This window comes from Sycon ciliatum, chromosome 12 (genome assembly GCF_964019385.1).
Source record: "Sycon ciliatum chromosome 12, ocSycCili1.1, whole genome shotgun sequence".
NCBI classification, from domain to species: domain Eukaryota; kingdom Metazoa; phylum Porifera; class Calcarea; order Leucosolenida; family Sycettidae; genus Sycon; species Sycon ciliatum.
In genome coordinates, this window is record NC_088654.1 from 14,665,897 (window position 1) to 14,780,896 (window position 115,000).

The following is a 115,000-nucleotide window of genomic DNA, read 5'->3' on the forward strand; positions in this document are numbered from 1 at the left end:
TCTCTGCTCTGTCTCTGTCTCTGTCTCTGTCTCTGTCTCTCTCTCTCTCTCTCTCTCTCTCACTCCTCACTCTCTCTCTCTCTCTCTCTCTCTCTCTCTCTCTCTCTCTCTCTCTCTCTCTCTCTCCTCTCTCTCTCTCTCTCTCTCTCTTCTCTCTCTCTCTCTCTCTCTCTCTCTCTCTCTCTCTCTCTCTCTCTCTCTCTCTCTCTCTCTCTCTCTCTCTCTCTCTCTCTCTCTCTCTCTCTCTCTCTCTCTCTCTCTCTCTCTCTCTCTCTCTCTCTCTCTCTCTCTCTTCTGTCTCCATTCCTTCCAAAAATACCTATGAATTCCCTAGAATTATTTTATTTTATATTCTTAGGACATCATTCTGAACATAATATATTCTTCCATGGGTCTTCAATCACCACGGAAGGCGAACATATATCTAAGTCATGCAGTTTACGGGAGGTGCGAGCTGTCATGGATATAGAGGCTGATATTGTGCCAGCGTGAGGGCAGAGACAGAAAGAAGACACTGATTTCTTGAACAACTCACCTATAATTATATAATCGAATCCACAAGGAGCGCTCATACTTTGATCCATCAGGACGCGAAACATCTTCAAAGCACTCTCAAACACGGAGTTTTACTGTGGGCAGCCAATTTCACAGCCATCATGAAGGCACTCGACGACTACAGGAGTTTTGTAGAGGAAAGAACAAGGAGTAAAGAGCGACAACAATCGCTTGAAGAAAAAGCAAAGAAAAACTGCTACATCGGATGTAGGAGATTGTGGCAGAGTACGGCTCCTGCTTCTTGTCGGGGAGCATCGAAGATTCTATGCCAGCCGAGCATAGAGTGCTGTCGCGGCTTTGCCATACCCTCCAGTGCAGGACAAAACAACTGGTGAGAAGGAGGCGTGCTCGACGTTGGTGATCCGTTCCTCGTAGCGGCGACGCTTCTCCTGCTCATGTCGCTTGTACACAGCAGGCAAAGCAAACTTGGCGTTGGTGAGGGCGTGGGGGTTGAAAACTCGGACATCAAAGTATTCTTATTTGAGGGATGACCCAGAGGCAGGTAGCCTATCGAGGGGTTCTCTACTTGTGCGATATTGAATAGGTAGCATAACAGGGGGGGGGGGGGGGGTATGAACGCTCGTACCGACCTCCCCAGACTCCACTGGCACCGATGTCCAGACGGGCGTTGTCTTCAGTTGAAGCCGACCGTAGTTTCATCATCTTACCTGTCAGCGGCTCCAACAGCGGTTCCACCACAGCTTGATGCAAAACGTCCTTCATGATGGATGCTGTGAGGTCGCGTACCTCGTGGCGGAGGCTAGGGTAGCCGCCGGTTGAGCAGGAGAGAGCATGGGCCACGGTGAATGATTTACCACAGCTGCAAGCCGAGGGCAACCGCTTCAGAGGCCAGCCATATCGCAATGAAACCACATCGTGAAATGCGTGAGCTGCTCGCCGCCTTCTGCATGAGTAGGCAACACCATTGCAAAACTATTTTCACGGCCTCCAAAACAACCGCTTGAATAATAATAGTTTCGCAATCGGTACCTTCGCATTCAACGACTCAAATCCACAGAATTTCAGTAGACACTTCCTTCTATCAAACGTTTTCTTTCCCTTCTCTTCAGGACAGTACAGGGAATGTTGGATAGTTGGAAAATACATAACTATTATAATATAGAGAAAGAAAGAAAGAAAAAGATGATATCTTTTCGATTTTAACTCGTAGGAGGTCTAAGTTACATCTTGCTGTATTAAAAGCTCTGTTTATTCGTGAACTAGATCCAGAACTATGTGTGCAGAAGGAGAATGTGTTATCGTTGCAGTTGTTTGGTGTCATACCTCGTGAAAGTGTGACAAGTGTTCCTTGATGTGTTCAAAGTGTTTGTCTACAAAAAATCATTTTATCGCCTACCGGTACCGTGTATGTTGAAGTGTTGACTTTTTTCTTTCTTTCTCTATTATAGTTATGTGTTTTCCAAATTTCCAGCATTCCCTGCACTATCCTGAAGATAAGGGAAAGAAAACGTTTGATAGAAGGAAGTGTCTACTGAAATTGTCTGGATTTGGGTCGTTGCATGCAAAGGTACAGATTGCAAAAAGCAATGTTGTGAGCAATACAATACCGGATAGTGTGTGCAGTGCTTGCGCCCTTCGAGCTCTTCATGCCGTGCATCACCCAGTTTCCGACACCCGACTGTTTGCTATCAAAATAAAGGCAAACCTCTCAATTATTACGTGTAGTAATACTCCCCTCCCTGATCAGCATGACTGGACAGCGTACAGGGAAGCTTCAACCCAGAAACACAGAAACACAGAAGTCAAAAGGGTACTGCTCATCATGTCAAAAGGTAGGCTGGGAATTATCTAACAGGTACATGGAATGTTTCTGCTGGTGTGATAAAAAAAATTGTAACATGGAAATTGCGGGCACAAGTTATGCGATCGAGTCCACCAACTACTAGTAAACCAGATTTTGAACAATCAGACGTGCACAATCTAGCGCAAAACTTACAAGGAGTACTGAGAAATTCTACGGCATGAAATAAAAAAATTCCTTACACAATTTACAAAAGACATCACCAGTCATAAACAACATTATCAGTCAATTGCTTAATCGGACGAGAGCCGCAATTGATCACCAGTTTATATTGGCTACAGTGCGTGCCTGCGAAAAGGAAGAGAGAGAGACAGAGAGAGAGAGAGAGAGAGAGAGAGAGAGAGACACAGAGAGACAGAGAGAGAGAGAGAGAAGAATAAGAGGAATGACCCTGTTTGAATCTACATGTTAAGAAGATACCATGGAAAAAAATAAACAGATCTGGTGTCATGGGCATTGACAGCGAGAGGCAAGGGAACGTCCCGGAAGCTATGAAGTATTTTGAGGTGCATTGGTTTTGTTTTTGTCACGCTGTGTCCTGTTCTATTCTACCCTATCAGTGTTTTGAAAGTGACGAGGAGTCATGTGTTTAATATCCGAATAACCTACAAATCGGGACCATCGTTCAATGGCATAGGGTCCACTACACGTTTGCATAGACTAAATCCACAGCCAGATCCTCACTGCCCTGCTCCTGATCAGGAAGGTAGTGAGTCGGCATGTTCAGCACCTCCGTAACACCATAGGCATCATTGTCGACCATGTTGCCCATCTCCTCCGGACAATCGCGGGACGAGGAAGAGATCGGGGCCATTGGAAGCTCGGTCGTGGCTGGTGGCGCCGCAACGCAAGGACTGGCTTCACAGTGGCCGGTCACGATCCGATTTGAGTATATCTCATGACTTGAGCATGCATCAAGGGGTTGGGTAGACGTCAGGGATGCTGTCAGAAAGGTGTGTTCCGTCGCCCGTCGAGACTTGCACAGAAGCACGCCCAGTATGCATGCCACGATGAACACCACCCCTAGGCACGCATGTACTGCAACAATGGCAACAGAGATGGGAGTGTCAGTCGTCGCATCCGACTGTCCTGTGTTGGAAGGTAATCCTGCACATAAAGAGAGCGATAGGAGATTGGAGTTGAAAAGCATGCATGGCAGGCAGGTGTTTAGCACATTTGGAGGTTCAAATTGAACATTGCGGCCACAGTAATAGAAAAGCGGGACAGGATCGCTTTTCTAAATGTTCCTTGAAACAAGGTCTTAGCACTGACGTGATCAATGTCTTCAGACAGGTCCGCACCTAGTGCAATGGACGGTAAACACACTTTTTTTAACACAACTCTCGGTGCCGAAAGGCGGGCTCACGCCCCTACATGGCTACTTGATAGTAGCCGACTGGCCGAAAAACACACACACACACATACAAAAGAGAAAGGACCAAGGAACTACAATTTACGCTATAATGTCCACTAACACCACCGGTCACTAAACAATCAGCTCGTGCGATAACATTGCACGACGCTGACCAACTGACTGCAATGTTATCGCATGAGCTGATTGTTTAGTAACTGGTGGTGTTAGTGGACAGTATACCGGTAGCGTAACTTGTAGTTCCTTGGTCCTTTCTCTTTTGTATAAATTAAACCTTGGCTCTCCATCCTACACACATACAAACGTTTTTACTGTGTGCTATTGCGAGTGTTTCAGTCCTCAGTTTTGCTACTTGAAGTACACGTAACTCTAGCATCTTCCCGGTATACCAGTAGTATTAAAACACAGAGCAACACCAAACGAGATCATAGTTGCATACTCGGGGTATTTAAAGCGTCCTTTGATTACAATTCAAGGTACCAGTTTTTAGGATATGCCGTACTTGCATCACTAGATCCCTCTCTTGAATAGTTCCCCAGTCTCCAAGAACCAGCAAACAAATAAAGCCCTTTCTTGAATAGTGCCCCCCCCCCCCCTCGGGCTTGTAACCAAGCGCTGCACATGTTCAAGTTTGGTGCTCTTTTGCTGATGTTCTTGTCCATCCCATTGCACTGGTGATTTCAGGATCAAGATCGCAGTTCTTGTTGCCATTTCTGTTGAGTCGTGATAGTTTATAGTAAACTTTAGGCTCTGTTTTGTTTTTTTAATCTGGATGAAGCAAAAGCACCAGCATTGAAAAAATAGTGCCCTCTCTTGAATAGTGTCCCAGGGCAGGGGTACTAATCACGTGAGTAAGGTAAATGTTCATGTAACTGTACTGGTGTTGTTCACCGCCACTCAAGAGGAAGGCACGGGCACATACCGAAGCAGTGTGTTCCATTGCTCATCTCGTCTTCACCGTTGCACACACACGAAAAGGATCCAATTGTGTCCATACATTTATAGCCGTGGTTACAGGGCTGAGAATAGCATTCATTAACATTGACACAGCCTTGCTCTCCTAGCAGAACACACATAAACAGAATCAGTTACATGTACATGTATCACTACAATTTAAACTCATTATGTATTTGTCTTCGTGAAATGTTTCTAAAAGCATATTGATAGACGCCGGTGACAACGCCTGCTATGACATTTCGTTGCTAGAGGTCTTGTTTCTACATGCATGTACTTGGTCAGTATTTAAATAACCGACGAGGAGACAACAGTCGTAAAATAGCAATGAAAAATATCATCGTGCACTCATAACCACGTATTAAACAATAAAATGAAACCATTCCGAAATTTGAAACTCGGATGTTGAGCCAATAATAAATGTAGAAAGGAGAAGGAAATATAGATACGAGTTGAAAGTAACTCTCCATCACTGTAACCAGATACTTATTATACAGTCAGAAAGTGCAACAACTAGGCACAAAACTGACAGAGTACTGAGACATTCGACGTCCTGACACCTAGCTTCAACACATCTCCGTAGCGCTAACCGACCTTTCTGACTGTATATAGTATCTGGTTACAGTAATGGAGAGTAAATTACTCTCAACTCGTATCTATATTTATTTCTCCTTTCAACATTCCGAAATTGTTGGCATTGTTTCATTTTAATTGTTTTATGCAGTCATGGTGTTGCACAATTGATATTTTTCATTGCTATTTTAGTAGCCTCACCATCACTATGCCCCCACTATGCAATTTTTTGTCTTTGCCTGTGAGCTGTGATCATTGTAAAAAAAATCCGTATTGACATACAATATTTCAAGAAACGTTGCTCAAGACTTACATGTACATGTACATACATTGTAAGAGATAATTTCATATTATAAAGAATTAATCTATAGATCTGGTTATCGTCCGCACAACATGAGTGGCACACCGGTAATTTCAATGCTCCCTGTTGAGTTTGAATCGTCGCACATTGTGGACATGCTTTAGATTGTAGTTCGACACAGGGAGCAAAACCTGGTGGAGATCTCACCTGCTACTGATGATGTGTTTGATGCCTTGAAACCAGCATTGCACTTGCACGAGTAGCTGCCAACTGAGTTGATGCATCCACTGTTGTTAGCACAAGTAGCGGTCATTGCGCCACACTCGTCAACATCCTCACAAATCAGATCGGAGCCTATAATCGTACCGTTTGGTAAGCGATAAAAGTAAAGAAAACAATCGGCTTGACATCACCATGCATGCTGTCCGCAGTATGGCAGTAACTCCCCCTTTTTTGCCAAGAAATGCAGACATCTATCCTATTTTATCACCGGTGTTTGATCATCGGAGTATAAGCAGCACGCCATTTTTATGGGTGACTTTCGAGTGTTGAAAGTGCGGCTTTCTCCGGAAAATAACAATATCTGTACCGCTGTACTGTGTTTTAAAAGGTATTGTTTCTCAATTAATATGTTTCTAGAATGGTCCCTTTGTCACATTTTCTTTCTCAGTTTCAACGTGGCTTCCCGAAATGTATACAAGGAGTCAATTGTCTTTTCTACATTCCCTTCAAAAAGAAAAGGTACCCAACACATTAGACTTTGCTATACTTACTTGCTTCCTGCTCTTCACCTCACATATTCACACCAAGTCGTCCGGGCCATAGGTCTAGACTACCATGCATGAATTGTGGTTCCACAAAACACCAAACCCTGGAAAGGGATTTTCATCTGTGACCACTTTGGTGTGTCGGATCTACTCACCTCACACCGCTTTAGGAGCTGTACATACATGTACTCATTGATCCTTGAGACTGGTGATTTTCCTACCGATGCGAAAGACTGTGAATATTTTTCTCACCTTGATGATGAGCCAGGGGCGAAAATTTAATGAACTGTAATGTAAGGTATTTAAATAACCGACGAGGAGACAACAGTCGTAAAATAGCAATGAAAAATATCAACTGTGCACTCATAACCATGTATAAACAATTAAAATGCCAATTTCAGAACGTTTTCGTGTGACTATCATCAGTGGAACATCGTCACATAATAAGAATCACTAAAACAACCATATGGCTAGAATATGAAAAGAAGCGTGAGAATGCTGCACAGCTAGCGGTTATGCATAACGCGTGTAGTGTGAACCTTTGCAGTGTATCTGAGAATGGTATGTTGTAGCACTCACACCTTTTAACCCATTGAACGCTGATGCCGTCTATAGACGTCATTGCCCTAGTAAAATAAATAAAATAATAAAATTGAAAATGCCCCCCATGCGCGGATGACGTCTATAGACGTCATGGGATTTATAGCGATTTCTGGCAATCTCCGGTGTGTAAAAGCACTGTTAGTCAGTTGGATCATGATCCTGCCTCTTGTACGATAGGTTGTTGGTAAGAATCCAGCTTGGAAACACTACGCGTCTTTTTTTCTTCTCTTTTCAGCGATGTTTCAGCTGCAATTTCACGCATTTGGCGTATTTCATGCAATTTGAGCAAACTTGCGTCCCCTGTTGTGATGCGCTATTCTTTTTGGGGACTGTATCGATTCTGTCACCCTGTGGTCGATAGTCTGGGCAATCATTTCCAAAATATTTGAGGATCCCAGTTGCCAGAACCCTGGAGTTTTAGAACTTGCTATTGGCCCTGTTTTTAGCATTTATATGCAGAGTACCATAGGCAAGGCCCAGTAGCGCTGAATGGGTTAAATAATACGCACTCACCACTTTTGTCCACACGCACTCACAGCTGCCACATTCATCTACTGCTACCATTCTCAGATACACTGCAACGGTTCACACTACACGCGTTATGCATAACCACTAGCTGTGCAGCATTCTCACCCTTCTTTTCATATTCTAGCTATATAACTGGTTGTTTTAGTGATTCTTATTATGTGACGATGTTCCACTGATGATAGTCACACGAAAACGTTCTGGAATTGTTTCATTTTAATTGTTTATGCATGGTTATGAGTGCACAGTTGATATTTTTCATTGCTATTTTACGACTGTTGTCTCCTCGTCGGTTATTTAAATACCTTACATTACAGTTCATTAAATTTTCGCCCCCAATGTTCCACTGATGATAGTCACACGAAAACGTTCTGGAATTGTTTCATTTTAATTGTTCATACATGGTTCTGAGTGTGAATGTAAGGGGAAGAGATTTTTCATGAGTTTGTAAAAGTGACGAGTTAGTCATGAGTGAGTGTCACTGAGTGGTTGCGTTGGAGTTTACAAACAATTGGAACGTATTTCCACAGTTCATTTGCTGGAAAGTGGCACCCTGACCATATGGTGTATCCTACGTTTGTACATGTAACTGCAGTTATTGTGAAAATCACACTACGTACTGCCTTATGTGACCCGTGCAATTATTCCTTGCCATATACGAGGCAAGAAAAGTCCAAGGATAGCGAGTTAGAAGTTCAGTCAGGTTTTCCATAATAGCACCGGGTATGCCATTGCAAAAATATAAGGAGATAACGATCCCAATCCGGGTTTTAAAAATTCTTTAAATAAGGATGGTTTTGAGACTCAATTCGGGCGAAATCGGGATTTCAAAAGCCAGTCGGACTAGTTCGAATGCTTGGACTGCAGTGTTGGTGATTTCAGTATCATACCACCACCATCTAAGCAAGCTGACTTACCAGGTGTGCGTGAGCATGTTGATGCGTTGAATCCAGACTTGCAGACACAGTGGTAGCTTCCAATAGAGTTGACACATTCGCTGTTAATGCCACACCTCAGTGGAGATGAGCTGCACTCGTTCACATCCAAACACCCTGCCAATAGAACCAGAATGATGTTCACGACTGTGAACCTAAAATTAATATTCTTTGCTGTTGAAAGTACAACTTTCTCAAAAGATGTGTTCATGGGTGGGAACGTTGGCATGAAAAGGTTAAACCCAAAAGCAACTTGGTCCTTTTCTTTACTATAAATAATTAATCCCTGGCTCTCCATCCAATTCTATCCTACTGAAGCAGCAGGTCTATTTACGCATTGTTTTCACGAGGATAAGAATGATGATGTCACGTCATTTGCAGTCCACGGAATACTAGTGACTAGGATATTTATTCACCTCCTTCAGCGCAATACGGTTCGGCAAGGGTTGCCTCGGGTTCTGGGGCGCCCGGCTGTGGAACACCTTACCCAGCGATATAGGTGCCATCTCCACGCTCCGCCAGTTCCGCGCCAGCATGAGCCCGCATACCCTTAGTACCTAGAGTACCGAACGTCCTGTTTGATGATCAGCTGGCTTAGTGTCTCTCCACCTCTATCCTTTTGACATCTTTCCCCAATTTCATTAAGAATATTACTGCTTTCTATCTGCATTCGCCACCTTTTTCATTGGGCAGATCTGCCCGTTTGGTTTGCGAATTAAAATAAACACAACAACAACAACAATCTTTTATTGGCCACTGGCTATCGTGAGAATAAAGATTTGAAACAACAACAACAACAATACATGGAGTATCAAAAGGAAAATCCGCACCTCCGCAATACCACCGAATACACAAATCAGAATAGGCTAACGTTGAATCCAATCAAAAGTAAGGAGTCGGCAATCTCTTAAAAATGGGTCCAACCTATAATTATATTCCATTTAAAATTTTTTTTTATTGTCAGCCTGGACTTCTCATCTTACCTGTGTAAGGCCATGAGGTCGCGTTGAAGCCTGCTTTGCAATCGCAATAGTAACTACCCAATGTGTTCACGCATTTCGTGTTGCTGGGACAGGACACTGACATTGATTTACACTCGTCAAAATCCATACAGCCCGAACGAGCACCTGTCAGGTATGGACCGAAATACACATTGCAAGTGTTTTAAAAAATAGTACATGGATCTATACGCTGTCCACGCGAATCTAGAAGAACAAATCGAAAATTTTCTGAACCAAGCGTTTTCCATCCATTCTCATCCTGGACTTTTGCAGGGAATACGGCAAAATGTCAACAGTCAATTGGGAACTTGTGACCAGGCACAAGGGGTACATAGATGCAGCAAATGGGGTCGTTCTCGGCACTTGTGCCAGTGGTTGTGAGACTTAACTACTCACCCCCACCGTTCAGCACTGCATCTGCCGCTAGGGTCAACCGGGTGTTAGCGGCGGTCGTGAGTTCCCTTCGGGAACGGACACGATAATTTACTCTTTTTTAAGGGGAAATGACTACAACAGCAACACCACAATACTAGGAATATTATTATTGTAGTACAGTTTTGATGAAGAAAGGAAAAGGACAAAATGATGTTACGAGTTATGCCAAACTGTCCACCAACGTAACCAGATCTTATACAGTCAGCGAGTGCGACAAAATGGCACACAACTGACAAGGAGTACTGAGACATTCGGCAACCTGACACCTAGCTCCAACACTTCTCCAAGGCGCAAACCAACACCCTTCCAACTTGGAAGGCTCAGGTTCGGAAAGGTCCAAGAGCACCTGCACTTTCAATTTTTTTATACGATCCTTTGCCAGACGGCAATGGTAAATTTGCTCTTCACTGCAGGGTTTCATAATCAGAACGCGAGTGACACACCTGATATGGATGGTGCAATGTAACCAGTCTTGCATACACAGACTGTGCCACCAATTGTGCTAACGCAATTGCTGTTGGCACCACAAGGATATACTGTAGCTCTGCACCCATCGACAACGCAAAAGAATCCATCACCTATTCACGTGAAAAACGAGAAATAACGACAGACAAACATTTTTCAGGATCCTGATACTTGATACGTTGGGTGGTAGATTTTATTGTACTTCGACAGAATGAACAGGCACTGCTACCTTCTTTCCTGGACAACGGAATTGGCCAAGCTCCCACAAAATGAGAAAGGAAAAGCAGTACTTTGTACATGAGGGTATTATTAGATATTTTTTTCCTTTTTCCATATCACCTGCAATTCAAAAAATCAATGTTCTCCTATTCAAGCATTTTTTTCACGGGTCGCGTCAGGCTCGGTTTCTCTATATAGAGGCCGAGTTTTCCGCATCCGTCGGAACGCCACCACTCTTCAAGGATCAAGGCGCAGATGCAGCTCCTAAAACGGTGGGAGGTGAGTAGATCAGCTCACCAGCATGTGGTCAAAGACCGAAAATCCCATTCACTGCATCCATGTTTTCCTCGTGCCAGGCCACGAGTTCCCAATTAACTGTGGGTCGCAGCACGGCTGGAAAAAATCCTTCCGCTTCCAAGCAGGACTTTAACCTGGTACCCTCTGTTTCTCAATCATGGTCTTAGACCATCCCACTATGCCTGCCTGCTTCAAGCATTGCAACGTGCAAAATAGTTTGCAGTCTGCCGTTAATGCACATGTTAGCTAGTTTCTCGCATACCAGGTTATGATCTCTCACTTCACCTCCCAGAGCATCCACCATAATAATAACTAACGTTTTTAGGTGCCTGATGATCGTAGTAATACGTGAAATCAGAGTTGTAACAAAGCTTCCAATCTCTCTTGTGTAACTGACATTTTTATACAATTTAGCTTGTCGACTTTCATGGATCAAGAAATGGCCGACCCAATGATGGTTACCGTCAGCACAATAACTATGCAGTGTATTCCATGTTCCCGGTTGCTAGGCATTTCCCAAATCGGCTGGCCGAAAAATTGGCCGGCAACAGTGGTTTTGAAGAAATGACCGATCCTTTCGCCGAATACGCAATTTTCGACGCAATTTTCGACGCAATTTTTGCACTGAAATCTCCGAAAATCGATGTTCTAGGGCCTGAACAGCATGCACATATCATTTCTATAGCCATTATCTGCGAAAGGTGACTAGGACTTCAGACATTTCCGAAAATGGTCAGCAGGAAAAGACACCGAAATCAATGGCTGTAAAGAAATCGCCGATAATTGCGCCGAATTTACAATTTTCGCCCTGAATTCGGCGGAAATGGATGTTATAGTGCTTCCACAACGTGCATAAAAACGTGCATTTACATGTACATGTAAATGTATATGTACATCTATACTGCGAGAGGTGATTTTCAGTACCGCTTTGAGCTGAATTCTGACGTTGGGGCGCACAATATTGTTGGATTTGGACACTTAGCTGATCAAAAAGCCGATTAGTTGAAAAATCTTTTGGAAATTTGGGAAATGCCTAGTTTTGAGCCGAATTCTGACTTTGGGGCTCATGATATAGGAGAATTTGGACATTTTCTTAGGCAATCAAAAAGCCAATTGGGCGAAAAAATCGGCCTGATTTGGGAAATGCCTACCGGTTGCCACACGAGATTCGCGGAATCTTTCCGACCACGCATTCGTCTCCTGTGCGTTGCGACGCAGTGACAGGAGAAAATCATTTCTAAGCGCTTTTTATCTGTCAAGAAGAGGTTGGTGCGACTTCGGCGATAGTAGGGGAAGAGTGTGGTGCTTCCTACATGGGAGCTCGCAGTTTTCCTGCCGACTTGAATTCTAACTTGATTGACTCACGACTGCCATCCAGAGCACACGAGAAGTCCATGAGAAGTCCATGGAACGGTCGACTCGGCAAACCTGCAAGAAAGCACCACTCCCCGCTCAATACACAGCTTTTAGGGGAATTCATCCCTCATCAGTTGAGCTTGAGTAGGCTGAGGAAGATTGTGCCTGAAGAGCCCCACTTATGTTATGTAGTGCTCTCCAGGCACCAACATCACCAGGGATACGAACTGACAGAGACGCTCCGTTTCCAACGCGACAAATACCTCCTGAATACCAGATAGCAGCGTGAGTCAGTGTCGCCCATGGAGGTGCTGAACAAGCGCTGAGGACCGTTGGCCATTCACAACGTTGTTGCCTCCAAACCGTCTAATTCGCAAGCCCGCGTGGAGGGACAACAATGTGAAGAAGAGGTTGGTGCGACCGGCGATAGTAGGGGAAGAGTATGTTGCTCCCTACATGGGAGCTCGCGGAACACACTCTTCCTTTTTATCTGTCGCCTGCCATATTGAATTTTTTGTGTTGTATTTGTTTTTATTTACACCGCAAGTCAAACGGACAATCATGCCCTTTGTTCTGATGATGATGATAGAAAGGGAGAACAGATTTTTTCGAAGTAAGAGAACAATATTAGATAACTCGGATAAGTGGAGTGAAGAGAAACATTGAGCCAAGGAATCTCTCAGGGTAAGGATCATCTTAACATTGGCCATGAAAGTGAACTTTCAATGGACGTGTGAATATTGAGATGTGGTAGGGCAGGACAACTAGAGGGGAATACAAGGCTGTGAGATCCCGAAGTACATATACATGTATTTTGTTTTTATTTTATGTAATCATCATTGGAGTATAGAAAACAGCGAGCCCAGAGATTTCTCGGGAGAGGGAACATCCTAGCATTAGCAATGAAAGTAAACTTTCAATAGACGCTTTAATCGGCATGTGGTAGGGCAGGACTTTAAAGAGGGGGGGGGGGGGGGTGGAGGGGCAAAAGATTCCACAACTTAGCACCAGCAAATACTGGTCTGTAAGATCCCGAAGTACTGCAGATGGATGGGCTGCTTGACAGATACATTCCCCAACTGAATGACAATGGGACTCGTGCATTACTCTTGCACTCACCCATAAAGCCTGTGTTGCAGATACATGTGTAGTTGGCATTAGTGTTCTGGCAGATGGCATTCACGTGACATGCGTGCGTTCCCTCCGAACATTCGTCCGCCAGTTCACAAAGATGGCTGCCTAGTTTGAGTCCCGTTCTGCAGCCGCACTCGTACACACTGGGCTGTTGATTAAACTGGCACACTGGGTACTTGTTGCATGCTGCGGTGCGTATTTCAGGATTACACACTTTTGTGCTGACACATGTGTTTCCATTATAAACAAACCCCGCTGGGCATTGGCAGAAGTAGCCTGTTTTGCCTTTGTTGGAGAAGCATTGAAATTTCGAGTTACCGCTACAGTAACCCACCACTGCAATAGTCGACAAAACAGCACATCATGTTTGTTACCAACGTAGGTGTGATTATCACAATCAGGAATTCATACAAGTTATGGATGATCGTGAAAAATACGCTGGGAAGACTTCCTATGATTCAAGACAATACCTTTTCACTTCCCCCAAGGCAGAATTATACAACAGCATCCTTTATCTCTCTTGGTGATACATTCTGCTGAGAACGTAATAAACCGCACTCGTTGCTATCGGGGGCAATGCCACGGATGAGAGTAGTGATTTTTCTTGGTATAAATTGCTGATACAATCATCTCCACCTTCTTAGCAAACGGTTTGTTTGGGCTAGCATTTGGTTGCAACTTACATTTCTGAGCAAATGTTGCGGCGAGCGGATCAGCACTGAATGTTCCTCCTGCAATCCTTGCCCTTGCCACGCCTAGAGAGCATGAGCTTGCCAAGTCAAGGGTGAAGGGAGTACCCATGATATATCTGTACCATAAGGAATAGTAGCCCAAGAGCAAAGCGTATACCATAGCCTGCTAAATGAAGAGTTGCAGGAGGCTACTGGGGACCGACTGAAAAAGTGGAGGATAGGAGTGTCCAGAAATCCGTTGCTCTATGACTGGAGTGCAATGTTACTGGTCCATCGCTCATTGGCAACACCATTGCAGAAAGCAATAACATTTGTTGGGGATTTCCTGTGTAATGCTTACATGTCACTGGTCCATCGCTCATTGGCAACACCATTGCAGAAAGCAATAACATTTGTTGGGGATTTCCTGTGTAATGCTTACATTGCTGACAGCTTCGTGTTCGCTCTGAAAAGGTTCGAGGGCAGCGTTTTAAGACGGGTTGATGCCAATCCCCTGGACAAGCCAAACAGAAGAAACAGAAGAGTTAACGATTGTAGATTCTGATTGCACCAAGTTTCTTACGACCTGACTGTGTGGACTTGCATTGTTGCATGCGAAATGTGATCGCGAACTGCCGTTTGAACCTTTTCAATTGAAACTGCAGTTCTTGGATTGCATTTCAATCGTGTGGATAAATCATCACCGCCGCACTCTGATTCTCACGGGCTACTTCAAAACACAACCAATATCTCTCTCCGTGTTGTCCGTTAGATTCAGGGGAAGTGCTGCTGGGGCCAGTCCACGAGGACACGAGTGATAAGCCGATGTGAATTCCGCAAGTTAATGCAGGATCAAAGCAACGTTTCATGATATGTGTGCGCACATTTCTCTCCTTTCGCATAACCAAAATGCAAAAGGAGAGCAATGTGCGCGCTCATATCATGAGCAGAGCTACCACAGTTGCATTCCAGAATTTGATCTTGTCACAATAATTATAATCAATACAACTTTGTAACGTTACTGGATGGAATGGTATAATAAAATATGTATATTTCACGGTTCGCGTCAGACTGGGCTAGAGGCCCCTTCAAGGATCAAGGTGCAGATGCAGATGCAGCTAAAGCGGTGGGAGGTGAATAGATCAGCTCACCAGCAAGTGGTCAAAGACCAAAAGTCCCATTCACTGCATCCATGTTTTCCTCGTGCCAAGTCACGAGTTCCCAAATACTCCAATGCGGAGAATATTATCTGGGTTTGAAAGGGGGCATGTCAGCTGTGAGTAAACTGTACAACACATACATGGCACTACCTGATCAGCATGCGGCACAGGACGTGTTGGATAGTTTGCGCCTGAATGTGGGGGTAAGTACGCGGTTTTCTCGTTAGTTGAATGCAAGAGAGACGATGCGACAGAAAGCAACGTCCCTCGTGGGTTTGTCTCTCTCGCACTGGTAATGTTCGGCTGTTGCAGTCGAAACGCTGAGCCATAATCCATGTTTCGCTCTTCTGTGTAGTGTGAAGAGGTCAACGAACATGTAGAGCTCTCTTTGATGAAGTAGGCAAGGCTGTGAGCGTTGTGGCTCAAAGCGATAGACCCTAAATCTTACAAGATATTTCGAGTGCTGTTGTAAGTAATTGCGACCGCTTAGTCTTCGATGAGTCCTGCCTCTTTCCTGCCAGGTTTCCTACTATAGAACCAGCCACGAAGTGACTGTACTCATCTGCAGCTGATCAATGTCGTACTAAACAAGAAGATTGCGTTTTCGTCGAGCCAATGCTCCGCCAAAGACAATCGCCATGTCACACCGTCAGAAAGAGTTCATGATGAGAATCATCATTCACGGGAGCGTGGTGAAGAACTATTTCGAAAGACACCGCAGTCTCTACCCCCGGGACAACAACAGGTCCTGGAAGGGGAGAATGTGTCCTGCGATAATAGCGGAGATGACGGCGGGTATTCGGCAACCTGGAGTCAGCGGAGGTCGCCAAGCGCCTCCGCCTTCCCGATCCGGTACATGTACAGTAGGTGACATGTCGACACGAGCGTGCGGAAACACAGCATACACTGCAGTAATTTTGTGAGAGTTTGCGGAAGAAGTCCAAGTCGGAAAATCGATGAGCTACAATAGCTGCCTGTAGGGGGGCGATACGACTACGGCTTCAGACTACAGCAGTCAGGACTTGTAGATAGTTGAACTTTGTAAAGCAGCAGATTGAGAAGGTAGGCTTTGTTTTCCATTCTCCGATTTTTTGCTGTTGGTCGGATTGTGACTTTGTGAAGCTACTTTTGTTTCTCTGGATTACTCTTGCATTTTCTATTGTTTTCCTTTTTACTTCTATTCTTTTATTTTGTTGTTCTCGGCAGGCCAAAGTCTCAGCGTGAATCATTCACGCCCACTTTACATCTTTCAACGCATTCGTCTAGGGATTGAGTTGAATCTTTGACACAACCTTGCTACATCGGCCTTGAGTTTCTTTGGATGAGAGATTTTCAAATTTTCATTTTCATTTCGTAGTCGAGTTTCATCCCTTGTATCTTTGGTTTTCTTCCTTCTTTCCATGTCGTATTGTTTGAATAAACCCGTTTGAGCAGATTGAGAAGTTGTAAGTTGTAATCGTAGCCGTTGCGGTATGTCGGCGGTATGTAGCTTGTTTTTTAACGGAGAGTCGATTGCCACGCGAATGTTCCTCTCCTCGCCGAAAGCTAGCTAGCCTTCAAACTCCGTCAGGGTCTGCCTAAGGTTCCGACGATCCTTTGACTAGCTGCTGGCAGGACTCCAGCAAATCCTTTAGCTTCAGCTCGGCGAGCAAAAGTCTCTCTCTCCTCCGCCATGAGCTGCCACGTACAAACTGAATACAAAACGCTGCACTTCACACGAGCTGACTTGCACGCGGTACGTGTGCCCTCTTTCACGAACCCAGACAATTTTTCGGGATTGATCTATTAACTGTGGGTCGCGGCAAGGCTGGAAAACATTTTCCGCTTCCAAGAAGGACTTGAACTTGGTACTAGGTTTCGCCCAAATCGGCCTATTTTCGCGTATTCGGCTTTTCGCTCGGCTCAAAAATACATTTTATTTATTTATTTCTGCACCTCGTAGCATGGACAGCCAAATAAATTGAGGAGAGGGTGAGATCAACCACGGTAGAAGAGAAAAGAAAAGAAAAGAAAAGAGAAAAGAAAACCCACATCTCCCGTACTGGCTGATTTTCTTCTCATGCCATGAGGTGTTGTCTATAATAATAATAATACAGCACGTTCACAAAAGGGGTAGGGATTGGCAAGTTACAAAGGAATGGGATGCTCAGCGAAATATGCAGCGGAATAGTGACTAATTCTTTGTGCCATCTTCAATAGGTCCGTCAAATACAGTAGTAGTAGGTTTTTCATTTTGACCCGGCGAGACCATACGACGCTTGCAGATCACAGCACGAACAGTTCGCCAGCCACACTCCACGAAAGCAAGTAGTAGTACTCCTGACAAGTCTTGTTTCGTTCCATAGAGATAATAACGGGGAACTCATCAGAATAGTGACTGTGACATCTGATTCGGCTGCAAAATCAGCTGATTGTTCGAAAATCGGCCGCAAAATTGGAATATATTGGAAAATCGGCTAAAAGAATTGTTGGCATATTGGCTTCAAATTGGTGAGATATTGGAAGGTTTAGTAGATTTTCGGTGATTCTCAAAGGAACTCTCCAAATTCAGCAAAAACCTTTGCGATTCTTCGATAAGCAAATTTTTCGGCCGGCCAATTTGGGGATTTTACTAGTAACTATCTTCCTAATGACAAATGTTTGTTTGAGAGGAGGTCAAAGGACACGAGTTGCACGACCTCAACGCACTAGTACTACTAGTACTGAAGTAAAGAGCTCGAATGGTCAATCGTCGTTCATGCTTGCAGCAACATCATTCGTTGGTAAAGGCACTTTGCAACAACATTATTGGGCCGGCCGATTTGGGAAAAGCCTGCCCAGTACCCTTTGTTTCTCAATTATGGTCTCACACCATCTCTCTATGCCTGCCTGCATAATGGGTGGAGTATTGAAACAACAACTACAGAAAACACATTGTGGATAATGGATACGGGCAGCTAGTAGCTGACCTGATGAGGCCTATGACTGACGTAGCTTGCAATCTACAGATTTGAGTAGATACATGTTGGCTTTAAAAAAAATCTTCATATAAAAGATCCCTGGTGCGAGTCCTGGTGGTGACAGTCAATATTTCCGTTTGCATCTTTCCCTCACCCGTATACGTCTGGATAAATTATTCAGAAGCATTTGAGTCCTGGTCGTGAAGGTCAATTCTTTCTTCCGAATTTTGCCTTTTCCATTCCCTCAACTAGGGAATATTTCGTACATTTGGATTTCCTGCTTTCTCGTTTGTGCATGAAGTGTGTGGACACAAACAAAGGACTACTTGGAAACATTTCGTCCCTCTTTTTCCAGTCATTCAGGCATTTTTGATTCTCTAAAATGCCTATTGTACAGGTGCATATTGTTTTTAATATTTCTTTCCTGCTCTTGTAGTAGTTGAGCACTCACATGTGGGGTAGTGCCTCTGCTGTTTCCGCTATGCCAAGCTCACTGACTTGTCAGTTTGAGCACTCTGGCCAGGTATATGCGGGCCTGGTTCAAATATGGCTCTCTGCTGCGTTGATGAGTCTTCAAAGGACTAAACCTATGTCCGCAGCTTCAGTACTTACAATGTAGCAAGGTTTGGAAGCTTGGACAAGAAGGCAGTATCGATTGAGCACATTGCTGTGTTGTCTAATGAACTGAAACGATATTGAAAAAACCACAAGCAACCAGAAAGCCATGGAATGATTTACATCATGAAGACATGTTCATAGGAGGAAGAGCAAACTGTTGTAAAGCGATGTAATAATGCGGAAGATGATTCTGCAATTGCCAGGGCAAATGCGAGTATGACTATGCAATACATGCCCCATGAAACATAAAATATCGACACGGTTGATGCTATGAACTTAAAAATTAATTTATCCTGCATTTTTGGTCTGACTGCAACACTTCTAACTTACAGCAAATTCAGAAGAGGGACACTGTCCACCAGTCCTATAGGTATCTGAAGTTGGGTGTTGCTGTGGAGTGATCTGGATGGAGTCAGAAAGTGAACAAGTGACAGTTAAAACAGGTAACTGAGAGCATAGCAGCGGATTGGGAAGTTTGGTTTGTATGCAGTCATGGCTGTATGAAAATTATTCCTGGTGCGTCGCAAATGAGCGCTAATCTGACGGTTTCTGCGCTTCGTGAAAGGGGAAAGTTGTTGTCTATGCGGTCGCCGCAGGTGTATTTCAAAAACAATCATAAGACCAAGGTTCTCACCCAATGGCGGAAAGCGGCTCCTCAAGCACCAACAACAAGCACAGGTCTTGACGCACGCACATTCAGCACTTTATGTGCAGAGGGAAATGTATCATTATCAGTCCAAACGGTAGGAATATCTCGTCCAGATACGACTGGAATCTCAGTAGCCGAAGGGCTAGGCAAAGCTAATATCGATCAAACCTAATCACAGTTCTTTGGCCAGAAGTGGAGTATAGTACTAATAAGAGCTATAGCGGACTCGGCACGACTCGGTCTCTGCGTTTACACACCGTACTCGTACGATTAGCGCCATTTGGGCCCTATTTTTCAAAGTCCATCACAAATGGGGCACTATTCAAGTGAGGGCATTATTCAAGTGAGGGCATTATTAAAGAGAGGGTGCTATTTTCTCAATCCTGATTCATGTACATGTACATCATTCAGTACAAAAACCAAGAAGGAAAAGGAGAACAGAGCCTGATGTTTACTTTGAACTATCACGACCCAACAGAAACGGCAACAAGAACTGCGATTGTGATCCTGAAACCACCAGTGTAATGGCATGGACAAGAGTATAAAAGCAAAGCAGAACCAAATTTGCACATTATAATTTGGTGACAACGTCGGGGCATCAATAAAGAGAGGGCTCTATTAATTTTGTCCATTGGCTCCTCACACAGAGGAACGATTCGACACACGATGTGTTCCAAAAGAGGACTCTAATGTGGCCACTGTGGTATGGTGAAGGCGATTTTGAAGCAAACAAAGTTAATGAAAATCGATAATCGTAAGTCTAGCGACAATGTTTCTTTACTGCTGTTATACCTCGATATTTAAGTAATTCTTTCCCCTTTTCCCATGCTTCATCTCCTCTCCTCTCCTCTCCCTCATTCCCCCATTTTTCTTACTATATTTATGTAGGAGACTTCCGTGATAAGCATCCATTTGCTTTTGGAGAATCCTTTTAAATAAATACAAGTAACAACAACAAGAAAATGAAGAAACTGTTACTCACAAAAAAGTCAATTTAGGCAAGTCTGCCAGCAGGTCGGATGGCAGGGATTTCAGCCAATAGTTGTGTCTCAAGGATCTAATGTAGTGGCACAGATACATTCGCACAGAACACACTCGAGTATGGATTAATCTTGAAGACCCTACGACAAGGCCAAGGTGCCACACGGACACACTTCTAAAACGGAGAGCAAGAATTTTCCGTACTCAGTTTTCAAAAGCGTGGTAAATGGAACGGACAACGAGTTTTGTTTCTTTTTACAAGCACGTTTCGTTATCACCTTTAGAACTTTTGTCACCTTGAATTTCTTCAGGTATGTCACTTTTCTGAGCTATGTCACTTTTCTATGTAGAACCTGGGCAATTGGGCCACTTTATCCTATAAAAATACTCATTCCTTTACCCGTAAAATGGCAATAAATAAGATAAATTGTGCACTCATAACAACAGCAAAAAATGAAGAAAGTTAAGTTCCATAACGTTTTCTTGTGACTGTCCTCAGTGGAACGCCGTCACATAAAATATTTAATAACTAAAACACACACTTATATACATGTAGCTAATATGGTTTCTGGTAGAAATACAGCAGCCAGAAAGTACAAAAAGCAAAGTTTGCACCTTCGCAATGTGTGAATATAGTGTATGTGAGAAAGTTAGTGGCAGATGAATGTGATACTGTGTGAATGAATGTAATAGTGCGTGTGCATTACTTGAAGAGTGTGAGTGATACATTTTCTTTCCGTTTACATAGCACAGGTACAAGAAAACGTTATGGAACTTAACTTTCTTCATTTTTTGCTGTTGTTAATTAATTATGAGTGAACAATTTATCTTATTTATTGCCATTTTACGACTATTGTCTCCTCGTCGATTGTTTATTCCTTTATCCGTTATTCATTCTTCATCTACTAGGCTCCGGCGGATTATGCTCGCGAAACCATGGAATTATGGTTTCATGGATTCTCGCATTATGCTCGCAAAATCCTCATAATTATGATGCTTTGGCATGTGGGGATACATAATATTCACTTTGTTGTACTTATCGGGAGCCTCAGAGTTCGAAAGATTGTGCCTTTTCGTACTTGCCAGTGGCCAAAAGTACAACAAAATGTTACATGAGTACCCCCATACCAAGATGTCCATGCATGCTAGAGATCAACATGGAAAAGAGAAAAAAAATTACTTTTTGCCAGCTAGCTGGCCTCTGCGTACACCGCAGACACACCCACACACAACAGAAAGATACAGGTCGCAGCAGTAGTGTGGTCTTTGTTCACTCACGGTGGAAGATGGAAGAGCTTAGCGTAGTGTATACATGAGCAAGAAGAAGGGCATGCCACCTCACACATATACATGATTGTACACGTATGTACCAGACCAACATGATGCAAAAAGCGAACCACTGTGGTGAATGGGGCCGCCGGATAATTAACTAGCCCGAAGCTGGTGGAAAAAACCTCAGGACCCCAGCGGAGGCACAACCCTGAGGAAAAACCGGTTAGAATAACCCCATAAGATAAATGAACAAAACGTAGCCTGCAGAACCTATCTCGATGTGAGAATAAAGGGGAAGGCGGGTGGGAAACTACAACGAAAAGAGAAAGACCACGATGAAGAGAAACGTTTGAGAACACTGACAAAGAAACCAGCTGACGCAATCCTGGTGCCGTAACTATGGTGAAAATGCTGGCAAAAAATACATTTTTCGTTTCATTCGCTACGCTCAGCCAACGAAAAATAACACTTCTTTTATTCATTAGTTGACTTCTTTTGTAAAAACATTTTTTCATTGCCAAATTAGTTTGAGGTACCTTACTGTCTTCGTAATCGTCATATTCGTCCAACCGATGTCACCTCCACCCTGCGAATAATCAGCTCATCTCTCCCTTAGCTCCATCTCTCGTTCAATTATGGCCGAACATCAACTATACCTGAATATTTTTTTACAAAACAAAACAACAAGGAAAATCAAGGCTTGTTTGCTGCTACTTAAAGTTTCATGCTCTCGCAATCATCAGTCAACATTAGGATGGGGCGCTCGAGCATGAAACGTGAAGTAGCAGCAAACACGCCTTAGTTGTCCTTGTTGTTCTGTATTACGCTCTGCCTCCGCGGTGTTGAGCACTGTCAGCACACTGGGTACATCCTCCGGTCAATTTAACGAGAGAGCTTGGAAGCTCAGGGCCCTACTCTATGCTTTTTGCCTTTATGACCTAGGCAAAAAAGGACAGGGATGTTATAAAATTTTCAATTATCCTTTTTTTTCAAGGCATAACCTGGGATTCGAACCCGCACTCGCCCTACATGCAATCCCGATGCACTTCGCATTCATACTCATTCTTCCTAGTTGCTTCATGTTATGATCTTGCATTTGAAAGCCTTATTTGAATATTGTGGCCAGCTGTTTGTGGCCAGCTATCTTTGATGGTACGGTACGGGACAGATACAGGATAGCACCAGGCGCGACACAAACAAACAAATAAATATACACCAAATTAAAGCTGTGTAGACCCTGGCTAGCGCCAGACGTTACTGAAGTACCGTCTTCTGCATAGCTACGGGAATAAAAATAAATATTAGAGCAATATTCATATCCTGCAGAGTCATGGCTGCTAAGACCATGACTTCGTAACATGCATCATGTACATGAACGCGGAGTTTTGCGGACTACCTGTCACTATCTCGTCCGCCCCAGAATGCCTGATAAAGGCTGATTCACTCACATCTTCTGCTATATGTACTGTATCAGTGTGAGAAAGGACTTCGAAGAAGACGAGTTCGAGCATACAATAATGCCATGATTTCTACCATGCTTTTCATTGAAAACACTATTGGCATGACCTCGGAAACCCTTTACCATGCTGACCACCAGCACTGGTCAGGTGCAATGTACACAATTGGGTAGCTTACATACTAGAACTGTGGTACAATCATGTAGTTATGCTTCCACTACCGAAACGATGCCCAATTATGCTCCAATTTTCAACCACCAAATTATGCCAATAATTATTCCAATAATGATGCCGGCAAAATCCGCTGGTGCCTATCATCTACCTCCACTGAGGAGCTCTTAATGAGCGAAACAGCGGGCTGTAGGATATGGAGCATCTATCCAAGAATGAATTTCCTCGCTATGGAGTGGTGGTGTTGCGGAGAATGAATGTGAATCAAGAGCGTAGTGTGGAGAGGGGAACAGTTCAAATTATTTTTCCAAACAAGTAGCTTATTCGTTTTCTACGGGCGAGGAGAGCTTTAGCGACTTTTTAGAACGAATAATGCATAGCCGCAATTGTAGGCGAGACACGATTGTGGGTGATTTGCGTTTCACAGAGCGCGTCCATACTTACAGTGCGGTTAAGTCTGGAGTGGCACTGAAAGCATCACGCGTCACCATGGTGATATTACAATGATCCGTGGACCTAAAGCAAATAATACAAGCAACAGTACGTTACATACTGGTCGAATGTTTCCACACAATACTGTCACTTTCAACCAATCAAGTTTTCGTTTTCGTCTACCAGTATAATAATTAATATGGATAACAAGTCATCTACAAGGCATATATAACTGCCGTAAGAAGTTGTTAAGTTTGCTCGTGAGTACACGGCACTGTCTTCGACACAGCAAACCCTGTAGGAAACCACTGCTCTGTGCTCAACAAGCAGTGTTTCGGGGAATTCACCCATCATGCACCCGAGTGCCAATGTCTTCAGGAAGACGCGTAACAGCACTTGTGAGACGGCGGCAGTGCTGGTTGCTCCTTAACAGGAATGGAACGAATGCATGAGCGATGAAATAGATTCAGGTGATTCATCTGCCGGGCCTTCACAGGGGAAGTCTCTACTCCATAGAATACAGTAGGGAGGACACCGGCAGCCCTGCATACAAGACACTTGGACTTGACAGAGAGGCTTTGGCAAGCCCGGAGGGGAGCTCCTTCTCCAGAGTGCCTCCCTCTGCACGAAGGGCACTGCCAAGATACGTGAAGCTGACCACCACCTTCCTGAAGATCAATGACAGCTGGCGGGTCCGTTCAGTTCCCCGTCATGGCCTTGGTCTTCTGAGAACTCACAGTTTGTTATATTTATTTATTTATTTTATTTATTTATGGATTCCCCAAAGGCCGAAGTCGAGGGGGTTTCTGTTCTCATGATGTCTTGCTGGGAATATATCTGCAAAATTATAACATGTAGATTGAGAAGAGGAAGGGTTATACAAATGTGTACTGTAGAAATCAGCCATAACATTCGTTACTATTGTTGAGTCCGAACAAGGCCAACTGACAACGGGAATAGATATGTTGGTGGAACGACATTTATTAGAGACGGGATGACTAAGACCAGGACGAACGAGACGACTACATGGTGATTATTGAAGAGAGCGAGTTGAAGTAGCTATGGCAAACATGGACGCGCAAGTAGCTACCCAGGCCAAATGAATAATGCATGAACTAATGAATATGAACTACATGTAATTACTTGTGGGCCTAACACTATGTCACGGAAACTCTGGAAGGAATGAAACCAGCGGGTTCAAAGCGGGTGTTGGCAAAGATGAAACAGACACGAGACACAAAGCAATGACTATTTTGGGTGGTTCTAATGTCAGTGGGGAGAGAATTCCAGGTGGCAGCGGTAACATAGAGGAAAGTGGCACGCGAGTAGGTGTTCACCCTAGCAGGCGGGACAAGTTGGAGAGGGCGCCACGCACTGGTGGAGAGACTATAGCCCAGCTCCATAAGAGCAGTGGTCTGGTGGTGAACCAGGTGATGGAGCTCCCAAAGGCAATGGATGTGTCGCCGCCATACCAGACTAGGCCACTGGAGGTGCGCGAATAGAGATGCCTTTGGTTCAGTAGCGAAGGGAAACACACCGTACTGTCTCAAGACAGTTAGACCCCAACTCCAAGCAAAGGGCACAAACGGGTTCGTGATAGCCTCCAGGTAGCTCACACTCTCACACTCACACATACACGCATATCCTGTCCTGTCCTGTTGACCCACTGCCTTAAAGGTTACGTGGTCCCATTGCGGGAGGAGGGAGTGGAGCAAATACGCCGGTGCCGGGTCAGGTCCCTGGAATGCCGAAATCTCCGAGAGCAGTCACGCACATACACACACGTACACGCACACACACACATCTTGAGCCTTGAACCTGCCACTTGATGCAGTGGTGACGATGCAGTGCCACAGAGAACCAAGGAGGGCATAATTAAGTCTCGCATTTATGTTGAGCCAGGTAGTGGAGACGTGTGAACTTCCGAGAACAGGTCGGGCATGGAATGATATGGCACTCGAAGCGAGAGCTGCATGTTCTGCGGTTTCAGTTGTTCCGGCGGTGCCTTGTTTTGGTCCGGAAACAGCGCTGACAGGTGTGGGAGTGGTGCGCTGACATTGACTGTAATCAGGTTGGCGAGGTGCATCTGTCTCCGTAACTGGAGTGGCACCAAAGCTGGGAGAACAGTTGTGCACGGCAAGTCCACCTTGGCTGGCAAACGGTGTCGGACTGGTCAAGGCTTCAAACGCTCATTCCTACAATTGTGCCGACGAAGTCTTGCGATCGAGGAAAGTGCCAGCTGCATTCAAGCTCTCTTGTGTCTCTCCCCTTTTCAAAGCGGGGACACCGACTGTCGCCAGTAACTATCGCTCGATTTCTCTCCTTCCGATCGTGTCCCACCTGTTAGAGAAAATTGTCAAGGACCAAGATCCTACTTATGGGATCACCACATCTCAGTAAGTGGTGAGGACATGGTGCAAAAAAAGGATTGACGGCATGATGGTATCCATTCCGGGATCCAACTGCAGTTACCCATGCCCCAGTAAAGGTAATACTTGCTAATAGTGTGGGTGGCTAAATCAGACTAGGCACACACACACACACACACACACACACACACACACACACACACACACACACACACACACACACACACACACACACACACACACACACACACACACACACACACACACATACACACACACACACACACACACTACTACTACTACTATGATACAGCTACCCTAAACGGGTCACGCCGCCCTCCACCCAAGCATGAGCACTATGAGGGGCAGTGGCAAATAAAGAGAATCAGCTAGCAGAACTGGCAAAACAGATGAAACAATGGAGTAGAACGGACGACTGCTGTACAATCATGTTCGAGTACTGTAACAACAACCTGACAGCTACAGTGACAACGACTGAAAAATGAACAGGAAAGAAAAAAAAATTCAAAATTTCACGCCACGAAAAAAACACTGTCCACGAAAGAATCTACCAAGCAAAAGGAGTGTGGGCATCCGAAATCCCACCAGGACTCCACTAGCAGTTCTTCCACGTTGACGATGTAAGCGGCAGGGCAATGCCTCACAAATCCGACAGACTTCCGCAACGCTTGACCAGTGCACTCATGACGACGAAAGATTGAAGTTTCAATTCCCACCATTCCGCCATTGCGACCTTCCTCTCCGCACTCGCTCGTCCACTCCACTGAAACAACGACTTGTTCCAGCACTCCACCAGCCAATCCGCAATTCCCACCACTGCATTCTTCGAGCTTGGATTCTTCACAGCACTCGAGGGATAGCTACTCCACTGCGAGTGGTGGACCACGGCCGACGCAGCAGTGACAATATCGAAGTAAATTGTCCTGCAAGCTACATCGCGATTCCGCGCTCCAATCATGATGCAGCACTACCTTGGCAGTGTGCGAGGGTGCTCCAGGGTCGACTCTGGCTACGCCAGAGTCGCCCTGGGCAGGCAGAAAAACTTTGGAGAAAGCCAAGAACACGGAGCTCAGAAAGTGTAACCTGCTCCTAAGGAGCACAAAACAACACACACACACACACACACACACACACACACACCATTTGACCATCGACTATGACAGTGAGGCTCCAGCAGAAGCCATAGCAACTTGTGATGGGATTGCACTACACACACACACTTGTACTTGTACTTGTTGCTCACTGCCAAAACTGGTCACGTGGGTCTCCCCAGGAGAGGGGAGAGAGACTAAAAAGGAATCTTGGAAAGATGACTCAATTGGCTATTGAACCACCCAACGGCCGACACCCCCTGAAATCCCCAAAACTCTGGGTGGACTTGAAAATGATCCCACTTATGGGCTCACCACGCCTCAGTAAGTGGGTGAGAACAAGGTGCAGAAACAGGATTGACGGCATCAAGGTATCCATCCCGGGATCCAACTGCAGTTACCCTTGTCCCCAGTGAAGGTAATACTTGCAACTAGTGTGGGTGGCTAAATCAGAGTGGATCTGGTACAAGCTTCACTAGCACCATGATTACACAAGAGTTAATCTAGCCAGAAGTAGTCCATGGTTAACAGGTATGTATACTTCAAATAGAAAGTATATGAACCCTGAAACCTACAAAGGTGGTAGATACAACATTACACCTTTAAGCAGCCGAGCCCGTTGGCAACAGACCCAACACTATCCGGCATAAGTATACCCACCAACCGAACTAGCTGGCACACAAACACACCCACACACACACACATACACACACACACACACTCATACTCATACTCCAGCCCATCGCCGAAGCGATGATAGGGAACGAGCTATGTTAGATATAGCAACTTGTGCTCTGATTTTTTTACTATGTTCACATTCCCAGCTCGAAAACAAGAAAGAAAGACAATGGTACTGAGACTAGGACGAACGTGACAACTATTGAGCAGGGGCTGCACCGAGACGCAGCAGTGATGGTGGGGCATTGATGGCTCTGCCGACCTGAGGTCTCGGCATCACGGCCAAAAAAATGCACCAAAAAATAGAAGATAGAGCTGTACGAGGCAGCAAAGTGAAAAGAAAGGAAGAGTTAACATCAGCGAGCGGGAGAAACTGTGAGACTATGAACAATTACAGGGGTTGTGCCTGAGAGGAGCATCATCATGGCTGATCATGGCGAGTCGATTGTCCGAGCCAGTTGTGGTGCATAGAAAGGGATAGACGCGAGAGCATCATCATAGCGAGTCTACTGCCCAGAGCCAGTTTGTGCTTCGCAGATGGCGATAAACGTTAGTTTTGAATGCTTGCATTCCCTGGCTGTGGGGAGGCTGGGGCAGAAGAGCGGCAGGGAGGGAGTTCCAGTCACTAATACGAACAGAAGAGCGGCGGGGAGGGAGTTCCAGATTACTCCATTCAAACAGCTTGCAAGGCGGATAAATTGACCGCCACTAAGTTTAGCGTGGTCTACACCACACGGCTGGTTGAAGTAGATTTTTCTGGGCAGTGAATCCCTGTTTCTCATCTTCACATACACACATACGCACACACATAAGCACACACACATGCACACACACGTGCGCACACACGCATCCCCACATAATTATATACACTGTAATCATTTAAAAAGAAAGGACCAAAATATTACATATTATCCGCAGTTTGACAACAGTTATAAGCAAAATGTTGGAAGATGCCGTATAGTCAGAAGGTGCAACTGGTGGCACGATACTGACTGACGTTATACTGACATTCGACGACCTGATGATAAGCTCTGTCATGTCTTGGATGCGCAAACCAACAGCCTTCCACCTTGGAAGGTTCTAAGTTATGAACGAACCGATAGAGCTGATCATCAGTTTGTTGAATGTCAGCATCACATCAGTCAGCACAGAGGATTAGCAAGACGAAATTCGCGTTCACGTTCACAACCATTTTTTCAGTTGGCGAACTGGATTGCGAACTTCTGCATTTTTCGTTCGGAAAAGTAGTCGGAACACGAATCCCGGATTCGTGTCAGAGCAGTCATAAATTTACAACGCTGTAGTGTCTGTACACAATATACGTCGTGTCAACGTCATGTATGTTCGAATTCTGTTTGCTAATCCTTCTCATAACGCGAATTCCGTCACTGAGTTCGACTTTCCTTGGAGAGCGAACGCGAACGCGAATTTCGTCTTGCTAATCCTCCGTAGTATTGTGCTAGCTGTTGCACTTTCTGACTACACAACATCTTACTTATAACTGTTAGCGTTTGACACAAACTACGGATAACATGTGACATTTTGGTCCTTTCTTTTTTAATGTAACCCTTGGCTCTCCATCCAAGTGTTACTGTAATTATTATGAAGTTTTTTTTATTTATTTTTTACTATTGACACAGCCCTACTGGAAAACAGGTGGAGAACAAAAAGAAACGAGGAAAAGGACAAAACATAGGGGATGTAGGGACGACGTGCTGATATGCTGGGAGCAACTCAACCGACCACAGGTCTCGGCGTCAGCGTTGCAACTAGGCATCGAAAAATGTGTGTGTGTGTGGGGGGGGGGGTTACCTCCAAACCAGCTAGTAAGCTAATAAAACCATCTTGTGATATGGCCAAAAAAAGAACATACAGTGACAGAGTGAACTGAGTGGAACGTGGAGCTTTCACTCCTCTCTTTTTCAGTACCTCCGGCATGTGCGGTAAAGATACGACATTGTGTTTGAAGGCACTGGCATTGCAACTGGTGGAGAAGCATAGCAAACTTGCCTATTCGGTAGTGATGGGTGAGCTTCGGAGCATCCTGTCGTTTATCCTGATCCGTCGAGCCATAACATGCAGGGGATCGTATGGCCGTTGGCGAGACCACATCTTCTTGCACCACTGCGTTTTAAACGTGTTTTAATTGTCTGATTGTTTCTTTGTATCCGTTGCTTGCTTACTTGTAGTTTGTCTCCTGCAACCATGTTTCAACATTGTTAGTGCCCCATGTTTGGTGATTTTGTTGCCGCGTGACCGCCAACCGTCTGTACTTGCCATCTTCTCAGATTTGTTTTGCGTCACAGTTCACTTCCCATTATGGCAACAAAGAACTGGATTGAGTCTTTTCCTTCATATTCTTGGCGTATTGTTCATTATTGTGTATTGAGAATTTGTGTCATAATAATTATTATGTAAGCACATTTGCTTTGCCCGTACAAGAGGCTTTTCACTACCTTGTAATATATAACTGCCGAAGTCGCTACCACTATCCCGCACTGATTCGCCCAGCGCGGCCCTGGGATTAGCGGGTCTGGAGGTGACAGCGTTTCGAATGTCTGAGGGTGCTCAATGTCTGTTCTCATCGTAGAGTAAGAGTTACCTGGCATGCTAAGAGCGCGTGAGCAGCATAAAAAAAGAAAATGAAGCAAACAAATTTGAAATGTTTACGATGAAAGACCGAGAAATGGCTGACAATGAGAGAATGTTCTCGGATGCCCAGCGATGGGGAGTATTTGAAGCACCCTGGCGTTGGATTGTGATCTCAGTAGTGTCCAGTTGGAGCTCAATGTGACGCAGCTCGTGAAGAGCATTCCAGAGTGCCCAACATTGTGAAAATTCTAACTCGATTGCTTTACTATTTTCTGTGTTCTTATTTGTTCTTTAGTGCAACGGTGATTGCTGAAAAGCGTTGAACGAAAACATGTTCGAATCATCTTTTTCCACCGCTTTTTCTCCTTTAATACATGAATTTGTCCTTACCTGTCACATCATTTTTCGCATCATCTCCATCACTTAACATTGCTTAATCAAGTAATCCAAATGTCACTTCAGCTCGGCTTCCTTACCGCAACATTATAACTGTGATAATTGGTTGATTAGAACCGAAGATATTCTCAGAATGAGGTGAGAAATATCGCATTTGGAACTGCCTGGGAATTTTGGTCAGATGTATAAGTCTTAAAAGGAAACACATTTGGCCATCATACTCAGCAGAATAACACAACTATGTCCATGAGAACAAAAACGATTCTTAGGCTTTTGCTGCTTCTTACCCTAGGGGAATAGCACATAACTGGTTTGAATGCAAATGAGGCACTGGAATGGTTAGATATGACTCACGTACACTGCTAGCGTAGGAGGAAATCTCTCTCCAGACACGGAGCCCAACGGGGTACCGTACATGAATCTAAAGTACACAAGCCACACGTCCAGGAAGAGAAAGAAAAGGTGGTTGACTGGGATACTCTTACTGTCCGCACATACACACATCTTTATCCAATGAGATCGATGGGGTAGGTATTTTGAAATTATCGTAGGTTGGTCAAATCTTGGTCTTTTGGAGAGATCGAAATATGTAGGTCGATCAGAAAAATCTCCGCTACCGCCAACAAAAATGATTGGTCCAAGGAAATGTGCCCTCAGAGCACCTGTTGGCAAGCCTACACCGACTTTTAAATTCAAAAGTAGGGTCCCGGGAGTCACTACGAACAAAATTGAGCTCGACACAAGCAACGGGAGTCAGGTCGTTGAAAGTCTCAGTACCTTTTGTGCCTTGCTGCCGCACCATCTGACAATATTATCTCATTTTCTAGGTGGATTGTTAGTCATAAAATAATAACTCGCAACGTATTGGTCTTTTCTCTGTAATAAGTCACGTTCGCGTTCCAGTCAGCAGTGTGGAGGCATGATTCACAGGTTCGCTAATGCAGAATCAGGGTGAAGGGTAATACAGCCGAACCGGAGGACACTATGTTTACAGAATTGATAGCATAAAAAAGGATCAAAATCAGGTATTAGATGCGCATTCCTATCGTTGCAAAATGTGCCAATAACTGTCAAAGTCTACCGTGTGCTCCGGGGATTGCAGTCAGGAACTTACAGCTCTTTTGCACCGCTGGGTAGACTAGTTGGAATGGTTGTTCGAGTACTATCATCGCAGTGCACCTGTTTACCGTTGCATACACAATACTGGGGACAGGCGAGAGCGCTTCCGCAGAACAGAATGAACTGCAGCAGGATGACGAGGCGACGTGACGAGTCGGAAGCCATTGCATACTGTGAATTGTTCATATTACATGCACCTATGAACACAAACACAAACAAGGAGGGGGGGGGGGGGGGGGGGGGGCGGGGGAAAGCTTCGACATTCAACTAAGGCTGTTTTTTTACATGAGAAATTTCAACCCCGGTCGAGTTCACCCCGGGTTGAAAGTCTGTGTGATAGACAACATTGGAGAGCGTTTACATGAAGACAGTTGGCTCGGCTCAAATACTGATATGCTGCCAAAAGTCTACTTCAAGAGTCCTGTTTGTTCACGTGAATATTTTCGCATGTGCATTGCTATTCAAACCTGGCGGGAGATACACACAGATGTACGTTAGTATGATTTTCTCGCCCCGGGTTGATCTCAACCCAAGGGGAGGGTTGAAATCAACCCGGGGCGAAGTTTCAAACCGGGTCAAGCGCAATGCGTCATGTAAACACGCCATTCATTTTGTGTACATGACGGGTTGAAATCTGACCCGGGTCAAACTCAACCCGGGTTGAAACGCCTCATGTAAACACAGCCTGATGTCCAATATCAGGGAAGACAAAAGCAAGGAGCAGTTCGGTTCAGTTTTAATTTTTTATGTGGCAGCACTGAGCAATGCCGCTATGATGGTCATATCACAGTGAGGAATCCGGCCACAAAGCCTGCACAAATACATATGAATAATAAAGTTCTAAAAGAAATACGAACCACAAATGGACCACTTGCCATTTGTACAGATTCACGAAATCCCGTAGAATCCCGTAGACCTGGAATTGTGTTGAATGTGCTATGCATGCGCATTTGACCAATTTTCGCGTCATAATTCAATGACCAGCAATCGCTTTTCCAGCTTCTTCACTTTGGTTAGAACTAATGACTAGCTAGATCTTTGTCAGAAAAAAGGTTTTCGTATGAAATGCCTTCAGGCCCCATTTCTTAGTGGAAACAGCAGAAAACAGAATAGGGTCCTGCACATTCAACACCCTTCCGGGTCTACGGGATTCTACGGGATTTCGTGGATCTGTACAAATGGCAAGTGGCCCATACGTTCCTCAGAAATCGCCAGCGTGGCGGGAGGCTCGTGTTGATCAATCCCTTGTTGATAATTTTCAAATATTGTTCTAGACCCTCTGTTGGAACGTTCTCCGTTTGTTAGTGTTTGTCTTCGGTTTACATGTATTACTCAGTATGTCATAGTTGGACATTGCTCGAATATTCTCACCTTGTGCGTTTCACTATTTGCAATTCCTCTGTTTCAGTTTTCGTTCTATCTCTCTGACAGGGGCAGCAACCACCCTGCTGGTGGGTACCGGCATCCTCCGGCAGTTGCGCTGGAACTCTACAATACATTCTTGTTCTTCAATAATTAGTAATCTGCCTTTCTAGTTCTTCGCTGCTTGAAATATTATTTATTTGTGCTGTTTCTTGCGGCACTCGGTTTTGACCTTTTTTGCATGTCCGCGTGTGTACTGATGACATCATGCATTATTTTCTGTCACGTGTTTTCCTTGCGCGTGTTGTTCAAAATGTTTGAACTGCGCTCGCTTCTTTGCTAGCTGTTTTCTTTGCATAGTCAAGCGTGGGGACGCTACGGTATCATCCTCCTTGGCTGTGTGTCCAGTGCGGGGCCGGGTACGTGCGTCCCAAGCTATTCGTTCTTTGTTCTTTTTGGTTAGATTCTTCAATGGAGTTTTGGAGATCAAGTGTGGGTTTGCGAGGGAACCGGTGAAACACCCTCTAAGGCACACCATACAGGACCTTAGGAGGGCAAAGGAAATGCGGCACCTGACAAATGCCATGACATGTGCATACGGATAATTTAGCTTGTCTGCCAGCAGCGATGCGATTCTCTTGTACAGGCTGGTTGCCAAATGTCTCAAACCACCTGACGCCGTCATGACCACCGGGGCAAACAACGCATGTTCGACATTCCGGACCCGCTCCTCGTACTTCCTTCTTGTTTCCTGTTCATATTGGTGATAGACAGTGGCCAGTGGTGCAGTGTGGTTCGAGGCAGCATGAGGGTTTAACATCATGCACATCAATGAGTGTGTGCTCCAAACGATTGCCCCACAATCCACTGACACTGATATCGAGACGTGCCTGGTCCTTGGTGATTGCCGTGCGATAGCGAAACCGCTCTTCAGGAGCAGTTCAGTAGACACTGAAGCTCATACAATTTCCTGGTTAGCGTAGTCCTGAGCCACAGGGCAATTCTCAGCCAAACAATTCTCGGCCACTTCTAGAGGGAACTGCTCAATTTCCCAACCAGACAGTAGTAATATTGCCTACAAAAAGTGGTTTGAGCGACTTTCTCGATAAAAAATGGCGAATTAGGTGCTGCTTGATGCGTGAGTGGATCATTCTTTCGTTCCGGGATGAATTGACACTTGACTGACTCACGACTGCAATCCAGAGTACACGAAAAGTCTATTGAATGTTTCACTCGGCAAATCTGCAAGAATGCACCACTACCTTCTCAATAAACAGTGTTCTAGGGGAATCCACCCCTCATTACAGTGGATATCGGTTATAAAGTCATCGGACATAGTGTTAAACCGGCTATTATGATACAATATGAAAATATTAAAAGCAAAACCAGAAAAAGCCAGTCAAATTATCATTATAACCAATATATCGTTTATAGAGATAAAAAAAGAAGGTGGTGTGAGACTGGAACTGGGCTGTTATCACTGCATGCTGTAGCGCAGTATCTACTTTCCTCGCCGTTTGTGCTTGTGTTGTCATGTATATGTAGTAATGCACACCCGCCATGACGTGCTTTGCACTTCTCTACGCGCGCTGTCACTATGTACCGCGCTTTGCTTGCTTGCCTCCTTCTTTTATACTGCTGTTCTTTCCATGTCCACTTCATTCCTGATGATGGTCATAAAGACCGAAACGTTGTAACGATACCAATGGATTTGTGTGAAATGCAGTGCTCTCTTGAGTGTAGGCAGGTTGCCTGCAAACAATTCAAGTATAATGAAGCTGCGTGAAGCGTCCTTCAAAATTTTGAAAAAGAAGTAAATTATCAAATTATCGTATCCGTTCCCGAAGGGTTCCCGAAGGGAACTCACGACGGCCGCTAACACGATAAATCGCCTATAAAGATACAGAATCACCATTCAAAACACCTCCTTGTGCAGAAAAAATTATCGTCTATAGTAATAGCAACACACGAGTGTGAGGCATTGATGTCTCGACTTGGAGCCACCTGTGTGTTGTCATAGGGTATTCTGGTCTGGTGCTTCCTGGATGATGCCTTTGGGCCAATTAGTTCTTCACTCTAGACTGGAGAAGGTGCAGTAGCATCCATCACGTATCAGTACGCTACATTAGCGCGATCGAGTACCCACACGTGTATAATGTGTATGTATGACGCGCGCAGTTGAAAATCGCCTGTAGTGATTATTAGGCCTTGGCGGATAATGCCGGCAGAAAAATTGGCAGAATTCGGTACTTTTTCTGGTAAGTTTCATGCATGTTTGGTATGTGGATAAAGAAATGGAGCAGAATTCGAGGAATTGCCCGCCATAAGGTTTGTATGGTTCTGCCAATTTCGGTGCAAAAAAAGCAGAATCTGCCACCTTTTCGAGCATTATCCGCCAAGGCCTACGCGATATACCGGTTATAGTGATAACATGTGAAAAATCAGAAGGGCACGTAGCCATGGTTGGCTATAAAAACCCTGCAATCGCCTCGCAAAGTGGTCATTGGCTACCCAAGCCTTGTATTGCTTGGAATAAAATAAATAAATAAGTAAAAATAAACGTTATAGCCAATATCTACTGTACTTGAGCTCCAGTAAGCTAATGGCATTTAAGTTCCGTGTTCCGAATTCCTTCTCTATCAGATTCAGACTTTCCAGCAACCGATGCGCTGACTCGATCCACATCTAGTCCCACATCGGCTCATACAATCATGCCTGAAGACTGTATATGACTGCAATGTGCAACTTGATCTCACTCTAAAATAATAAAGTACAATACAATACAAATCTCACAAGAGTGACGTAGTGTGCCTATTTAGCGAGCAGCAAGGCGATAATGGTATCAGCAAGCTGAAACGAGACACAAGCGAAATATACGAGAATCTAGAAGAAGGCTCAGTGACAAGGACCAGCGCCTAGAAAATGCTACAACTAGTGCCATGCAAGAGCCCAATGTCGCACTGAGAGATGTTTGAACAAAGTGCGCCAGCATGATAATAATTATTACTAGTATTGCGTATAGAAAGTTTAGATGTGTGCCAATTGTAATGTACAGGTGTGATAAACGCAAGATAGGTGATAGATCCTTCCTAACACAAAACCTATGTGTTGCATGAAAGGTGCGCATGGGAGGCAAGTGCTGAGCATTATGGTCAAGTCATGATGCGTGACCTCCGATCCACACGTTTACATGCTGTCAATGGGTGATACAACTACACACTGCAGTACTAGTTCCTTGACCTATGCTCATACATTTTCCAACTTTCCGAGAGCACTGCATTTGGTGGTGCTCTCCGAGCCACAATATCACCAGGTATACCAGCTTGCGGTGTCACTCCTTCTTTTTCGTGGCGGCAAACAAACTTGCGCACTCCAGACAGCAACGTGAGTCAGTATCACTCTCGGAGGAGCGGAACATTGTTCAACATTTACAAGCTATGTAATAATGTGAATCGTTGGAAATTATAATACATGACACCCGGAAATCACGTTAGAAAGCCCATTGTTTTTCATGCATTCATGATGGGGCTAAGCCATTCTACTCACCTTGATCGTTGTATCACACGACCGCTGCAGGCTTCCCTTCTCTTTCCTCTTCAAATAATTCCAAGTATTTCGAAAGAAAGTGATAATTATGCTAAAGGATGATGTTTCCACGCAGTAGCCACACTATCCCCAGTACATGGTCCGAAGGATGATCTTGACCTGGCCCTACTGGACTGGAACTAGTAGAAGGCGTTTTGAAGCAATTGTTGGACAGGCACAACTAAGAACAGAGCGGATGATTTGCTGCTGTGGATCTGATTCTCTGTATTTTATTTCTTTCTTTTTACACCACACACAATAGCAGTGACTATACTTGATGGCAAGAGATACCAAGGTGTTGCTGATGCCCGTGTTTAGTGATGCAGATCACACAGCCTTTCCGGTGTGAGTTTGTTGGGCGGAAGAGAAGATAAGAAAATTTGATGACATGTGTGTGACAGCGACCATAAAACAATGTCAGTTAGTGGAAAGGTTATTGATCAAGATCTGTCGACCAAAACCGAGGCGGATGTGTTGCGAAATACAAACGATGTCTTAGGTTCCATTCGCTTGCGCAGCTGCCTTCGTGGAGCAACTGATTTACAGCATTAGGTTCCGTCCTTCTTGTACAAATAATGCAGCAAATGAACCCGTGTGTAACTGGCACTGCCAGTGCACGTCATCGCAGGGGTATACTGCTGATATAGATGTATGGGAATTGTATTACGCGATGTTGATAAAGTGGTGTGCTGCTCCATGACATCCGATCCCGTGAATCAAGTGTTGCGCCCAGCACCGGTGCACCATACCAATGTCCGCAGGTATAGGCCTGCACGCGTCCAGTGTGGCATTTACTCGCAGGATCGGATTGCACTGACCGGTACTATTATGAAGTAGCGGTGCGGCATCCTGCAGCTTCATAACTCGACGAAAATTGGTGAGCACACATGCTCATTCCCTGTGCACTGCAAATTCACAATTCATTTCATTTCACATAATCATTTTCAACGTTTCAGCAAATTGCCATCATCAGGATACAATATGAAGTGGAAGTCTGCCAAGGTGCAGTTATATACACTTATTTGGTGTTCTTAGGTGTTGATTATTTCTATGACTACACATGTTACCTCAGTGCTAGCAATATGACATGTCTAAAACTAGTGAAAGATCACAAGTTTTCACTGACTCATATGCTGGGTGTTGGTAATAAGTTAGCACAGCGCAGATGTCACCAGATAACTTGAGAAATGTCTGAACAGGTTTCTCGCGAGCAATACACGAATGTGACCATGTCAGTGTTTTCCAGGAAATACTGTCACCTAGATAACCAGTGTGGTATGACTGTTTTAGAGTAATGACCATCCAGCACTGGTGTTGATCTCTGGGCCTTCGTTTCTGATCTACACTGCCTCCCGCAATTTGCGGCTTGCCCTGTCACTGGCTCTTGCAATCATAGACACTGCTGAGAAGATGCTGTCTCTGACACTCAGGTTGATCCCTGCATGCTTAGCTCGCATGTGGTCACCTCATGGCTTATCCACAGTACGTCTACGAGCTTCACCGTTGTGTTCCTCCAGTCTCGTCTCCAGTGTGCGACCCGTCTCTCCGATGTATTTTTCCCTGCACAACTTGCATTGCAGACAGTATATCACATTCTTCCTCAAACATATGTTCACTCCACCCGACTTACAAGTCAGACACGGTTCCATTGGGCGTCCTCTTCTCTTTGTCTTGCTGATGTTGGGCTCCCTTAATGCTTGGGCGGACTTTGTACTGCGTGACAGAGCTGACGCTTGAGGCTACCCGCATGCTCGTAAACCACCCGGACTGGTAACTTGTGCTTCCGGATAGCTTTGCCGACGCTGTGATGCACCCTGTCCGACTTATATGGCAGCTTCAGAAACGCACAACACGGATTATCTCGGCGGCGACGCTTGGGTTTCCTTGCTGCTTCTCGGGCATTAATGATGAGGCTCTCTGGAAAGTGGTTGAGTTGAAGTTGGGCTTGAGTTTTCTGTTCGCTAAATTTACACAATTTTTTTAAAAATGTACACATATTGTCATTGGAAGACAGACGTTGTGCTCATGTCTGAGAATACCAAAGTATGTATGCAAGTGGATCTCTCCGATTTCGCTCAAAATTTGCAGGTAGGTTGCCTTTGGGGTGTGGATCGATTGGGCAAAGCCCTTGAAAAAGTTTCTGAAGGGAACCTTGAAATTTGCATACCCCTCAAAAATTGCCGAAATATCACATTATTTATGGGTCTAGAAACGAGTCACACCACAGCGTATACGAACAAGCTATGAACAAAACTCCATCAAGCCAACATTGCCTCACCTTAGAAGAGTTCCTGGAGCAGTACCGCTTAGCCACGCCAGCATCCCAGAAGACGAGGTCCATCACCCCCTGACGCCACAAATGATCGTCTTGAAAATAGCCAATTTACAAGCGCTGGCAAAACAGCCAGCTACGTCCTCAATTGGTCAGAACTATACACCGGCAGATAGTAGAACACCTCTTCCAGCGCTGAAGACATGTCCCCCATCTTCCTTTTGGGGTTTTCTTGAAATAAACTTTTTTGAATTTTTTCACTCGACCATGCTGAAATACGGCCAAAGTCATACCTGCGCAGGAAAGCTCGCCACTCCGCGACGTCTCCTCAGCAATTTCTACTCCAACACTACTCCCAAGGCCGCAGAACAAAGTGTAGTGTTGACTCTGACAAGGAAAAGCAGCGGTGATCACTTGTCACTCCAAACGACAAGCTTCTCCTTGCGCCACCAATAATTTTTTGTGCGACTGTTGATGCAAAAGTGACTGAAGGCCTGAGCGCAGTTTTTGAATTTTATTGCAAGATGCACGGTGAGATCGCGTGCTCTATGACGTAGGATGACGCTTCCTGCATCACGATACGCGGCCTTCGATCGCGAATGTGCCTGGAACGCTACTAGGAACAGACCATGATGGCAGAGGTAAGATGAGCTTCATTTCCTGCTTGAAATGCTGAGAACCCCCACTAACTGTCCTCGGAGTGTTGCAATGGCAGCAAGCCGTTGAAATATGCCCCGTACAGCATGGAGAGTTATTCGTCTTTCACACTTACAATTTGCAATCCCGAACATAGTCCAACAGTAAAAGTCCCTTGTTTTCATGTCGATGCTCGACAAAAGCGGCTAGCTCGGTCCCTAGCTAGCTAGCTAGCTATTTACAAAGGCCCTATTCCTACGCCTGTATGATGCCCGGGGACCCTCTGATACAGATAAGTACTATTAATATTATATAACCCAACTAGCAGCACCCGCGGCCAGCGTTGCCTGGCCGAACGTGGCATGCGCGGGTGAAGCAAGTACATGAACAGCACACGTGCTCAGCACGTGGTGGTGGCTACACGATTCGCACGCTTCGCGTGCTCAGTGCTTCTGTGGCTGCTTCCGCTAGCTACACGATTCGCACGCTTCGCGTGCTCAGTGCTTCTGCGGCCACTAGCTAGCTACACTGTTCGCATGCTTCACGTGCTCAGGGCAGCGCTGCTCCGCAGCATGGCCTGAGCGTGACACACACACAGACACACGTCACAGGTGCCTCTTCTTTATAAGTAAAGATACTAGTACAGTACTAGTAAAAACCAGATAAACCAGTTGTTATAGTTCACACATGTTGTTAGTTTGACAGCATGAAACAAGGTGGAGGACATAACACCCAGCTGGAGAAACTAAAGAAGTCAGTTACGACTGCCCTTGAAGCTGAGAAGTTGTGTGAGCTCAGTCTGTGCGAACAGCAGGTTCATTATCCAAACAAATGGCAAAATAAAAAGTTGCCAGAAGAATAACCTCTACAAATAACCAATTGTGTTATCCACACGTATCAACTACTTATCAGCATTTCAAAGAATATTCTGATTCTGAAAACAATCGTTTCAATGCTCGACCTTATTATAATGATGATAAACTGAACACAATTCAAGAATACTATAAATCAACACATAAGAGATTGGAACTCAGATGGTGAGCCAAGAAAAAAATGTAACATGGAAAAATGTGGGCACAAGGCACTTTCATGCCGTGGAATGTCTCCGTGCTCCTTGTCAGTTTTGTGCTGGATTGTGCACGTCTGACTGTTCAAAATCTGGCTTAGTTGGTAGACTCAATCGCATAACTTGTGCCCACATTTGTCCATGTTACATAAGTGATATGAATGTTATCTAATCTGGCACTCAATGTGTGACATTTTGTGTGTTATCTTGCAATATCACTTGACTCAATATCACATCAGACTAATTGTACCAAAGTTCCGTTCGTTTCTCTGCAGGGAGGATGGGAGTTGAAAAATCCACAGCTGATGCAAACCGGATTTTTAATGTATGATGTATATATGGTTTTTTTTCTGCACCCTACTAGGTTCATCGTTAGCTACCCCACAGCTGAGTGCCATACTGGTCATGACGTAACTACAGAAAGAGGAAAACTGAGCCAAAGGCAAGGTAAGAAACTAAGAATCACTTCTCGACATGATAACGGCACACGCGCGATGACTTTGTTTTGTAGGCTCTGTTGAGAAGCGATACTCCAACGCGTTCACCTGTGACCACCACGGCACAATGTATAGTGCGACAAGGCTGGTGTGATATTCAGTGCTGAGAATGTGACCGCGGTCCGAGCAACAATTAACACCACCTTTGTGCAGTTGACAAGACCCTTGTTCAACCTTGACCATTCCTGGAGCAATATAAATCTAAATCTGCAAAAAACAAACTCTCTCTACAGCTACTTGTTTTCTCCTGCAACCTTCTCCGGGACTGTGCTGCTTTTTAAAACTACTGTCATGTCCAGCAAAATCCAGCCGTATCATGCTCAACTAGGGTCAGGACCATACAGTTGTTGCCCACAGGGACAGTTGTCTGTGTACTGCTGCGGGGTACTGATGTTATATTTGGCTGGATTTCATCAACAACGACTACTTTACCATTCAAATGGTTGGTTGTTACCTGTGATCTCTGTGTTCTCTTTGTAAAACTTTATACCTGTGCATGGCCATGATCCCATGTACAAACAGCCCCAGAGAGTACCCACGCGTGCTGGCAGCTTACTTATCTGGGACCAGCGTGTGGCGCACGGCAGTCGGCCCAACAACAGCACGCGAGCAAGGTACGTCAGAACACTGCTACGTATATGAGTATTCGTGTGCGTGTGTGTATGAGTGTGCGCTCGTGTGTGTGTGTGTCCGTATTTGTATTAAAGTTTGATGCAGTGGTTTGTACTAGGTGCTTTCCCGCCTACTCAGTTCTCACCAACCAGACTGATATCTATGATAAAGCTCTGCTCTACGGTACATGAGTAGATGGTGCTCTCCAGATATCTAGCAGCATCTAGACCCTCCTGGAATACGGAGAACTTAATTATGGGCTGCTTATCGCTATAGGCTACTGACATGTATTGTACTATGGTACTTGAAGTCTTGAATAGTAGTCGTTGGTGGGAAAGGATCATCCCTCTAGGCTATGTGTGGGTTTGTGTTATGACAAGTTCTTGTGGACCTACAATGTCCTCTGCAGGTATGTTCAATTTGTAAAGATGTTCCCATCCATCAACCTCCGCTCAGAACGAGCTAAGAATCGTGGACAGCTTATCAAGGACTCTTCTAAGGTGAGGCAATGTTGGCTTGATGGAGTTTTGTTCATAGCTTGTTCGTACACGCTGTGGCGTGACTCGTTTCTAGACCCATAAATAATGTGATATTTCGGCCATTTTTGAGGGGTATGCAAATTTCAAGGTTCCCTTCAGAAACCTTTTCAAGGGCTTTGCCCAATCGATCCACACCCCAAAGGGAACCTACCTGCAAATTTTGAGCGAAATCGGAGAGATCCACTTGCACACATACTTTGGTATTCTCAGACATGCTCTCTTAAGAATTGAGACTTGGTAACTGCAAGTTTGATGTGATGGGGCACGGCAGATGCGTAGTCTATCAGCAATCCACTATTGCATGGCTTGTGGAAGAGCTTGTACGTCATCTGGCCTTACTGTTGTATGGCAATCATCACGTCCATGCAATCAATCCAGCCTTTGCTACTGCTGTGCTCCTAGATGAACTTGAGTCGGTCGTGTCCTGCATTGAAGTGCTGTATTAACTCCAAGAGGCGTTTCTCGCCGTGGGTCCAGAGAATGATCACATCATCAATGTACCGTTTGTACAGCACAGGCAGAACCGGTGAATCGGAAAGAAGGCGCGTTTCCAGAGAGTGCATGAACAATATTATTGCGAATGGTGGTGCTAGATTATTGCCCATTGCAACTCCCTTTACCTGGTGGTAAATTTGTCGCCGAGAGTTGGCTGTTGTGGAGGTGCATATGTGAGGTGTTGTTTGTCTTAATTCTTATATTTTTTGTAATTGTATTTTAATCTGTATTGGGTGCTGCTGTAGCTTTGCAATGGTACTACATCACATACAGAGTATTAATCACACACGATTTTTCTTTTGGGTTACACATTTGTCCTTTTCTGGTTTTCTGGGTTTGCATTTTCATCCATTTTGTTTCTTTTGCCCGTAAAAGAGTCTTCAGTACGGACATTGCTCTTCTTCTACTTGGCAAACAAACAGCTCATGTGCTACCATTGCAGGACACTAACCGACGGTGCTGACGTTCTACCACTAACTGGCTAACAGTAGTCACTGGCGGTGTTAGTGGACATTAGAGAGGTTAAGATGCACGTTATTTCCGACGTGACGCGCAATTTCACGTCAAATTTGGCGTAAAACTCCAAATTTCGACGTGAGCAGCAGGTCGCTCGCGTGGATTTTTCGACGTGCGAGCAAATAACGCGAGCTGAACTTTCGCGTCACGTCGGAAATAACGTGCATCTTAACCTCTCTATTATACCAGAATTGAAAGAGAGTGATACATTTTTGAAAGGATTGGGGGAACTTCAAATTGAAAGGAGCAGCTGGGGAAGTGAACTGCCTGAAAAGAGAAAAAATCGCCAGACCCACCAGGACTCAAACCCGGGACCTTGCTTGTCATGAGCAATGCTCTAACCACTGAGCTATGGGATTGCTGTCTTTCACTTCTGGTAGGGTCCAGAAAATGCCCGTGGTTGGTCCCCTGGGGCAGGGAGAAAGACCCAAGTGCCATCAGTATGTGTGGCACGTGTTGTGAGCTGCCTTTGGAGTGAAAAACGTGTCAGCGCCTTCTAGATTCAGCCCGGTCCCATAGCTTAGTGGTTAGAGCATTGCTCATGACAAGCAAGGCCCCGGGTTAGGGCTTGGCGGATAATGCCGGCAGAAAAATTGGCAGAATTCGGTACTTTTTCTGGTAAGTTTCATGCATGTTTGGTATGTGGATAAAGAAATGGAGCAGAATTCGAGGAATTGCCCGCCATAAGGTTTGTATGGTTCTGCCAATTTCGGTGCAAAAAAAGCAGAATCTGCCACCTTTTCGAGCATTATCCGCCAAGGCCTATCCCGGGTTCGAGTCCTGGTGGGTCTGGCGATTTTTTCTCTTTTGAGGCAGATCACTTCTCAAACTGATCCTTTGAATTTGAAGTTCTCCCAATCCTTTCAAAAAATACTTGAAGTACTTTAAAAGTAATAATAAAGCATCGTTCAAGCAGTAGTTACCTCGTGAAAGTGTGACAAGTGTTTCTTACGTGTTTTCCAAATTTCCAACATTCCCTCCACTATCCTGAAGATAAGGGAAAGAAAACGTTTGATAGAAGGAAGTGTCTACTGAAATTGTGTGGATTTGCGTCGTTGCATGCGAAGGTACAGATTGCGAAAAGCATCGTTGTGAGTAATACAATACCGGATAGTGTATGTAGTGCTTGCACCCTTCGAGCTCTTCATCCCGTGCATCACCCCGTTTCCGACACCCGACTGTTTGCTATGAAAATAAAGGCAAACTTTTCAATTATTATGCGTAGTAATACTCCCTGATCACTGAGCATGACTGGACAGCGAACAGAGAAGCTTCAACCCAGAAACACAGAAACACAGAAGTCAAAAATTGGTACTGATCATCATATCAAAAGGTGGGCTAGGAATTTGACAGGTACATGGAATGTTTCTGTTGGTGTGATAAAAAAATCGAAAAAAATGGAACAGGCGGCGAGGTGACATCAGTTTTAGAATGGCAATAAACAGAATCAGCTGAAGCGACATGTTACGTATGTAATGTGGTGATGGACAAAGAAATAAATGTGATGGAACTGTAATGTTAGGAGCAAAAAGTAACGATGAAAAATATAAAAACGCATCGAAAACGCTAAAAAATTGTAACTCGGAAATTGTTGGCACAAGTTATGCAATCGAGTCCACCAACTAAACCAGATTTTGAACAGTCAGACGTGCACAATCTAGCACAAACTGAAAAGGAGCACTGAGACATTCCACGGCATGAAAGAAAAAAATTACTAACACAATTTACAAAAGACATCACCAGTCATAAACAACATCATCAGTTAATTGCTTATTCGGAGGAGAGCCGCAATTGATCACCAGTGTTTATTGGCAACAGTGTGTGCCTGCGAAAAGGAAGAGAGAGAGAGAGAGATTGAGAGGGAGGGAGAGAGAGGAATGTGAGAGATAGATAGGGAGATAGATAGAGAGAGAGGTATAGAGGGGAAGAGGAATGACACTGTTTGCAACCTCAGGTTTTGAAGATACCATAGAAAAATATATAGATCTGGTGTCATGGGAAGTGGCAGTGAGAGGCAAGGCAAGCTATGAAGCGTTTTGAGGTGCATTGGGCTTGGTTTTGAAACGCCGTGTCCTGTTCTGTTCTACCCTACCAGTGAGTTGAAAGTGATGAGGAATCATGTGTTCAATATCCGATTCACGGACAAATCGGGACCATCATTCGATGGCAAAGGATCCACTACATATTTGCATAGACTAAGTCCCCTGCCAGAGCCTCACTGCCCTGCTCCTGATCAGGACAGTAGTGAGTCGGCATGTTCAGCCCCTCCGTAACGCCATAGGCATCATTGTCGACCATGTTGCCCATCTCCTCCGGACAATCATATACAGCACCACAACCATCGCCATCGTTTGACGAGGAGATCGGGGCCATTGCAAGCTCGGCCGTGGCTGGTGGCTCCGCAATGCAACGACTGGGTTCACAGTGGCGGGTGACGATCGGATCAGAGTAGTCTTCGGGACTATCATATATCTCACCACAACCATTGCAATCGTTTGAAGAGGAGGAGATCGGGGCCATTGGAAGCTCCGCGGCCATGGCTGGTGGCTCCACAGCGCAAGGACTGGCTTCACAGTGGCCGGTGACGATGCGATTGGAGTGGAGCTCATGACTCGAGTATGCATCACGGGGTTGGGTAGACGTCAGAGATGCTGTCAGAAAGGTGTGTTCCGTCACACGTCGAGACTTGCACAGAAGCACACCCAGTATGCACGCCACGATGAACAGCACCCCTAGGCACGCATATACTGCAACAATGGTAACAGAGATGGGAGTGTCGGTCGTCGCATCCGACTGTCCTGTGTTGGAAGGTAATCCTGGATATAAAGAGAGCGATAGGAGATTGGAGATGAAAAGCGTGCATGGCAGGCAGTTGTTTAGCACATTTGGAGGTTCAAAATGAACATTGCGACCACAGTAATAGAAAAGCGGGACAGGATCGCTTTTCTAAATGTTCCTTGAAACAAGGTCTTAGCACTGACAAGATCAGTGTCTTCAGGCTGGTCCGCACCCAGTGCAATGGACGTTGTTACTGTATGCTATTGCGAGCGTTTCAGTCCTCAGTTTTGCTACTTGAAGTAACTCTACCATCTCCCCGGTATACGAGTAATGTTAAAACACAGAACAACACCAAACGAGATCAGAGTTGCATATTCCAGGCATTGATCATAAGGTTAAAGCGCCCTATGATAACGATTATAGGTACATGTAGCGGCTACTAGGATATACTGAACTGGTGTTATTCACAGCCACACAAGAGGAAGGCACTGGCACGTACCGACGCAGTGTGTTCCATTGCTCATCTGCGTATCACCGTCGCACACACACGAAAAGGATCCGATCGTCTCCAGGCATGTATAACCGTTGTCACAGGGCTGGGATTGGCATTCATTAACATTGACACAGTCTTGTTCTCCTAACATAACACACACATAAACATATCCAGGTACATGTACATGTACACTGACATTCGCACAGGATACCCAAAAAGGTCGAAGCAGTGAACTGTCTGGAGATTGAGTGCATGTAGACATAAAATAATAATTATCATGCTCCAGTTCACTTGTTTCCGTTGGATTTCAGCGACATTGAGGCGTACTCTAGAATTCCAAAGGCAACTCGCATACATAAGTCAAAAAAGGAGGAGAAAAATTTCGTGTTCGTTCCCGTAGGAACTCACAACGGCCGCTAACAGCCAGTAAAAACATCGTTGAAAGATGTTCAAAAACGCGCCAATAGGTTGTAGATGTGGAGATACGGGGAGCTGGTAAAATGGGCAGGCAGGCGGGAGGTGGAGGGGAGACGCGCAAAGGACACATACCTGCGCCCGCACACGCATGCACACACGCATGCACACACACACACACACACACCAGTACACACATATACACACAAGCACACAAGCAAACACACACACGCACACACAGACACACACACACACTCACGCACGCACGCACAGACACACACACACATACATACATACACAAACATGTACGTACAACCACACACACACACACACACACACACACACGTGCACACACACGTGCACACACACACACACACACACACACACACACACACACACACACACAAACGCACACCCATGCCATCGCGGATTTTCTCAAGTAGCGGACAGATAAATTGCACGGAATACAGAGGAGAGTTTACCGAGTTCAGTTGATGATGTTGATGCAGAAAAACCAGTCATGCACGCGCAGAAGTAGCTGCCAATGGAGTTGATACATTTGCTGTGGAAACCGCAGTTCATGCTCATTGTAATACATTCTTTGTCATCCAGACACATGATGTCATCACCTGTCAACACATTCGCAGAAACATGACTACATGTAGAGTGCTAGCAACTGACATCCGACCCCCTGAGCAGTGCGCTCAGATCACAAAAACCCAACACGGGATGGTAAAACTACGAAACAGAGACCACTAGAATGTGAACCCGCCGCTCAGGGGGTCGGATTTCAGTTACCAGCACTGTAGCTATGTTCCACAATCCCTGCTCTACTTGTAGATATCCGTGGTACAAATAACCTTTTTTTCTTTTTTCTTTTCTTTTTAATGGCTTTCTCTTCTACCTCGAATGGTTTACAATCTGTATCACAATTATTTGTGGGTTCAGCAATAAAGGATGAGTTACTCGTAGATATCCGTGGGTCATAACAGTTCCTGGTATCCGTAACCTAGCTGTAAGCGCTTATTTTCTGACAATCAGAACAGAGTTTCAGTCACATGTAGTCCGTGTTTGCAGTTGCCTCTCCCCCCCCCCACCCCCCTACACCGGTACAACTCTTCGATGTTACTTGTGTTTTTACAGAACGTGTACTATTACTCTGGTTCTAGTTACCGAATTTCGATTGTCTCTTCGCATACATGTATAACATGTTCTGACGGACATCGTGTTCTCTAATAGTATGCAACACACATCCTGAATGATGCGACATGCTTGCTAACGCATATTACTAGCTCTCTTATTGGCTATGGCCACCGTGAGAACAATCATCAATCACTAGTAGTAGGCTATCATCCAATTATGACGTCTCCTGGAAGCCCTGGCCCATCAACATAGCACCTACAAACTTTGTTGGAGGCAATTTCAACAGTAGCACCTGACAAATCTGTTTCCTAACATAGAAATTCCAATCATCGCATACATGTATATGTACATGTGTTTCAGGTTTCACACTTTTCTCACCTGTTGGAGACGATGAATTTGATGTGGTGAACCCAACGTTACATTCGCAAGAGTAGCTACCAACTGAGTTGATACACGTGCTGTGGTTTGCACAAGTGACGTTCGCTGATCTACACTCATCAATATCCATGCACTCCGAATCACCACCTATAGTATACAGGCATTTCACGTTTGCAGGAAACAGAACACAGTATTACAGCAGGAGAGGAGCAGACGGCAAAGGTGGACCTGATGACAGTAATATGGATATAAGATTTCCTACACGGCGTTAAGTCCCTCCGACCATGATTAATAACGCTGCGTTCTATTGCATTGTGCTGTGGCAGAGCACGTCAAACAATTTCGGAAATTATAACACAGTAGTAGACATGAAAACCATGCTTTCTCCGTAGTAGACAACCGTGATCTGCAATTCAGTCAAGACTCCTAGATGTCTGGTGTATAGCAAGCCTACATACAGTAGTAGCGTATGCGGCTTTCAGCCTTACCATTGCGATTTCTTCCCCAAAGGCATAGTTGCCTGTTTGTGATGCGACTTTTAAATGCACGTTCACCGACAAAGTGTGTTTTCCGGGTGTAAGCGGCCGTCGGGAGCACCCTGAGGGAACGGGCACCTTAATCTCCTTTTCCTTTTTACAACGACAACAATAATGCTGCTTCTCACCATGTGTTGATGAGTAGTTTGATGCAGCGAATCCAGGCTTGCAGGCACACACGTAGCTGCCGATGGAGTTGATACACTTGCTGTTTCCATCACAGTTCCCATTCATCACACTACACTCATCCACATCCGCACATAGCAACCTGTCGCCTGGCAACCAGGACAGGAAAGAGCAGATGAATGGTACCATGGTTATGGCTCTGGGCCATGTTACCCAAACAAAAATCGGAGTTGCCACCTATAAAACTACCGTTGTGGACAGAGAAACTCGACTTCCGCAATAAAACGGCATCGAGCGATACACGGCCCTATCACCAAACACACTATCCTGGGCACTCTAACACAGCACTACATGTACTTTATCATGAGGTCGAGTTTATCTGACCAGAACTGCTTCACTTTGAAGCTCATTTATGTATTGGTCTTTGTGAAATATTTCGAAAAGCATATTGATAGAAGCCAGTACTACGCTTGCTATTGTAATGTTGCTAGAGGTTTTGTTTGTATTTTGTACTGTATGTATTTAATCCGTATTGACATACTATTTCAAATGAACGTTGCTCAAACCTTACTTGTACATACACGATATAAGATAATTTCTTATCATAGCGAATAACCTTCCGGAGGATGTACCCAATGTGCTGACTGTGCTCAACACCGCGGAGGCAGAGCGTAATACAAAACAACAAGGACAACTAAGGCGTGTTTGCTGCTACTTCACGTAGCAGCAAACAAGCCTTGATTGTCCTTGTTGCTCTGTAACGACTATCCTATAGAACTGGATATCGTAAGCACAACATGAGTGGCATACCGGTAATTTCAATGCTCCCTTTGATTCATCGTCCATTGTCGACAATCTTTGTACTTGAAAGATTGTATTTCGACACATGGAGTAAAACCTGGAGGAGGTCTTACCTGCTGCTGATGATGCGTTTGATGCCTTGAAACCAGCATTGCACTTGCACGAGTAGCTTCCAACTGAGTTGATGCATCCACTGTTGTTGGCACAAGTAGCGGTCATTGCGCCACACTCGTCAACATCCTCACAAATCAGATCGGAGCCTATAATCGTACCGTTTGGTAAGCGATAAAAGTAAAGAAAACAATCGGCATGTTGTCCGCAGTATAGCAGTAACCCCCCCCATTTTTTGCCAAGAAATGCAGACATCTATCATATTTTATCACCGGTGTTTGATCATCGGAGTATAAGCAGCACGCCATTTTTATGGGTGACTTTTGAGTGTTGAAAGTGCGGCTTTCTCCGGAAAATAACAATATCTGTACCGCTGTACTGTGTTTTAAAAGGTATTGTTTCTCAATTAATATGTTTATAGAATGGTCCCTTTGTCCCATTTTCTTTATCAGTATTCAACGTGACTTCCCGAAATGTATACACCGAGTCAATTGTCCTTTCTACATTCCCTTCAAAGAGAAAAAGCTACCCAACACATTAAACTTCGTTATACTTACTTGCTTGCCGCTCTTCACCTCACATATTCACACCAAGTCGTCCGGGCCATAGGTCTGCCATGCATGAATTGTGGTTCCACAAAAACACCAAACCCTGGAAAAGGATTTTCGTCTGTGACCACTTTGGTGTGTCGGATCTCCTCACCTCCCACCGCTTTAGGAGCTGTACATACATGGACTCATTGATCCTTGAGACTGGTGATTTTCCTATGGATGCGAAAGACTGTGAATATTTTTCTCACCTTGATGATGAGCCAGGGCCGAAAATTTAATGAACTGTAAGGTAAGGTAAAGTGAAGAGACTGTTCATGGATTTGTAAAAGTGACGAGTTAGTCATGTGTGAGTGTCACTGAGTGGTTACGTTGGAGTTTACAAACAATTGGAACGTATTTCCACAGTTCATTTGCTGGAAAGTGGCACTCTATCTATAATGGTGTATCCGACGTATGTACATTTACATGTAGCTGCAGTTATTGTGAAAATCACAGTACCTACTGAATTATGTGACCCGTGCAATTAGTCCTTGCCATATACGAGGCCAGAAGAGTCCAATGATAGGTAGTTAGAAATTCAGCCAGGTTTTACCTAATAGCACCGGGTATGCCATTGCTAAATGTTAGGAGATAACGATCCCAAACCGGGCTTTTTGAAATACTTTCAGAAGGATTGTTTTGAGACTCAATTCGGGCGAAATCGGGATTTCAAAAGCCAGTCGGACTAGTTCGCATGCTTGGACTGCAGTGTTGGTGATTTCAGTATCATACCGCCACCATCTAAGCAAGCTGACTTACCAGGTGTGCGTGAGCATGTTGATGCGTTGAATCCAGACTTGCAGACGCAGTGGTAACTTCCAATAGAGTTGACACATTCGCTGTTCTTGCCACACCTCAGTGGAGATGAGCTGCACTCGTTCACATCCAAACAGCCTGCCAATAGAACCAGAATGATGTTCACGACTGGGAACCTAAAATTATTTTCTGTTGAAAGTACAACTTTCTCAAAAGATGTGTTCACGGGTGGGTACGTTGGCATGAAAAGGCTAAACCCAAAAGCAACTTGGTCCTTTTCTTTACTATAACTAATAAATCCCTGGCTCTCCATCCGAGTCTATCCTTCTGAAGCAGCAGGTCTATTTACGCATTATTTTCACGAGGATAATAATGATGACGTCACGTCCATTGCAGTCCTCTGAATACTAGTGACTAGGCTGTATAATGTAGCCCATCCACAAAAGCAGAAATTGTTCTCGACATTTGATGGACATTTATTCACCTCCTTCAGCGCAATACGGTTCGGCAAAGGTTGCCTCGCGTTTCGGGGAACCCAGCTGTCGAACACCTTACCCAGCGATATACGTGCCATCTCCGCGCTCCGCCAGTTCCGCGCCAGTATAAGCCCGCATACCCTTAGTACCTTGAGTACCAAACGTCCTGTTTGATGATTAGCAGGCTTAGTTTCTCTCCACCTCTATCCTTATGACATCCCTCCCCAATTTCATTTTAAAGAATATTACTGCTTTCTATCTGCATTCCCCACCTTTTTCATTGGGCAAATCTGCCCGTTTGGTTTGCGAATTAAAATACACACATTAACAACAACAACAACAGCAACAAAACAGTAAAACCTGGTTTAAGCGACCACCCCACCGTGTGTGCAAAAGCGGTCTTTAAAGCCAGGTGGTCTTCAGAACCAGGTCCCACAGTGTCTGTGTAGAACTGTCCGTACATGGAGGAACGGTCGTTAAGAGCAGGTGGTCGCTAAAACGAGAGGTCGCTTACACCAGATTTTACTGTAGTATCAAAAGGAAAATCCGCACCTCCGCAATACTACCGACTACACAAATCAAAATAGGCCAACGTTGAATCCAATCAGAAGTAGGGATTGTGCAATCTTTAAAAAAAGGTCCTACCTATAATTATATCAGTATATTCCATTAAATTTTATTGTCAGCCTGGACTTCTCATCTTACCTGTGTAAGGCCATGAGGTCGGGGTGAAGCCAGCTTTGCAATCGCATATGTAACTACCCAATGTGTTCACGCATTTGGTGTTGCTGGGACAGGACACTGACATTGCTTTACACTCGTCAAAATCCATACAACCCAAACGAGCACCTGTCAGATATGGACCGAAATAATATACATTGCAAGTTTAACACACATGTAGTTTATTATTATTATTATTATTATTATTATTATTATTATTCTCGTATACGTCCCGAATGGGACTCACGACGGCAGAATTGTCTGTGAGCATGTGTGTGTGTGAGAGTGGAAACCGAAATGAAAAAGAAAAAAGGAGAGTCTTGAAATATTATGTCAAATTTAAGAAGAGCAGTACTAGACTAAATGGCTGAGCAGATGTTTCTCCATGTCGTCCACGCCAGTCTAGAAGAACAAATCGAAAATGCTCTGAACGAAGCGTTTTCCTTCCATTCTCATTTGCAAGGAGTAAGGCAAAATGACTACAACACCAACACTATAATACTATGAACATATGATTGTAGTACAGTTCGTTATTCTTTCTATGTTCTATGTTCTATGTTCTGTGCTGCGTCTTTGCCTTGATACTAGATGGTGATGGTGTTCCTGCGGATGCGGAAAACCGCGTCTCACCCGAACCGTAATTTGTTTCTCTATGTTTATGGGTCGCGCAATCTATCATTGTTTTTTAGCTACTCTGCTTTGTGTGGTACTACCACCTCGCCAATGTTCTTTTATTTAAAAGGAAGAGGAGGCTCTTTCAGAATTTTGAAGCTCCATTTTAGCCTTCTCAACATTTCACTACACCTCGAACTCACAACAAACGAAGCCCTCGGCTGCACCACGTACACGTGACCTGGACATTTGGAAACAATCGTTATGCATGTACGTAGTGTAGTCGAGGACATCGTGTGTCGCGAGCTTGAGGTGTAGGGAGTTAGAAATTCAGCCAGGTTTATCTAATAGCACCGGGCATGCCATTGCTAAATGTAAGGAGATAACGATGCCAAATCAGGTTTTTAAATACTGTCAGAAGGATTGTTTTGAGACTCAATTCGGGTGAAATCAGGATTTCAAAAGGTTTAGGCGTATCAATACCAAAGGATCAGTCGGGGAAGTGACGGCCTGAAATGATAATAATCATGATTATTTTGCACGCACACTCATATGGCCGAAGCCAATCAAAAGAGGTGAGTGCTATTATGGCCAGCCATGGTAAGCTAAACAAGCTGGACTGTGTACTTGTGAAAACCGTTCAAACTGTTGCTGTTGAAGAGATCGGTGCTATTGAGAAACCCGAAGTGCATCCGCCTAATATACTTAGGAAGTGAAAATCAAGCAATGATTATACAAGTACTTCAAAAGTAAGATTATAGGTGAACTTTCGATGGGTGGTGGCGTTCCTACGGATGCGGAAAACCCGGCTTCCAGCCGAGTCTCATGCGAACCGTGAATTTATTTCAATGGGCGTCTCGTGTGCTCTGCTTGGAAGTCTTGAGTCAGTGAAGTGTGCAGCCAGTCGGCTGAAAATTGCGAGCTCCGGTGTGAGGAGCACCTTTGGCCGAAGCCGAAGTCGTTACCACTGTCTCGTGCTGATTATAGGTGGAAGTGGTAGTAAGGCATTGGCGTTTAGAACCCTTTTCCAATACTGTTCAACTGTACATTCAGGCAACCACCTACTGTACCTGTGCAGCACTGTTATACGATCAGCTGCCAGTCGGCAATGGTTAGTTTTCTCTAAACTACAGGGTTTCTTAATCAGAACGCTAGCGCCTCACCCGATATCGATGGTGCCGTGTAACCAGTCTTGCATAAACAGACTGTGCCACCAATTGTGCTGACGCAATTGCTGTTGGCACCACAAGGATATACTGTAGCTCTGCACCCATCGACAACGCAAAAGAACCCATCACCTATTCACGTGAAAGACGAGAAGCAACGACAGACAACCATTTTTCAGGATCCTGATACATGATACGTTCGTTGGTAGGTTTTATTTTTACTTCGCTAGAATGAACAGGCAATGCTGCTTTCTTTCCTGGACAAGTGAATTGGCCAAGCTCCCACAAAATGTATAGAAAATAAAAAGGAACAAAGAACTACACGTCACGCTATACTCTAAAATAATGTCCATTAACACCACCAGTTACTAAAAAATGATTGCATACGCATCAATGGAGGACGCTGTGAGGCACAGGAGGGGAGCTCCAAGGTCCTGTTTAGTCACCACCCTCCAGCAAGACGTCAAGTTCACCACCGTCGCATTGAAGACGAAGCGGCACCTCGAAACCCTAAGAAGTTGTGCAGTTGACCGGCAGAAGTGGAGTAACATTTGTTCTGCGGTGGTGTGAACACACATGACCGGCTGTGATTTGGGTGTGGACACACATGACCAACTGTGATGATCAATGATTTCATTTCATTTATCTTATTTTATTTTCTAAGAAAGAGCTTTGCTGATGTGGTGTATTGGAACTCATGTGAAATCGACACCGTGATTGTTTTCATCAAATAGTATATCTTCTCTTTTCTCCCTCTGCCGCGGTGCTTTTTGTTACTCCATTGTCGTTAGTTCCCTTTGGAACGTAGACGAGAATCATTATTTGATAACCGCAATCAGTAATACAAGCTGGATCGACATTTTGTGTACACTGTATTCATGTAATGTAAAACTGTGGAGACAATGTGCAATAAAACGATGAAAATGTGAAGAAATTGTGTAGATAAAAAAAGGGATTCAAACAAGTTTTCGTACAACACTTATCAGGAATCTTAATTGTACTAAAGGACACTGAAAACGAAATTGAACTATTATAGAAAAGCTAAGTTAGAGAAATAACACTAAGAACAACAGCAGTGAAAATTACAAGTGTGAATTTTAACAATGAAAGCGAGAGCAATAAAGAATGTGTGTACTAACACTAAACTTGCAACTGAAAAATTAACAAAGAAGAGAAAGAAAGAAGGAAGGACAAAGTGATAACAAATAACAGCAGTACATTACACCTAGAACATTAACGGCCAAGCTTGGCCGCACCAAATATGACACTTTACTTGAACAATTTCAACCCAATTATACTATCTTTCTGTACACACAAATTAGGCTTATACAGACGCTGACAGATGGCTTCCAAAACTTTTAACTGTAGTCCATAACCATGACGACCACGGCACAATACAGTGAATGAAGAGTCGGAGTACGAATTGCAACAATCAGGACTAGCCAACAGATGATTGTACACTGAAGACTTGCTACCACGAAACCTACGCACAACACTAACATTCTCACCGGCACTCTCACGATCACCACAATCGTCGCTCTCCGACTCATTGCTCCCTTCACTGTCCGTCCCATCATCTGCTTCCTCTGCGCTCTCCCTGTTATCCCGCCTGACATGGTCCATTGAACGGGACTCGGCCGTCACACTGCTCTCACTTCCCTCCTTACGCCGTTGTCCGTTGAGTGCGTAGTTTCTGTTGCAGTTGGCTGTTGATCGTCTTGGTCTTTCAATAGTGGGCTTGGATGGTGGATTAGTTGTGGTTGCTGTAGATTGCATTGTTGGTGATGGTGTGGGAGCTGCCGATACGCAAGGTGAGTCTTTTCGGGTTGGCAATTGTAGTGTCAATGCCCCTGCCGGTGTTGCTCGCGGTCTGTCACTGGCAAGCTCCACCGCCGCAATAGCGGACGGCGGAAGACCAGGAGGAGGCAGTGGGACCGGAATCGCAAGCGGCACCACCCCAGCCAAAGCCGCCGGCCCAACCCAAAAAGCCTCACATTGCGTATCGGCAGCTCCCACACCATCACCAACAATGCAATCTACAGCAACCACAACTAATCCACCATCCAAGCCCACTATTGAAAGACAAAGACGATCAACAGCCAACTACAAAAACGAAAACTTGTTTGAATCCCTTTTTTATCTACACAATTTCTTCACATTTTCATCGTTTTATTGCACATTGTCTCCACAGTTTTACATTACATGAATGCAGTGTACACAAAATGTCGATCCAGCTTGTATTACTGATTGCGGTTATCAAATTGTTGTCTCCTCGCCGTTTGTTCAAGAATTATTGCTATTATTATTATTAATATAAAATCAGCTCATGTGATAACATTGCACTGTACTGACCGACGGTACTGACGTTCTATAACTAACTGGCTAACAGCTCTAGGACATCTTGGATGCGGTATTACAACAGCCTTCCAACTTGGAAGGTTCTGTAACTTGTATTTCCTTGGTCCTTTTAATTTTTTTAAAATTAATCCTTGGCTCTCCATCCGAGTCCATTCTCCCACAAAATGACAAAGAAAAAGAAAAAAACTACATGAGAGTAATAGATAATGTTTTCATATCACCTGCAATATTAATATTCATGGTCTCCTATTCAAGCATTACAACATGCAAAATAGTTTGCAGTCTGATTAGATAACCTGCTAAGTGGCGTGAAGAAAAAAACATTGAGCCAAGGAATCTCTCAGGGTAAGGATCATCTTAACATTGGCCATGAAAGTGAACTTTTAATGGACGTGTGAATTGAGATGTGGTAGGGCAGGACGGCAAGAGGGGAATACTAGGCTGTCAGATCCCGAAGTACATGTATTTTGTAGTGTTTTATGTAATCATCATTGCAAATCAAACGGACAGTCATGCCCAAACGGATGAAATATAGAATAACCTGGATAGGTGGAGTATAGAAAATAGTGAGCTTAGAGATCTCTCGGGACAGGGCACATCCTAGCATTACCCATTGTGGTGATATTATAGCACCTTTCCCTGCATGGGTCTTGGCACTCAGGCCGCTAGTGCTACTGTTCGCACCCTAGGCCCTGCACTGCTGTACCTCTGGCGCCTTGCGCATAACACATTCACATGTCACCTTTCAAGCCGCCTTTGCAGCCAGCTTCCCTTTAAAAGCCATTGCGTTTTACTGATGACTCATTCTCATCTTTCGAAGAGTTGGTCTGCCTTGAGCAGGACACAACACCCATGAAAGTAAACTTTCAATAGACGCTTGAATCAGGATGTGGTAGGGCAGGACTTTAAAGAGGGGAAGGGACAAAAGATTCCATAACTTAGCACCTGCAAATACTGGTTTGTAAGATACCGAAGTACTGCGGATGGATGGGCTGCTTGACAAATACCATCCTATACTGAATGACAAGGGGACTCTGCACTCGTGCACTCACCCATAAAGCCTGATTTGCAGGTACATGTGTAGTTGGCATCAGTGTTCTGGCATATGGCATTCAAGTGACATGCGTGTGTTCCCTCCGAACATTCGTCCGCCAGTTCACAAAGATGGCTGCCTAGTTTGAGGCCTGTTCTGCAGCTGCATTCATACGCACTGGATTGTTGATTAAACTGGCACACTGGGTACTTGTTGCATGCTGCGGTGCGTATTTCAGGATTACACACTTTTGTGCTGACACATGTGTTTCCATTGTATACAAACCCCGCTTGGCATTGGCAGAAATAGTCCGTCTTGCCTTTGTTGGAGTAGCATTGAAATTCCGAATTAACGCTACAGTTATACACCACTGAAAAAGTCGACAAAAAAAGAAAGAAAACACAGCACATGCATTTTCCGATAAATCTTTACCAAGGTAGTAGTGAGGCGCTTCGGGCCACATTCTAGTTTCTAGGTCCGTTCATCAGTGGACAATATCGGAATTGAGGGCAAGATGAGCTGGAGTGAGATATGGATTCATTACACGCATAATCCATGACATTGCTTTCGTTCTCAGCAGAGTGTTTCACCAAGAAGCTATCTGCAGCTCATGATTGGCATTTGAGTGGTCGTTGATGCTGTTGACTCAGAAGTAGCGACAAACTCGGCCATGTAAAAAATAATCTTAACCGCGTCCACCTCTCCACACTGCACTCTTGGCCCACATTCACAACAAAACTCCATAGCGAGGAAGTTCGTTCTTGGGTAGATGTTCCATATCCTCCAGACAGCTGTTTCGCTTATTAAGAGCTCCTCAGTGAAGGTAGATAACAGTAAACAGAATCACAGTCACCACTTCCGCTGCATAGCTCGCTGAGCATCCCATTGCTTTGTAAGTTGCTAATCCCTTCCCACTTTGTGTACGTGCTCTTCATTTCTCTTCTATTTTCTCTTCGTCCGTGGTTGGTCTCACCCTCTCCTCAATTCAATTGGCTGTCTTGACATGCCACCAGGTGCAGAAATAAATAAATAGATAACGAATTGCAGATAAAGATATGAATAACGTTACATCTACCCAAGAACGAACTTCCTCGCTATGGAGTTTTGTTGTGAATGTGGGCCAAGAGTGCAGTGTGGAGACGTGGACGGATAAGATTATTTTGATGCTGTTGTACTGTACTGTTTTAGCAAGTGAAAAGAGTGTGTCTTAGAGCACAAGAAGAATCCTTCCCGGTGTATTGTTTACCATCGACTTTAACATGTCTGACCTCTTGGTCGTGAGAATCACTACTCCGATTCTGGTATTGGTATTACATGTACATGTATGCTGGCATCATTTGTGCTATTTATCTTGTATAATAATTATTTATGGAAAAGAAAAAGGACCAAGGAACTACAAGTTACGCTAAAATGTACACTAACACCACCAGTTATTAAACGATCAGCTCATGCGATAACATTGCACGACACTGACCGATGGTCTTTTTTCTTTTCTATAAATTAATCCTTGTGTCTCCATCCGAGTCTATAATAATAATAGTAATGAAAAACGTTAAGCTCTACAACGTTGTTATATCGTGTGGCCATGTCTGCATCGATTGTACTCGCTCCTGTTTTGGCTAGCTTTTGGTTGCAACTTACATTGTTGTGCAAAAATCTTGGCGAGCGGATCAGCATCAAAGTTTCCTCCTGAAGTCCTTTTCTTTGCCACGCCTAGAGGGCATGAGCTTGCAAGGTCAAGGATTAAGGGATTACCCTTGATATGTCTGTGCAACAAAGAATAGAAACCCAGGCGCAAAGCGTATACCATCGTTGGATTAATGGATATCTGAAGAAAGCTACTGAGGATCGAGTGGAAAGAGTGGAGTCCAAACAAACACAAATGATTCAGCCGGAAGTCTTCTCTTAAGCTGACGAAAATATTTTCGGAAAGTTCTACGTTGAGAATTGCTTACATGTCGGTGAGTTTCGTGTTTGCTGAAAAAAGGTTGAAGGGCAGCGTTATGAGATTGGTATTTGCCAGTCCCCTGAAATCAGAGGAAGAAGCAAGAGAGTAGAAGAAACAGGAAGGTATAAAGAACAAAGTTAATGTGCCGTTTCTTGGCCTTTCGACTTGTGCCAGTATTGGAAGTCGGATGTTGCTAACTCCTAATCGGGAAAACCGGGGCAATTGGCCTAATTAATAACAGTACATCCGATTGACACTTCTCATTATTTTCTAAACAATTCTCCTACCCTGTAACACAATAAACCATTCGCTGCCTTGTCGTTGAGCATTTGCGCTCGTTTGGATTTGCGAGTTCAAATACAATATACAACAGAACTGGCAGACAGGCACAGTGGGTTGGTCTAAGACCATGCTGGAGAAACGAGAGGTACCAGGTTCAAGTCCTGCTTGGAAGCGGAAGGATTTTTCCAACCCTGCTGCGACCCACAGCAAATGGGATTTAGGCCTTTGGCCTCTGATTGGTGGATCTGATCTATCCTCCCCCACCATTTAGGAGCCGCATCTGAAGCCTGATCATGGGGCGGTGGCGACCCACGGAAGCGGAAAGGTGGTTCTTGACCAGGCAGTTGTACCACTCCTTGTTCTTGACCTGCCCGGTACGCGAACCCGTCGAGTTTTTAATATTTTTACACAACAGAACTAAACCAAAAATGTCCAGCATCCAAGCAGCGGACTATCAACTGCACAACTGGAGATGCAAAACTCGATTCGTTCCTTGAAGTCGCTGTAACTAGAATGTGTTTTCCCTCCTGGACTCGAGGCGTGTGACCAACACCATTTCTCCTCTCTCACACTAATATCTCTTATTGGTCACTGGCTATCGTGAGAATAAAGATTTGAAACAACAACAACAACAACAACAACAAAAACAACAACAACAACAACCAAAAACAACAACAGCAGCAGCAGCAGCAGCACCACCAGCAGCAGCAACAACAACAACAACAACTCTACTTCTCAGACACATCCAGCACACCTGCTGAGGTGGATCACCTTCTTCGACAGTTGAACATCAACAAAGAACCTGGTTAAGATGGCATATACATCCGTGTCCTGAAAAAAGCAGCAGCAGACCTAGCCCAATATCTCTGTACCTTGTTTGATACCTCCTTCCAGTATGGTGTCCTCCTACAAGCGTGGAAAGATGCAACAACCCCCCCCCCCCCTTCCACCACCACCACCACCACCACCACCACCACCACCACCACTACTCTTTATACTACTACTACTACTACTACTACTACTACTACTACTACTACTACTACTACTACTACTACTACTACTACTACTACTACTACTACTACTACTACTACTACTACTACTACTACTACTACTACTACTACTACTACTACTACTACTACTACTACTACTACTACTACTACTACTACTACTACTACTACTACTACTACTACTACTACTACTACTACTACTACTACTACTACTACTACTACTACTACTACTACTACTACTACTACTACTACTACTACTACTACTACTACTACTACTACTACTACTACTACTACTACTACTACTACTACTACTACTACTACTACTACTACTACTACTACTACTACTACTACTACTACTACTACTACTACTACTACTACTACTACTACTACTACTACTACTACTACTACTACTACTACTACTACTACTACTACTACTACTACTACTACTACTACTACTACTACTACTACTACTACTACTACTACTACTACTACTACTACTACTACTACTACTACTACTACTACTACTACTACTACTACTACTACTACTACTACTACTACTACTACTACTACTACTACTACTACTACTACTACTACTACTACTACTACTACTACTACTACTACTACTACTACTACTACTACTACTACTACTACTACTACTACTACTACTACTACTACTACTACTACTACTACTACTACTACTACTACTACTACTACTACTACTACTACTACTACTACTACTACTACTACTACTACTACTACTACTACTACTACTACTACTACTACTACTACTACTACTACTACTACTACTACTACTACTACTACTACTACTACTACTACTACTACTACTACTACTACTACTACTACTACTACTACTACTACTACTACTACTACTACTACTACTACTACTACTACTACTACTACTACTACTACTACTACTACTACTACTACTACTACTACTACTACTACTACTACTACTACTACTACTACTACTACTACTACTACTACTACTACTACTACTACTACTACTACTACTACTACTACTACTACTACTACTACTACTACTACTACTACTACTACTACTACTACTACTACTACTACTACTACTACTACTACTACTACTACTACTACTACTACTACTACTACTACTACTACTACTACTACTACTACTACTACTACTACTACTACTACTACTACTACTACTACTACTACTACTACTACTACTACTACTACTACTACTACTACTACTACTACTACTACTACTACTACTACTACTACTACTACTACTACTACTACTACTACTACTACTACTACTACTACTACTACTACTACTACTACTACTACTACTACTACTACTACTACTACTACTACTACTACTACTACTACTACTACTACTACTACTACTACTACTACTACTACTACTACTACTACTACTACTACTACTACTACTACTACTACTACTACTACTACTACTACTACTACTACTACTACTACTACTACTACTACTACTACTACTACTACTACTACTACTACTACTACTACTACTACTACTACTACTACTACTACTACTACTACTACTACTACTACTACTACTACTACTACTACTACTACTACTACTACTACTACTACTACTACTACTACTACTACTACTACTACTACTACTACTACTACTACTACTACTACTACTACTACTACTACTACTACTACTACTACTACTACTACTACTACTACTACTACTACTACTACTACTACTACTACTACTTGACACAATCTTTATTAGGAAACTTGAAATGGAGATGTGAAACACAAATACAGCCATGTAGATGGAGCAGCAATGCAATACAATGTCCAAAAACTCAAGAATTCATTATCATGGGGCAATGTTGGGCAAATGTCTGTCAGGTACTATCACGCTCAGGCTGCCCGCAACCTGCACATCGTCGTGAAATTCATCCTGTTGCGGCGGTATGACGATCTTGAACCACGCAAACAGGTGACTGCCCATCGCATAAGGCAGACTGACAGCTTACAACGGAGCTGACCCATGATAACCGATACGTGTAGGTCGACGTTCTTCTCAGCAATCAGGCATGCCAGTGTCTTCAGTGCCATTGAACATTCTCTGCCAATCATGCCCGAGGTAGAAAAAACTAGCGGTGTAAACGTACCTCTGTCAACTGCTGTCACCCGCTCTCCGTACTGGCGCTTCTTCATCCGTTCATGCGTTCGGAGCTGGCTGATGACTTCCTGACGCGACAGCAAGCTTGCCTTTGGGTGTGTAACCCGGATGTCGAAAAAGGCATCTTGCTGTCTCGTCCAGAAGCCACAAGCCCGGATGTCCAGGCGGGCACCTGCCGAGCGGTTGGCTGTCCTCCCTTGGAGCCGCTCACCATCATATGGTAGTAGAGGCGGTTCTACCTCCACATCCCGGACCGCCTCACGCATCACGTCAGCCAACAAGTCCCGGATCTCATTGTGGCGTGCCATGGGGTAGCCCCCTGCCGGACACATCATCGCATGGTCTATTGTGTTTGCAACTACTACTACTACTACTACTACTACTACTACTACTACTACTACTACTACTACTACTACTACTACTACTACTACTACTACTACTACTACTACTACTACTACTACTACTACTACTACTACTACTACTACTACTACTACTACTACTACTACTACTACTACTACTACTACTACTACTACTACTACTACTACTACTACTACTACTACTACTACTACTACTACTACTACTACTACTACTACTACTACTACTACTACTACTACTACTACTACTACTACTACTACTACTACTACTACTACTACTACTACTACTACTACTACTACTACTACTACTACTACTACTACTACTACTACTACTACTACTACTACTACTACTACTACTACTACTACTACTACTACTACTACTACTACTACTACTACTACTACTACTACTACTACTACTACTACTACTACTACTACTACTACTACTACTACTACTACTACTACTACTACTACTACTACTACTACTACTACTACTACTACTACTACTACTACTACTACTACTACTACTACTACTACTACTACTACTACTACTACTACTACTACTACTACTACTACTACTACTACTACTACTACTACTACTACTACTACTACTACTACTACTACTACTACTACTACTACTACTACTACTACTACTACTACTACTACTACTACTACTACTACTACTACTACTACTACTACTACTACTACTACTACTACTACTACTACTACTACTACTACTACTACTACTACTACTACTACTACTACTACTACTACTACTACTACTACTACTACTACTACTACTACTACTACTACTACTACTACTACTACTACTACTACTACTACTACTACTACTACTACTACTACTACTACTACTACTACTACTACTACTACTACTACTACTACTACTACTACTACTACTACTACTACTACTACTACTACTACTACTACTACTACTACTACTACTACTACTACTACTACTACTACTACTACTACTACTACTACTACTACTACTACTACTACTACTACTACTACTACTACTACTACTACTACTACTACTACTACTACTACTACTACTACTACTACTACTACTACTACTACTACTACTACTACTACTACTACTACTACTACTACTACTACTACTACTACTACTACTACTACTACTACTACTACTACTACTACTACTACTACTACTACTACTACTACTACTACTACTACTACTACTACTACTACTTGACACAATCTTTATTAGGAAACTTGAAATGGAGATGTGAAACACAAATACAGCCATGTAGATGGAGCAGCAATGCAATACAATGTCCAAAAACTCAAGAATTCATTATCATGGGGCAATGTTGGGCAAATGTCTGTCAGGTACTATCACGCTCAGGCTGCCCGCAACCTGCACATCGTCGTGAAATTCATCCTGTTGCGGCGGTATGACGATCTTGAACCACGCAAACAGGTGACTGCCCATCGCATAAGGCAGACTGACAGCTTACAACGGAGCTGACCCATGATAACCGATACGTGTAGGTCGACGTTCTTCTCAGCAATCAGGCATGCCAGTGTCTTCAGTGCCATTGAACATTCTCTGCCAATCATGCCCGAGGTAGAAAAAACTAGCGGTGTAAACGTACCTCTGTCAACTGCTGTCACCCGCTCTCCGTACTGGCGCTTCTTCATCCGTTCATGCGTTCGGAGCTGGCTGATGACTTCCTGACGCGACAGCAAGCTTGCCTTTGGGTGTGTAACCCGGATGTCGAAAAAGGCATCTTGCTGTCTCGTCCAGAAGCCACAAGCCCGGATGTCCAGGCGGGCACCTGCCGAGCGGTTGGCTGTCCTCCCTTGGAGCCGCTCACCATCATATGGTAGTAGAGGCGGTTCTACCTCCACATCCCGGACCGCCTCACGCATCACGTCAGCCAACAAGTCCCGGATCTCATTGTGGCGTGCCATGGGGTAGCCCCCTGCCGGACACATCATCGCATGGTCTATTGTGTTTGCAACTACTACTACTACTACTACTACTACTACTACTACTACTACTACTACTACTACTACTACTACTACTACTACTACTACTACTACTACTACTACTACTACTACTACTACTACTACTACTACTACTACTACTACTACTACTACTACTACTACTACTACTACTACTACTACTACTACTACTACTACTACTACTACTACTACTACTACTACTACTACTACTACTACTACTACTACTACTACTACTACTACTACTACTACTACTACTACTACTACTACTACTACTACTACTACTACTACTACTACTACTACTACTACTACTACTACTACTACTACTACTACTACTACTACTACTACTACTACTACTACTACTACTACTACTACTACTACTACTACTACTACTACTACTACTACTACTACTACTACTACTACTACTACTACTACTACTACTACTACTACTACTACTACTACTACTACTACTACTACTACTACTACTACTACTACTACTACTACTACTACTACTACTACTACTACTACTACTACTACTACTACTACTACTACTACTACTACTACTACTACTACTACTACTACTACTACTACTACTACTACTACTACTACTACTACTACTACTACTACTACTACTACTACTACTACTACTACTACTACTACTACTACTACTACTACTACTACTACTACTACTACTACTACTACTACTACTACTACTACTACTACTACTACTACTACTACTACTACTACTACTACTACTACTACTACTACTACTACTACTACTACTACTACTACTACTACTACTACTACTACTACTACTACTACTACTACTACTACTACTACTACTACTACTACTACTACTACTACTACTACTACTACTACTACTACTACTACTACTACTACTACTACTACTACTACTACTACTACTACTACTACTTAAAATGATGATGCAAAGAAAGAAAAGAACACCGGAAACATAATGCTGGATTTGAAAGAAGAAGAGAAAAAGGAAGATTAAAAGAAACCTGACCAAGAGAACTCAAGCATTGCACCCAGGAGGCAAAAATGAACTCAATCCCTAGCATAGGCTCAATGAGGTCGTGTAATTGCACAAATTTCAACGGATCCAAGAGGTCGTGTAATTGCACAAATTTCAACGGATCCAAGTAAAACTCCAACCAACAAGTGGAACGAATCCAAATATTACAAAGCAACAGCGAAAATAGAATAACAACACAGTGAACAAAAAAAGAAAAGAATACTATTCGATAGACAAGTCCAGTTACTGCACACGTGACATGTGCGCCAGTGCACGGCACTCGGTTACGAAACCATGACGGCCTGTACCGGAGACACCACGGGCATACGACGATCTTGACCCCCGAAAACACGTAATCTGCCACCGGATTAGGGAGGTACTTATCCTCGATCGCAAGTGACCAAGGACAAGGGCGTACTGAAGATCCCGATTCTTATCTGCTATACGGGCTGCCAAAGTCTTCAGGAATCTGCTGCACTCCGGTGCACTCTGACCATTCGTTGCGAAAACCAGAGGGGTAAATGACCCACGATCCACCTGGTTAATCCGGTCAGCATACTGTCGCTTCTTCTGGCGCTCATGCTGGGACAACTGACCCGCCACTTCCGGTCCAGACAGCAAAGACGGCCTTGGGTGAGTCACCCGCACATCAAAAAAGGCGTTTTGCTGCCTGGTCCAGAAGCCACGAGCCCGTATGTCCACACGAGCGCCATCAGCTGAGCTGCCAGAGACTGCCTCGCCCTGGAGTGGCATCAGCGGTGGCTCGATCGCCACATCACACACGACGCTGCCGAGGGCGTCCGCAAGGAGATCCCTGAACTCGTTGTGGCGCTGCGTTGGGTAGCCTCCACTGGGGCAAGTGAGTGCGTGATGGCTTGACATCTCCCCTCCACACACACAGGACAATGCAACCCCATCCAGCGATAAATCATACCGCAGACAGAGTGCATCCCTGAAGTCAGATTTATTAAATACTGACCCAGGTATGTGCATGGAAGGGGGAGTGCCAAGCCAAGTGGATACACCACCCTCACCTGCCACATCCACAAGGAGGCGCTGCTGATCCGACAGATCAGGCTTGATCCCAGTCAAGATGTCCAGCTGCTGAGACCGGCGTCGGCCACGAGCCTGAACTGCCAATGCCTTGCTGGTTGAAATTACGTCGGCGACTCGACGCTCGCCCAGACCGACCACCACACACGTCACCATAGGGTCTATCGCATCGCAACAGAGCAGACGCTCAGCCTCGGCACGCACACTCCCGATTCGCATAGCGAGACCGCCGTTTCGTAGGGGCAGAGATAGTAGCTGACGAAGCGCACCGTCAGGCCTGAACGTGTGGCCAGTCAGCGCCGGCAGCAGATCGTCATTGATGGCCCGGTCCAGAGGTGAGTACACGGCTGGGTCGGCAGGGACCACACGCTGTAAGAAGGTCCACCGGGATTGCAGAGACGCAACAAAAAGGCGATAAGCCGCCTGCGGTTGCGTCACAGCCAAGCCAGCAAGGCGCTTCACCAATCGACACATGCCCGCAACCCGATCCAATACAAAGTCATTCTGAAACTGTTGGCTGCCAATGGCTCCACCCAGATACCGCACACCATCAGTCTGGATTCTGACGCCCGTGTCAGCGAAAGCCTCCTGTGCCTGAGCCAGAAGATGCGGTCGGACAAGCAGCACAGTTTTCTTGGCATTCGGGTAGTACCCGTACTGAGGGCCGGCCTCCTCAATGGCAGACCAATACCGACGCAGTGGTTGTATCTTGTCGGCAGCCGCATCATCATCTGCGTACCAGATTTGAGCTGTTGACTCCGATGCTGAACCAAGCTGTGCAGCAAGAGGAACGGTGGCCAATGCGTAAAACGCCATTGCCAGAGGGTCCCCCTGGCAAGTTCCCTCGCGCGAATACAATACCTCTCCGCCATCGAGGTAGAGTGGTATGTCGGCCTGGTATGTATTTACAAACACTCGACCAGCTGCAGGGCAAACCTTTGGTATGTTGTTGATTGCGGCTGCACGGTTCAACGCATTAAACGCATTTGAAGCGTCAACGAGGAGAATGGCAGTGTCCTCATCACGCTCGTACAAGCCAGTGAGGGCTTGGACAGCAACCTCACAGGCGGAGGGGACGCCGACACACAGCTGCCGTGGGACAGTGACGGCCGCAACGTCACGCTCGATCACGGCCATGATCACCTTCCCGACCACTCTCCGGAAAACCTCACCGATCGCTATCGGTCTTACGCCAGGTTGCTTGTCAAGCGGTATTAGTCGACCGGCGAGGAAAGCTCGGAGATGAGATGGGTCAATCTCCTCCACGCACAAACACCTGGCCATGTGGGCAAGGGATGTGCAGAGTGCCTTCGACGCCGCACCGTACATGGAAGCCATCCGCCGCCAAGCCTCCGAATCCAGTGCCGAAGGGCCAGCAGCGCCCTTCATCGCCATGATGGTAGCTCGTACCTTTGTTGATGTTATGGCCTCATAAAGCACGTTATCCGGTGGAGGCGGACCGTCAGGCAGCAGAACGCTTGGCTCAGGGGGAACAGGATCCGGATGCTTTGCCCTCAACGTCTCAAGTACAGTTTGTCCATCCACAATAGATGAAAGAGACAAGACACCACCACCACCACCCTCCTCTACGTAGTGGGCAGCCGTGCCAAGTCGATCACCATAGACTAGCTTAGCGAACTGGACGTCATCTAATCCACCACCCGCAGAGCCACCAGAATGAGGCATCGGCAAATGCGCCTGGATGCACCGAGACTCCCGCAGCAGGGCCGATAAATTGCCAGCTGACCACAAAGAAAGCCTCTTTCGTAGAAACTTCCTGTGGTCAGCGGCGGCTGAGGTGTTGAACGGCCTCTGCAGCAGAAGGTGGCACGCAACGACTACGGCAGACCACGCAAACGCCCGAGCCCCTGATCCATCTGTGAAAAGGCCAATCAATCTGGAAAGTTCCTTCACAAAGTCCTCACCTTCAGCGCCGAAGGGGACGATAAATAAATTCCTTTTCCAAGACACAGCCTCACTGTAGGCCGAATCCAGCAACTGTGCAGCCTCTCCACTCCGCAGAGCCCAGAACCCACCTCCAGGGACAGCATCGGAGCCACCGCCATCACCCGAGGGCGGGTCAACATAAGCAGGATCGGCCGCAGCCGAGGCAATATGGGTTGGTTGCTGGACCGTGGTACCACTATTTCCAGAACCACGGACCGGAGGGAGGTCAACACGTAACTCTCGTGACTCCCCAGCACAATCAGCAGAAGCACCTGCGGAAAGTGGGTCAGCAGCGTCAATTGAAGCCGCCTCCGAGCACGAGAGATCAGGCAGATCCACCCGCAGTGGCTGTATGGATGAAGCAGCAGCAACAGATTGAGAAGGCTGCACAGAATTTGCGGCTCCAGGGTGCAATGCTGCACGGGAACGTACCGTGGCCGACGACTGGGGTCTGCAGACCGAATTATTCCGCCCTCCGCGAGGCACCCACCCCGGTACTGATTCGGGTGGTGCATCAGGCAGCGAACGCTCCCCAGCAGCACCGCCAGTGACAATCGTAACGCTCAGATTAGTGTTACCGAAATTGGTGCATCTTTGGTCCCTGCCGGGGTAGCAGTCGACACAGCATCGTCCCGCTGCGTTGCAGGAGCAAGAGCGGCACGTGCCCGACGCTCTACTGCAGGAACAGCACAAGCGCTTGCTGTTACTTCCCCTGCGCGACTGAGACGACATAGCAGGCTAACACGCGGGCCAGACGTGCGACCAGACGTGCGACCCTGAAGGACGCCGTGCTGGGCTGGGCTCATAGAAAGACAGCTGCGGACTTCAGTTACTGTGCATACACGAGCACGGCCAGATGAAGGCGCGAAGAGACTCGAGGTGTGAAGAGCAGCCTGCACGTCAGTCGTCACAGACCACGCGGGAAAGCACCCAGCCGCGAAGCGCAGCACAGCAAGCCAGCTGATCCAAGGCCAAAGGCGAAGGCACGGAAAGCGAGCCGAAACTACAACGCAATGGCCGGTTCGCCAGGTAAAAGGAAACCAGCTGGAGGGAGGAATAGTGGACTGGGCAACTCCACAGCGGTGAAAAGTACTGGAGCCGACTCCTGAAGCCTAGAAGAAAGTTAATAATCGGTTGACTGGGATAGTGGATACAGCAATTAGAAAAACTGCGGAGGAGCAAAATCTCCATCCGCACTCCAGTGTAAAGAAACTACTACTACTACTACTACTACTACTACTACTACTACTACTACTACGTAGTACTACTACTACTGAGAACGTTGACTTTATTTGATAACAAACTGGGTGCCGGAATGAAGAATTCAAAAAACGGAAGCAAAGAAAGCAATGGTGACAAATCCAATCAAGTATATCGTAGATAGGAAAATCAAATCAAATAAATCGGAAAATCCAATAAGAAAATAAAATAAAAGAATCAAGTCAACTATCGAATACCAAAACAAAGAGTAAACCCGCATCCGCAAACACAATCAAAGCAGCACCGTTTACCCAACTCATCCAACAACCCAGACAAGAGAAAACCAGATAAGGTACACAAAGAAAACGGGCAAGTCAACCATCAAATCATGACCAACATATAATAGCAAAATTGCTACTACTACTACTACTACTACTACTACTACTACTACTACTACTACTACTACTACTACTACTACTACTACTACTACTACTACTACTACTACTACTACTACTACTACTACTACTACTACTACTACTACTACTACTACTACTACTACTACTACTACTACTACTACTACTACTACTACTACTACTACTACTACTACTACTACTACTACTACTACTACTACTACTACTACTACTACTACTACTACTACTACTACTACTACTACTACTACTACTACTACTACTACTACTACTACTACTACTACTACTACTACTACTACTACTACTACTACTACTACTACTACTACTACTACTACTACTACTACTACTACTACTACTACTACTACTACTACTACTACTACTACTACTACTACTACTACTACTACTACTACTACTACTACTACTACTACTACTACTACTACTACTACTACTACTACTACTACTACTACTACTACTACTACTACTACTACTACTACTACTACTACTACTACTACTACTACTACTACTACTACTACTACTACTACTACTACTACTACTACTACTACTACTACTACTACTACTACTACTACTACTACTACTACTACTACTACTACTACTACTACTACTACTACTACTACTACTACTACTACTACTACTACTACTACTACTACTACTACTACTACTACTACTACTACTACTACTACTACTACTACTACTACTACTACTACTACTACTACTACTACTACTACTACTACTACTACTACTACTACTACTACTACTACTACTACTACTACTACTACTACTACTACTACTACTACTACTACTACTACTACTACTACTACTACTACTACTACTACTACTACTACTACTACTACTACTACTACTACTACTACTACTACTACTACTACTACTACTACTACTACTACTACTACTACTACTACTACTACTACTACTACTACTACTACTACTACTACTACTACTACTACTACTACTACTACTACTACTACTACTACTACTACTACTACTACTACTACTACTACTACTACTACTACTACTACTACTACTACTACTACTACTACTACTACTACTACTACTACTACTACTACTACTACTACTACTACTACTACTACTACTACTACTACTACTACTACTACTACTACTACTACTACTACTACTACTACTACTACTACTACTACTACTACTACTACTACTACTACTACTACTACTACTACTACTACTACTACTACTACTACTACTACTACTACTACTACTACTACTACTACTACTACTACTACTACTACTACTACTACTACTACTACTACTACTACTACTACTACTACTACTACTACTACTACTACTACTACTACTACTACTACTACTACTACTACTACTACTACTACTACTACTACTACTACTACTACTACTACTACTACTACTACTACTACTACTACTACTACTACTACTACTACTACTACTACTACTACTACTACTACTACTACTACTACTACTACTACTACTACTACTACTACTACTACTACTACTACTACTACTACTACTACTACTACTACTACTACTACTACTACTACTACTACTACTACTACTACTACTACTACTACTACTACTACTACTACTACTACTACTACTACTACTACTACTACTACTACTACTACTACTACTACTACTACTACTACTACTACTACTACTACTACTACTACTACTACTACTACTACTACTACTACTACTACTACTACTACTACTACTACTACTACTACTACTACTACTACTACTACTACTACTACTACTACTACTACTACTACTACTACTACTACTACTACTACTACTACTACTACTACTACTACTACTACTACTACTACTACTACTACTACTACTACTACTACTACTACTACTACTACTACTACTACTACTACTACTACTACTACTACTACTACTACTACTACTACTACTACTACTACTACTACTACTACTACTACTACTACTACTACTACTACTACTACTACTACTACTACTACTACTACTACTACTACTACTACTACTACTACTACTACTACTACTACTACTACTACTACTACTACTACTACTACTACTACTACTACTACTACTACTACTACTACTACTACTACTACTACTACTACTACTACTACTACTACTACTACTACTACTACTACTACTACTACTACTACTACTACTACTACTACTACTACTACTACTACTACTACTACTACTACTACTACTACTACTACTACTACTACTACTACTACTACTACTACTACTACTACTACTACTACTACTACTACTACTACTACTACTACTACTACTACTACTACTACTACTACTACTACTACTACTACTACTACTACTACTACTACTACTACTACTACTACTACTACTACTACTACTACTACTACTACTACTACTACTACTACTACTACTACTACTACTACTACTACTACTACTACTACTACTACTACTACTACTACTACTACTACTACTACTACTACTACTACTACTACTACTACTACTACTACTACTACTACTACTACTACTACTACTACTACTACTACTACTACTACTACTACTACTACTACTACTACTACTACTACTACTACTACTACTACTACTACTACTACTACTACTACTACTACTACTACTACTACTACTACTACTACTACTACTACTACTACTACTACTACTACTACTACTACTACTACTACTACTACTACTACTACTACTACTGAGAACGTTGACTTTATTTGATAACAAACTGGGTGCCGGAATGAAGAATTCAAAAAACGGAAGCAAAGAAGGCAATGGTGACAAATCCAATCCAGTATATCGTAGATAGGAAAATCAAATCAAATAAATCGGAAAATCCAATAAGAAAATATAATAAAAGAATCAAGTCAACTATCGAATACCAAAACAAAGAGTAAACTTGCATCCGCAAACACAATCAAAGCAGCACCGTTTACCCAACTCATCCAACAACCCAGACAAGAGAAAACCAGCAAAATTGCTACAACAAAAATACAGACAATATCATGAAACAGTTAGGTCAGGCATGCTAAACAGCCAGGTGGGCACTACTACTACTACTACTACTACTACTACTACTACTACTACTACTACTACTACTACTACTACTACTACTACTACTACTACTACTACTACTACTACTACTACTACTACTACTACTACTACTACTACTACTACTACTACTACTACTACTACTACTACTACTACTACTACTACTACTACTACTACTACTACTACTACTACTACTACTACTACTACTACTACTACTACTACTACTACTACTACTACTACTACTACTACTACTACTACTACTACTACTACTACTACTACTACTACTACTACTACTACTACTACTACTACTACTACTACTACTACTACTACTACTACTACTACTACTACTACTACTACTACTACTACTACTACTACTACTACTACTACTACTACTACTACTACTACTACTACTACTACTACTACTACTACTACTACTACTACTACTACTACTACTACTACTACTACTACTACTACTACTACTACTACTACTACTACTACTACTACTACTACTACTACTACTACTACTACTACTACTACTACTACTACTACTACTACTACTACTACTACTACTACTACTACTACTACTACTACTACTACTACTACTACTACTACTACTACTACTACTACTACTACTACTACTACTACTACTACTACTACTACTACTACTACTACTACTACTACTACTACTACTACTACTACTACTACTACTACTACTACTACTACTACTACTACTGGAGTCAGCCAAGGCTCAGTGCTGGGGCCTCTACTGTTTCACGCCTACTTGTATACCTTTGACCTGCCAGTATCCTGTGAAAATGACTCCACCACAAGCAGCCAGTTTGCAGACGATAGTGCTTTTGTCGCCTTCTACAAGTCATACCAATCTGCGCTCACCCAACTTCAGTTCTCGGTAACTGTTGCGGGGAATGGCTAACCACATGGCACCTGTTTAATAGTGAACACTGATATACCGTGGCGATGACCTTTCACAATTCCAATCGCCCATCACCCTTCCAATCCTCCAGTGTCCCATACATTATCCCGTACATTATCCCGCACATTATCCCGTACAATCAAACCCTGAAGGTAGGTTGCAGTCAGCGGCCTCTCGGCATTGTTGTGCAGGCAAACCTGAGGTGGAACTCCAACTTCGAGACTGTGCTTGTGAGAGTCAGCAAAGCCCTACATCTGCTTCGAGGGCTACGTTCGTCAGTCCACTTTCAGGCCCTATGCTCTCTCAACGCAAATACATCCGCCCAATCCTAGAGTATGGAGCTGGAACGATTACAACGCCGTTCTGCCGCCTTTGCTTGCGCATTCCCCTTTTCTGCCCAGTTGATCATTCTGCTCTCCTGCAAAGCATCAACCTCCCCACACTTTGCAGCCGCCGCATTCTCAAGCATGTAATTCATGCTCACAATCTCCACCAGAAGCATGCACCCTCACACATCAGCAACCTTGTATTTACCGCTGTTGCACTCGTAACCTAGCCCCTCAGGCACCCTTGCTCTTGTCATATGCCAAAAACCCGGACAAACCGGCACAAAGGCGCCCTATTAAACATAGACCTCAACCATTACAACCAATTGTGAGCCACTTTATGTGCAATTCTCTAAGTTGGGATCATTAAAGAATCCGCGGCCAATCTTCTGGTAAATTCTATCTGCAGCTGCTCTCAACATGCAGCAACTAGGCTCTAACGTTTGTCTCACTTAGCCATTAGTAGACTCATTACAGTTTTCGCATATCTTATTTGTGCCTCTCCCTTGTCATCTCATCTCTTATTGGTACGAGTCTCCATCGTGAGAATAAAGAATAATAACAGCACTAAAAAAACAACAAGAACAAGAACAACAACAACAACAACAACAACAACAACAACAACAACAACAACAGCAACAACAACAACAACAACAACAACAACAACAACAACAACAACAACAACAACAACAACAACAGCAACAACAACAACAACAACAACAACAACAACAACAACAACAACAACAGCAGCAGCAGCACCAGCACCAGCAGCAACAACAACCACAACAACGAAACTATCCTTGGTGCAGTATCGTCACATTCAATGTAATGCGTAGGCATGAAAGGATTTTGATGGAAACCATAGCGGGAAAAAGACGAATTGCAAACTTAATGTTTCCTGCTTATCCAACCAATGCTGCAGGAGTAGTGATCTTTGAACTTTGATGGTGCAATTCCAGATACCTCCACGAGGATTCTTCGCGGCTGCCCATCGCCGGCATTTATCTCTAACGAAAAAAAGAAGTGGGGCACCATGCGTGGCAAAGCTGATACTACCTAACGGTCAACGCAATAGAATAGGCTCTACATTGACCAAGTACAGCAAAAAATAACCCAGCACCGGTACAGTATAATATCTTATACTGTACCGGTGCTGTGTTTTTTACGGGAACGTCACGAGAGCCGTGAAACCAAGGAAATGTGTGGGAGCGTGGAACTTTTCGCGCCCGTCTGAACACGCCCTAAGGCGTAAGTAACAAATCCTCATATGACTTACAATCTTCTAAGCTCTGGAACTTTCGACAGGAACGCACCATCAATGGAGTACAGTGCCGTCAAATCTAATGCACTGAAGCGAATAATAATAGAAGACAAGAATTGCGAGAAAAATTTACATTATGGAAGAAGTTTCACTACATGAAAAGATGTACTACCGGTATATACACTCGTATTATTATACACTCATGATCTACACCCGTAGAACAAGCAAATGCTGATTCTTGAATTCCCTGCGTCGTACCATTCAAGCCTCGCGCTATAGGCGCTTTCTTTCGTGCGGTGTTTGGATACTCACATAGCTTTCCCACCACGGCCATGCGCTTACATCGGTCCAATCCAATCTAAATCCTACGATTTCAGTACAGGGTATATGTACATGTACCTAAGTGATCATTGAAACATGTGTCTTACAGAAACTCCAGAAGCGGGACACCGTCCAGAAGTCCTGCTGGTATTCTCAGTAGTGTGTTGGTGTGCAGTGACCTGAGTGGCAAGAAAGAGAAATGGCATTTGGCGGCGCCCCTCGACTGCTCCTAAAATCGGCCATTCCTCCTTGTCTAAAGCGACAAAACAGTAGTTTAATACTATTAAAAAGTACTTGTAAGAAGAAGGGACCAATAAGTTAAAAGTTATGACTAACAGTCAGTCAAGGCAACTAGTTATTATAGGGTCAGATAGTGCGACAAGGCACAAACGTGACAGAGATATTGAGACATTCAACGACCGAACGCCTAGCTCCAACATATCTACGAAGCGCAAACCAACAACCTTCCAAATTGGAAGGCTCAGGTGCGGAAAGTTCCAATGAGGGGAATAAATGTTGTCCCACTACTTAGTATCTGACTATATAATATTTCGCTACCTTTGTGGACTGTTGGCTATGACTCGTGTAGTGTTGTGGAGTTTTCCAAAAGTACTTTTCTGAAGAAACTTGAAAACGAAAGCGATAATGCTCTCCACCTTTGAACGCCAAAAAAGACGTCCTACTATCACCTAGGTTCTGTCTAATTTACCAGCGTAGCTTGTGATGCAATCAGCGCTCTAAAAGCGGCTGTATCAGGTCCAATATTTTGTAGCGCTGCGAATTCCTTGAGTGTTTCTTGCATGCCACTGATGGAGGAACTTTTCGGAGCCTGGTATTGGTATCATGTTGACACGATCGGATTGGCTCATACCTGGCTCCTGTGCTTCTGTGCCGATACCGCAAGCGATCGTGGAGCCTTTTCTTAGTGTATGCCCTTTTTCAATGGAACTTTGCGTAAAGTACCCTAGTATTTTTTCCTACGAATCTTAATTTTCTCAAAGTGCGAGGACTCCACTGTAGTCATTCCACTATACCCATACATGTATATCTTTACATGCTGAACATGGGCCTCGCCCGGAAATTCCAAAGTTTTATCTCGTTTTGTTTTAGCGATTGTTGTAGACCGGAGACCGTTTGGAGGGATTTGTAAAGATTTATGAGAATCTTGATTATCAAGAGGGGTAAGCAGCAGCATTCGGCCTTGTCCAGATTCTTATCAACCACCACACCACACCGCTGCGCTCTCCGGCCGACCTCAACTCCTTGCCACAGCACACTATCAGCAAAACGACACTTCAGTCGGTACTCTGCTCCTTCAGACAGCAGCTGTTTCGATCATCAGGATCTCGTCAGTGAAGGTTGATAATGTAGAATGGCTAACAGAAAATGAACTTCACCCTTTTGTAGCAAAAACATGACTGTACTCCCACTAATATCCTCTGTATTACTAGTGTCCTCAGTGTAGTCTATCAGTATCGCCTTTACTTAGCCCTAATCTTCGCGCCTATGATGTGCCATTATGTTTCCCCCTCTTTGCGCCTAAAATGCGCCATTATGTTTTTGCTACAAAAGGGTAAAGTTCACTACATGTACATGTTAGCCATTCTACATTATCAACTTTCACTGACGAGATCCTGATGATCGAAATAGCTGCTGTCTGAAGGAGCAGAGTACCAACTGAAGTGTCGTTTTGCTGACGGTGTGCTGTGGCAACGTGTTGAGGTCGACCGGAGAGCGCAGCGGTGTGGTGTGGTGGTTGATAGGAATCTTGATTAATTGAAAAATGTTTTGCACAGGCAATGAGCACCGCATTGGTAACGTACCAGTCCGATCTACACTCCATGGGACATAATACACTTTTTACCCGTAGCATGACCAGCATCACCATGTTATTATTATTATTATTATTTGAACAAACGGCGAGGAGACAACAATTTGATAACCGCAATCAGTAATACAAGCTGGATCGACATTGGTGTACGCTTTATTCATGTAATGTAAACTGTGGAGACAATGTGCAATAAAACGATGAAAATGTGAGAAAATTTTGTAGAGAAAATGAGGATTCAAACTAGAATTCGTACAACACTCATGAGGAATCTTCGTTGTACTAAAGGACAATGAAAACAAAATTGAGCTATTATAGAAAATCCAAGTTAGAGAAATAACAGTAAGAACAACAGCAGTGAAATTTACAAGTGTGAATTTTATCAATGAAAGCTAGAGCAATAACGAATGTGTGTACTAACACAAAACTTGCAACTGAAGAATGAACAACGAAGAGAAGGGGACAAAATGATTAACAGCAGTACATTACACCTAGAAAATTAACGGCCGGTGGAGCTTGCCAGTGACAGACCGCGAGCAACATCGACAATGGCAATAACACTACAATTGCCAACTCAAAAAGACCCACCCTGCGTATCAGCAGCTCCCACATCATCACCAACAATGCAATATACAGCAACCACAACTAATCCACCAACCAAGCCCACTATTGAAAGACCAAGACGATCAACAGCCAACTACAACAGAAGCTACGCACTCAACGGACAAGGGCCCAAGGAGGGACGTGACAGCAGGGTGACGGCCGAGTCCCGTTCAATGGACCAAGTCAGGCGGGATAACACAGAGAGCGGAGAGGAAGCGGATGATGGGACGGACGGTGAGGGGAGCAATGAGTCGGAGAGCGACGATTGTAGTGATCGTGAGAGTGCCGGTGACATGTTAGTGTTGTGCGTAGGTTTCGTGGTAGCAAGTCTTCAGTGTACAATCATCTGTTGGCTAGTCCTGATTGTTGCAATTCGTATTCCGACTCTTCTTTCACTGTATTGTGCCGTGGCCGTCATGGTTATGGACTACAGTTAAAGGTTTCGGAAGCCATCTGTCAGCGTCTGTATAAGCCTAATTTGTGTGTACAGAAGGATAGTATAATTGGGTTGAAATTGTTCAAGCAAAGTGCCATGTTTTGTGCGGCCAAGCTTGGCCGTTAATTTTCTAGATGTAATGTACTGCTGTTATTTGTTATCATTTTGTCCCCTTCTCTTCTTTGTTCATTTTTCAGTTGCAAGTTTAGTGTTAGTACACGCATTCGTTATTGCTCTCGCTTTCATTGATAAAACTCACACTTGTAAATTTCACTGCTGTTGTTCTTAGTGTTATTTCTCTAATTTAGATTTTCTATAATAGTTCAATTTTGTTTTCAATGTCCTTTAGTACAACGAAGATTCCTGATGAGTGTTGTACGAAAACTTGTTTGAATCCTCATTGTCTCTACACCATTTCTTCACATTTTCATCCTTTTATTGCACGTTGTCTCCACAGTTTTACATTGCATGAATAAAGTGTACACAAATGTCGATCCAGCTTGTATTACTGATTGCGGTTATTATTATTATTCTTATTATTAGTAGAAAGGAAAAGGACATATGGAAACGAGTTAGGAGTAACTCTCCACCACTGTAACTAGATACTTTTAACAGTCAGAAAGTGCTAGCGCTACGGAGATGTGTTGAAGCTAGGTGTCAGGACGTCGAATGTCCCAGTACTCTGTCAGTTTTGTGCCTAGTTGTTGCACTTTCTGACTGTATATAGTATCTAGTTACAGTGGTGGAGAGTTACTCTTAACTCGTTTCCATAATCCATATGTCCTTTTCCTTTCTACTTTTATTATTGGCTCAATACTCGAGTTTCAAATTATTATTATTATTATTTTAAGGAAACTAGAGGCCACATGCCACCTACTGCTCTTTTCTCTCCGAAACTCAACACTTGCAAGCCAGATATGAAAGAAAGAAAAAATCATCAGTCACACCACCGGGACTCGAACCAGGGACCTTGCTATTCGCGAGCAATGCTCTAACCAACTGAGCTACAGTATGACTCTTATCCACAGTGATGGTAAATCTATCCTTCTTCGATCGATTCATATCTGGCTTGCATCATGCTGGCAACTCACACCAATCAAGAGGGCCCTCGGCCTTTCTTTCATATCTGGCTTGCAAGTGTTGAGTTTCGGAGAGAAAAGAGCAGTAGGTGGCATGTGCTTGATCCACACGTTCGCTTATGCTGGACATTGAAACAAAGCAGATGCAGACAGCTCCTGGTCTGGAGTACATCGTAGAGTGCGGTTGCATTTTTTTTGAGCTGTGAACATGCCGTTGATCGACTATTCATATCCAAACGATAGCTACAAGCAAGGATCGGTAACCCCAAAGCAGGCCTTTGGGAAGCCATGCTTTGATCTCTACGTTGAGGAGAACGACACAGACTCTTGGTCTGCTGGTGACTCTACTGGAGAGGCGAACGTGTGTTCTGCGGGCAGAACCACACACCCTACGGAATGCGGTCGAGATGCAGGCAGCAAGTCGCCGGTAAGTGACTTAGAGGTTATCTCGCCTCCCGAAGACTCCATATTAGATGTCAATGGCCTGATCGAAAGCATCAAGACCGAAATAGTTGGGACAGTCAAGGCTGAATTGGCCGCCCTTCAGGAAGTTTTTTCAGGGATCTCCTCGGCAATCGTCAACATGCAAGGGGAACTCTCCATGATTAGAAAAGAGCAAGCTGACCTTGCACACACGCATACGCCTATTAGTACGGTGCAATCAGATTCCCGTATATCTGCGCTGGAGGACAAGTGTAAGGAACAGGAAGCGCGCCTCAAGTCAGTAGAGCATAATATGCAACACATGTACACTGAACCGACCCCACTCAAAAAGGCTGGCGATACCGTATCCAAGCTGGGTGCACGTGGGCTGCAAATGCAGCAAGCCAACCAAGGGCGCCTCAAGTCAGTAGAGCATGTACAACACACTGCACCGACCCCATTCAAAAAGGCGGGCGATACCGTATCCAAGCCGGGTGCACATGGGCTGCAAATGCAGCAAGCCAACCACATGGATACGACTACAAGTTGTAGCACTTGCAGATCCACGACCCAGCAGCGCGTATGGGCATCAGTGCTCAATAGCTCCAGTGACAACGGAGCACTTCGGCCCTCCTCCAAGCCATCGGTCACTGCGCAGCCACCTCTCCCACAGGAGCACCGCCAGCAAACTAACCAGCACCAACGACCCCAACAGCGACAACAACAACAACAACAACAACAACAACAACAACAACAACAACAGCGCCAGAAGCAGCAACAACAACAACAACAGCAGCAGCAGCAGCAGCAGCAGCCAAACGATGAGGAATGGACTGAGGTTACTAACCGCAATTTGAAAGGATCACTTGGCTCACTCCGAAAAGTATACTTTGTTGGTAACATTGACAGCAGCTGCACCGCGGATACCATAATAGCCCACTGCAAGCACAATGGTATCACACCAACAGCATGCCGCACCTTTCCCTCTCGTAAGCATATTGGTACAAAGGCTGCACGGCTTACGATCCGAGAGGACCAATGTGCACTGATCGAGAAGGATGGGTTCTGGCCAGCACCAATACACATTCGCCCGTGGGACTTTCGTGAAACAAACCAGAACACCTAAACCAATATGCGTACCTGTGCTGCTACCCGAAGAGCAAGAAGTCATCATTCCAGTAAGCCAACTCACCATATCTCACATTAATATATGTAGTCTCAGAAACAAGGTCCATCACATTCACCATCTCCTGCACCACCATAAGATCCACGTGCTATCAGTGAATGAAACCCACCTAAACAGCAGCATACCCGATTCTAGTGTTCATATACCAGGCTACGATCTATATCGCAAGGATAGAGATCTACATGGTGGAGGGGTATGCATTTATGTCCATTCTGATATTCACTCTATCAGAATTCCCATCACTGAGCTAGGAGTGGAGTGTGTCTCTGTTCGTCTTCGCCTGTGTACCAAACCTAAGGCTATTGAGCTGGCTGTGTGCAGTATATATCGTCCACCGAGTGCAACTGTCGACTTCTGGAACCTGTGCAGTCAGCATCTTGACGTCATCAGCCGTAAATTTAGCAGGATTATTGTACTAGGGGACTTTAACACTGATGTGCTACAGCAATCATCAAATAACCACCATTACAAGCACCTGTCCAATCTGTGTGAGGAGTTTCACCTCCGCAATGTCGTGACTTCACCAACGCGACTTGCCAAGACATGTCTGGATCTAATACTTGTTTATGCTGCCGCACCACATGTTAAGACAATTGTAGTATCTGTAAACGGCGTGAGCGACCATGATCTCGTTCTGACTAACTTCTCCTACAAAGCCACGCAGCAAGCTAACTCCCGCCTCAAATTCGTGCGCAAACCGCTCCCACATGCAATTGACCCCGCTACACTCTGTGATGATATCGACAGCACTCTGGAGCCTCTCCCCAAGTCAGCTGATGTCAATGCACAAGTCACCCAGCTTTCACACTGTATTACTCGAGTTTTAGACAAACATTCACCGATCTGCCCCGTGGTCTCACCAGCTTTCAGTAAACCGAAGCCTCAGCCATGGGTGACACCTCAGTTGAAACACCTCCTCCAGCAACGAATCCACCTACATAGAAAAGTACGCACTCACCCGTCAGATCAACAGCTTCTGCAGAGGTATCGTGCAATACGGCGAGAAGGCACTCTCCTCAACAGGCAGCTGAAGTCACAGTATTACATCAGAGAGTTCAAAAATCGTCGCCACGACCCACGAGGCCAATGGGCCATTATCAATAGCTTGTCTGGTAGAACAGCAGTGAGGGCTGCCCCAGCAGCCACACTCGCCGATCTGACAACTACCTTCGCCGAGATCGTCCATGACCCTGCCAGACCAGTCGAGCTGCCCCTACCCGTTGCAGACCCCAATAGCGCTACTCTTTTGGAGTTTGATACCGTCAGCGTCGATACCATCTCCAAGTTGCTTGAATCTCTGGTATCCAACAAAGCCACCGGCTCCGATGATATTCCGTCCTGCATCCTGAAATCCTGCAGAGATTCAGTCTCGTATCCGTTAACTGTTATCGTCAACCAGTCTCTTCGCTCTGGCATCTTTCCAGCTGCCTACAAACATGCCCATGTCTGCCCTGTTTATAAATCTGGTGATAAGACCTCAGCCACCAACTACAGGCCAATCTCACTGTTGCCTATCGCGGCCAAGATCCTAGAGAAGGTTGTCCACAAGCAAGTCACTTCGTATTTCACCCAGAATCCAGACCTGTCAGCCATACCAGCTGAACAATTTGCGTACCGCTCACACCATAGCTGTGAGGATGCCCTGACACTTTGCATAGACAGATGGAACAGAGCACTTGACAACGGTGCCCAATGCGGAGTAGTCTTTGCGGATATGAGCAAGGCGTTTGACCGTGTGCAGCACACAGGTCTGCTGGGAGAGCTAGCCACCACTGGCTTAGGCGGCACTGTCCTCAAGTGGTTCTCAGACTATCTCACGAACCGCAGCCAGCAGGTTACTGTCAATGGTGAGAAGGGTGACACCAAACCCTGTACAAGAGGGGTCCCCCAGGGGTCTGTTCTTGGGCCTTTGCTTTTCTGCGTCTACATTCGCCGGGTACCCGATATATTTCACCAGAGTGTCGTGCAGCTGTACGCTGATGATATTGCGTTCTACGTATTCGGCTCTGATGTGGCTACAATTATGCTACGCTTGCAGGATAGTATGCGGTTGCTAGAGCAATACCTTGATGAGAAAGGCCTTCTGCTCAACCCCACTAAAACACAGTTCATGTTGATACGGCGTCCTGCCCTGCCTGCACTGAGCCCAGCCCTGTACCTGACCTGTAAAGGTATTGTCATTTCCCCTGTCTCTACTGTGAAATACCTCGGTATACTAATCGATGAGCATCTAACGTTCCGCCCACAAGTAGAAAAGGTGTGTTCAGTGGTCTTCGCTAAACTAGCCTGTTTTGCTCATGGCCGTCGCAATTTATCAGCTACAGCTCGGAGAACTTTCTTCTTGTCAATTATACAGTCTACTCTAGAATATGCAAGTAATGCGTATGTGCACTGTTTGAAAACTACCCTATATAACAGGCTTGTAACGGTCAGCCATATTGCGATGAAGAAGGCATTTGGTTTAGATAGAATGACCCCAACTGCATTAGTTTTACAACGGTGTCATCTGTATTCGTTTGAGCAACGAGTTAATTTGAAACTATACGTTTTGGTCTATCGCTGCTTGTCATCAATTACTAGCCCCCTCCTTCAGTCACTGTTTCTCCTGCGTTCAGTTGGCCCGCACACAAATGCTCGTACTCGTGGCCAGGATACAGCTGCCTTAGTATTACCTACTGTACATATTGGGTATGGACTGCGCTCAGTTTCTTTTCTGGCGGCAGGTCGGTGGAACACTCTTCCTCCAAACTGTCGTCAGGCACAATCTGCTGGTACTTTTGCTCACCTCACAAAGATTCACCTAGGGTTCCCTGTAACAAGGCCATGCCTGTTGGGACTCCCCTAGTCAAATAATAAATACTACTACTACTACTATGTGGCCTCTAGTTTCCTTAAAACTTTGAAATTCTCCGTGAAGTCCAAATTTGAAATTGCAATTTGTATTTGCTCGCAGTGGACATAGTTTGATGCGCTCCCCATGATATCAAGCGAATGGCCGAGGGCCCTCTTGATTGGTGTGAGTTGCCAGCATGATGCAAGCCAGATATGAATTGATCGAAGAAGGATAGATTTACCATCACTGTGGATAAGAGTCATACTGTAGCTCAGTTGGTTAGAGCATTGCTCGCGAATAGCAAGGTCCCTGGTTCGAGTCCCGGTGGTGTGACTGATGATTTTTTCTTTCTTTCATATCTGGCTTGCAAGTGTTGAGTTTCGGAGAGAAAAGAGCAGTAGGTGGCATGTGGCCTCTAGTTTCCTTAAAACTTTGAAATTCTCCGTGAAGTCCAAATTTGAAATTGCAATTATTATTTCTCCTTTATTCACTTCTTTCGAAGGCGATAAGCCAGACCCACCGGGAAATATTTCCATGGGTGGGACAGCAAAAAGAAAGTGAAAAAACAAAAACAAAAATAAATAAATAAATAAACCCTAAAAACCAAAGGGACAAGAACTAGTTGAAGGAAGAGGGAGAAAGGAAAGAAACTCAATCCGAACTCCAACATCAAAACAATAATAAAGAATTTGCAGCGACAGGCAAAATACATCAACCAATGAAGGGAGTAGTAACAAAGGAAATATCAGTCTTTATCAGTCGTTATTCAAGTCTCTTAGCTATTGAACATGCAAACGCAGCAGAGGTGCATCTACATGTTAAGGATAGTTCTCAGTATTTTAATCGAACCTTGTATAGCCTCCTGTTGCACAATAGCCAGGTCTCCTCCCTGCACAGTCCGAAGGCATTGAGGAGTCTCCCCCACCAAGCCTCCCAGGGCACCGACAACCACAGGGACCACGTCAACCTGGTTGAGGGACCAAATCCTCGAAATCTCCCGCTTCAAATCATAATATTTCGAGCGCTTTTCAGCCATTTTCTTATTGATGTTGTTCTCACCAGGAACGCTGATGTCTATAATGTATATTATTATTATTATTATTATTATTATTATTGTAGAAAGGAAAAGGACATATGGATACGAGTTAAGAGTAACTCTCCGTCACTGTAACTGGATACTACAGTCAACTTCGCTTATAACGACACTCGGCGGGGCATCAGAAAAGTGTCCTTAGTCGCAAAGTGTCGTTATACCCGAAGTCTCATTACATGTGTCACAGTTGGATGGGACTTTGCTCTGGGCATGAAATATATGTCGTTATTCGCGAATTGTCGTTATATCCGCAGTCGTTATTAGCGAAGTTGACTGTATATACAGTCAGAAAGTGCAATAACTAGGCACAAAACTGACAAGAGTACTGAGACATTCGACGTCCTGACACCTAGCTTCAACACATCTCCGTAGCGCTAACCGACAGATTTGCTGCTTCGAATTGTAGGTAGACCGCTTTGTCAAATATCGTACTGGTCTCGTCATCGTCCAGTAACAATCGACACTCTTTGTTCCGTTGGGACTGTGGCTTTTGCTCGTTTTCGTTGCGCTTGCCTTCCCCTCTTTGGTCTTTTCATAACCTTGAACCTTCCAAGTTGGAAGGCTGTCGGTTAGCGCTACGGAGATGTGTTGAAGCTAGGCGTCAGGACGTCGAATGTCTCAGTACTCTTGTCAGTTTTGTGCCTAGTTATTGCAGTTTCTGACTGTATATAGTATCCAGTTACAGTGATGGAGAGTTACTCTTAACTCGTATCCATATATCCTTTTCCTTTCTACATTTATTTATGGCTCAACATCCGAGTTTCAAATTATTATTATTATTTTTATTATTATTCCACAATCACGATTGATGTATCATGCTAGCTACTCATGTATTGCGCATGTACTTCAAGTTGCTGTCACCCGTATAACGCGTATTGTTACGTTACACGCTTTCCTTCACGTGATTACGTCATGTCCCTATTGGACGCATGCACTCATCCATATTCTGGATTCATGTGTTCTTCTCCTTGCTCATCTTCCTCACTTGAGAATGTAAATAATTAGTTTCTATTATCTTCACCACTATAAAAAGTACAATGTATAAGCAAGAGCACCTGCTTCCTCATCTTCACTCTATTCTTTCAGCCAGCCGGTTGTTGCTTGCTTTCTCCCTTTTCTCTTGGAGCAGCTCTATCAACTCAACCAAGATGAGGCAGTTACTTCGATTATCTCGGCTTTCAATAAAAACCTTCTGAAGGCGACATTGCCGTTCGTGTAGAGTAGACGGTTCGATACTGGAACGCTTTGACAGCCAAATTTGTATAGACCCAAACCGATCATCAGCGCTGATTTTTCACTCGAAATATGTTTGTGGAAGGAAACTGGCATGTTGAAGTTTGCTCTGGGGCCAGAGTCAATCGAACTGAGCCACTCCTTTGTGTTGACCCATTGCCTCCAAGTTGCCCAATTTTTCGCTTCAAAAAAGTTCAAATCAGAGGTGGCTCCAAACCGGACAGGTTTTAGAGTGCACGTCAAATTCACTCTGGGTCTGAAATTAGGTAATTGCTATCGCTCCATGACGGCCAGTCCAGAGTAAAAATAAGCCTTGTGTGTGCTGCCATTAGTTTTGATTGGTAATCGGTTCTTTATTGGCGAGAGGCGAGCCGCTGTTTACCTGCGACAAGAAGTTGATTTTTCGAAAGTCGTAAAACTCAAGTCGCAGTGCGAAGCAACACGTCAAAAACGCACCTGCTTGGTATGGCGCTTCTGGTCATCGCAGAGCCATGAAATGTTGGCTCGGAGTATGACACATCGTAGTCTCACTGTGACATATGTTTTCTAATCAAAATACCAAGAGAGAAAGTGAATATGGAGTCCGTTCCGGTTTGCAACCTGTGTCCTATTTGAAACCGTCGCCTCTACATGATTTTGGTAAAGTGCACGTACATCAAGACCCTATTATACACGGATGCACAAGCAAGAGTACTTCTGACACAAGGAATATACATGATTGAGAATTTTAGTGAGAATGATAATAATGATGAAGAAATGGGTACTCACAAAAACGTCAGCTTGGGAACATTTTTTAGCAAGTCAGATGGCAATGATGTTAGTCCATTGATCTTGTTTAACCATCTAATGGATTATGCAGATGAAATGGGCAAACAACATGTAAGCAAGGTTAAACCAGCCTATGACAAAACACACGTTTGCCCAGAGTAGGGTTAAAACCTAGACATGGCCGTACACCTTTCGTTCCAGGCTTACATCACCTATAGGCACTACCAGGGAGTAGCTCTATCACTACTCCCTTGTCACTACGACCTTTCAGCGTAGCCTGCTTCTTTTTTATTTTTTTATTTACAAAAAAACCCAAACCCGGCTCGAGGCAAAAAAAATAACAAGCTTCAACCATTGTACATGTCAATCAGTGTAATGCCCGCTCTACTTGCGCGTCTCTGCACGAGATGCATCCGTCTCCCCATTGAGCACGCCTCATCGTTGTTGAATACATGTGTCTATCACTCTCTTAGTATTGACTCCCATTGATTATCGCTATACCTAAGCAGTCAAATATTCCAATAACCGAGGAGGTGACAATAGTCGAAAAATAACAATGAATATAACTAATTGTCACATCTGGCTCCGGCCAACTAAACTTCATTTTGTGTGTTGTCGCTATTACTGTCTATGTCTTTGTGTGTGCCAGTATATGTGGAGCGAGAAGGTTTCGTTCCCTTTCTTCAAAACTAGTACTAGTATACAGAAATTGAATATTTTGAAGAAGAGGTTGGTGCGACTTCGGCGATACTTGGGCAATTGTGTGTTGCTCTCTACATGACTTGAATTTTCACTTGACTGACTCACGACTGCCATTCAGAGAACACGAGAAGTGAAGTCCATTGAACCGTCAAATAATTAAACATTGCGTTAAAATAATTTTTAAAATTGATCTGCTGTGTTTGCTACCAGTTACATTTTGGCCCTGCTGTCTAAAGCCCAGTTCACATTCGACGGGGCACGACGGGACGCGACGTAAGGATCGACGGGAAGCGACGGGACAGTCTCTTCCGCACACCACCAGCGCGAAATACCTCGGCGTCTTGATCGATGAACGAATGGCCTGGCAACCGCAAATTGACTGGTGCATCTCACGCACTGTTAGGAAGATCAGTAGTCTGTGGCGAGCGCGACGCTGCCTCACTCTAGCTAGTCGAAGCAAGTACTTCCTATCCGTCATGGTGCCGGATTTGTTATATGGATCGTCAGCATATGGCTTACACTTGAAGATCTAATAGTACGGCTTTCAACACTTGTTTATTCCGACACTTGTACTTATACAAGTACATGTACTGCGCCAACATGCTTGCATATGAAAGAGGACCACGAGGGGAAAAGGTCGTCTCGCATCCTGTGTGTGATTATTGTGAGGTTTTGTGTGAAATTTTAATTTTCGGTTAACACATTTCGTTAATTTCTTACTTTTTAGACGGGGTCCATGGACTAGAACACAATAACCTTTTTTAGAAAACTGCCATAAAGCAGTTTTTATTGCTATAATTTCTTTTGTTTTTTTGGCTAAAGGATATAATTGTGTAACCAATGGAATGCCCTAATGATGGCCTACATGTAGCGCCTCTGCATGTTATTATTATTATTTAAATATTTTACTGGGGTGTTTCCCACAGACCTATGTTCTTCTTACGGGAGCCCCTATGACTATGTGTATCATATCAAATTCAATACCGTGTTGTACGCATTGATGTGCAAGCCTTTTCTTGCAGAAAATGGAACTAGTCTTGCATACATGTATTCATGTTCTTCTGCAGGGGAATCATATGGGTAGTGGCGGTGATACTTTTTTTATACGCAAGTCATTCTGTGGATGTTGTAGAATTTCATGACTGTCATAAAATTGTCTTGTCTTTCAGAAAATTCAGATGTCCACACCCTAAATCACATTTACTTGAGAATTGTAACCAGGTGTGTGCCGCGGATGTTTTTGTTGATTCTGTGTTTATAATTGTAGTCATGGGTTGTCGTGATAAGGTCATCCGGCATCATATTGTAGTGAAATCGTAATCCTGTTGATGTCGATAAAACCTTTGGAAGCAGTTCAGTGACTTCAAAGTGTCCACGATTGTCTAAAACAACACAGCGAAGTAGGAACAATAAACATGTATTAAAATGTAAACAAATACATTGCTGAGTCCGACACCTCGTTCCAACAACTACACTGATCCTGAGGATATAAGGGGCAAGGATATATGGTTTTAGGTACTGAGAGATAAACAAGGCACTCCATAATAGTAAAATGTTACACGACTTCGGGGGAGTATGAATGATATCCAGTCAAACCTCTTTAGGACGAACATCAAGGGACAGATGGCATTTGCTCTGTGAGTTTGTGTTAACCCTATTTTATAACGAGTGAATACAATTATTTCTCCAATAGAGACCCGAATAGATTTCTTCTACAGCGAAAGATTCTAAGCTAGACCAAACCATTACCTGGTCTTTTATGAAACAAATGAGTCACTGAACCTTTCTTTAGCAACATGACGGCAACTGAAACAACAACAGAGAAAATACGATACATGTATAGCACATTCTTGCAGGTACTACAAACAGATTGCAGATCGTAATTCTTGCTCTACCGGCACGCAACTTTATTCGGGGCAGTGCAATCTCGGCGCTACTCACAAATCAAACAGCCCAGACTCGAGGAAACAAATCCAATCGTACGAGATTTTCACGAGACGAGACTGCACCCATTGGCTTGTTTCGTATGAAGCAAACAAGTCACTGAATGCATGAACCTCTCCATAATGGAGATTTTCCCTGATATGCGAATTTATTTTGCATACTAGTACTCGGCCAATGCGTCCTTGAACCTTTCCCTCCAGATTGGGAACTGCCAACGATGCTATGCCACTGCAAAATTCAGATTCTATCCTATGATCGGGGTACGGAATGCCGGAAGCAATCATGACCAGTGCCTTACTTGTAACGTACCAATGTACAATGAACATGAGTATTTCGACAACACATCTATTTAAAGCCTCAGCAGCAACATAAGCCTTACCGTCAAGAAGGTGAACTCGCGTTCTTCGCACACTGTTGGCAAGGGCAAAGAGATACGAATGGATCTAAATCCGAATAAAATCAGCACACGTTTCCGTAAATGAAAGGGTGAGCATAAGCAAATGAATCGAAGGAAGCTGGTCAACTCAGAGATCACCTGTCATTGAGTATTCCGTAAAAGGAGGCCTCGACAGCAGAAAAGCTAAATTTAGAAAAGAGATCCTGTAAGCTTTTCCATTATTAATTTTATTGTATTCCACCTAAAATCAGCACACTTTTCGTAAATGAAAGAGTCAACACAAGCAAATGAATCAAAGGGAACTGGTCAACTCACCTGTCATTGAGTAATATTCCGTGAAAAGAGGTCTCAGCAGAGCCGAAGCGAAATAAGCCAGGACACGAAATATCCGAAACAGCTCATGCAAGAAGCAGTTCCAAAGAAGGAAGTTCCTCGCGCATGCACATCCGAAAACGGACTGCATGCACTGCATGCAACACAATGTCTGCCGTGCACGTGCACAGCACGCGGCTACCACGCGTTAGTAGATCTAATACCGAGCACCTTACGTAGAAACTTACGTAGCCTAAGTGAAGTACCGAGCACCTTACGTAGAAACTTACGTAGCATAGCGGTGTCGTTTTTTCTGCCATGTGAACACAATAATAGAAAAGCTGACAGGATCGCTTTTCTAAATAACTGCACTCCCAGAGACGACAGAAGAATGCTGAAAGTTACCGTAGTTGTGTTTTCAGGAGCGCATAGAGGTTTCTCGCCGTTTTGCCATACTATAAACATACTCTGCGGGAAATCCTGCAGGTAGCTGACTTCTCATCCTCGGATTTGGTAAAATAATCCCAAACAACAGAACGGGGAGCACGACCGAAAACAGTTTCTGACATGGGAACAGTGCGAACTCGAAACAAAAGAATCCTATGAAGTGGTCAAAGGAAGAGCGAGCAGCCAAAATAATGTAAGTACGACTCGTACATGTACGAGTACTCGTGCTTTGTTCCGATGTTCATCTACATGTCGTCGCCTCGACTCCAGCCAAGTGCCGGTTCATATCGTGAACCGCGCGCGCGTGGGTCGTGTACCACCTGGCGCAGCGCTGGTCACAAGCACGCAGCTACACATATTCTACAGGTGGTGGGTGAAACGATCGTGACTGATCGCGATGTTTTTACGGGTTTATCGTACCGTAGAGTCTACGCACATTCTCAAAGTTCGAATGTTCGTGAGAACTACGAATGTTCATTCGCTGTCGCCTACCGAACGAATATTCGAATGTTCGGTATATTCGTTTCACCCCAAGCAGACGGGCGTAGACGGGGACGCAAGCGTACAAAACAGCTGCATTTTCAGTGTGAACAGGAGACGGCGTCGTGCGCCGACTACTTCCGATTCGTGCTTGGAAATTTTTAGCATTTCGAACACTGCGCTTCCCAAGATAACTCGCAGAATGGCTAACACGACTTGAGTTGAATTTTAGCAAGATAAGGTCTGATGTCACGTATGGTATTTACGGATAGTTCAGGAGTGTGACAGAAACGGCACAGTCAAAGACCATGATTGAGATACGAGAGGTACCTGGTTCAAGTCCTGCCTGGGAACGGTTTTTCCAGCCGTGCTGCTACCCACAGTCAACTGGGAACTTGTGGCCAGGCACAAGGGGTACATGGATGCAGCTAATGGGGTCGTTCTCGGCACTTGAGCCAGTGGTTGTGAGACTTATCCACTCACCCCCACCGTTAGGCGCTGCATCTGCCGCTAGGATTTACCGGGTGTTAGCGGCCGTCGTGAGTTCCCTTCGGGAACGGACATGATAATTTACTTTTTTTTATATATTTTTTTACAGAAACGGCACACCTTTCGAAGCTACTTTTTGCCTTCATGAAAAACTGGTATTGTGAACTTGATTCCGCTTCATTCAAGGAGAAATAGTTGAAAAGGAGTCCCGAGAAACAAGAAATAATAATTAGGTGCAAATGTCACCCTGTCACGGCCCGTGCCTTATGCCTGGCGCCGTTCGCTGTTGAACGACGCAACGACTGCAGCATGTCGTGTCGTACGAATCATATTAGATTTTACAGCTCACCCCAGCCTTCCCGACATTCAGGCCCTTACGTCCCGTACCGCCAGTGTTGCGTCGAATGTGAACTAGACTTCACCCATACAAATAGGATGTGTGATCGACATGCTGTAGTACTGCTAACATAATCCCTGAGCTTCCGATCACGCATAGCCTGCCAGCAACTAAAACTGCACCCGAACTAAAACCAAATTGGTTTGAGCATAGGAAGTGGGACAACCACCTACAATTCGGATAGGTCTGGAGTGGTACTGAGAGCCTCGCTGGGCACAACCGTGAAGTTACATCCACGCATCTCCCTAAAGCAAAGCAGAACAAAAATAGTACACAAGGTCATGTTCAAGTGCTTCAACACCTTACAGAATACTGCAGCACCCAACTTGAATCAGCAGAACCGTTGATCGTTATCCTAGTCTGATGCTGTCGTGCTTGGCACTTTCATTAGTGGATATTATTATTATTATTAACTTTTATTTTACTAGGGTGTTTCCCACAGACCTATGGTCTTCTTACGGGAGCCCCTAGGAAGGTTATGCATGAGCGAATAAATGAGCGGTAATCTGTACAAGTACGAACAGTGGAAGGCAGCATATTCCACTGGTCAGCAGCGAGATAGCCAATCCGAGAAAAGCCAGCCGTACTCTGTGCTGGGGGTAATGACAAAGAAAAAGACACCTGGGATCTCGTAGTGGCAGTGATGTGAGAGCTACAGCAGCGGATGGTAAAGATTTCTTGAAGCAAAGAGCTGCAGGTTCCGCTATGGATGCACCGGAACAAAAGAATGAACAGTTTCAAATTGACGCGCACCGAAATATGATAAAGGCTGTAAAGGCTAAGAATGTGTGAAGCACTGGTAAACTTATCAAAACCAAAATATAGGCACTGTGCACGCGGATCCCAGTTTCGACATGAATTATCAAAGAGATGCGTGTGATGTTGTGTTCCTTACATGCCATTGCTCGGTGTATCTTTTGCAACGGACTTTAGTACGATACGAGTGACGTCGTGCATTTGGACGGAACAATGATACCGGTATCAGCATTTTAGTAAGGTAGCGAAGTGTGTCGTAAAGTCAAACCGTAAAATCCGTTACGCTAGGAAACACAGTCATCTGGCAGCGACTGGAAATGCCAATGCTTATCTTTGTGAGCGTCTAGTCCAATAGGCTGTAAAATTGAAGTTTAAATAGTACAATATCAAACATGACTTCATTGATCATAGCCAAGAACTTACAAATGTCTTGTACCGCTGGGAAAGCTAGTTGGAAATGTTTTTAGATTGTGGCTCTTGCACTCCACGGACGCGCCCTGACATACACAGTACTGTGGACAGGAAGATGAGCTTTGGGACAGTAAGCTGAACCCCATCAGGAAGGTGAGTAGACTCAGCGCGTCGGATGCCATTACCTGCTATGAAGTAGTACATAGTACAGGTGAAGACAAACACATGCGAAGTAGGAGAGACATTTCAGACCGTCAACTGCCTGGCATGAAGTTTGATGGGAGAATTTGAAGTCAGACAGGACATGAGCAAGAAGCAGACTACTATTATACTGATCAAGCCATGGCCTGGCTAGGGTGCTGTCTGAGCAACCAAGCAAAATGTACCAGTTACTAGTATAATGAGCACACTCCACACACCAACAGTAATTGTTACAGAAAAATTTGTCAAATTCCCAATCGGAAAAAATTGGTACACCTGACTATGAGACAATTAAGGTGCTCGAAATGTAAGGTATGAGGGGCTGAATATATAGATCGGGGTAGATGGACAGAATTGTTTGGTAAAGAAAAGTATAGACTCGGATGGAGAGCCAATGATTAATTTATAGTAAAGAATAGGACCAAGGAACTACAAGTTACGCTATTATGTCCACTAACACCACCATTTAATTGTCAATCAGCTCATGCGATAATACTGCACAAAACCAACTGATAGTACGGACGTTCTACAACTAACTGGCTATCAGCTCTAGCACGTCTTGGATGCGCACTACAACAGCCTTCCAACGTGGAAGGTTCTAAGCTATAATATTGGAAGCGAAGGTGAGCGCAACCAAGACAAGCGCAAGCTGAAAGTCTCAGCTGTGAAGGACGTTGGCGGATATACATGCCCAATGGCCCTGCCAGTATCGTCATCGACATGCATGTACAATGTCATGTACATTAGCCAACGGCCTTCACATCTGAGCTGAGACTTTCAGCTTTTGCTTGTCTTGGTTGCGCTCACCTTCCCCTCCTATGTTATTATAACTTGGAACCTTCCACGTTGGAAGCTGTTGGAGGGAGCATCCAAGGTGTGCAAGAGCTGATAGCCAGTTAGTTGTAGAACGTCAGTACTATCAGTCGGGTTTGTGCAGCGTTATCACATGAGTTGATTGTCAAGTAACTGGTGGTGTTAGTGGACATTATAGCGTAATTTTTAGTTCCTTGTTCCTTTTCTTTACTATAAAGAGAAGCAGTTCCCTATTGGGTGATACGTATCATCTTTTGTTCGGCAATTAAAATTTAATTTGGACTCGGATGGACAGCCAAGGATAAATTTACAGTAACGAAAAAGGTACCAGGAAACTACAAGTTACGCTATAATGTCCACTTACACCACCAGGTACTAAACAATCAGCTCATGGGATAACATTGCACGACACTGACCGACGGTACTGACGTTCTACAACTAACTAGTTAATAGCTCTAGCACATCTTGGATGCGCACTCCAACAGCCTTCCAGCTTGGAAGGTTCTAAGTTATAGAATTAACATGAGGAGGGGAAGGTGAGCGCAACAAAGGCAAGCATGAGCTGAAGTCTCAGCTGTGAAGGACGTTGGCGGATGTTCATGCATGTTGATGACGATACTGGCAAGTCCACTGGACACTACGGTCAAACCACGATTTAGGGACGCAAAGCAACATTCCACACAACTTACGTGGCTCAAAGATGCGAAGATCGATAAAAGGGAAAGCTATGCGAAGAAGAATCAGCATCATGCAAAACCAAAAGCCTCAGTAAAACAGCACTCTCCGTGTCCTGCAATGTTATCGCACAAGCTGATTGTTTAGTACCTGTTGGTGTAGTTTTAGTAGTAGTAGTATTTATTATTTTACGAGGGCAATCCCCACAGACTGTGAGTCTTTTTACAGGGTACCCTGGTGTTAGTGAACATAATAGCGTAACATGCAGTTTCTTGGTCTTTTTGTTTTTGCCATAAAGAAGAATTTGCATAAAAAGGCATGTGATGAGAGGGATGAACTGGAAATGCCGAAAATAAAGGTACACCAAAAAGTTGAGAAATTCAGCTGGGTACAGCCGTGAACGCGGTGAAATTCAAGAATGCTACGGAGTGTTTGCGTAGCAGATGGTCACCACACACTAACTTTGGAGTGCATAATTGTTATAAATCTTCGTCAGTACCGAGCTACTGTGCTCAGAGCAGAGACATCTGTGTGCATGTGTGTGTGTGTGTGTGTGTGTGTGTGTGTGTGTGTGTGTGTGTGTGTGTGTGTGTGTGTGTGTGTGTGTGTGTGTGGTGTGCTATTGTGGTGAAAGTGGATCACAAAGACTGACAATTTCCCCAAATCCTTCTCTAGAGTATGCCTTACCTACTTTTCGAAGTGTATTTATTTCACGAACAGTTTAAGACGGCGCGAGATGGACAATGTATAAACTAGATCAATAATATCAGAGTCTATGGAATCCATAAAATACACCAAGCAAATTATGCCGTCATGATTTTGAAAACAGAAAGCACTCACTTCGATCGATGTATTACACGGCCGCTGCACGCTACACTTCTTCTTCAAATTCTAGGAAATTCAATAGACAGTTATGTCGATATGCTGAATTGTGTTGTTCTCACAGAGTAGCCCCGCTATCCACAGTAAACCGTCAGAATAATAATCTTGGACCAGGGATACTGGACTAGAAGCAGTTTTCAAGCAATTGTTGCACAGCCACAGCTACGAACTAGGCGGACGATTTGCTGCTGTTAACCTGATTCTTTGGATTTGATTTCTTCCTCTTTACACCACCAAAAACACAGTGACTATACCTGATCGCAAAAGATACGGAGGCGTTGTTGCTGGTCGTGGTTTGTGATGCCGACAGATCAAATAGCGTGCCTGCGATCAATTGTTTGGGCGTAAGGGAAGATAAGAAAATGTGATGACTGGAATGTGACAGCGACCGAACACACTCGTGTTTGTAAAACAACGTCGGCTGGTGGGCAGTTAACTGACCATATCATGTCCACCAAAGCCAAAGCGGAGACGTTTGCGAATTACGAACGAAGTCTTAGGTTCCATTCGTGTGCGCAGCTGTCTTCGTGGAGAAGCAACTGAGGTACATTAGGCAGGTGTATTAGGCTAGTTCCTTTCTGCAAAAACAATGCAGCAAAGGAACAGGCTTGTGCCTGGCACTGTCAGCGCACGTCGGGGCAGGAGTGTATTGCAGATGTACATCATAACATGTAGATGCCAGGGAGTGGTATCACACTATGCTGTTAAGTAAACAGTGTGCCCAAGCCTCTTGTGCGGGCAAAATGCACACAAGCGCAGCCTCAAACATGCAGGAAATGAGCTAAAATGGAGGGAAATGAACACAAGCGCAACCTCAACAGGAAGAAAATGAGCTAAAATGGAGAGAGGAAGCTAACACGGCCGTGAGAACAGTCTTAATATCGAGGGGGCTACACGTATGGTGCATGGCTAGCTAGCGCTCAAGTGCAGCCTCCACGGCAACCAGTGACGCCGGCGAGGAAACATCGTGAGACACTCTGAGGGAACGCTAACCGCGAAGCCACATTACGCTTGATCTAAGCAGAGCGAAGCTAAGGCGGCAGCGAACCGTAAGTACGGTGCACGCTGCTCAATGAAATCCGGACGCGTGAATCAAGTTAGCGCCCAGCACAGGTTCACCATGCCAGTGTCCGCAGGTCTGTACTAGGCCTGCACAGCCGCCAGCGTGGTATTCACTCGCTCGATCGGATTTCTTCAAGCAGTACTGCGCATTGTAATGTCCTGCGTGCTGCAATTTTGATCTTGTTGAGTCTCATCAAAGGAGCTCAGAATGACTGGCCGGGCCACCTATATTAAGTTAAGGGCGCGTTCGATATGTCTTCATGAACTCTTCAAACAAATTTTAAAAAGAGATAAGTTGAAGTGTCCCATTAGAACGGTTTCTATCATTTCAGAGTTTTTCAGTGGAATTCTTATTTCGATAATGACGTCTGATCAGATCGACCATCTCCACGTACCACGTGACGGTAAGTCTTTACTAAGATAACGCGAGCTATACTCCAGGGCGGATAAAATTTACGCAAATCAGAAAGAGAGCTCAAGCAAGACGACTCGTAGGGTCCAGCGGATAATGCCGGCATTATATTCGGCATTATAAGACTATCCGAGCATTAGAGCATTATGGAGAATTAGGAAGGAACAAGACGAGCATCATGTGAGGGTTTAGCGGCATAACGAGTTTTATAGTGGATGATGTCGGGAAATCTCATGGTTTTTGGCAACAATCGGCTAAAGCCATTACTGCATGAGGTGCAACGCCATATATTGTACCGGCACATGACTTTGTGAGTATAGACACCGTCACACGTAACACTTTTAGCGCTACATTTACCTGACTACATACAGTAATGTCATTGCTACATAAAGTGTTTATGTAGCATTATCAGGTAAATGTACATGTGATGTAGCATGCCCAAAGTTGCAACTGAGGCCGCTTATGCTTCGAAGTGAACAAAATCCGTAACGATGATTTACGAGGAATTCTTTTAGAAGTCATGGAGAGCCATAGATGATGGAGGAGACTACGTAGATATACGCGAAGTGAATATCAAACAGAGGAAGAGGAGTTTCCTATTAATAAAAAGCGCTATGCCATAGGCGCTGGCCATAGCATGTCTAACGATACTGAAGTAAACACTAGTCCATTGATAAAAAATTGAACCTGCATGAAGGAGCGGCTATAAAGGGATAGAGCTTACTCTAAAATTAACAACTGCCTTTGCCGAGTCCAGCTCAGGAGGCTCTAAAAGAACTAGAATTTCTCATGGACGCTGCACCAAGTTGATTTGAGTGCTCAGCAGCGCATGTTTTACTTTCCTGGTGAAGCACGTACAGTTCGTCGTGGACGATTGTAATGCAAGGCCTATCTCTTAATTTTCTGGTCAAAACTCCTATTTATAGGATTTGAAAATGTGTGTCTTTTATGCCGTTGTTATTGGTCATCACGACCAATAATAACGGCATAATGGTTTTCATGGAAGTTGTAAATATGTTTGAGGCATGAATGTTTACATTTTAGATTCATAGGGCGATAATATTTCTGATGAATACCCATTTTCAGCAATAATTGGAAATTTGAGCATAATTGTTCAGCTGCTGTCATGGAAAGGACTGAAGCGGTAAATGTGCAGAAGAACATTGCAGATGTGGCACGGGGTGATTTCATGATGACATATCGCACATGCCGTCATGAAACTACCAGTTTTAAGGATAAAGCAAGGTCCAATAAAATCTCAAATCCTGTATATAGGATTCGAAAAATAGGGCACAGGCCTTAGTAATATTGAGCAAGGAGATGAGCCTGAGATGTTAGTGTTTGAAAACATTATCTTATTCAACTCTCGATATCTACTAAGACCTAGCAAGGAAGAATTGGTCGCATACGTTTTGCTATCCTCATGCCACACCCATTCTGAGTTTAAAAATATGACCAAAATCCTATATATAGGATAAATCCTATATATAGGATTTAGCAAATTAAGAGATAGTCAAGTGCTATCAGAAAAGAAGAGTATTGTGGCCAACCATTTGTCTCCACGCAACCTCAGGAGAAGTAGACAGCTCAAGCAGAGGGTGTAGAGCGGCAAAATAACTTCTGACCACGTGTGTTCAGGATTTCCGGAAATGGAAGGGCTCTCGATCTGAGATACTCTCTCAGGAACTTACCTGACGTACGCTGTTTCAGATGAAGATATTTTTCACTGAGTGGAAGCAGTGACAGCTTGTCTGCAGGCAGGAATATCACTTCCCATGATTAGCTTCCAGCATCCAATTGATCACCAGCAATAATGGTCTCACATCCCACTTCATGGATAAGCAAGGGAAATGATTTGATACACCTACTGTTCAGCCACAGCCCTGCATCAAAGTTGCAATGGAGAGCAGCCAATGGAGACGCGATCATGTCTTATAGTGCTAAGAAGTGGTGGAGCTCGTGAGAGATATTGCGGCACCTTCAGAGGCAGATTGACCACATGCATATGCATCTTTTCCTGGACGTTTGACAATGTGCAGCCTTTCTTCTATTTTATTCCAAACCAAGAGCATTATAGCCCTTGTTGGAGCATTATAATCAGCATTATCAGGTAGTTTTTGGAGCATTATGATTAGCATTATACGAACATATTCGGAGCATTATCCGCTGGACGCTAAAGACGAGGCGCGAGATCGTAACACTAAATACACAATGATTGAATCTAGTGTCGTTCAGACAAGCACAGCATTCTGGGAGATCGGAAATCTTGAACAGAGGTTTCAAATCACTGGCCAACACTCGAGAGAAAGAACCGTCCGACTGTGTGAAGTAGCAGTGCATCCGAATGTTGGCCAGTGTTGCCATGACACGAGTTGATTATAATGAAGCTGCGTGAAGTGTTGTTCCGAATTTAGAGTATGTAGCTCAAAATTAGTGCACAGCCTGGATGCACCGGCCAGCGACAGTCAAAGGGTTAATTGAGCCTGAGGTTCTCTGTCAAAACTATACGAAAACGTCACTGCTCTCCGAGATCTGTTTCAAAAGAGATGCACGATTTTACTTGAGGACGTGTCCAAGAGGAACCAGCTGACGCAGGAAGGTAGTGGGAAGGCATACCTGGGAAGCTTATTGATAAAAACGGAACGTGAGACACCGCTAGCTTAGTGATACAGTGGAAGTCACTTTGTACGAACTCTGTTAGTACGTACACTTACTTAGTACGGACATTGCGGACATTGCCGTTGTTTGACAGGCAAAGGAAACACAATGGATGAAAATGCAATGCAAATGCAAAACTAGAAAACCAAAGGAAAGAAATGTACTAGAAACCCATAGGTGTCTTCCGTTGATCTCCAACCAAGATCCTCAAATGAAATTATGCTATCGTTTTGCGCGGTGTAGCCAATGACTGTGGTTTTGTAATTTGTTGCAATTCGTAAACCAAACGATCAGAAACACCTGCGAGACAGCAACTGGTATTTGGCAACAGATTACCTGAACAGTTCGAGCTCGTCGCTTGCCAGACCCGCTAACCCGCGTACCCGACCAGCTTGCTCAGAGTGCGAAATCACTACTCAGTAGCTGCTTGTTTTTGTCCACATAATTATTTATTTTAAGAGGTGGGTTTGTCAATAATAGTAAAAAAAGTAAATGGTGATTGAACTATGGAAGTTGGAGCACATGTACAATGCTAGCAGCAGATGTTAAACACCTGAACAAGCCTTTGTTGAGCAAGTTTCAAAGAACGAGGTCAGGAACGGCCGCAAGGAGGGCACCACGTTCACTGGATTCGCGTCTGACATGGTAAACATAGCACTACATGTAGTAGTGTTTCAAAGCAGAAGGAAAAACGCGAGATCCGGCCTAGGGAGCACTACACAGTTCACAAATCATCGCCGAAATCGAAACAACCTGTTCTTCACTAGTTTGAGGGAAAGACAAACCTCTTCTTCGTGCAGTTATCCCAGCATCTGCCTGCGACTGTATGGTTTGGGGGCAACAACGTTGCGAATGTCTAACAGTTCTCATAGATTTTAAACAAAGTTTTGCGCCTTCTTTATCAGCCTCTCTTTTCGGATCCCTCTGTCTCTGTATGTCTGTCTGTCTGTCTGTCTGTCTGTCTGTCTGTCTGTCTGTCTGTCTGTCTGTCTGTCTGTCTGTCTGTCTGTCTGTATGTATGTATGTATGTATGTCTGTCTGGCTGGCTCTCTGTGTGTCTCTCTGTCTCTCTCCCTGTCCTCTGTCTCTCTCTCTATCTCTCTCTGTCTCTGTGTGTGTGTCTCTCCCTCTCTCTCTCTCGCTCTCTCTATCTCTCTATCTCTCTATCTCTCTTTCTCTCTCTCTCTCTCTCTCTCTCTCTCTCTCTCTCTCTCTCTCTCTCTCTCTCTCTCTCTCTCTCTCTCTCTCTCTCTCTCTCTCTCTCTCTCTCTCTCTCTCTCTCTCTCTCTGACTCTCCGTCTCTCTGTCTCTGTATTTCCGTCTCTCTCTGTCTCTGTTTCTCTCTTTCTTTGCGTGTATGTGTGTGTGCGTGTGCGTATGTGCGTGTCTGTCTCCATATCTCTATATCTCTCCTTCTTTCTCTCTCAATCTAAATCACCGCAGGATGCACTCAGTCTGCTGACTATGTTCAACACTCTCGAGGCGGAGCGTGATACACAGACCAACAAAGGACAAGCAAGGCTAATTTGTCGCCATTTGAGTTTCATGCTTACGCAATGATCAAGCAACAACTGATGATTGCGTAAGCGTGAAACTCTCATTAGCAACAAAATAGCTTTGCTTGCCCGTGTTGTTCTGTGAGTCTCTATTCCTCTGCAGTTCACAAGACGTTGACTATACTTCACCAACAGCCGCAACAACAACTCCTCCAAAAGCGTTACAGACTCGAGCTGCTGTCTTAAGTTCGCGAGGTATTTTACCGCCCTTGAAATGAAAGAGCAACACCGCAAGGTGATATGCCATGTGATATATTACTTCGAGTAGCTCCGAGATCACCACATCGTGCAGTACTCTCCGAGCAAACAGGTCATTAGACTACTGAAGCTCAACTGATGAGGTGTGAATTTCCGGAAACACTGTGTATTGAAGAGAGAGGTGTACTTTCTGGCAGGTTTGCCCAGTCGAATGATCGATAGTCGTTTCGTGTGCTCAGGACTGCAGTCGTGATTCAGTCAAGTGTTCATTCAAGTTAGCACGAAACGCGTGAGCTCCTACGCAGGGAGCAACACCCAAATTGCCAATAATAGCCGCAGTTTCTACAACCTCCATATTCCCTTGTTTCGAAGTCCCCTCTAAAAATGGCTGATAATCGCTTCACAGCTCAGAAGCACCCTAGCAAGGAAAGCATATCATCTGCAGTGTACACGTGGTTCCTACTTTACCATGCCTGACTCTTATATTACTCTGTCATTGGACTTATTCTCTCCCTCCTTGTTTGTGTTTGTGTTCATAGGTGCATGTAATATGAACACTTCACAGCCTGCAATGGCATCCCACACAATACGCCGCCTCGTCTTCCTGCTCGAGTTAATTCTGTTCGGCCAATGTGCAACCGCCTGTCCTCAGTATTGCGTATGCACTGGTATAGAGGTCCACTGCAATGACCGTACTCGGACAACCATTCCAACTAGTCTTCCCAGCGGTTCAACCGATCTGTAAGTTCCTGCCGGTGATCCCTTGAGACTTTAGCAATGTTTGGCATACGATTGGATTGCGCCATCCAATAATCTGATTGTGAACCTTTTTTAATGCTATCACCGTCGTACACTTAGTGGCCTCTGGTTCTTCTGCATTAGCCTTCACTATGGTTCTGCCATCCCGAACCTGTAGACCATGCCTATGAATGGTTGATTGGAACTAGAAAATACCTTCCCGTATGTCACATGACTGTCGCCTTGGAGTCGACCAATGACAGATCAAATTACGCGGGCTGGAAAGCGCGATCCTGCCTGATGAATTTAGAAAAGCGATCCTGTCAGCTTTTCTATTATTGTGTTCACATGGCGCTACCTAACGACACCGCTATTCAGACACGCTGTCTACGTAGCTACGTAAATTTCTACGTAAGATGCTCGGTACCTGGTCCTGGACTAGGGAGCTACTCCATGGCTCCTACCATCGCGCGGCCGGCTGGCCGCATGCGTGTGCATTGCAGTCTTTTTGTTGTTGCCTTTTCGGATGTGCATGCACGAGGAACTTCCTTCTTTGGAACTGCTTCTTGCATGCGCTGTTTCGGATATTTCGTCTCCTGGCCTGGCTTATTTCGTTTCGGCGCTGCTGAGACCTCCTTTCGCGGAATATTACTCAGTGACAGGTGAGTTGACCAGTTCCCTTTGATTCATTTGCTTGTGTTGACTCTTTCATTTACGAAAAGTGTGCTGATTTTGGGCGGAATGCAATAAATAATGGAAAAGCTGACAGGATCTCCTTTCTAAATTTAGCTTTTCCGCTGCCGAGGCCTCCTTTTACGGAATACTCAATGACAGGTGATCTCTGAGTTGACCAGTTTCCTTCGATTCATTTGCTTATACTCACCCTTTCATTTACGGAAACGTGTGCTGATTTTATTCGGATTTAGACCCATTTTTATCTCTTTGCCCTTGCCTACAGTGTGCGAAGAACGCGAGTTCACCTTCTTGACGGTAAGGCTTATGTTAGATGTGTTGTCGAAATACTCATATTCATTGCACATTAGTACGTTACAAGTAAGACACTGGTCAGTGGCATACTATCATTGGCAGTTCCCAATCTGGAGGGAAAGGTTCAAGGACTCATTGACCGAGTTTGCCAAATAAATTCGCATATCAGGGAAAATCTCCATTGTGGAGAGGTTCAGTAACTTGTTTGCTTCATACGAAACAAGCCAATGGGTGCAGTCTCGTCTCGTGAAAATCTCGTACTTGTATGATTGGATTTGTTTACTCGAGTCTGGGCTGTTTTATTTGTGAGTACCGCCGAGATTGCACTGCCCCAAATAAAGTTTCGTGCCGCCAAAGCAAGAATTACGATCTTCAATCTGTTTGTAGTACCTTTAGTACCTGCAAGAATGTGCAGTACATGTATCGTACTTTCTCTGTTGCTGTTTCAGTTGCCGTCATGTTGCTAAAGAAAGGTTCAGTAGAGAGGTTCTGCAAAACGAAAATTCGAACGAAGTTTCGCGACAGTCCTTGAGAAAGTGTGTACGAATTTTTGCACGAACTTTGCGTTCTGCACATTTTCGTAGTTTGCGCGGGCCAAGTGCGCCATGACCCGATCTCACGAAATTTCCTACGACAGTTCAGTTCGCGTTCCCTGCAAGTTTCGCGTCCAAAGTTGCGAAAGTTTGTACGCATTTTCGTTTTGCAGAACCTCTCTAGTTACTCTTTTGTTTCATACAAGACGAGGCAATGAGTCGGTGTGGCTTAGAATCTTTCGCTGTAGAAGAAATCTATTCGTATGTTTATTGGAGAAATAATTTTATTCACTGGTTATAAAATAAGTTAAGACAAACTCACAGAATAAATACCATCTGTCCCTTGGTGTTCGTCCTAAAGAGGTTCGACTGGATATCATTCATACTCACCAAAAGATGTGTAAGATTTTATTATCACGGAGTGCCTTGTTTATCTCTCAGTATCAGCACCTCCAACCATAGCCTTGACCCTTTTATCCTCAGGATCAGTGTAGTTGTTGGAACGAGGTGTCGGACTCAGCAATGTATTTGTTTACATTTTAATACATGTTTATTGTTCCTCCTTTGCTGTGTTGTTTTAGAAAATCGTGGACTAACAGTTTGAAGTCATTCAACTACTTCCAAAAGTTGTATCGACATCAACAGGATTACGATTTCAGTGCAATATGATGCTGGATGACGTTATCACGATAACCCATGATTATAAACCATTATAAACACAGAATCAACAAAAACATCTGCGACACGCCCCTTGCGCATGGCTACATTTCTCAAATAAATCTGATAGAGGGTGGGGAAACCTGAAATATCTGAAAGGCAAGACAAATTTATGAAATTCTGCAACAGCAACATGCACAGAATGACCTGTGTATAAAAAAAAGTATAACCACCACTACTCACATGTTATTATTATTATTATTATTATTGTTATTATTATTATTTATTTTACTAGGGTGTTTCCCACAGACCTATGGTCTTCTTACGTACCAGGCAGGCACAGTGGGTTGGTTAAAGACCATGATTGAGATACGAGAGGTACCTGGTTCAAGTCCTGCCTGGGAGCGGTTTTTCCAGCCGTGCTGCTACCCACAGTCAACTGGGTACTTGTGGTCAGGCACAAGGGGTACATGGATGCAGCTAATGGGGTCGTTCTCGGCACTTGTGCCAGTGGTTGTGAGACTTATCCACTCACCCCCACCGTTAGGCGCTGCATCTGCCGCTAGGATTTACCGGGTGTTAGCGGCCGTCGTGAGTTCCCTTCGGGAACGGACACGATAATTTACTTTTACTTTTTACTTATGGTCTTCTTACGGGAGCCCCTAGAAAGGTTAAGCATGAACGAACAAATGGGCGGTAATCTGTTCCCCCGAAGAAGAACATGCATTATGCTAGTGCCATTTTCTGCAAGAAAAGGCTTGCACATGGTATGGTATGGTATTGATTTATTTGAATTCGGTATCTCAACAGTACATTGTACAACTTGGGAAGATCCGAATGACATAGATACATAAACATAAAAGTGGAGTAGGTGCTACAGCGGATCATTTTATCACAGATTGTGGGACTAAACTAATACCAGTAGGCAAGTACACAAGAAATAAAAGCTGAATAAATACGACTGCATGACATTGGAGAAAAGCACGAATTAGAGCAAAACAAAGCGACACATCACTCATCGAAAACATTTTCAAAAAGGAGCTGTTTTAACCGGGTACATTGTGGCCCGTCATTAAGAAGGCAGGCAAGACGGGCGTTAAATGCAGAAGACGTATTGCAAGACTTCATTTCGAAGGGCAGAGCATTCCAAAGTAAAGCAATCCTACTAGACAATGAGCGATACCCGCATGCGGTCTTATATCGGCATAACGAAAGATTATTTGCAGAAGAGCCGCGAGTGGTGTATTATTATTATTATTAGACACAATCTCATAGCATGTGACAAGCATAGCTAATGCAGGGACAGAATCCCCTGAGACAAGGGCGTTGAGCCAGCCACGGCAATAGTAAGCTAGGAAAACAAAGCAAATATGAATTAGAGCAGAAAATGAATGGAAAATTACAAAGAAAAAACGATTAGCGGAAGTGAGCACTATCAATATTCGTGCATCACCCATGTAACAGGTTTAATCAAACTTGAAAAGTAAGAGCCTGGTTGAGCGTGCCTCGACCAGTTATATGCAAAATGTGATAGTATACATGTGGCAATGGCGCCAATGAAGGTGCTAATAGACAGGCGTAAGACGCATGAGGTGCGAGGGAGTGTAAAGTTATAGAGAACAGGGGAAAACTGTTACATCATCCCCCTCCTATGGAGAGGAAGGAGCTTATAACCCAAATGCTCAAGTGGAATAGAGTACAATAAGCGCAAACACGTGCGAGACGAAAAAAGGCTTCGCACTGAAGTAACACAATAAGACGACTGAAACTCCATGCAAATAAAAGTGTAATAAGCTCAACAAATGTGTAAGGTGAAACTAGAAGTTCAACTGCAAAACTCAGCGGGCAGAAGCCAAGGTTTTGTACTTCTGAAGTGGAACAATGTCATTACCAGATTCATCCAACAAATAATGTTCAGGCTCCCAAGTGGCATCAGAGTAGCCTTGCCACTTGACTAGGTACTGAAGCTGATTCTGCCGGCGGCGGTGACTGAGAATGTTCTCCACCACATAGCGGGCATGACCATCAAGGTCCGTGATAGGCGGAGGCGTAGGCTGTCTCCTATTAGGAATAGCGTTCTTCTCGTAGGCACGGAGTGCCGACACATTAAATACCGGGTGACAGCGGCTGGTATGAGGCAACTTGAGCTTGTAGGCATTCGGGCCGACCACATGGGTTATAGGAAAAGGGCCAAACCACTTGGGGCGTAATTTATGGGATGGTCGGTCCCGAGCTTCAGGAGTCAGGAGGAAATCCCGGTAGACCATTACCAAATCTCCCACCTTCAGCTTTCCCTCGACCCTTGTCCGATCTGCATAGAAGGCCTGACGAGCTTGAGCTGCCACTAGCGCATCTTGTGAGATCTTGACCGCGTCTTGTCTTGCTTGCAACCAATCAGCTGAATCTCTGCCTCCCTGAATAGGGTTGAGGAAGTCGGGTGGCGCTCTGGGATTTAGACCGTAATTTAAGAAGAACGGTGTGTTTCCTGTAGATGATTGAGTAGCGCTGTTGATAGAAAACTCACAGAGAGGTAGGAGCATATCCCAGTTATCTTGTTTATGATTTACAAAAGCCCTCAGCACATCCTCTACTATTCTGTTTACTCGTTCAGTTAGGCCATCTGTCTGAGGGTGATTGGCAGTACTAAATGCTAGTTTCGTTCCTAAGCGATCAAACAATTCCTGAAAAAATGCTGCCGTAAATCTTGGATCACGATCACATACAATACTAGAACTCAAACCATGAAGTCGAAATACATGTTGAATATACAGATCAGCACTTCCTTTAGCGTCAATAGTAGAGGAAGTAGGTGCTAAATGTACACACTTTGTCAAGCGGTCTACAAATACATATATTGCATCATGACCTGTATCGGTCCTAGGCAAACCCATGATAAAATCCATCGAGATATCCGCCCACGGTTGACTGGGCACTGGTAAATTCTGCAAGAGACCAGTTTTTAGCTGGCCGCCTTTAACTCGTTGGCAGACGTCACATGACTTGACAAACGCCTTTACATCCAGTCCCATTCTGGGCCAATAGAAATATCTAGCGAGTCTGAAATAGGTGCGATCTCGACCGGGATGCCCCGCAGTCACACAGTCATGGTATTCTTGAAGCAGGGCGAGTCGGAGTTTGCTACTCTTTGGAATGCATAACCTGTTCTGTGGTGAAGATCTGAGATAAAGATAACCGGGTGTTTCATTTAGAAGGTAACGGTCGTGCAGATTGTCATGGCTTGAATTTTTCAGTCTCCTGATAATGGGAGCAAGATCCTTGTCGCACTTGTAACCGCTGACAATTAACTGCGCTAAGTCTGGATTAATCTCTAGGGTATGCTCAATGGCATTCAACTGAATGTTAGGATAGGATGACCCGCCTATTTCAGAATCACTGAACAGATCTGGACGGCGTGAAAGCGGGTCGGCAATGTTTTTCTTTCCTGGTTTGTGAAAGACCGTGAAGTCATAGTCAGCTAAAAACTCTACCCATCTTGCCTCACGCTTGGTGAGAGTCGGTTTGGTTCGTAAATAGACAACACCCATATTATCAGTCATCAGGTCAAAGTGGCGAAATAGATAGATTCTCCAGCACTTTAATGCAAATACCACAGCCAACGTTTCCCTCTCGGCCGCAGTATAGTTGCGTTCTGCAGCTGACAGTTTCCGACTACAATAGGCTACGGGATGCAAATCCATATCTTCTCCCTGCTGCAGGAGCACACCCGCCACGGCAAAGTCACTTGCGTCAGTTTCTACCGTGAAGCTTTTCTCAACATCGGCCAGTTGCAACACTGGCGCCTCGAGTAATGCTGATTTTAGAGACTCGAATGCCTTCTGTCTAGCAGCGCTCCATTCAAAGCGTGAATGTTTTCCGGTGATTTCTTCTAATGGACGAGAGATGGTCGAGTGTCGATCTATGAACCTTCGGAAATAGTTTGCAAAGCCAAGAAACTTCCTCACATCAGTTACTGACGACGGAGTTGGCCATGTTTCCACAGCACTTATCTTCTTGGGATCAGGGGAAATTGATGTGCCGTTGATTTTATGCCCCAAGAAGAGAACTTCTCTCACGCCGAATTCGCATTTAGACTGTTTGCAATACAGCTCGCTATTTCTAAGTGTTTCTAGAACTGTTTGAAGATGATGCAGATGATCTTCCCAGGTCTTGCTAAAAACTAGAATGTCATCCAAGAATACTACAACGAATTTTCGGAGATGTGGTTGCAGAATAGAGTTCATGAGTGACTGAAAGGTTGCCGGGGCATTAGTCAGCCCGAATCCCATGACTCTAAATTGGAAGTGACCGAACGGCGTATTAATGGCCGTCTTAGAAACATCCGAGTCTTGAATTCTGATTTGATTGTACCCCGACCGCAAGTCCAACTTGGAGAAATATGCACTGCCCTGGATCGTGTCGAATAAGTCATCAATATTAGGAAGACAAGCTTTGTTTTTGATCGTAATTCTATTCAATTCTCGCCAATCGCACACCATTCTCAGAGTACCATCCGACTTCTTCACAAAAAACACGGGTGCACCGTATGGCGACTTACTTGGCTCAATGAATCCCTTCTCAAGTAATTCTGACAGCTGTGACTGGAGCTCGTCCATCTCTGGTTTCGGCAAGCGGTAGGCGGGTCGAGACGGTGGTCTGGTTCCATCTTCTATCTGGATTTCATGGTCGATTGGTCTCTTCGGTGGAAGCTCATTCGGCAGCTCGTCTGGAAATAAATCCTGGTACCTCTTGAGCAGGTTCTGGATGTCCTGTTGCTCTGATTCCTGGAGTTGTGGCCCGGAACGATTCTCCTCGTTTGCAGCAGTGACCCATGCAAGAAACCCCTCGGCTCCACTCCTCAGGGCATGACGAGCTTGTCGGCCACTGATAAACATGCTTTCCACAGATGGCCGGTCGGCTGTCGGCGGGTTAGCTGAAGGCAATTTGGCAACAAAGGGCTCACCGTCCAACTGAACTTCGTTCGTACGGAAGTTGATACTGGGGTTGTTCCTTGTAAGCCACGGCTTGCCAAGAATAGCGTCGTAGCGAGTCAGGGGATACACAGTAAAGTGCTGTTCCTCACTGAAGCCCCCGACTGTCACCTTTAGCGTGCGTGTGGAAATCTGCGGGACCTCGCTGGTCGAGCCGTCCGCCAATGTTACGCTCAGCATTTCTGAGCTTGCATCCGTGTCAAGATGATGCTTTCGAACAAAACCGTCTGCAATGAAGTCATGCGTCGAACCGGAATCTATCAGCATCACTGCATGGCGACCGCCGATCTTTCCCTGTATGCGCAGTAGGTCGTGTTCAGGTTCATTGCCGACGCTGACGTTGCTGACATGACACCTTTCTGCAACGGGACAATTTCCTACAGCTATGGGTGTCTCCGGCTCCGTAGGTTCCTGGAGAGCAACGTCTTCAACCTCCAGAGCTCCGAACCGGTTAGCGACTGGTACCGGCGTGGGTGCTTGGGTCGTCGCCAGTAAGCGCACCCCCTTTCTTACTGGCGACCAGCGTTTGGGTAGCGCTGTCCACCCTCAGTACAGTCTTTAGCGAGGTGGCCTGGCTTCCTGCAAGCAAAGCAGTGTCCCATTGCTCGCAGTTGGACACGCTCTTGGTCCGTCAGCTTGCGGAGGCCCTGACCACGGAAGCTGGGCACGGAACGCGACTCTCTACTGGCTGGTGGCCCCGACGCCGGTGGCCCTGGCGACTGCTCCACGGTGTTTGCTGCCATGACAGCTTGCTCCAGGGTACGTGGATGCTCACGCATGACCTGTCGCTGGATGTGCGGCGTAAGACCCCTGACGAACAGCAGCGCTCTGGTGTGGTGGTCGATTTCCGGCACTTGCAGGCTGAGGCGAGTGAAAGCAGCAATGTATGCGTCCAGCGACCCGCGCTGCGCTGCGGAAATTAGTCCCATACGCGATGTTTCCTCGTTGTGCCGTGGTCCGTACACATCGCCAAGTGCCGCTTTCAGAGCAGGCCAGTCGGAAAACACTTGGTTAGCTTCCAATGCCGCTATCAACCAAAGACGAGCGTTTCCAGTCAAAAATCCTGCCGCGTAGTCGACCCTCTGTGCCGCATTTGGGAGTGCCAACGACCGTAGGGCCATGTCCATTGTAAACGTCCATTCTTTGAATGTAGCGGAATCTCCTCCAAACACAGGCGGCTCTTTCGTAAGGCGGGGTGTTGGCTCCCACGGTTCCGAGTTCGGATGTATCGTTCGGTTTCCTTGGCTAACGCGCTGAGCGGTCTTGATATCGTTTATCAGCCGAACGACGAGTACGAGGAGCGTAAGCAGAGCGACCAGAACACCTGCCAAAAGCAGAGTAGTAACCATCCTCTGCTACCAGTGTAACAGGTTTAATCAAACTTGAAAAGTAAGAGCCTGGTTGAGCGTGCCTCGACCAGTTATATGCAAAATGTGATAGTATACATGTGGCAATGGCGCCAATGAAGGTGCTAATAGACAGGCGTAAGACGCATGAGGTGCGAGGGAGTGTAAAGTTATAGAGAACAGGGGAAAACTGTTACAACCCAGGTATTTGAGAATGTTCTTCGATGATAATTATTGCGTCTAGTTCAGTTGTGATAGTAGATCTTTAAACTGACCAATAGAAGAACAAGTTTTCAGACCGTATGGTAATGATAACGAATGAGAGTAGCCGGAAAACAAAGGCGACTTTAGATACTGGGCTGACTTAACAAGAGGCAGGATGAGCGCGTTACGGGTTGAGCTTGTCGAATAAAGTGCAAACAATCTGTATATGGTCAGACATACCCAAGGGAGGTGCTTGATCAATTGAGCGCACGAGGCGTGGTCGGTTGGTGATCACCAAGTCCAGACACGAAACAGAGCCATTAGGCGAGGAATGAGTGGGGAAGTCAACCATCTGGTGGAGCCCAAGAGCAGCTAATACTGTGCTAAGGAGATCACCAGCCTTCGAGGTCGAATAAGCAGGTGTACTGTGCCTACAAAATAGAGAATCTAAACTGGCAACCGGGTGAGCTACTTTACACTGAAAGATAAATTTAATGAACAACTGTAAGAAACGGTGGTCCAGAGGACATAGCTTAAGAGAGTGGTAAAGGGGGTCCACGTCAGCACAGTAATGGGCACCACAGGCAGCTCGGATCGCGCGACGGTGAACAGCAAATAGGCGCCCACGGTCTTTTGCAGATAAGCAGGGTAAGAACGATTGAAATGCAAATTCTAGATCAGATTGAATTACGCATAGCACATAAAGGCCATCAATGCGTATAATACGGTATTGATATGATCAAGAGTACATAAACCTCTTGATATGATGTGAAGGCCATCATTTACATATTGATATACATTCCATTAATTGGTGACAGAAAAAACAAAAGAAATTATAGCAATAAAAACTGCTTTATGACAGTTTTCTAAAAAAAGTTATTGTGTTCTAGTCCATGGACCCCGTCTAAAAAGTAAGAAACTACCGAAATGTGATAGCTGAAAAATAAAATTTCACACAAAACCTCACAATAATCACACACAGAATCGAAAGCCACATGTAGAAGACCTTCTCCCCTCGTGATCCTCTTTCCTATGCATGCATGTTGCCAATTGTTGGTGCAGTACAAGTTCAAGTTGAAAGCAGATTTTCAAGTGTTGTGATTATTGTGAGGTTTTGTGTGAAATTTTAATTTTCAGCTATCACATTTCGGTAATTTCTTACTTTTTAGACGGGGTCCATGGACTAGAACACAATAACTTTTTTTAGAAAACTGCCATAAAGCAGTTTTTATTGCTATAATTGGTGATGGAACTAGTTCCACGGCCCGTCGTCAAGTGACGACGGGCAGTGGACGGAATCCACTGCCCGTCATCACTTGACGACGGGCAGTGGACAGAATCCACTCATGAGTCTACCATTTCAATGACAAGCTTCTGTGGTCTGAAAGTACATGCAAAAGTCATGTACTGTAGTCCGTGTACGGTTGTCGAAGTCACTTTCGCTCAGCCCACACGGAGTCACAGCAGTCATACAGGACTCGAGTCGAGTCACAGAATGGTTCATGTAAACTCAAACGTCAAAGATTGTGAGTGATCTCCTTGGCTTGGGTGCACACGAGAAACACGTTCCAGTCACTCATACTCGGTCAGTACCGCTGCTCATCCAGCCCTTGCCGCTATCGCGGCGCGGGCTGGATTCCGCGGTACTGCCCTCATACTCGTGCAGGAACCTGTACTTATTATACCTGTAATATTATACATGTACATGTAAACAATACAATTTAACGTTAGCTTTATACTTTGAAGTATGTGGAATATATAATTTTAATGAACACAAACCGAGGCCGCTTTGAAAGCCGAGGTTTGCGTGATGGTATATGTGGAACGTTAATGGGAGTTTGTACATAAGGAAAATGAAGTTGAAGACACCACT

The 115,000-nt window shown here is 44.5% G+C and overlaps 4 protein-coding genes and 1 long non-coding RNA gene across 5 annotated transcripts; 2 read left to right on the plus strand and 3 right to left on the minus strand.

Moving 5' to 3' along the window:
- Positions 1-2,321: 2,321 nt before the first annotated feature.
- LOC135828362 (slit homolog 1 protein-like) lies at positions 2,322-32,108 on the minus strand. The gene is made up of 15 exons (XM_065340816.1): positions 31,926-32,108; positions 31,170-31,232; positions 23,677-23,748; positions 20,334-20,408; positions 19,033-19,104; positions 18,697-18,768; positions 14,428-14,499; positions 13,998-14,122; positions 13,300-13,650; positions 10,287-10,421; positions 9,391-9,534; positions 8,390-8,524; positions 5,785-5,931; positions 4,672-4,809; positions 2,322-3,484 (listed from the first exon to the last, which is right to left on the minus strand). The coding sequence occupies exons 1-15, from the start codon at positions 32,093-32,095 to the stop codon at positions 3,021-3,023; spliced, it is 2,235 nt and encodes a 744-aa protein (XP_065196888.1). The 5' UTR covers positions 32,096-32,108; the 3' UTR covers positions 2,322-3,020.
- Positions 32,109-44,862: 12,754 nt separating this feature from the next.
- On the minus strand, positions 44,863-58,365 carry LOC135828589 (protein crumbs homolog 1-like). The gene is made up of 4 exons (XM_065341022.1): positions 58,021-58,365; positions 54,608-54,742; positions 46,788-46,925; positions 44,863-46,326 (listed from the first exon to the last, which is right to left on the minus strand). The coding sequence occupies exons 1-4, from the start codon at positions 58,022-58,024 to the stop codon at positions 45,689-45,691; spliced, it is 915 nt and encodes a 304-aa protein (XP_065197094.1). The 5' UTR covers positions 58,025-58,365; the 3' UTR covers positions 44,863-45,688.
- Positions 58,366-71,600: 13,235 nt separating this feature from the next.
- Positions 71,601-73,481, plus strand: LOC135827861 (mucin-2-like; the record flags this gene model as incomplete). The annotated part of the gene is made up of 1 exon (XM_065340293.1): positions 71,601-73,481. A coding segment is annotated over one exon (1,881 nt), but the record flags the coding sequence as incomplete, so codon positions are not given.
- A 1,093-nt stretch (positions 73,482-74,574) lies between these two features.
- LOC135828019 (putative uncharacterized protein DDB_G0275629) lies at positions 74,575-75,965 on the plus strand (the record flags this gene model as incomplete). Its single annotated transcript, XM_065340456.1, has 3 exons — positions 74,575-74,628; positions 74,914-74,973; positions 75,894-75,965. Coding segments are annotated over 3 exons (186 nt in total), but the record flags the coding sequence as incomplete, so codon positions are not given.
- A 1,128-nt stretch (positions 75,966-77,093) lies between these two features.
- Positions 77,094-88,957, minus strand: LOC135828590 (uncharacterized). Its single transcript, XR_010555716.1, has 3 exons — positions 88,883-88,957; positions 77,508-77,579; positions 77,094-77,166 (listed from the first exon to the last, which is right to left on the minus strand). It is a non-coding gene; the product is annotated as an uncharacterized LOC135828590 (long non-coding RNA).
- Positions 88,958-115,000: the final 26,043 nt, after the last annotated feature.

What these genes read in the sequence shown, in the direction of transcription:
- LOC135828589 (XM_065341022.1), bottom strand. An exon ending in CACGGCACCATCGATATCGG is followed by an intron (nt 46,926 to 54,607) that starts GTGAGGCGCTAG and finishes GTGTTATGTTAG; the next exon opens with GAGAACAAGACTGTGTCAAT. An exon ending in CAATGGAACACACTGCGTCG is followed by an intron (nt 46,327 to 46,787) that starts GTACGTGCCAGT and finishes CTTTATATCCAG; the next exon opens with GATTACCTTCCAACACAGGA.
- LOC135828362 (XM_065340816.1), bottom strand. Translation starts at nt 32,095, where the DNA reads ATGGCTTCCGACTCGTCACGTCGCCTCGTCATCCTGCTGCAGTTCATT. An exon ending in AAACACATCATCAGTAGCAG is followed by an intron (nt 4,810 to 5,784) that starts GTGAGATCTCCA and finishes GTGTTCTGCTAG; the next exon opens with GAGAGCAAGGCTGTGTCAAT. An exon ending in CAATGGAACACACTGCTTCG is followed by an intron (nt 3,485 to 4,671) that starts GTATGTGCCCGT and finishes CTTTATGTGCAG; the next exon opens with GATTACCTTCCAACACAGGA.